Source organism: Myotis myotis, unplaced genomic scaffold (assembly GCF_014108235.1).
Source record: "Myotis myotis isolate mMyoMyo1 unplaced genomic scaffold, mMyoMyo1.p scaffold_m19_p_4, whole genome shotgun sequence".
NCBI classification, from domain to species: domain Eukaryota; kingdom Metazoa; phylum Chordata; class Mammalia; order Chiroptera; family Vespertilionidae; genus Myotis; species Myotis myotis.
Window position 1 is genome coordinate 91,951,751 of NW_023416346.1, and position 144,179 is coordinate 92,095,929.

At 39.8% G+C, this 144,179-nt stretch overlaps 1 protein-coding gene and 1 long non-coding RNA gene across 10 annotated transcripts; one reads left to right on the forward strand and one right to left on the reverse strand.

The window, feature by feature from the left end:
* Positions 1 to 35,665: 35,665 nt before the first annotated feature.
* Positions 35,666 to 77,394, forward strand: VSIG4 (V-set and immunoglobulin domain containing 4). 5 transcript variants are annotated; one of them, XM_036305455.1, is made up of 8 exons: positions 35,669 to 35,849; positions 39,777 to 40,133; positions 40,837 to 41,118; positions 69,012 to 69,074; positions 69,610 to 69,687; positions 73,252 to 73,356; positions 76,349 to 76,370; positions 76,685 to 77,393. In XM_036305455.1, the coding sequence occupies exons 1-8, from the start codon at positions 35,792 to 35,794 to the stop codon at positions 76,893 to 76,895; spliced, it is 1,176 nt and encodes a 391-aa protein (XP_036161348.1). In that variant the 5' UTR covers positions 35,669 to 35,791; the 3' UTR covers positions 76,896 to 77,393. The 5 variants fall into 5 exon arrangements, with proteins under 5 accessions (XP_036161352.1, XP_036161349.1, XP_036161351.1 ...); XM_036305459.1 differs by lacking the exon at positions 40,837 to 41,118 and having other exon boundaries at positions 35,666 to 35,849; positions 76,685 to 76,895; XM_036305456.1 differs by lacking the exon at positions 69,610 to 69,687 and having other exon boundaries at positions 35,668 to 35,849; positions 76,685 to 77,394.
* A 1,182-nt stretch (positions 77,395 to 78,576) lies between these two features.
* Positions 78,577 to 94,052, reverse strand: LOC118654183. Of its 5 annotated transcripts, XR_004966984.1 has the most exons (5): positions 93,959 to 94,052; positions 83,916 to 84,049; positions 81,945 to 82,807; positions 81,735 to 81,776; positions 78,577 to 81,037 (listed from the first exon to the last, which is right to left on the reverse strand). It is a non-coding gene; the product is annotated as an uncharacterized LOC118654183 (long non-coding RNA). The 5 variants fall into 5 exon arrangements; XR_004966982.1 differs by lacking the exon at positions 81,735 to 81,776 and having other exon boundaries at positions 78,579 to 81,037; positions 93,959 to 94,050; XR_004966981.1 differs by having other exon boundaries at positions 78,580 to 81,037; positions 81,735 to 82,807; positions 93,959 to 94,050.
* Between the last annotated feature and the right edge of the window lie 50,127 nt (positions 94,053 to 144,179).

Sequence of the window (144,179 nt, forward strand, 5' to 3'; positions counted from 1 at the left end):
TTAATTGGGCATAGTGGTTGGGGTCGATTTATGGGTTCTCTATTCTATTCCATTGATCTATAGGTCTGTTCTTGTGCCAGTACCAAGCTGTTTTAAGTACAGTGGCTTTGTAATACAGTTTGATATCTGGTATTGAGATCCCACCTACTTTGTTCTTCTTTCTCTGGATTGCTGCAGCTATTCGAGGTGTTTTTTTATTCCAGATGAATTTATGGGATGTTCGTTCTAGATCTGTGAAATATGCCATTGGTAATTAAATAGGGATTGCATTGAATCTATAGATTGCTTTGGGTAGTATAGACATTTTGATGATGTTGATTCTACTAATCCATGAATACGGTATGTTCCTCCATCTGTTTATGTCTTCCTCTATCTCTTTTTCAGGTGTCCTGTAGTTTTTCAATATAAGTTTTTTATGTCCTTAGTTAAGCTTATTCCTAGGTATCTTAATTTTTTTGATGTGATGGTAAATGGGATTGCTTTTTTAGTCTCACTTTCTGTAAGTTCACTATTGGTGTAAAGAAACGCCATAGACTTTTTGGTATTAATCTTGTATCCTGCTACATTGCCCAATTCATTTATTAAGTCTAATAATTTTTTGATGGAGTCTTTAGGGTTCTCTATGTACAGTATCATGTCATCTGAGAATAAGGACAGTTTTACTTCTTCTTTTCCAATTTGGATGCCTTTTAGCTCTTCTTCTGGTCTAATCGCCACGGCTAGTACTTCCAGTACTATGTTGAACAGGAGTGGTGAGAAGGAGCATCCCAGTTTGTTCCTGTTCTTAGGGGGAATGGTTTTATTTTTTGCCCATTGATTATGATGTTGGATGTGGGTTTGTCATATATGGCTTTTATTATGTTGAGGTATATTCCTTCTATTCCCACCTTGCTGAGAGTTTTTATCAAGAAAGGGTGTTGGATTTTGTCAAATGCTTTTTCTGCATCAATTGATATGACCATGTGGTTTTTATCTCTCAATTTGTTTATGTGATGTATTACGTTTAGTGACTTTCCCATATTGTACCATCCTTGCATTTCTGGGATAAATCCTACTTGGTCATGGTGTATGATCTTTCTGATGTACTGCTGGATCAGATTTGTTAAGATTTTGTTGAGGATTTTGGCATCTATGTTCATGAGGGATATCGGCCTGCAATTCTCTTTCATTGTGTTGTCTTTCCATGGTTTTGGTATTAGGGTGATGCTGGCTTCACAGAATGAGCTTGGAAGGGTTCCTTCCTCTTGAATTTTTTGTAGTAGTCTGAGGAGGATAGGTTTTATTTATTTTTTTCATTAAATCTTTATTGTTCAGATTATTACATTTGTTCCTCTTTTTTCCCCCCATATCTCCCCTCCACCCAGTTCCCACCCCATCCTCTGCCCTTACCCCACCACTGTCCTCATCCATAGGTGCACAATTTTTGTCCAGTCTCTTCCCACATCTCCCACACCCCTTTCCCCACAAAGAATAGTGAGTTCATTCCCTTTCTATGTCCCTGATTCTATTATAATCACCAGTTCATTCTGTTCATCAGATTATTTATTCACTTGATTCTTAGATTCACTTGTTGATAGATGCATATTTGTTGTTCATAATTAGTATCTTTACCTATTTCTTCCTCTTCCTCTTCTTAAAGGATACCTTTCAGCATTTCACATAATCCTGGTTTGGTGGTGATGAACTCCTTTAGCTTTTCCTTATCTGTGAAGCTCTTTATCTGACCTTCAATTCTGAATGATAGCTTTGCTGGATAAAGTAATCTTGGTTGTAGGTTCCTGGCATTCATCACTTTGAATATTTCTTGCCACTCGCTTCTGGCCTGCAAAGTTTCTGTTGAGAAATCACCTGACAGTCGTATGGGTATTCCCTTGTAGGTAACTGAGTTTCTTTCTCTTGCTGCTTTTAAGATTCTCTCTTTGTCTTTTGCTCTTGGCATTTTAATTATGGTGTGTCTTGGTGTGGTCCTCTTTGGATTCCTTTTGTTTGGGGTTCTCTGTGCTTCCTGGACTTGTAAGTCTATTTCTTTCACCAGGTAGGGGAAGTTTTCTGTCATTATTTCTTCAAATAGGTTTTCAATATCTTGGCCTCTCTCTTCTTCTGGCACCCCTATAATTCTGATGTTGGTACGCTTGAAGCTGTCCCAGAGGCTCCTTACACTATCTTCGTATTTTCGGATTCTTTTTTCATTTTGCTTTTTTGGTTGGGTGTTTTTTGCTTCTTCGCATTTCAAATATTTGCCTTGATTCTTGCGCTCCTCTGGTCTGTTGTTGGGAGTCTGTATAATATTCGTTATTTCAGTCCGTGTATGCTTAATTTCTAGTTGTTTCTTTATCACATTGAGGGTCTCATTAGATTTCTTGAGGATCTCAATACTTTTATCGGTGGCTTCTAGACAGTTCTTGAGAGACCTTAAAAATGTGGTTCTGAACTCAATATTCTCCATTGACAATTCTGTCCTGTTTCTTTGTCTCCACATTTTTTATGCTTTCTTGGTGCACCCCCTAATGGTCTTTGTGCGCAGTCTTGTTGTAGTTAAGCCTTGATTGTTGTAGGTAATACTAGGGGGGTTTGAACTCCAGGCCAACTGACTGTGAGAATCAGCTGTGTCTGCAGTGAGAAAACTTCTGTCCTCTAGGGAGGTGCTAATCTAGCCTTTGCCTGAGGTTATCTGGCAAATGGCTCTGCGCAGGGCTTGAGCAGAGCGGGTCACACAGGATCAACAGAGCCGGTGGAGGGAGCAGTTATGGCTGCTCTCAGTCCCGTCCCCAGAGGCTCTGCCTCTCAGAATCCCAGCAACTGCTGCAAACTTAGGAGAGAAAGCTGCCCTCACGTTCTCACCAATGCCAGACAGTCCCTCTTCTCCCATTTGAGTCTGGGTCCCTAGAAACTCGCCCAGAACTGGAGCTCAGAATCTTAGACTCTCTCCCGATTGAAAATGACAACCCCGCCCTCAGCTACCAGCCTGCTCCCCGCGTACCTCTGCACCTTTGTATTTTCCACACTGCGCCTCCTCTGAGTCTTGTATGCTGTTTTCTTTCCTTCTAGTTGAAGAATTTCCCCTCAGCCAGACCTCCTGTGGTTCTGGGCGATGTCTGTTCGGTCTTTTAGTTGTATTTTTGAAGTGGTTGTTCGAGGCATCTAACTCCGGTGTTTACCTATGCCGCCATCTTGGTTTCTCCCTGAGGAGGATAGGTTTTAGTTCTTCCTTGAATGTTTGGTAAAACTCCCCTGTGAAGCCGTCTGCTCCTGGGCTTTTGTTTGATGGAAGCTTTTTGATTACCACTTCAATTTCTTCCATAGTTATTGGCCTGTTGAGATTTGTAAATTCTTCCTGATTGAGTTTTGGAATGTTGTATTTTTCTAGGAACATGTCCATTTTCTCCAGGTTGTCTAATTTGTTGGAGTAGAGTTGTCCATAGTATTGTTTAACAATCATTTGTATTACTGTGGGGTCTGTTGTTATTTCGCCTCCATCATTTCTGATTTTGTTTATTTGGGTCTCATGTGTTTCCTTCTTGGTGAGCCTGGCTAGAGCTTCATCAATCTTGTTTATCCTTTCAAAGAACCAGATCTTGGTTTCATTGATTTTTTTGTATTGTTTTTTTGGTCTCTATGTCATTTATTTCTTCTCTAATCTTTATTATCTCCTTCCTTCTGCTCACTCTGGGGTTTTATTGTTGCTCTATTTCTAATTCTTTGAGTTGTAGAGTTATCTGATTTACTAACATTTTTTCTTGTTTTTTGAGATAGGCCTGTAGAGCTATAAACTTCCCTCTCTGTATTGCTTTCATTGTGTCCCATAGGCTTTGGATTGTTTTGTTTTCATTGTCAATAGTTCCCAGGATGTTTTAAATTTCTTCTTTGATCTTATTGGTAACCCAATCAATATTTAATAACATGCTATTCAGCTTCCAAGTGTTTGAGTATTTGGGGTTGTTTTTATTGTAGTTGATTACTAATATTATGCCATTGTGGTCTGAGAAGATGCTTTTTATGATTTCAATATTCTTGAATTTGGGGATACTTTGTTTGTGACCCAATATGCGGTCTATTTTTGAATATGTCCCATGAGCCCTTGAGAAGAATGTTTATTCTGTGGCTTTGGGGTGAAGTATTCTGAAGATGTCAATTAAGTCCATCTGATCTACTGAGTCATTTAGGATTGCTGTTTCTTTGCTGATTGTTTGTCTAGAGGATTTCTCCAGTGATGTCAGGGGTGTATTAAAGTCCCTTACTATGATTGTATTGTTGTCGATCTCTCCTTTGATATCTTCCAGGAGTTTTTTTATGATTTGGGTGCTCCTGCATTGGGTGCATATATGTTTACCAGGGTTATATCTTCTTGTTGTATTGATCCGTTTAGTATTATGAAGTGGCCTTCTTTATGTCTTGTTATGGCCTTCACTTTGAGGGCTTTTTTGTCTGATATAAGTGTTGCTACCCCAGATTTTTTTTTCATTTCCATTTCCCTGAAAGATATTTTTCCATCCTTTCACTTTCAGTACGTGTGAGTCCCTTCTAATGAGGTGGGTCTCTTGTAGACAGCAAATGCATGGGCCATGCTTTTTTATCCATTCAGCCACTGAATGTCTTTTGGTTGGAGCATTTAGTCTGTTTACATTTAAAGTTATTATTGAAAGGTACTTATTTGTAGCCATTTCTTTTTTTGTGTGGCCGTTTTCTTTCTGGGCTTTTTATTTCTTCTTATTACACCAGTCCCTTTAGCATTTCTTGCATTGCTTGCTTGTTGGTGATAAACTCCCTTAGCCTTTTTTTGTCTGTGAAGCTTCTTATGTCCCCTTCAATTTTGAATGATAGTCTTGCTTTATAGAGTATTCTTGGATTCAGTCCTTTGCTTTGCATCACTTTGTAAATTTCTGTCCATTCTTTTCTGGCCTGATGTGTTTCTGTTGAGATATCATTTGATAATCTAATGGGATATCCCTTGAATGTAACTTTCCATCTCTCTCTTGCATCTTTTAAGATTCTCTCTTTGTCCTGAACATTTGCCATGGTAATTATGATGTTTCTTGGTATGGGTCTTTTCGGGTTCACCTTGCTTGGGACTCTCTGGGCTTGTGTTATTTTTTTTCTTCCCCTCCTTGGGAAGTTTTCTGATATAATTTCTTTCAATAGGTTTTCTAACCCTTGTTCCTCTTTCTGTTGTTCTGGCACCCCTATTATTCGTATGTTGTTTCGTTTCATATTGTCCCATAGCTCCCTTAGGCTCTCCTCCTGTCTTTTAATTTTTTTTCTCCAATTGCTGTTCAGTTTGGGTGTGTTTTGTTTCCCTGTCTTCTAATTCGCTAATTCAGTCCTCCGCTTCTCCTAGTCTACTTTTGAAACTTTCCATGTTGTTTTTTATTGCACCTATATCACTCTTCATTTCTTCTTGGTTCTTACATAATTTATTGATATTTTCATCTGTTTCTTCTTGCTTCTTGCATAAGTTGTTGATTTTTTCCTCCGTCTGGTTTATGCTCTCTAAGACCCATAATTTGAATGCTTTTTCTGTCGTGTTGCATACCTCTGTATCACTTAGCTGCTTTTCTGGTGAGTTCTCCTTTTCTTTCCTTTGGGGGTTTCTTTGTCTACCCATGTTTGATCATAGCGCCATATCTAGATGATGAGTCATTCAGTGGCTGTTCCTTGGGTGGCAGTGGCTTCTCAGGCTGTGGTTGCTCCTCGGGTGGTTGTGGTAGCAACTGCTCCTCAGTTGGTAGCAGCTCCTCTGGTGGGTGCTGTTCACAGTTGTGGAGGCTCCTCTGACTGATGGGTGGAGGCTTCACACACAGCTGCTGTTCCTCAGACCTTATTTTTTAAATGATAGCACGTGTAAATCAGCAGCCACTTCTCGGATTGCCTTGTTTAAGACTCAGAAGGAGACCAGAGGTCCTTGTTCTGGTGCCAGATGTTGGGGTCCAGCCCCAGCAGGTCCAGGGATTCCCAAAGGTGTGGACAGAGTCAGCGAAGAAGGAATGACATGGAGGCAGAGTTCAGATGATCAGCAAATCCAGGTTCTCAGCTAGGTTCTCCAGCCAGGTTCTGCTTGCCATTGGTATTTTAATAGTTATTGCATTGAATGTATAGATTGGTTAAGCTAATATGAACATTTCAATGATGTTGATTCTACCAATCCATGAACATGGTATGTTCTTCCATTTGTTCATGTATTCCTCTATCTCTTTTTTCATGTCCTGTAGTTTTCCAAGTATAGGTCTTTTACATCCTTGGTTAAATTTATTGCTAGGTATCTTAATTTTTTTGGTGCAATGGTAAATGGGATTGTTCTTTTCATTTTTCTTTCTCTGCATTCATTATTGGTGTATAAAAAGGTCATAGATTTATGGGCATTAATTTTGTATCCTGCCATGTTACCAAATTCATTTATTAGGTCTAGTAGTTTTTTGATGGAGTTTTTGGGGTTTTCTATGTATAGTATTATGTCATCTGCAAATAAGACAGTTTTACTTCTTCTTTTCCAATTTGGATGCCTTTTATCTTCTTCTTCTTGTCTGATTTCTATGGCTAGTACTTCTAGTACTATGTCAAACAGGAGTGGTGAAAGTGGGCATAATTGTCTTCTCCCTGTTCTTTGGGGAAATGGGTTTACTTTTTGCCCATGGAGTATGATGTTGGCTGTAGGCTTACCATACAAGGCTTTTATTAGGAAGAGATAGAATCCTTCTATTCCCACTTTGCTGAGAGTTTTTATGAAGAAAGGGTGTTGGATTTTGTCAAATGCTTTTTCTGCATCAATTGATATGACTATGTGATTTTTGTTTCTCAGTTTGTTTATGTGATGTATCACATTTATTGATTTGTGGATATTGTACCATCCTTGCATCCCCAGAATAAATCCCACTTGGTCATAGTGTATGATCTTTCTAATATATTGATGAATCTGGTTTGCTAGCATTTTCTTTTCTTTTTTTTATTGCTTAAAGTATTACAAAGGGTATTACATATGTGTCCTTTTTTTCCTCCCGCCCTTGACAGTCCCCTAGCCTCCCCAATCCCCCAGTGTCTTATGTCCATTGGTTATGCTTATATGCATTCATACAAGTCCTTTGGTTGATCTCTTACCCCCCCCCCCCGCCTGCCCCCAACCCTCCCCGGCCTTCCCACTGCAGTTTGACAATCTGTTTGAGGCAGCTCTGCCTCTGTATCTATTATTGTTCAAAAGTTTATAATGGTCTCTATTATCCATGAATGAGTGAGATCCTGTGGTAATTTTCCTTCATTGACTGGCTTATTTCACTTAGCATAATGCTCTCCAGTTCCATCCATGCCGTTGCAAATGGTAAGAGTTCCTTCTATATTTACAGCAGAATAGTATTCAATCGTGTAGATGTACCACAGTTTTCTAATCCATTCATCTACAAATGGGCACTTAGGCTATTTCCAGATCTTAGCTATGGTGAATTGTGCTGCTATGAACATAGGGGTGCATATATCCTTTCTGACTGGTGTTTCTGGTTTCTTGGGATATATTCCAAGAAGTGGGATCACGGGGTCAAATGGGATTTCCATGTTTCGTTTTTTGAGGAAGCTCCATACTGTCTTCCATAGTGGCTGCACCAGTCTGCATTCCCACCAGCAGTGCACAAGTGTTCCTTTTTCTCCACATCCTCTCCAGCACTTGTCGTTTGTTGATTTGTTGGTGATAGCCAGTCTGACAGGTGTGAGATGGTACCTCATTGTTGTTTTGATTTGCATCTCTCGGATGATTAGTGACTTTGAGCATGTTTTCATATGTCTTTTGTCTTTCTGAATGTCCTCTTTTGAAAGGTGTCTATCTAGTCCCTTGCCCATTTTTTGATTGGATTGTTTATCTTTCTTTTGTTAAACTGTATGAGTTCCCTATAAATTTTGGAGACTAGGCCCTTATCAGATATGACATTGGCAAATATATTTTCCCACACAGTGGGTTTTCTCATTGTTTTGTTGATGGTTTCTTTTGCTGTGCAGAAGCTTTTTATTTTGATGTAGTCCCTTTTGTTCATTTTCTCTTTAGTTTTAAGTGCCCTAGGAGCTGTATCAGTGAAGAAATTGCTTTGCCATATGTCTGAGATTTTGTTGCCTTTGGATTCTTCTAGAATTTTTATGGTTTCCTGTCGTACATTTAAGTCCTTTATCCATTTTGAGTTTCTTTTTGTGTATGGTGTAAGTTGGTGGTCAAGTTTCATTTTCTTGCATATATCTGTCCAATTTTCCCAACACCATTTATTGAAGAGACTATTTTGGTTCCATTCTATGTTCTTGCCCCTTTTGTCAAATATTAATTGAGCATATTGTTTCCGCCCGATTTCTGGGCTCTCTATTCTATTCCATTGATCTATATGCCTGTTCTTGTGCCAGTACCAGGCAGTTTTGACAACAGTGGCTTTGTAATACATCTTGATATCTGGTATTGAGATCCCACCTACTTTGTTCTTTATTCGGATTGCTGCAGCTATTCAGGGATTTTTTTTATTCCAGATGAATTTTTGGAGAGTTCATTCTAGATCTGTGAAGTACGCCGTTGGTATTTTAATGGGAAGTGCGTTGAGTTTATAGATTGCTTTGGGTAGTATGGACATTTTAATGATGTTGATTCTACCAATCCATGAACATGGTATATTCTTCCATCTCTTTATGTCTTCCTCTATCTCTTTTTTCAAAGTCCTGTAGTTTTCAGAGTAGAGGTCTTTTGCCCCTTTAGTTAAGTTTATTCTTAGGTAGCTTAATATTTTTGGTGCGATGGTAAACGGGATTGTTTTCATAATCTCTCTTTCTGAAAGTTCACTATTGGTGTATAGAAATGCCTCAGATTTCTTGGGGTTAATTTTGTATCCGGCTACATTGCCAAATTCATATATTAAGTCTAGTAGCTTTTTGATGGAGTCTCTAGGTTTTTGTATGTATAATATCATGTCGTCTGCTAATAAGGACAGTTTTACTTCCTCTTTTCCAATTTGGATGTCCTTTATTACTTCTTCTTGCCTAATTGCAATGGCTAACACTTCCAGTTCTATGTTGAACAGGAGTGGTGAGAGGGAGCATCCCTGTCTTGTTCCTGTTCTTAGGGGAAATGGTGTTAGTTTTTGTCCATTGAGTATGATGTTGGCTGTGGGCCTGTCATATATGGCTTTTATTATGTTGAGGTATGATCCTTCTACTCCCGCCTTACTGAGAGTTTTTATCAATAATGGGTTTTGAATTTTGTCAAATGATTTTTCTGCATCAATTGATATGACCATGGGGTTTTTTTCTTTCAATTAGTTTATGTGATGTATCACGTTTATTGATTTGTGGATATTGTACCATCCTTACATCCCTGGGATAAATCCTATTTGTTCATGATGTATGATCTTTCTGATGTACTGCTGGATCCGATTTGCTAAGATTTTGTTGAGGATTTTGGCATCTATGTTCATGAGGGATATTGGCCTGTAATTCTCTTTCATTTTGTTGTCTTTACCTGGTTTTGGTATTAGGGTGATGCTGGCTTCATAGAATGAGCTTGGAAGTGTTCCTTCCTCTTGAATTTTTTGTAGTAATCTGAGGAGGATAGGTTTTAGTTCTTCCTTGAATGTTTGGTAAAACTCCCCTGTGAAGCCGTCTGGTCCTGGGCTTTTGTTTGCTGGAAGCTTTTTGATGACTGCTTCAATTTCTTCCATAGTTATTGGCCTGTTGATATTTTTAGAATCTTCCTGATTGAGTTTTGGAATGTTGTATTGTTCTAGGAATTTGTCCATTTCCTCCAGGTTGTCTAGTTTGTTGGAGTAGAGCTGTCCATAGTATTTTTTAACAATCATTTGTATTTCTGTGGGGTCTGTTATTATTTCGCCTCTATCGTTTCTGATTTTGTTTATTTGGGTCCTCTCTCTTTGCTTCTTGGTGAATCTGGCTAGAGGTTTGTCAATCTTGTTTATCCTTTCAAAGAACCAGCTCTTGGTTTCATTGATTTTCTGTATTGTTTTTTTGGTCTCTATGTCATTTATTTCTGCTCTAATCTTTATTATCTCCTTCCTTCTGCTCACACTGGCCTTTTCTTGTTGCTCTCTTTCTAATTCTTTGAGTTGTAGAGTTAGATGATTTACTACCATTTTTTCTTGTTTTTTGAGATAGGCCTGTAAAGCTATAATCTTCCCTCTCAGGACTGCTTTCATTGTTTCCCATAGGTTTTGGATTGTTGTGTTTTCATTGTCATTAGTTTCCAGGATGTTTTTAATTTCTTCTTTGATCTTATTGGTAACCCAATCAATATTTAATAACATGCTATTCAGCTTCCAGGTGTTTGAGTATTTTAGGTTGTTTTTATTGTAGTTTATTTCTAATATTATGCCATCATGGTCTGAGAAGATGCTTTATATGATTTCAATCTTCTTGAATTTGGGGATACTTTGCTTGTGACCCAATATGTGGTCTATATTTGAATATGTCTTGAGCACTTCAGTATAATGTATATTCCCCGGCTTTGGGGTGAAGTGTTCTGAAGATGTCTATTAAGTCCATCTGATCTACTGAGTCATTTAGGATTGCTGTTTCTTTGCTGATTGTTTGTCTAGAGGACTTATCCAGTGCTGTCATTGGTGTATTAAAGTCCCCTACTATGGTTGTATTTTTGTTTATCTCTCCTTTGATATCTTCCAGGAGTTTTTTTTTATGAATTTGGGTGCTCCTGCATTGGGTGCCTATATGTTTACCAGGGTTATATCTTCTTGTTGTATTGATCCCTTAATATTATGAAGTGGCCTTCCTTCTCTCTTGTTTTGGCCTTCACTTTGAGTTCTATTTTGTCCAATATATGTATTGCTACCCAGCTTTCTTTTCCTTTCCATTTGCCTGAAAGATATTTTTCCATCCTTTCACTTTCAGTCTGTGTGAGTCCCTTCTAATGAGGTGGGTCTCTTGTAGATAGCAAATGTATGGGTCATGTTTTTTTATCCAGTCATCCACTCAATGTCTTTTGGTTGGAGCATTTAGTCTGTTTACATTTAAAGTTATTATTGAAAGGTACTTGTTTGTAGCCATTTCTTTTTTTGTGTGGCTCTTTTCTTTCTGAGCTTTTTATTTCTTTTTTTTACACCAGTCCCTTTAGCATTTCTTGCATTGCTGGCTTGGTGGTGATAAACTCCCTTAGCCTTTTTTTTTGTCTGTGAAGCTTCTTATTTCTCCTTCCAGTTTGAATGATAGCCTTGCTGCGTAGAGTATTCTTGGATTCAGTCCTTTGCTTTGCATCACTTTGTGAATTTCAGTCCATTCTTTTCTGGCCTGATGTGTTTCTGTTGAGAAATCATTTGATAATCTAATGGGATATCCCTTGTATGTATCTTTCCGTCTCTCTCTTGCAGCCTCTAAGATTCTCTCTATGTCCTGAACATTTGCCATGGTAATTATGATGTGTCTTGGTCTGGGTCTTTTCATGTTTACCTTCTTTGGGACTCTCTGGGCTTGTGTGACCTTTTTCTTCCCCATTTCAGGGAAGTTTTCTGATATTATTTCTTTGAATAGATTTTCTAATCCTTGTTCTTCTTTCTGTTGTTCTGGCACCTCTATTTTTTGTATGTTGTTTCGTTTCATGTTGTCCCAAATCTCCCTTAGGCTCTCTTCCTGTCTTTTAATTTTTTTCTCCATTTGCAGTACATTTTGGGTGTGTTTTGCTTCCTTGTCTTCTAATTCACTAATTCGGTCCTCCACTTCTCCTAGTCTACTGTTGATACTTTCAATGGTGTTTTTTATTGCAGCTATATCACTCTTCATTTCTTCTTGGGTCTTACTTAAGTTGTTGATTTTTTCATCTGTTTCTTCTAGCTTCTTCCATATGTTATTGATTTTTTCATCTGTTTCTTCTTGCTTCTTTCATAGGTAGTTGACTTTTTCATCTGTTTCTTCTAGCTTCTTGCAGAAGTTGTTGATTTTTTCCTCCATCCGGTTTATGCACTCTAGGACCCTTATTCTGAATTCTTTTTCTGTCATGTTGCATTCCTCTGTGTTACTTAGCTGCTTTTCTGGAGAGTCCTCCTTCTCTTTCCTTTCGGGGTTTCTTTGTCTACTCATGTTTTATCTCAGTGACCTATGTAGACGTTGAGTCATTCAGTGCCTGTTCCCTGGGTGGCAGTGCCTCCTTTGACTGTGGTTGCTCCTCGGGTGGTTGCGTTAGCAGCTGCTCCTCAGTTGGCAGCAGCTCCTCTGGTGGGTGCTGTTCACAGCTGTGGTGGCTCTTCTGGCTGGTAGGGGGAGGCTTCATGTACAGCTGCTGATCCTCAGACAGAGGGTGTGTTGCTCAGGAGGCTGCTGTTGCTTGTATCTGCTTTCCAGGGGAGTTCTGCCCTTCCCGGCTGCCAACCGTCTCACCAGCTGAGTAATTTCACCAATTTCAATTCGGGGTGGGTGTTATTAGTTTCAGCTGCTCACTCCATTTGCTCCGGGACACGACCTGGGACACATCTGCCTATATCGCCGCCATCTTCCGTCCCTCCGATGTTTCTAACTCTCTGTCCGTCTCCCTTCCTCTCTATGGGAATCCTGCTTGTGCACCATTTTTTGGGGTCCAGCCCCAGCAGGCCCAGGGGTTCCCAAAGGTGTGGACGGAGTCGGCGAAGAAGAAATGACACAGGGACAGCTTTCAGTTGATCAGCATAGCGAGGTTCTCTCCAGGTTCTCCAGCCAGGTTCCTGGTTTGCTAGCATTTTGTTGAGGATTTTAGCATCAATGTTCACCAAGGATATTGGCCTGTAATTATCTTTTTTTGTGGTGTCTTTATCTGGTTTTGGAATTAGGGTAATGCTGGCTTCATAGAAAGAGCTTGGAAGTGTGCCTTCCTCTTAAATATTTTGGAATAGTCTCAGGAGGGTAGGTTTTAGTTCTTCCTTGAATGGTTGGTCGAACTCCCTGTAAAGCCATTCGTTCCAGGGCTTTTGTTTTCTGGAAGGTTTTTGATCGCTGTTTCAATTTCTTTGGTAGTTATTGGCCTAGTCAGGTTTTTTTTATTCTTCCTGATTGAGTTTTGGAAGTTTTTATTTTTCTAGGAATGTGTCCATTTCTAGGTTGTCCATTTTGTTGGAAAATAGTTGTTCATAGTATTTTTTCATAATCATTTGTATTTCTGTGGGTCGGTTGTTATTTCACCTCTTTCATTTCTGATTTTGTTTATTTGGGTCTTCTCTCTTTGCTTTAAGGTGAGACTGGCTAGAGGTTCATCAATCTTGTTTTTGCTTTCAAAGAACCAGCTCTTGGTTTTGTTGATCTTTTTTATTTGTTTATTTATTTATTTATTTATTTATTTATTTATTTATTTATTTATTTTGGTCTCTATTTTGTTTATCTCCACTCTGATCTTTATTATTTCCTTCCTTCTGCTTTTGCTGGATTTTTCTTGTCGCTCTCTTTCTAACTCTTTGAGTTGTTGGGTAAGGTAATTTGTTACCATTGTTTCTTGTTGGGTTTTTTTTGTGTGTGTGTGTGTGTGATAGGCTTGTAGAGCTATGAACTTCCCTCTCAAGACTGCTTTCTCTGTGTCCCATAGATTTTGGATTGTTGTGTTTTCATTGTTGTTTGTTACCATGATGCTTTTTATTTCTTCTTTGGTCTCTCTGATAACCCAGTCATTGTTTAATAGCATGTTATTTATCCTCCAGGTGTTTGATATTTTTATTGTTATTATTGTAATTGATTTCTAATTTTAAGCCATTGTGATCTGAGAAGATGCTTGGTATGATTTCTATCCTCTTGAGTTTGAAGAGACTTTCCATGTGACCCAATATATGGTATGTCTTTGAAAATGACCCATATTCACTTGAGAAGAGTGTATATTCTGTGGCTTTGGGGTGAAATGTTCTGAAGATGTCAATTAATTGTATCTGATCTATTGAGTCATTTAGAATTGCTGTTTCTTTGGTGATTTTTTGTTTAGAGGATTTATCCACTGGTGATAATGAGGTATTAAAGTCACCTACAATGACTGTATTGCTGTCAATCTCTCCCTTGATATCCTCCAGAAGTCTTTATGTATTTGGGTGATCCTGTATTCGGTGCATATATGTTTATCAGAGTTATATCTTATTGTGGGATTGTTCTCTTTAGTATTATGAAGTGGCCTTCCTTATCTCTTGTATGTCCTTCACTTTGAGATCTAATTTGTCATATATAAGTATTGCTACCCAAGCTTTTTTTTTTCATTTTCATTCACCTGAAAAAACCTTTTTCCATCCCTTCACCATCAGTCTGTGTGAGTCCTTTCTTCTGAGGTGGGTTTCCTGTAGACATCAGATATATGAGTCACATTTTCTTATCCACTCAGCTACCCTATGTCTTTTGATTGGGGCATTTAATCCATTTACATTTAAAGTTTTGATTGATAGGTATGTGTTTGTTGCCATTTTTATTCTTTATGCCTGTGTTCCTTCTTTGCTTCCTATTTCTTCTTTTTATAGCAAACCCTTTAACATTTCTTGAATGGCTGGTTTGGTGGTAATAAACTCCCTTAGTCCTTTTTTGTCTGTGAAGATCCTGATTTCACCCTCAAATTTGATTGATAGCCTTGCTGGGTACAGTATTCTTGGATTCAGATCCTTCCTTTGCATGACTTTGTAAATTTCATTCCATTCCTTTCTTGCCTGGTGTGTTTCTGTTGAGAAATCAGTTGCTAGTCTGATAGGGGATCCTTTGTATGTAACTTTATGTCTCTCTCTGGCTGCTTTTAAGATTCTTACTTTGTCATTGGTGTTTGCCAATTTAATTTTTATATGCTTTGGTGTTGATCTTTTGGGGTTCATTTTGTTTGGGATTCTGTGAGCTTCTTGGATGTGTGTGAGTTTTTTCTTCCCTATATCAGGGAAGTTCTGTCATTATTTCTTTGTCATCATTTCTTCAAACAAGTTTTCTATTCCTTGCTCAGTTTCCTCTCCTTCTGGCACCCTTATTATGTGGATGTTGTTTCATTTCGTGTTGTCCCAAAGTTCCCTTAGCCACTCTTCCTGTTTTTTAATTTTTTTTTTATATGCTGCTCTGCTTGGGTATTTTTTCCTACCTTGTCTTCTAACTCACTGATGCGGTCCTCTGCTTCTTCTAGTCTAATTTTGATGCTCTCTATTGTGTTCTTTATAGTAGTGATGTCATTTTTCATTTCTTCTTGGTTCTTCTTCAGTTCCTCTTGGTTCTTACACATATTGTTGAATTTGTCTTCCAACCTTTTCAGTGACCTTATGGCCATTTCTCTGAATTATTTCTCTGACATATTGCTTGCCTCTATTTAGTTTACTTCGTTTTCTGGCAATGCCTCCTTTTCTTTTTTATGAGTGATTTTTCTTTGTCTCCTCATGAACTCTCTTCTCCAGGTGTCTGGTTATGTAGCTCTCTCTCTCTCCTGCATTTATTTGAAGGCACAAAATACAACAGAACAAGGCACAGTGCACAAGGCACTGAACACAAATGTATTCATGGTACTAATAATCCCAAATAAAGGTGACCACCAGAGAAAAGAGAATTAAGCATAAGAAAAAAAAGGAGTGCAAAAATGATATTGAGAATAGGAAAAAATGTAAGAGAGAAAAGAAAGAGAGTAAAAAGATGGGGGCAAAAGCTATTTATATGGGGAGAAAACTCCAATAGAACAAACACTAATCCCAAAAAATGCAAACAACAAACACCCAGAGATGAATGCAAACTAGAAACAACAACTAATAACAAGCGAGGAGAGGAAAAACAGAAGCAAAAAACCAAACAAATACAAACAAATAAAAATTTAATCAGTCTTACACACAAGCACAATTAAAAAAACTATCTAATCAACAATCAAACAAAAAACAACAATAAGATAGAGAGAAAGCAAGGCAAAAAAAAAAACCACAAAAAAAACCTAGAACACAAAACCAAAGCAAAACAAAAATACTGTAACAAAAAAAAAATAAATAAAAAAGGGAAGATAGAAAAAAATGGATAATGAGGAAAAAGAAGAGAGAGTTTTGTATAGACTTAGATCAGAAGATTGGAAATTAGATATGTAAGTAGGATAAATTTTTAATAAGTGGTAAAAAGAAGGAATAGGGAAAATCTAAAGCAGGAATAGAGTGAGAGAAACAGGACAACAAAAGTGGGAAAGTGCGGAAGAGAGTGTTGGCATAAAGGTAAAGTTGAGATAGAGTAAAATTATGACAAAGGAAAAATGAAAATAGAATGTAGAACACTAATCTCAAAATAAAATAAAATAAAGAGAAAATAAAATGACACTTTTTTAAAAAGGTCAAATAGTGGTAGTAATAATACTGATGAAAAATAAAAATATAATAATTAAAAAGGTAAAATCAAATGAGGAAAAAAGAAAAAAAGTTAGTTTCTTAAGTAAAAGATGAAAAAATAAAAATGTGCAATAGTGAAGGTCATTCACTTCCTCTACTGTTCTGTTTGGCACGCCTATTTCCTGACAGGCAGTCAGGACAGTATTAAGTTCCCTGGGTTCCACTGCTCCTCTGTGTTGTAAGCCACAGTCCTGATTTTGAAGCAGGTTGTATTTCTTGTTTCTTAGACTCCTTTATTTGTGTTTACACAAGAGTCCATTTGTGATTCAACCCGTGGGTGGCAGTGTTTCTGGATTGACCTCCGGAGCTATAAGTCCTCTCTAGTCAGTATTTAGCTTTTGTTTTTTCTGTCACACTAATACTGGTTTGGGAGAATGGACTGCCCCAGAGCTGGTTCTCTGATTGTTACTCCCCACTCTGATCCCCTGGTTCCACAAAAACAACTTTCCCCTGCAGTCTCTTAGAGTGTCCCCAATTGGGTGATCCTATGTACTGGGCTTAGTACTCAAAAGCAAGGATTTAAAGAGAAAAAAAGAGCCAGAGTAAGTGCGCAAATTCGCCAGTTTTACCCTTCAGCACTGCACAAAACTCTGTGAATTTCTCTGTGCAGTCTTTTTTTCCCCTGGCACTAAGCAGCCAGCACACTGGTAAAATTTCAAGCTGCCTTTTTGAGCTCAGTCCAGCTATGGGTTGATCTTTAGAGTCCCCTTCTGCCAGAAGCCCTGCGGATCCCCTTCCACATTTGTAGATCACGCTAGCCCCAATGGCCGCGGATTTTTTGTGGCGCAGACTTCCTCCGAACCTCTAGATCCCATTGCACGTTTCTCTCTCCAGCCTGGATCACAGACCTCACCTTTCCTTAGGCAAAATCTGACCTTTCTGTGAGAATGTGCAGGGCTCATCTGAGTCTGCGTATTCACTCTGCTTGAGATCCGGTGTTCCTGGGTTTGCAGCTGTTCCCTGGGTATTGTGGTTGTAGAGTCCCTGGATGTATAGGCTTTTGATAACAGCCACACTCCCCTTCAAGGTGGCATGGTCTCTGAGGCAGAGCTTTTGGCTCTGGGAGAGATTTCAGCAGCAGTGGGGGCTGCATAGTCAGGGGAGCCCAGTCTGGCAGTCCCCAACAGTCCTTTGGAGTATAGCTGACCCTCACCCACAAATATACATGCTCCGTATGTCCACACACTCTCCCTTCATTCACTCGCTCACACACTATCCTGCAGTCTGCCTTCCCATTGGCAACCATCTTCCTACTCTATCTTATTTTTATTTGCTTGCACCCTTTTCTTCCTCACTTCTCTTTTATTCCTCCCATTTTTCTCCTTTCCCAGTTTTAGTTTTTCTCTTTCTTTTTTCCCCTTTTCAAAAATGGTTCTTCTTTATCTGCTTCTTTAATATGCTATAATTCTAGTCTCAGATGGTTTATTCATATATCTAATTTTCTCTTCCCTGCTCCTACTCCATTCCATTACCCCTTCTTTTTCTTCACTACTCAATATTTTTCTCTCTTCTTTTGCTCCTTTCTTCTCCTAAATTTTTAATTTGTTTCACTTCCCAAATTTAGGCATATCTGCTCTCTCCTCTATTCTCCTTTTCAAAAAAAAAAAAGGGTTTTTTTATTTTTAATTTTTTTCTTATTGTCTTCCCATTTCTTTTCTCCCTCACTTATTCTAAACCACGGTCCTTCCCTATTCATCCAATTCCTTAACAATAATGTCTATATTTCAGCTCAGCATCTACAGATTCTTCCCTGCCCTTTTTTCTGGGTGTTTTTGTTTGTGCATTTTGATTTATTTGTTTGTTTTGTTGTGTTTTCTCCCCATATTCTTTCTTTCTTTTTCTCACTATCATTCTTGCTGTCTTCTCTTTCCTAATTCTCTTTTCTCTGTTGGTCACTTTTATTTGGGTTATAGGTGTCTTGTGTACATTCGTGTTCTGTTCGTTCTGTATCGTGTCATGTCTTATTTTGTGCTGTTCGGTCAGTGCCTCCACAACAGTTGGTATGATGTGGTAGGGAGCGAGCCACATAACTCTGAAAAGAGACTCCATCCACAAATGGGACAATAATATTCAAGATCCAACAACATCAGAAGAACCCAAATATCTCAAATAGGGGCCTCCCTGGAACACCCAGGCTTGGAGATGTGAGAGACTGTACCACAAGGTCCTGCAAAATATCTACTACATAAGACCAATTAAAAAAATTGAGTGGCATAAAAGTTCAATTTAATACATAGAAACAATTACAAAAGAACAGCAAACATAGTGATAAAAAGAAAAAAAGTGAAAGAAAAGGAGGAATCACCAGAAGAGGAACTAAATTAAATGGAGGCAAGCAAATTGTCATGTAAAGAATTCAGAGTAATGGATATAAGAATGCTCAAACGTCTGGATGAGAATTTCACCAACATGTTAAAGAATCAAGAGGAAATGAGGAATGACATAGCTGTAATAAAGAACACATTAGAAAGTTTCAACAGTAGATTAGAAGGAACTGAGGATCGAACCAGTGAGTTGGAAGACAAGGTAGAAAAAACATCCAACTCAAGCAGCAACTGGAAAAAAAATAAAAAGCAGGAGGAGAGTTTAAGGGAGCTTTAGGACAACATGAAATGAAACAACATTCGCATAATAGGGGTGCCAGAAGTAGAGAAAGCCAGTCAGAGAAAGATAAGTATCACATGACTTCACTCTTATGTGGAATCTAATGAACCAAATAAAGTGTTGATCAAAAATAGACCCAGAGTCATAGAAGCATGAACAGACTATTGAACCTCAGAGGGAAGATAGGGGAGGATGGGTGGGAAGAGATCAACCAATGAACTTGTATGCATATATACATAACTGGTGGACACAGATAATGGGGTGGTGAGGGCCTTATGGCAGAGGGCCGGGGCTGAGGGAGACGGGTGCATGCTGGAACAGGTGACTGGGGGGAAAGGAGGGCCTATGTAATACTTTCAAAAATAAAGATTAAAAGAAAAAAATAGAATAGTGTCAACAATAAAAATAAAGTTAATAAAAATAAATTTTAAAAAGATATCTAGGCCCAGCTGGTGTGGCTCAGTGTTTGAGTATTGACCCATGAACCAAGAGGTCACTGTTTTAATTCCCAGTCAGTGCACATGCCCAGGTTGTGGGCTCAATCCTCTGTAGGGGGCGTGCAGGAGGCAGCCAATCAATGATTTTCTCTCATCAATGTTTCTATCTCTCTATCCTTCTCCCTTCTTCTCCCTCTCTAAAATCAGTAAAATATTTAATATATATATATATGTATATATATGAACATAGAAACAGCAGTATTCTTACTACTGTATATAAATAACCACAATAAATAAGTATGTGTGTGATATTTAATCCATTGTCTCATTTCCAGAAATTGTGACAAGTTGTAAAGGTATTTTAATATTGGTAAAAATATCTTGATTGCTGGTGGTAGAAGCATTAATAGTTCCTATCTCTGAAACAGAAATTTATTAAATATTTTCAAGGATAAGTGTTGTTCCTCATGCAGCAATCAAAGTATCATCCTTTGCAGCTTCCACAGATGCCAGAACTGTACTTCTAGAGTGAATACCTTTTTTTAGTTTGATGTGTTTTAATATGTTGGGCAAGGTGGTCACTTCTCATAAAAGATTTTGTACAACAAACAAAACATCAATTGAGTAGTATATTCATTCCAGAAAAGTCAAGAAATAAAATTTAGAAATGTGAAAAGATTACATCTCTGAAGAAAAAAAGAAGTCCCAGCTTATGACATTTGCTAATTTTTGTAGTGTAAATATTTCCATCATGTCCAATTTCAAGCTACCAACATGATTTACAGAACATGCATTTGGAAATAAATTTGCACAATCAGCTCCCAGAATTCAACTTGGTTCCAGCACCCCATTGGTTGAAATAATCACCTATACAGCCATCTCCCCAACCCCTCCGTATTACCCCTTATAATGACACTCCTAAAGGACCCTTAAGGATCTCCAGAAAATAGTTTTAAAAACTGTAGCTGAATATGACATCTTTTGGATACTGATGGAAACACTGAGGCCCAGAGAAGGGGATGAACCCAGGTTTTCTAATGCCCATGCTAATGACTTTTTTCTTACATTATGCTTCCAATAGACTAATTATTCTCCTCTTTACCTCTTCCATTTTCCCCACCCTATTCCATTGGTATTATGCCAAGAAATTCGGCCCTAAAAGTACTTCTTTCAGCATCAGCATGTCCTAGCTTTACTCTAAAACTTTCTATGGCTTCCTAGATCAAGTTTAGGCACCTTGGCATTGTCTTCAAGACTCTCCACAATCTTGCCAAGCTTTTCATCTTTTTACCTTTCTACAGAAGCACCAAGTGCATGTATAACTGTTTTTTGCCCTTTTAACCAGTTTTCTTGCCCATACTACCTCTGTGCTTCTCTCTCTCTCTCTCTCTCTCTCTCTCTCTCTCTCTCTCTCTCTCTCTCTCTTCTTTCTTTCCCATTATATTTGCTTATACAATGCTATCCAAACCTTAGGCTCCAACCCACATTCTAGCTTCTCAGGGAAGCCTTCTTAGACCACTAAAGTCCATAGGGTTTGTTGCAATCTTTGTACTCCCATTACATAAATTAGTTTCTCTCCTTCCCTCAATCCCCTGACCCTTAGTGTGTGAGGTTTGTTCTTGTTATTAGCTTTAAAACACATATGCCTAACTTTTTATGTATCTTTGAGTTAATGTTTATATGTGTATATGTGTGTTTATATCAGTATTTATATACATACTAGAGGCCCAGTGCATGAAATTAGTACACTCAGTGAGGGGGGGGGCGGGGCTCAGCCCAGCCTGTGCCCTCTCACAGTCTGGGAGCCCTCGGGGGAGCAGGCCTAAGCAGACAGTCAGACATCCTTAGTTCTGCCTCAGAGGCAGGACCACCACTGCACTCACCAGCTGTGAGCCTGGCTCCTGGCTGAGTGGCGTTCCCCCTGTGGGAGTGCACTGACCACCAGGGGGCAGCTCCTGTGTTTAACATCTTCCCCCTGGTGGTCAGTGCACGTCATAGGGACCGGTCATTCCACCGTTGGGTCAATTTTCATATTAGCCTTTTATTATATACACTAGTGGCCTGGTGCACGAAATCCATGCACAGTAAAAGGGGATTAATTAGAGGAAATATTTTAATATCGCTACTTGCCCTTTCTCTATAATAGAAGTGTCAGAGATGAAATAAAATTAGTAAAATGCATATGAAAATCTTCCTCCTGTCAGAGTCTGGGGTGCACCACAGGACCCAGAGTAAAGTCCCTGCCCACCCATGTGTGCCTCAAAATTGCGCGAGACCCAGACCCGGCTGGCCCCAACCCCATTGGGCTAGATCTAGATCCAGCCAGTCCCACCCTTGTCATGCCCTGCCAGGCTGGGTTGCAGCCTCAGGTCCCCTGGCCCGGCACCAGGTGGGGGGCACAGCCTGAGGTCTCCTGTCAAGCCCCACCAGGTGGGGGGAGCAGCCTGAGGTCCCCCAGCCCAGCACCAGGGCAGGGGGCATGCCTTGAATTCCCCCGTCAAGCCCCACCAGGTGGGAGATGCAGCCTGAGATCCCCCATCAAGCCCCACTGGGCAGGGGGCACAGCCTCAGGTCCCCCGGCTCGGTGCTGGAAGGGAGGCACAACCTCAGGTTCCCCATTAAGCCCTGCTGAGTGGTGGGGCACGGCCTGAGGTCCCCCGGCCCAGCACCAGGGTGGGGGGCACACCTTGAGGTCCCCTGTCAAACCCTCCAGGCACAGCCTCAGGTGCCCCAGCCTGGCACCAGGGTGGGAGGAGTGGCCTGAGGTCTCCTGTCAAGCCCCATGGAGGAGGGTTGGGGGAGGCGCAGCCTCAGGTCCCTGCTGATTGCTCATTAAGGCTTGTTATGGGAACTCAGCCTCTGCTGTGGGCTCAGCCATCTTGTGTTACAGGCCCCTCCCCCCAGCCTCTGCTGTGGGCACCACCATCTTTGTGGTGGAGTGACAGTCAATTTGCATATTCCCTCTTTATTATATAGGATACTAGAGGCCTGGTGCACGAATTCGTGCACCGGTGGGGTCCCTTGGCCTGGACTGTGGGATTGGGCTGAAACCAATTCTCTGACATCCCCCAAGGGGTCCCAGATTGCAAGAAGGTGCATGCCAGGCCGAGGGACCCCACTGGTGCACAATCGGGGACAAGGAGGGATGCAGGAAGTTGGCCAGATGGGGAGGAACCATGGGAGGGTTCCAGGGCATGTCCAGCCTGTCTCGCTCAGTCCCGATTGGCCAGACGTCAGCAGCAAGCTAACCTATCTGTTGGAGCATCTGCTCCCTGGTGGTCAGTGCAAGTCATAGAGAGCAGTTGAGCAGCCTTAGTGTATCATTAGCATATTATGCTTTGATTAGTTGAATGGCTGACAGGCCGACTGGACACTTAGCATATTAGGCTTTTATTATATAGGATATGCATGCATTGACTGCTTATGTTCTGCTTGGGTGTCTAGATCTGTGTTTCAATGTTTGTTTTTGTGTGTCTATGTGCATGTCTATGTATATTTGCTTGTCTCTGTACTCTTTTGTATGTCTGTGTGTTGTGTTCTCTATCTCTGCATGCATATTTTGTTTTTTGTGTGTTAATGTGTTAATATTTTATGCCTATGGCCATTTTATGCACATATGTATATCTATATGTATATTTATATGGGACCATACATACCTGTGAAACTTTATATGTGGTGTTTCTGGGTTTGTTTGTATGCATGTTCTCGAACAGGACCTGTGTGGATTTTCTCTGTACTATTGCTTTCCTCTAGCTTAGTCAAGCACAAGGTACACATGCAAAAAAAAAAAAAGGTCTCAGCTAATATTTGCACACTAATGTATTGCCCCGATATGCCCTTTTTCTAGGAAGGTGGGTTATGTGGGTAGAAGTAGGCACAGAGTCAGTAACCTTTGAATACTACCAGACCTCAAAATATATGGGTCGTTTTCTCTGCTGTTCACCCAAAATTAGTAAGCTTTTATTACATGCATACCATCATCCCAGGAAGCACTGAGTTTGAAGATAAACAAAAGGTGAACTCTCTGGATTAGAGCAGCTATGCATCTTCCTTTCCTGTACTCTTCATCCACCTCATCTTTCTTGGTGCAGCTCATGTGTAGCCCTAAGAAGTGGAGGAGAAAGGTTCAGGCTTTGGAAACAAACCAACTTGAATTGGAAATCTCCCTTCTGATACTTATCAGCTGTATGACTATGAACAGGTCCCTTGGTGTCTCTAGGCCTCAATTTTCCTCAACCAAAATAAAGAGAAGAGGGGCTCATGATGTCTTCTGTACAATGTAAGGACTAAATATAATGTGTCCAGCCCAAAGCAGGAGTTCTATAAATGTTAGTTTTCATTTACTTCCTCTAAGACAGGGGTGGGCAACCCCTGGCATGTGTGCCAAACATGGCACACCAGTAACTTTTGCTGGCACGTGAAACCCTCTCTTATAATCTTCCATTTACAATTTCTGTGAACATTTGAATGACTTAAATGTTAAATTACAAGGAACTGGCAAGACACTTGATGTTATGTTTGGGTTACATAAAGGCTTTTGAAAAGAAACTGGAAGTATTTAAAAGGGATGTGGATGGTGAGAGATTTAGATATTTCCCAAACCTCAAGAGGCACATCAAAGACCTCTCAAAAGATGACAGAACAGACTGTCAAAGCCTTCAAAAGCTGTTTTTAAACACCATCGAGTCAACTATTGAGCAGTTCTTCTCAAGATTTGCGAAATTCAGAGAACTGGAAGAGACAGCAAAATTCATGAGGTTTCCAGACAGCATGAAACTGGAGGAACTAAACTTACAAATGTTTTCATGGATAGACATGGCTGACTTTAAAATGCAGTTGATTGAATTTCAGAGTAGCTCAATTTAGAAGTAGAAATTTATTGACCTTAGAGTTGACTTGGAAAACATTGAAAAAGAGATTTGATACAGGAGTACCAGAGAGACGTGTCAAAAACGAACTATTGAGGACTTGGAATGCCATTCCAGAAAATTTTTTTCTGTTTAAAAAACTTTGCAACAGCATTACTCTCCATGTTTTCATCCACATACGCTTGTGAATCTTTGCTCTCAGTGATGAATTTTGTTAAGTCTCATAATAGGAGTAGCCTGACGGATGAAAGTAGTAATTCGTGCATATCTCTGAAGGTCACGAAATATAAACCTGATGTAAAATCTCTGTCATCAGTGATGCAGCAGCAAAAGTCCCACTGATAATATCAAACGGAGTCATAAAGTTTTCTGTGGGACTATCAGTATACATGTATACATTAAAAAATAAGATGTATTTTTCATCATCATATACTGTGTTTTTGTTGCTCGAATGAATTTTATTGTTTCTTCATGGTTCTTCACATACGTACACCTTAAGAGATATCAAGTAGGCTTAACACGGTCTCAAAAAATTAGGGTTGGCACGCAGAAGAATTTTGAGTCAGAGATTTTGCTGGTTTCGGCACGCACTCACAAAAAGGTTGCCCATCCCTGTTCTAGGACAAGCATGTCAAACTCAAGAACAGCAACGAATATTTTTGTGGCCCAGCCAATGTAATGGTATGTAAGAAACGTTTTGATAAAAATTCATAACTTAATTTTTACAATACCGTTATACATAATTATTAATAACGAACTACAACATTCACAAATGACTGATTACTATAATCATGTTGCAGTCATTTCCCTTACGTGCCTTATGCACAGGCACACCATTTCTCTCCACTAATACTAGCAGTGAATATTTTAGCAGCCAATTGCCATGTCATTAGTCTTGTACTGACTTGTTTGGTGTGAGCAACGGGAAATATTTCACTTTCAAAGAACAAGAAAAATAGGTTTATTTTCATTATGCTTATTAATTTGTGCAGTTATTCAGTGTCTGGTAAGTTAATGTTCAATAAAGAATATTAATTTTTATTAAAATGTTCTATTATTTTATGTTAACAATAACTCATTTACTTCAGCCCTTTGTATTCAGCATGTATGTATCGAAATAAACCTACATTTCTATGAAAATTGAAGCTTTTGTTTTTTGCAGCCCACATAAACTTAAACCTTGTTTATTTGGCCTGTGTTAGCCTTTGAGTTTGACATGTTTGTTCTATCTTACAGGCTGCAAGAGAGAGACGGAAAGTTACATACAAGGGATCTCCCATTAGATTGTCAAATGATTTCTCAACAGAAACACATCAGGCCAGAAAAGAATGGACGGAAATTTACAAAGTGATGCAAAGCAAAGGACTGAATCCAAGAATACTCTATCCAGCAAGGCTATCATTCAAACTTGAAGGGGAAATAAGAAGCTTCACAGACAAAAAAAGGCTAAGGGAGTTTATCACCACCAAGCCAGCAATGCAAGGAATGCTAAAGGGACTGGTATAAAAATAAGAAATAAAAAGCTCAGAAAGAAAACAGCCACACAAAAACAGAAATGCCTACAAACAAGTACCTTTCAATAATAACTTTAAACGTAAACGGACTAAATGCTCCAAACAAAAGACATCGAGTGGCTGAATGGATAAAAAAACATGACCCATACATCTGCTGTCTACAAGAAACCCACCTCATTAGAAGGGACTCACACAGACTGAAAGTGAAAGGATGGAAAAATATCTTTCAGGCAAATGGAAAGGAAAAGAAAGCTGGGGTAGCAATACTTATATCGGACAAAATAGACCTCAAAGTGAAGGCCATAACAAGAGATAAGGAAGGCCACTTCATAATACTAAAGGGATCAATACAACAAGAAGATATAACCCTGGTAAACATATATGCACCCAATGCAGGAGCACCCAAATTCATAAAAAAACTCCTGGAGGATATCAAAGGAGAGATCGACAACAATACAATCATTGTAGGGGACTTTAATACACCACTGACAGCACTGGATAAGTCTTCTAGACAAATAATCAGCAAAGATACAGCAATCCTAAATGACTCACTAGACCAGATGGACTTAATAGACATCTTCAGAACACTTCACCTGAAAGCCAGGGAATATACATTCTACTCAAATGCTCATAGGACATATTCAAAAATAGACCATATATTGGGTCACAAGCAAAGTATCCCCAAATTCAAGAAGATTGAAATCATAAAAAGCGTCTTCGCAGACCACGATGGCATAATATTAGAAATAAACTACAATAAAAACAACCCAAAATACTCAAACACCTGGAAGCTGAATAGCATGCTATTAAATATTGATTGGGTTACCAATGAAATCAAAGAAGAAATTCGAAACATCCTGGAAACTAATGACAATGAAAACACAACAATCCAAAACCTATGGGACACAATGAAAGCAGTCCTGAGAGGGAAGTTTATAGCTCTACAGGCCTATCTCAAAAAACAAGAAAAAATGGTAGTAAATCATCTAACTCTACAACTCAAAGAATTAGAAAGAGAGCAACAAGAAAACCCCAGAGTGAGCAGAAGGAAGGAGATAATAAAGATTAGAGCAGAAATAAATGACATAGAGACCAAAAAAACAATACAGAAAATCAATGAAACCAAGAGCTGGTTCTTTGAAAGGATAAACAAGATTGACAAACCTCTAGCCAGACTCACCAAGAAGCAAAGAGAGAGGACCCAAATAAACAAAATCAGAAACGATAGAGGCGAAATAACAACAGACCCCACAGAAATACAAATGATTGTTAAAAAATACTATGGACAGCTCTACTCCAACAAACTAGACAACCTGGAGGAAATGGACAAATTCCTAGAAAAATACAACATTCCAAAACTCAATCAGGAAGAATCTAAAAATCTCAACAGGCCAATAACTATGGAAGAAATTGAAGCAGTCATCAAAAAGCTTCCAGCAAACAAAAGCCCAGGACCAGACGGCTTCACAGGGGAGTTTTACCAAACATTCAAGGAAGAACTGAAACCTATCCTCCTCAGACTACTACAAAAAATTCAAGAGGAAGGAACACTTCCAAGCTCATTCTATGAAGCCAGCATCACCCTAATACCAAAACCAGGTAAAGACAACACAATGAAAGAGAATTACAGGCCAATATCCCTCATGAACATAGATGCCAAAATCCTCAACAAAATCTTAGCAAATCGGATCCAGCAGTACATCAGAAAAATCATACACCATGACCAAGTAGGATTTATCCCAGGGATGCAAGGATGGTACAATATCCGCAAATCAATAAACGTGATACATCACATAAACAAATTGAAAGAAAAAAACCACATGGTCATATCAATTGATGCAGAAAAAGCATTTGACAAAATTCAACACCCATTTTTGATAAAAGCTCTCAGCAAGGTGGGAGTAGAAGGATCATACCTCAACATAATAAAAGCCATATATGACAGGCCCACAGCCAACATCATACTCAATGGACAAAAACTAACACCATTCCCCCTAAGAACAGGAACAAGACAGGGATGCCCCCTCTCACCACTCCTCTTCAACATAGTACTGGAAGTGTTAGCCATTGCAATTCGGCAAGAAGAAGAAATAAAAGGCATCCAAATTGGAAAAGAGGAAGTAAAACTGTCCTTATTTGCAGACGACATGATATTATACATACAAAACCCTAGAGACTCCATCAAAAAGCTACTGGACTTAATACATGAATTTGGCAATGTAGCAGGATACAAAATTAACCCCAAGAAATCCGAGGCATTTCTATACACCAATAGTGAACTTTCAGAAAGAGAGATTATAAAAACAATCCCGTTTACCATCGCACCAAAAAAATTAAGCTACCTAGGAATAAACTTAACTAAAGAGGTAAAAGACCTCTACTCAGAAAACTACAGGACGTTGAAAAATGATATAGAGGAAGACATAAACAGATGGAAGAACATACCGTGTTCATGGATTGGTAGAATCAACATCATTAAAATGTCCATACTACCCAAAGCAATCTATAAATTCAACGCACTTCCCATTAAAATACCAATGGCATACTTCAGAGATCTAGAACGAACTCTCCAAAAATTCATCTGGAATAAAAAAAGACCCCGAATAGCTGCAGCAATCCTGAAAAAGACCAAAGTAGGTGGGATCTCAATACCAGATATCAAGATGTATTACAAAGCCACTGTTCTCAAAACTGCCTGGTACTGGCACAAGAATAGGCATATAGATCAATGGAATAGAATAGAGAGCCCAGAAATCGGCCCGAACCAATATGCTCAATTAATATTTGACAAAGGAGGCAAGAACATACAATGGAGCCAAGATAGTCTCTTCAATAAATGGTGTTGGGAAAATTGGACAGATATATGCAAGAAAATGAAACTAGACCACCAACTTACACCATACACAAAAATAAACTCAAAATGGATAAAGGACTTAAATGTACGACAGGAAACCATAAAAATTCTAGAAGAATCCAAAGGCAACAAAATCTCAGACATATGCCGAAGCAATTTCTTCACTGATACAGCTCCTAGGGCACTTGAAACGAAAGAGAAAATGAACAAATGGGACTACATCAAAATAAAAAGCTTCTGCACAGCAAAAGAAACCATCAACAAAACAACGAGAAAACCCACTGTGTGGGAAAACATATTTGCCAATGTCATATCTGATAAGGGCCTAATCTCCAAAATTTATAGGGAACTCATACAACTTAACAAAAGGAAGATAAACAATCCAGTCAAAAAATGGGCAAAGGACCTAAATAGACACCTTTCAAAAGAGGACATTCAGAAAGCCAAGAGACATATGAAAACATGCTCAAAGTCACTAATCATCCGAGAGATGCAAATCAAAACAACAATGAGGTACCATCTCACACCTGTCAGACTGGCTATCATCAACAAATCAACAAACGACAAGTGCTGGAGAGGATGTGGAGAAAAAGGAACACTTGTGCACTGCTGGTGGGAATGCAGACTGGTGCAGCCACTATGGAAGACAGTATGGAGTTTCCTTAAAAAACTGAAAATGGAACTCCCATTTGACCCTGTGATCCCACTTCTAGGAATATATCCCAAGAAACCAGAAACACCAATCAGAAAGGATATATGCACCCCTATGTTCATAGCAGCACAATTCACCATAGCTAAGATCTGGAAACAGCCTAAGTGCCCATCAGTAGATGAATGGATTAGAAAACTGTGGTACATCTACACGATGGAATACTATGCTGCTCTAAAAAGGAAGGAACTCTTACCATTTGCAACGTCATGGATGGAACTGGAGAGCATTATGCTAAGTGAAATAAGCCAGTCAATGAAGGAAAAATACCACATGATCTCACTCATTCATGGATAATAGAGACCATTATAAACTTTTGAACAATAATAGATACAGAGGCAGAGCTGCCTCAAACAGATTGTCAAACTGCAGCAGGAAGGCCGGGGAGGGTTGCGGGGCAGGAGGTAGGGGGGTAAGAGATCAACTAAAGGACTTGTATGCATGCATATAAGCATAACCAGTGGACATAAGACATTGGGGAATAGGGGAGGCTAGGGGACTGTCTAGGGCGGGGGGATAAAATGGACACATATGTAATACCCTTTGTAATACTTTAAGCAATAAAAATTAAAAAAAAAAAACAAAAAAAAACTAAAAATGGAACTCCCATTTGACCCTGTGATCCCACTTCTAGGAATATATCCCAAGAAAACAGAAACACCAATTAGAAAGGATATATGCACCCCTATGTTCATAGGAGCATAATTCACCATAGCTAAGATTTGGAAACAGCCTAAGTGCCTATCAGTAGATGAGTGGATTAAAAAACTTTGGTACATCTACACAATGGAATACTATGCTGCAGTAAAAAAGGAGTTCTTACCATTTGCAATACTATGGATGGAACTGGAGAGCATAATGCTAAGTGAAATAAGCCAGTCAGAGAAAGATAAATACCACATGATCTCACTCATTTATGGAATATAATGAACAACATAAACTGAGGAACTAAAACAGATCCAGACACAGAGAAGCATCGATCAGGCTATCAAACCTCAGAGGGAAGGTACGGGAGTGTGGGGGAAAGGGCGAGAGATCAATCAAAGGACTTATATGCAAGCATATAGGCCTAATCAATGGGCACAGACAACAGGGGGTGAGGACATGAGTGGGGGCGATAGAGGGTAACGTGGAGATAAGAACACATATGTAATAACTTAATAAAAAAATAAAATACACTTCATTTTCAAAAAAGGGGGAAAAAACAGATGGTCATTCAGTAGATGAATGGATAAAAAAGCTGTGGGACATTTGCACAATGGAATACTAGTAGCCGAAAAAAGAGAGATCTCTTACCCTTTGGGACAGCCGGATGGACATGGAGAATATCATGCTAAGTGAAATAAGCCAATCTGACAAAGACAAATATCACATGATCTCACCTATTTGTGTAATCTAATGAACATAATGAATTGACCAACAAAATAAGACCTGAAGCATGGGAGCATACAACAGACTGACATACCTTGATGTGGGGATGGGAGGATGAGAACAGATAAACCAAAGAACGTGTATACTTATGCATAGTCCATGGACATGAGCAATAAGGGGATGAAGACCTAGGGGGTGGGGGCTTGGAAGAGGGGGATAAAGGGGCAATGGGAGATATCTATAATACTATATATATATATATATATATATATATATATATATATATATACTAATAAAAGACAAACATGCAAATTGACCATACCTTTGCTATGCCTTAAGCCATGCCCACCAGCTAATCTGAACAACTATATGCAAATTAACCCAACCAATATGGCGACCGGCAGCCACAGAGCTGGAGCAAGCAAGAGGCTTGGTTGCTCCAGTGATGGAGGAAGCCAAGCTTCCCGCCCACCCTGGACAGCTCTGAGCTCCACTCAAGGCTACAAAACTTCAATTATAGAAGGTAAATAAATCCCAGAATTTAAAAAAAAAGAAAAAAAGGACAGGCTGGGAGCTTCCGTCACCAGGGAGCTTGGCCAGCCTGAAAATAGCCCTCAGCCCCTCACCCAGACTGGCCAGGCATCCCAGTGGGGACTCCCCACCCTGAAGGGGGTGTGACCAGCCTGAAAACAGCCATCAGCCCCTCACCCAGGCTGGCCAGACATCCCAGTGGGAACCCCCACACTGAAAGGGGTGTGACCAGCCTGCAAACAGCCATCAGCCTCTCACCCAAGCTGGCCAGGCACCCCAGTGGGGACCCCCACCCTGAAGGGGGTGTGACCAGCCTGCAAACACCCATCAGCCCCTCACCCAGGCTGGCCAGGCACTCCAGCGGGACCCCCACCCTGATCCAGGACACCCTTCAGGGCAAACCAGCCGGCCCCCACCCGTGCACCAGGCCTCTATCCTATATAATAAAAGGGTAATATGCAAACTGACCCTAACAGCAGAACGACTGGGAATGACTGATCACTATGACACACACTGACCACCAGGGGGCAGATGCTAAATGCAGGAGCTGTCCCCTGGTGGTCAGTGCGATCCCACAGGGGGAGCTCTGCTCAGCCACAAGCCAGGCTGACGGCTGCCAGCACAGCAGTGGTGGCTGGAGCCTCTCCCGCCTCCTCAGCAGCACTAAGGATGTCTGACTGCAGCTTAGGTCTGCTCCCTGCTGGTAAGTGGACATCTCCTGAGGGCTGCCGGGCTGCCAGAGGGATGTCTGACTGCCAGCTTGGGCCCGATCCCCCAGGGAGAGGGCCTAAGCCAGCAGGTGGACATCCTCCGAGGGGTCCCAGACTGCAAGAGGGCATAGGCCAGGCTGAGGGACCCCCCTGAGTGCACAAATTTTTGTGCCCTGGGCCTCTAATATATATATATATATATATATATATATATATATATATATATATATATATATATATATATATATTCAGGAACTAAAAAAACAACCCCCCGCCAAAAAAAAAACAAAAAAAAAAACCACAGGTGGTCAGAGCTGAAATGGACAGTTCTTCATAAACTCTACCCCTTTCTTTAATGATCATAAAAGAAATTGCCTTAACATGGGTCATGTCTGTAATTAGCTATTGTACATTGGTTGGGAGTACGCAAGAATCTAAATGTGATGTCTTTGTATATATCTGCATAACATTTATATTACTTACAAAATATTTCTAAGGAAAATCTTCCCCATTGCATAATCCAAATAAATGTATATATGGAAAGTAACAAATTCTCTAATTTCTGTGATAACTATAACTTATTAGATTCCTCTGAATGAGGGTCAGAGGAGAATTATTTTCCAAGCTTCTACATGTAGAAGTATCATAAATATGCTCTACAATTAAAATTAATGGATTTAATTAAAGAATTTCAGTATGATTCTGAATGCTAGACCTGAATTTCAAAATACTTTCAGTTATTGTGTTTCAGGGGACCAGTGGCATGTCCCAAGCCTTTGGGGGCAAATGTGGAAATGCCCTCAAGTAGTGGCTTAATTGATTGCAAGACAGGAATTCAATCATGGTAAAAATTGGAAACTATTTTAACATTTTTGCCAGCAGATTTTATAATATGTTTCTGTATGTAGCCTTGCTCTTCAATCAAAGTAGTTCACTTATGATGAGTTAGTTGTACCCTGCCCTCTCTCCAGCTCTAATCCCCCATTTCCAAGTATCTAGCTAGTCTTATCTCACTAGGTAAGTCATTTACCACTCTGAGCCTTGGTTTAATCAATACTTTAGTATTAGACAGTGAGCTCCTTGAAGGAGTTTGTCTTAATCATTGTTGTGCCCAGTGTCTTTGTCCCATGCCTGGCACATAAAAAGTGTTCCATATATGTTTAAACAAATAATAAAAATATTATCTATGATTGCTATAGTTGTTATTATATGTATAGTTTGATTTTAAAATATCTGAAGAGATACAAACATCAAGTCTAATAGTGCTCATGTTAAAATTAGGGAAGCTGAGGTCCAGGGAGACTTAACTTGGCCAAAGTCTCAGAATGAAGTAAATGCAGAACCAGGTCTGTCTCTGTGCTTCCTGACTTCCCCTTCAGTGCTCTTCTTGCTCAACAAGGAGCCCATTGTAGGACTGGAAGTCTTTGCCAGAAGAATGCTATACATGCTCCCCTGTATATTTATTTATCTTCAGATCTAGGAGGTTCTAACAAGAGGCCAGAGGGTAGTTTTAAACATATAAATCTACCAGGCCAGTGCGAAACTGAGATCAATCTAATGGAGCATGGGCCTTCAGATCTTCATCATGTAGAGCAGGGGTGGGGAACCTTTTTTACCCCAAGGGCCATTTGGATATTTATAACATCATTCGTGGGTCATACAAAATTATCAACTTAAAAATTAGTCTGCTATATTTGGTCAAACATTTAATTAATTCACTCCTAATGCCTTTGCAGGACCAGACCAAATAATTTTCTGGGCCTTATATGGCCCATGGGACAGATGTTCCCTATCCCTGATGTAGAGGGAAAAGTGTGTGGGGGGGGGAGGAGGGGGGCATGAGCGTGTGTGTGTGTGTGTGTGTGTGTGTGTAGATATATGGTGGTAGTGGTGTAAGGTATTGGTTGGAAATTACAAAGTTCAAGGTTCCCTGAGTAAGGACTCAAGAAGAATGACTAGAAGATCCAGAGAGGTGAACTGAAGGAAGTAACCAAAAAGCAAGGGACAATTAGACAAGGGTGATTGAATCTGGGAATCAGAGGAGATTGACAGAATTCCATGTGATAATCTCAAGGCTTAAAATCCTGGAGCCTCCTCTTAGCCATTGCAGAGCCTCCAATCATGTGTATATAATCACCCCTTGGCAAGCATATGAAAGAGATAATGTTTCCCTCTGGAGTCTTACTCCACCTTATTGCAAAGCACATCCATCCTCCAATCAAGATGTCTGTTATTCCTCTAATTAAAAAGAAAGGTAAGATTATATGTTACTTAGAAGTCAGTATGAATTTGTTGAATGAATTCCTCCTTTTAACATGTTTTATTTTTGAAGCTTCATAGACTGTGGGCAGTGCCAAACCTAGATGGAAAGTGCTGGTGGACTTACAGTAACTCTGGAGCCTGTAGAGAAACAATTAAGCTTCCTGGGAGGCTTAATGTCATTCTCTTGCAGTCAGGGATCTGTATTAATGGAAAGTCGTTGAAAAATTCAGTCCAATAGACTTAATTTTCCCTTAAAAATAAATAAAAGATCCCTTATGAGTACTAATAGGAACCTTTCCCACCAAAGAGATGAAACTGTAAGAGAAAGTGGTTCATAAAGGGTATTGTGCTAAGTGAAATATTTTAGTCAGAGAAAGACAAATATGATTTCACTTATTTGTGGAATCAAAAGAACAAAATAATCAAGCAAACAAAACAGACTCATAGATACAGAGAACAAACTGGTGGTTGCCAGAGGGGAGGAGGGCTGAGGGGCTGGGTGAAAAAATTGATTAAAAAGCATAAATTGGAGTGACAAAATAGTCACAGAGATGAAAATTACACCAGAGGGAATCTATACTAATAAAAGCCTAGGTGGCCTTAGCACCCTCATGCGACATCCTCATGTCATCACGAGATGGCCGCCCCCATGTCATCACAAGATGACCACCACAAGATGGCCGGCAGGGGAGGGCAGTTGTGGGTGATCAGGCCAGCAGGGAGGGCAGTTGGGGATTGGGCTGTCAGGAGAGGCAGTTGGGGACAAACAGGCCAGCAGGGGAGGGCAGTTGGGTGTCATTGGGCCGGCAGGGGAGCAGTTAGGCGTCAATCAGGCTGGCAGGCAGAAGCGGTTAGGGGCAATCAGGCAGGCAGTCAGGCGAGTGGTTAGGAGCCAGCAGTCCCAGATTGGAGAGGGTGCAGGCTGGGCTGAGGGACAATACCTCCCCCCCCCCGTGCATGAATTTAATGCACCGGGCCTCTAGTATAGTCAATAATAATGTAATAACTATATATGGTATAAAGTGAATACTGGGAATATCAGGGGAGCACTTTTAAAGCATATGACTGTCTAACCATTATGCTGTACACCTGAAAATAATACAAAATAATATTGAATGTAAACTGTATTAGATATAGGGGTATATTCCTCCATGATATCCTTATCCAGCTGAGCAAGCAGGAGTTAACATCATGAGGCTGAATATTGCGCCAGCCAGCAAAGTTGATCTCTTTTCCCTAGGCCCACCAGAAAGGTAAGTACTCCAATACTGAAGGAAGCAGACTCATCCCAAAGGTCACCCTCAATGTATATGTTTTGTGTAGGAAACCCAGAATAAACACATCCTGGGAACTTTAAGGCCAGAGAGCCCTATTGGTTCTACAGAAGTCAAGTCAATACCCTAGCAGGGAGAGAAATTGCTTCACTCACCATCAAACCTCCAACCCCAGGCAAGGAAGGGAGGGGAATGCTCATGTGACTTGTGCTGAAATAGGGAAGGAAGGGAAATGTGAGATGGGACTGGGAGTCAAGTGAGAGATATAGGGAAGGAAAGGAAGTGAGCAGGCACAGACACTGGCAGCCATCAGGAGTTCGAGCCTCTTTGACAGCAGGAGGCAGGAAGAAAGGACAGAAGTGGCTCTGGCTATGATGGGGCTCTTGCTGGGTCTGCTGTTCCTGGGCCACCTAATGATGGTCACCTATGGTAAGGCAGAAAATTGTGGCCTGGATGCTACTGCTGGTATGGGCAAAAGACTGGGGTGTGGGCGGTGGCATTGAATGCCGACTGAGGAAAGACTATTTCTGCTGAGCAGGAGTTTCTCAGCCAGTACTGCAGACTCTCTCAGCTTTGGTAAGAAGAGAGGGAGGTAGTTGAAGGCTGGTGAAGGATCCAGGAGGTAAAGAAATGGAAAGTATCCACATATTTTTATGGTTCTTGTTTTTATCTCTCGGACATTCAGAAGGTACCTAATGCTTCCCAAATCCCTCCACCATCTGCTGTCTTTCAACTGAAATTCTACCATTATAACTTCAGGCTTTGATCCCTGTTCATACACATATCTCCCAAAGAAGGAATGTTGTTGAAGAGCTAGATATGACCTTAAAAGTAATCTTGAGTCATCCTTCACTGTTATACTTCCAGTGACTGCTAGTTCACTACTTTTCCAGGCCATCTTGTTTATTCAGGGGAATCTCCAACTGTTAGAAAGTTATTCCTGATATTAAACTAAATCCACTTCCCTGTGGCTTCTCTCCAAATGTCCCAGCACTGTTTCTTGGATACACAAAGATCATATCTGCTTCCTCTATACTGTGACAGCCCTTAACATTTATGAGAATGAACATCATGTCCCCTTGACCCATCTATTATTCAAGCTAAACAGCCCCACATCCTTCAACTTGTCTTCACAGAACTTAGTTTCTTACCACCTTCTTGGGTAACTCACTTCCCTGTCAACATGGCCAAGATTGTCTGGGGTAATAATGGGAAATTAATGTTGGACACATATTCCTAAAGAGGTCTGACCATAGCATAGTAGCATTATTTCCTTGGGTCTTCTTCCATCTTTATTTCCATGAGAATTGAGATAGTCTGTTAAGAAAATAAGACTGTGTAATAACTAAATGCAACCTATGGTAGGTCAAAGGGGTTCTTGCTGCACCCCTGCTTCTTTCATATTTTTAGATATAAAGGTTGGATGGTATTAACTGTGTGTCCTTTGTACGGTCAGAAAGAATCCAGCTTACCATAGCTGACTCAGTTAAGGCTATCTTATCCTGGGGCTCTATGATCCATCAAATTCTAGAACTTCAAGCTAGAATTAAGTCACCTAAAAGGGAAAAGCATTGGTGGCAGAATTAATGTTCCTATAAATAGTGTTCTTTCTAGAACTACAATATTTTCATTTTCTAACACCTTTTACAGTGCACTTCCCTACCTTTCTTCAAATGTGTTGGTTTGAGGTGGAACTCATAAAGGCAGGGCTGGGGCTCATGGAAACATTTTTTAAAAGTTAAATTTAAATCATGTGTAGGCATGCACATGAGAGCTCATATGTTTATTGTGTCATCCCCAGACTCTGAGGTCCTCCAAACCTTGGAGCAGGGCTTTCATTTGAGTGTAGGGTTTTACAGTATAAGACCTGAGATTCAGGACATACTGAATGGCCAATAATGCCTTTCTCTCCCTGGATCTTAGCGTACCCAGCTCATTTGTACAGTGAGGGGATCATGTTAGCTGGCCTCAAAGGATCCTGCCAACTGGACAGCTCTTTAGGACTATTTGGTTTCACTTCTGAAAAGCTTCTAGGGGCTTGAATCAACTATTAAGCTTAAGACACATGTTGAAATAATTATAATAAAAATAAATAATAATATTTGAATTTTATGAACATTATAAAATTTTATAAACATTTATTATCTAAGTTAATACTCTATCTAGGAGGCAACACAAAAAAGGAAGAGTGGCCAGACACAGGAATGTGGGGTTATGGTAGGAGGAACAAGATTCAAAAAGGGATCCATACTGAGTTCTGTAAAAGGGTCCACACCCAGAAAACTAGGTCTTTCCTTTCTTTAAGGCCATTACACAGGCCCCAGACTTTTGTTCCCTAAGTCCAGGTCCTGGACTAGAATGGGCCCCATATTCTTCCCTCTTTCTAAAGTTAAACCCTTTTCCAACAAGCCTCTTGAGTCAATGTTCATCCCTGGTATTTCTCTTGAAGGGAGCTAATATTTGAATACAATTCAATTCTTTCCCAAGGGAAAAGAACAAGGCTCTAAAGTTCTAGGAAAATATTTTTAGAAAGTAGCCAACAAATGGGCGAATTCTTTTCCAGGCAGTCAGGGGATATTATCCAATCATAGGATAACATCCCTTTAAGCCATGCCAAGTAGGCCCAGGTAAGGGGGTTGCTGGCTTTAGCCACAACTGAAGCCAGAAACCCCTTAATAAGTTTAATAAGTTAAGAAGGTAAGAAGGCAGTAGCTTCTGAAAGCCTTTATTCTAGGCCTTGAGGCCAAGATCTGTTCCTGCTATCTGTGTCACTTCAGATAATTATCTTTCTCTCTCTGAGCCTCAGCCTTGCCCATATGTACCATGAGGGAATGTGACTAAGTGGTTTATAAAAGCCCTTAGATGTATGCAGTTCTAGAAATCTCTAAAACACTATCTTGCCTGGTCCCCCAAGACCTGTTGTACTAAGTACCTAACCATTTGGTGGTTTTCATGGCTCTATAATATGTAGAGCATCCACTCAAGTGTTGAGGCTTTCCTGAAATAGATTTTCCCTAACCAATCTTCCAGGAAAGTCAGGAGTATTGGTTAATTTGGCCAACAATTCACATTGACTTCCATGCCAGCCCTGTTTTTGGAGGCAGAGGCTACTGTGTGCTTTTTGGCTACCCTACAAGCCAGGGATGGCCTATTACCTGCCCATAATTTGGTGGGTTCCATCAGGTTGTGAAGGGTGACTTCCTTGCCTGATCATGCCTTAACTTCTCTTTTAGGTCATTATTAAAGCTGACTATGATCCAATCTAATTGATCTATCCACCTTAGGGAAAACATAGTGAAGATTTCTGTAGGATAAGAAGAATCAAGACAAATATGAGAAGTTTCCCTTGAAACATGGGACAGAACTGGCATTTATCCAACACCTACTGAATGCCAACCACTATTCTAGGTGCTTTAACACCTATGAGCTCATTTTATCTTCATAGTAATCCTCTGTGTAAGGTTTATTATCACCTGCATTTTATTGATAAAGCTCAGACAGGTTTAGCAATTTACCCACGGTCACACAGACAGATATATGGTAGAGCAGACCTTGGATTTATATTGGTGTTATTATTCTTACTCATCATGCAGCCTTTCACTACCCTCCTGAATTTACTAGGCACTCCTACTCAATGTTTTTTTAGGTTCTCTGAGTACCACAGGGATTGTTGGAATGTGTAAGTCAATGCTATTGAGGTTACCTTCACTTTGTAAATAAAAGTACTTGAGAAATGGTAAAAAGTTACCTTTCTTGTGATGCCCTGTGCCTACCATATACTTTCTCTTTATTCTACTACTGAACAAGTAGGAAGAAGAGGAGAAAAGAACACTAAAAATAAGGAGGACAAAGAGGATAAAGATGAAAGGATGGGTGGAAGAAAGGAGAGGGGAAGAAAAAAAGTGAAAATGGAATAACATGAGATTATTAGAAGTCTGGTTATGAACTCTGTCCCATAACCTTATTCTGAGGTGGAAAAGTTATGTTTGACCCAATGCTAAAAATGACTTCCAGGACTGGGAAATTGGGACTGGCTGTCCTTGTTCTTGACAGAACAGAGTGATCTATGTGAGAATCCCCAGCAAGTTCCCAGAGAGGATAATGTGAGCCAGGTCTTGTAGTTTCCCCAAGATTAGAGGGAAGACATACATATGCATAGACAAAGGCATTTTCAGCTGCTCTAGATGTCCTCAGAGCAGAATTATGCTCTGTTCCCCAGGAGGGGAGTATGAGAATGATTTTAGGAAAAAGGGAGATTTGGGACAGCTGGAGGAAGATTAGTAGAAAAGAGCCACCCTAGCTCCCAGGTGGGTGTGCCATCTATGTCTGTATTCTTCTTCTGTTGCCCATCTTCAGGCCATCCCATCCTTGAAGCACCTGAGAGTGTGACAGGACCTTGGAAAGGGGATGTGAATATTCCTTGCACCTTTGCTCCTCTGAAAGGCTACACCCAAGTCTTGGTAAAGTGGCTGGTACGACGTGACTCAAACCCAATCACCATCTTCCTACGTGACTCCTCTGGAGATCATATCCAGCAAGCAAAGTACCGGGGCCGCCTGCACATTAACCGTGAAGTTCTAGGAGATGTGTCCCTCCAACTAAAGACCCTGGAGATGGATGACCGGAGCCACTACACTTGTGAAGTCACTTGGCAGACTCCTAATGGCAACCAAGTGGTGAGAGATAAAATCATTGAGCTTCGCGTCCAGAAACGTGAGTCACTGAGGGGGTAGGAAAGTACTGATAGGCAACGACTCAATAGAAGACTATAATCTTAGGAAACCCTGAGAAACCCAGAGACATTTGTTCTAATCAGAGGAAGTGTACAGGCAAAGTATCCACAGGAATACTTTCATGGCATAATTTTAAAAATGTTGGGAAGGATTCTTGGCCTTCAAATCCCTACTCCTTGAGTGTCATAAAAAGTCTTGCATCCATAGCTTTGTTGTCCTCTTTGGGCTCTGGGTCTTAAAACTCATAAAAATGAGGATATCTTATCAGGATATTGGATATTGAATTTATGCTGACAGAGAAGCTCTGGAGACAGGGATGCAAGGGTCAGCTAAGATGAGTTTTGTTGACTTGATAATTTTACAAATATCTCCTGTAATTCAAAGGCTAAATAATCCCAAAACTTCTAGAGCTTAAAAAAAAGCTATATTATCTTTTTACAGTCAGTTGATTTTTAACTACAGGTAGTCCAAAACCCAGATAATACAAAACAGTACCTAATCTTCTAAAGGAAGGTATTTTTATTTACATTGTCCTGTTTGCTTCTTTCTTCCAAAGTCAGGACCCCCTTTTAGTTCCCTTTGCAGATATGTACATATCCCTATACCCTGAAAATATGTTTCAGTTTTGTGTTCCCATATTCTTGTAACTTACCAGAGCCTCTTCTCTTGTCTTCCCTTTGCAGTCCCTGTTTCCAAGCCCACAGTGACAACTGGCAATGGCTATGGCTTCACAGTGCTCCAGGGAATGAGTATTAGCCTTCAATGCCAGGCTCAGGGTTCTCCTCCCATCAGTTATGTTTGGTACAAGGAACAGGCTAACAACTCAGAACCCATCAAAGTAGCATCCTTGAGTACCTTACTTTTCAAGGCTGCAGTGTTGGCTGATTCAGGCTCCTATTTCTGTACTGCTAAGGGCCGGGTAGGCTCTGAGCAATGCAGCAACATTGTGAAGTTTGTGGTCAAAGGTGAGCAAACCTCTCTCCTGGTGAGCATATCCATGGACAACCTGATTCTAGATACACCTCAGTAGAATGTCTATTCCAGAGAAGAAAGATTGATATATGTGTGTGTGTGTGTGTGTGTGTGTGTGTGTGTGTGTGTGTGTGTGTGTGAGGGCGGGGGGCTGGAGGGGTATTGGGTTGTAAAATCACAAAGAAAGAAAAATTTTGGACTGGGGGAAATAGGGCAAGAGATAATACTTGAGCTGCTGTAGGTAAAATAAAGATGGTAAAGGGGAATGTGACATTTACTAGATACATAGTTTCTTTCAATTTTCTTCCCTTTTCCTATAGCCAACTATAAGTTCTAGTTCAGGTGTCAATGAAGACTAACTCTGGTTAATCAAGGTCTGGCTATTTCTTACAACATTATCCTGGGAATACTACAAACTGTGTACATAAAGACTGTAGGGCCCTAGTTGGTTTGGCTCAGAGGATAGAACGTTGACCTACGGACTGAAGGGTCCAGGGTTTGATTCCAGTCAAGGGCACATGCCTGGGATGTGGGCTCGATCCCCAGTAGGGGGCATGCAGGAGACAGCCAGCCAACGATTCTCTCTTATCATTGATGTTTCTATCTCTCTCTCCCTCTCCCTTCCTCTCTGAAATATATATATATATATATATATATATATAGTAGGCAGGGGTTTAAATGAACAGCTCAGCAATGATATATCTAAATGAGTCTTGCTGCCTTCCAAGAGATTTCTTTAGAAGGGAAGACGTGTTTTCCCACAAGCCTGCCATTGCTCAAAACATTTTGGGAACAAACTGTTTTTAGGGAATTGTCATCAGAACCTCCTAAAAATCACTATCCTCTGAGGATAGCTCTATATAAGGAATGTCATCAAACTGGCTCTCACCGATTGTGTTAGGAGACTGATGTTAGTTTGAGACTCCTGTGTTTGACTGAAAGGATTTGTTTTCCAAGTTGAGTTGTAATAACAATGTGCATTCTGTAGGTTTTGGTCTATTAATTTTGGGGGAAACAAGTGTTGTCTTACTCTGAGATAATTATATGAATACTGGCCCAGTTCTCTGAGAGTTTACAATCTGGTCAAGCAGAGAGAGCAGGGAATGTCCAGAAAGTCCAAGACTGTGTACTTTAAAGAGAAACAAGTTGAAATTTTCACCTTTCTGTAAGTTAGTTCCTAACCCATCTGGTTAGGAACTTGATCACAACCAATCAATCTGTATATTTCTTATCACAGTCCATGCTTACAAGCAATAAAGCAATGCTCATGATTTCCTTTACTGACAGATAAAGAAACTGAGGCTCAGAGGAATTACTCTGAACCTTCCAACTTTTCTGCTCACTGATACAAGCTTCTTTCACTTCAATATTTATTTTTACCTGCCTCCTTCTCTACTTAAACCTTGTCCCATGAATCTGGTCCCCTGTTTCATATCTGCCTTATTTAGGTCTCAGCTCCTCATCCCTCTCCCTCAACCACTGTGCTGTTTCTCAGTTCTGGAATAGACCGTGTCTTTGCTCATGCTCTTGGACTACTGAACTCTACTCACAAAAAAATACAGATACGCATTACCCCATGTTTGTCTTATACTCTGTGACATCCAATTATTGTAGCCATGCTGTATGCCAATAAATTTGCTCATTTTTGTCCTATTCCTAATATCAGTTATTCATCTTCTCCTTATCTAAGAAGATCAAGGTGAATTTTTTTAACCACCTTCTCTGCCTTAACTTTTCTGTACCCATTACCTCTTGGATTAAAGTAAGATGTGTCATTCTTCTCTCCACAGCAAACCCTCTACTTGAGGTCTTCATTTCAGTGACTCCAACCCCCTGTTCCATCCATTATTCTTGACCTAATCCTACTATGTGTGTATATATATGCCTAACATATGTATGTAAGCCTAGTATATATATGTAAATAATATATATATATATCTACACTAATAAAAGAGAAAGATGCAAATTAACCATCACTCCACCACTCTACTACACCCACAAGCCACGCCCACCAGCCGATCAGGAGCAAGTATGCAAATTAACCCAACTAAGATGGCAGCAGCTATGGAGCTGGAGCGAGCAGGAGGCTTGGGTTGCTCCCGGTGATGGAGGAAGCCAAGCTTCCCGCCTGCCCTGGCCAGCCCTGGGCTCTGCTCAAGGCTACAAAGTTTCAATTATAGAAGATAAATAAATCCTAGATACCTGCTTCCAGCTGGCCATGGCCTCGGCTCAAAAAGGCACTGAAAAAAAAAGAAAAAGAAAAAAAGGAGAAGCTGGGAGCTTGGGTCGCCGGGGACCGTGGCCAGCCTGAAAAGGGCCCCCAGCCCCTCACCCAGGCTGGCCACACCCCCATGGGGGTAAGCAGACCAGCAGGGGGTCCAATTGGGGGTTAGCAGACCATCAGTGGGGGTCAGTTGGAGGTGATCAGGACAGTGGGGGGGCAATTTGGAGTGAGCAGGCCAGCAGGGGGGCAGTTGGGGGCAAGCAGGCCAGTGGCAAGGGAAGGTGGGGGCGAGAAGGCCAGCATGGGGGGCAGTTGGGGGTGATCAGGCTGTTGGGGGGCATTTGGGGGTGAACAGGCCAGCAGGCAGAGTGGTTAGGGGCAATCAGGCAGGCAGGCAAGCAGGTGAGTAGTTAGGAGCCAGCAGTCCCGGATTGAGAGAGGGATGTCTGACTGCCGGTTGAGGCCCCATCCCTGTAAACTGGCAGTAGGACATCTTTTAAAGGGTGCCAGATTGGAGAGGGATATCCCCCCTCCCCATGCACAAATGTCATGCACTGGGCCACTAATATATATATATATATGCTTTTTTTTTACATTCAATATTATTTTGTATTAGTTAAAACAACATAGTGGTTAAATGATCATATACTTTACAAAGTGATCCCACAAATGTTTCAAGTGCCCACCTAACACCACACATAGTTATTATAATATTATTGATTATATTCCCCATTTTGTACTTCACATCCCCATGACTATTTTGTATCTACCAATTAGTACTTCTTAATCCATTACTGAGCCCACCAAACCTTCCCCCGGCTCTGACAACTATCAGTCTGTTCTCTGTATCTATAAGTCTATTTCCATATTATTTGTTCATTTATTTAGTTATTTAAATTCCACATATAATGAAATCATATGGTATTTGTCTTTCTCTGACTTATATTGGCTATTTCAAATAATGCTGCAGTGAATATAAAGGTGCATGTATACTTTCAAATTAATGTTTTAGGTTTCTTTGGCTATATAGCCAGAGATGGAATTGCTGGGTCATAAGGCAGTTCTATTTTTAATTTTTTGAGGAACCTCCATATTCTCCATAGCCGCTAAACCAATCTGCATTCCCACCAACAGTGCATGCGGGTTCCCATTTCTCCACATCCTCAACAACACTTCTGGTTTGTTGATTTATGGATGATTGCCATTCTAACAGGAGTGAGGTAATATCTCATTGAATATTTTTAAATTTTATTTTTTGTAAAGAGAGAGGAAAAGAGAGAAACATTGATTTGTTGTCCCACTTATTTATGCATTCATTGGTTGATTCTTTTTTTAAAAATATATTTTATTGAATTTTTACAGAGAGAAAGGGAGAGGGGTAGAGAGTTAGAAACATCGATGCGAGAGAAACATCAATCAGCTGCCTCCTGCACACTCCCTACTGGGGATATGCCCGCAACCAAGGTACATGCCCTTGACCGGAATCGAACCTGGGACCCTTGAGTCCTCAGGCAGATGGCTGGTTTGGCTATCCACTGAGCCAAACCGGTTAGGGCTCATTGGTTGATTCTTATATGTGCCCTGACCAGGTTCATAGGTTGATGACCTCTAGGTTCATAGGTTGATGCTCAACCACTGAGCAACACTGGCTGGTCAGGGGCCTTCATTTTAATTTGCATTCTCCGGTGACTATTGATGTCAAACATCTTTTCATTTATCTACTTGTCATGTGTATATGTCTATTCAGGTCCTTTGCCCATTTCATAATTGGATTGTTTGTTTTTTTGGCATTGAGTTATATATGCTTTTAAAATTATATATATATATATATATATATATATATATATATATATATTATTGATTTTTTTTACAGAAAGGAAGGGAAAGGGATAAAGAGTTAGAAACATCAATGAGAGAGAAACATCAATCAGCTGCCTCCTGCACACTCCCTACTGGGGATGTGCCCACAACCAAGGTACATGCCCTTTACCAGAACCGAACTTGGGACCTTTTAGTCTGCAGGCCAACGCTCTACCCACTGAGCCAAACTGGTCAGGGCAAGTTACATATACTTTTAATAAAATTACTTATTATCCAGTTATCAGATGTATCATTATGCATATGTTCTTCTATTCAGTAGGTTGTCTTTTCCTTTTTCTGATGGCTTCTTTTGCTGTAAAACTTTTTAGTTTGATATACTCCTGTTTGTTTATTTGTCCTTTGTTTTCTTTGACCAAGGAGATCTATAAGAAAAAATAATTGCTGCTTATGTTTTTTTCTAGAAGTTTTATGGTTTCAAGTCTTACATTTTAACTAATACATTTTGCGTTTATTTTTGTATATGGTGTCAGTGGATATGTTTCTCTCTTTTTTTTTGCATTTATTTGTTCAATTTTCCCAACACCACTTATTGAATGGACTATTTACCCCATTGTATGTTCTTGCCTCTTTTGTCATATATTAATTGACTATATAGGCATGGGTCAATCAATACCTATTTCTGGGCTCTCTGTTCTGTTTCATTGATGTATGTGTCTGTTTTTATACCAGCACCATGCTCTGCTGTTTTCTTTACTCTAGCCTTGTAGTGTAGCTTAACATTAGGTATTGTGATACTTCCAACTTTGTCATCCTTTTTCAAGGTTAGTGTGACCATTCAGGGAATATATTAATTCTATGTAAATTTTTGGATTATTTGTGTTATTTCTGTGAAAAATGTCATTGGTGTTTTGATAGGAACTGTGTTGACTCTATAGATATCCTTGGATAGTATGGACATTTTAACTGTGTTGTATGTGGTTTCTTAAGTTTTTTTCTTCAATGTTTTATAACTTTCCAAATACAGGGTTAATTTACACCCTTGTTTAGATTTCTTTCTACATCTTTTTTATGCAATTGTAAATAAGATTGCTTTTAGTTTCTCTTTCTTTTAATTCATTATTGGTTTATAAAAATGCAACTGATTTCTATATAATTATTTTGTACCTTGATACTTTATGAATTCATTTATAAGTTCCAGTACTTTTTTGGTGAAATCTTTAGAGTTCTTAATGTCTATTATCATGTCATCTATAAATAATGGCAGTTTAACTACTTTTTTCCAATTTAGATGGCTTTTATTTATTCTTCTTGTGTGATAGCTATATGTAGGCCTTCCAATACTATGCTGAATAAGATTGATGAAAGTGGACATCTCTGTCTTGTTCCTAATCTTAAGGGAAAGACTTTTAGTTTTTCTCCATTGAGTATGGTGTTACCTGTGGGTTTGTCATAAATAGCCTTTATTATGTTGATGTATGATCCTCTATTCCCATTTTGCTGGAGTTTTATCACAAATAGATGCTGGGTTTTATGAAATGCTTTTCCTGCATCTATTGATATGACCATATGACTTTAATCCTTTATTTCTTTTATGTTGTGTATCATGGTAATTGATTTGTGGATATTGAACCATTTTTGCAAACCAGGAATAATTCCTAGTTGATCATTGTAGTTGATCTTTTTAATGTATTGTTGAATTTGGTTTGTGAATATTTTGTTGAAGATTTTTGAATCTATGTTTATCAAGAACATTGGCCTATAATTTTCTTTCTTTGTAATGTCTTTATCTGGATTTGGAAGCACAATAATACTGGCCTTGTAAAATAAGTTAGGGGGTACTCCTTCCTCTTGAAATTTTTGGAATACATTGAGACAAATAGGTGTTAGTTCTTTGAATCTTTGATAAAATTCATCTGTGAAACCATCTGGTCCAAGACTTTCATTTATTGATAGTTTTTTTCATTACTGCTTAGATTTTGCTTGTAATTAGTCTGTTCAGATTTTCTATTTATTTTTGATTCAGTCTTGGAAGATTGCATGTTTCTAAGAATGTATTCACTTCTTCCAGGTTGTTCAATTTGTTTGCATATAATTGTTCATAGTATTTTCTTATAATTCCATGTATTTATGTGGTATCATTTATTTCTTCTCTTTTATTTCTGATTCTATTTATTTGGGTCCTCTCTGTTCTTTTTCTTGATGATTTTCATCAAAGGTTTATCAATCTTGTTTATCTTTCCAAAGAACCAGCTCTTGTTTTCATTGATCATTTGTACTGTTTTTTTAGACTCTATATTATTTGTTTCTGCTGTGATCTTTATTATTTTCTTCCTTATAGTAACTGGATTTGGTTTGTTCTTTTTCTAGTTCCTTTAGGTGAAAGTTTGGATTGTTTATTTGAGATATTTCTTGTTTCTTGAGGTGGCCTGTATTGCTATTAATTTCCCTCTTAGGATTGCGTTGCTGTATCCCATCGATTTTGAGTTTTTGAGTTTTCATCTTCATTTGTATCAAAATATCTTTTTATTTCTTTATTGATCTCACTGTAATCCATTCATTGTTTAGTAACATGTTATTTAGCCTGCAGGAGTTAGAGTGTTTTTCAGGTTTTTTCCTTTTAATTGATTTCAAGTTTCATACCATTGTGGTCAGAGAAGATGCTTGATATGATTTCAATTTTCTTATACTTATTGAGACTTATTTTGTGTCCTAACATGTGCTCTATCCTAGAAAATATTCAATGTGCACTAGAAAAGAATGTATATTCTGCTATTTTAAGATTAAATTCTCTTGAAATAGCTTTTAAATTCAACTCTCTACTGTATCATTTAAGTCCACCATTTCCTTGTTTTTCTCTCTGGAAGATATATCCATTGATTTCAATGTTGTGTTAAAGTCCCCTACTGTGATTGAATTACTGTTGATTTTTCCTTTTATGTCCATCAAGTTTGGCTTTATGCATTTAAATGCCCCTGTGTTGGGTGCATAGACTATTACAAGGGTTATATCCCCTTGTTGGATTGAATTTTTATTATTATGTAATCTTGTTCTATGTCTCATATATAGCTTTTGCTTTAAAGTCTGTTTTGTGTGTCATAAATACGGCTATCCTGGTTTTTATTTTTGTTTCCATAAAATATATTTTGCATAACATATCTTTTCATCTCTTTGCTTTCAGCTTGGTATGTATTTTGATCTGAAGTGAGACTTTTCTAGCTAGCATATATGTGAGTCTTCTTTTCTTATCCATTTAGCTACCCATTGTCATTACATTGAAGCATTTATTCCATTTAACTTTTTTTAAATTTTTTTACTGGTTAAGTTATTACATATGTGTCCTTATTCCCACATTACCCACACCCCCCACTCATACCCTCACACCCCTGTTGTCTATGTCCATTGGTTAGGCCTATATGCATGCATATAAGTCCTTTGTTTGATCTCTCCCCCTTACTCCCACCCTCCCTTACCTTCCCTCTGAGGTTTGACAGTCTGATTAATGTTTCTCTGTCTGGGGATCTGTTTTTGTTCATCAGTTTATGTTGTTCATCATATTCCACAAATGAGTGAGATCATGTGATATTTATCTTTCTCCAACTGGCTTATTTCACTTGACATAATGCTCTCCAGTTCCATCTATGCTCTTGCAAATGGAAAGAACGCCTTTTTTTTTTAGAGAGAGAGAATATTTTTTATTTTATTTTTTTAATTAATAAATCTTTATTGTTCAGATTATTACAGATGTTCCTCTTTTTTTCCACCATAGCTCCCCTCCACCTGGTTCCCACCCCACCCCATTCCCTTACCCTCTGCCACTGTCCTCATCCATAGGTGTACGATTTTTGTCCAGTCTCTTCCCGCACCCCCCACACCTCCTTCCCCCCAAGAATTGTCAGTCCACTCCCTTTCTATGCCCCTGCTTCTATTATATTCACCAGTTTATTCTGACTTAATTTTTAGGTTCACTTGTTGATAGATATTTATTTGCTCTCACTTTATTGTTCATAATTTTTATCTTTACCTTTTTCTTCTTCTTCCTCTTCTTAAAGAATATCCTTCAGCATTTCATATAATCCTGGTTTGGTGGTGATGAACTCCTTTAGCTTTTTCTTGTCTTTAAGCTCTTTATCTGACCTTCAATTCTACATGATAGCTTTGCTGGGTAGAGTAATCTTGGTTGTAGGTTCTTGCTATTCATCACTTTGAATATTTCTTGCCACTCCCTTCTGGCCTGCATGGTTTCTGTTGAGAAATCAGGTACTCCTTTGTAGGTAAATAACTGTTTTTCTCTTGCTGCTTTTAAGATTTTCTCTTTGTCTTTAGCCCTTGGCATTTTAATTATGATGTGTCTTGGTGTGATCCTCTTTGGTTTCCTCTTATTTGGGATTCTCTTCGCTTCCTGGACGTGTAAGTGTAAAATGCAGAGACAAAGAAACATGTCACAAATGAAAGAAATGGAGGAAAGCAAACTAATGGAGGACATAGAGTTCATAACCACAGTTATAAGGCTACTCAAGAATCTTCTACGAACCTGAGAGGAACTTAGTAAGACCTTCAAGAATCTTAATGAGAATGCAAAAAAAAAAAAATGGAAAAGGACCAGTCAGAAATTAAACATAAACTGACTGAAATTAAAAATAATATACAGAGATCCAACAGCAGACTAGAGGATCCCAAGAATCAAGTCGAAGATTTGAAATACGAAGAAGCAAAAAACACCCATCTGGAAAAGCAAAATGAAAAAAGAATCCAAAAATATAAAGATAGTGTAAGGAGATTCTGGGACAACTTCAAAAGTACCAACATCCGAATTATCGGGGTGCCAGAAGAAGAGAGAGAGCAAGATACTGAAAGCCTATTAGAAGAAATCATAACAGAAAACTTCCCCTACCTGATGAAAGAACTCCTTCTTTATTACTGCAGCATAGTATTCCATTGTGTAGATGTGTTTTATAATCCACTCATCTACTGATGGGCACTTAAGCTGTTTCCAAATCTTAGCTATGGTGAATTGTGCTGCTATGAACATAGGGGTGCATATATCCTTTCTGATTAGTGTTTCAAGTTTCTTGGGATATATTCCTACAAGTGGGATCACTGGGTCAAATGGGAGTTCCATTTTTAGTTTTTTGAGGAAACTCCATATTGTTCTCCAAAGTGGCTGCACCAGCCTGCATTCCCACCAGCAGTGCATGAGGGTTCCTTTTCCTCCACATCCTCTCCAGCACTTGTCGTTTGTTGATTTGTTGATGATAGCTATTCTGACAGGTGTGAGATTGTACCGCATTGTAGTTTTATTTGCATCTCTTGGATGATTAGTGACTTTGACCATGTTTTCATTTCATATGTCTCTTGGCATTTCTTCTGTCTTGTGTTGAAAAGTGTCTATTTAGGTCCATTGCCCATTTTTTTATTGAAATATCTTCTTTTTGTTAGGTTGTAGGAGTTCCCTGTAAATGTTGGAGATTAAACCCTTATTGGTGATAATATTGGAAAATGTGTTCTCCCATGCAGTGGGCTTTCTTGTTGGTTTGTTGATGGTTTCTTTTGCTGTGCAAAAGCCTTTTATTTTGATGCAGTCCCATTTGTTTATTTTCTTTTTAGTTTCCATTGCCCTAGGAGCAGTATCAGTGAAGAAATTGCTCCTGCAGGAGTTAGAGTGTTTGGCATATGTCTGATATTTTTCTGCCTGTGGATTCCACTACTATTTTTATGGTTGCCCATCTTATTTTTAAGTCCTTTATTCATTTTGAGTTTATTTTTGTGTATGGTATAAGTTGGTGGTCTAGTTTCATTTTTTTGCAAGTATTTGTCCAATTTTCCCAACACCATTTATTGAAGAGGCTGTCTTGACTCCATTGTATGTTCATGCCTCCTTTGTCAAATATTAATTGAGCATAGTCGTTTGGGTCAATTTCTGGATTCTCTATTCTATTTCATTGATCTATATGTCTGTTCTTGTGACAGTACCAGGCTGTTTTGAGAACAGTGGCTTTGCAATACAGCTTGATATCTGGTTTGGAGATCCCACCAATTTTGTTCTTCTTTCTCAGGATTTCTGCAGCTATTTGGGGTCTTTTTTTATTCCAGATGAATTTTTGGAAAGTTCATTCTAAGCCTGTGAAATATGCCACTGGTCTTTTAATGGGGAATGCATTGAATCTATAGATTGCTTTGGGTAGTATGGACATTTTGATGATGTTGATTCTACCAATCCATGACCACGTTATGTTCTTCCATCTGTTTGTCTTCCTCTATCTCTTTTTCCAGTGTCCTGTAGTTTTCCACATACAGGTTATTTACCTCCGTACTTAAGTTTATTCCTAGGTATCTTAATTTTTTTGGTGCAGTGGTAAATGGGTTTGCCTTTTTAGCTTCTCTTTCTGTAAGTTCATTATTGGTGTATAAAAATGTCATTAATTTCTTGGCATTAATTTTATATCCTGCTACATTGCCAAATTCATTTATTAAGTCTAATAATTTTTTGTTGGGGTCTTTAGGATTTTCTATGTATAGTATCATGTCATCTGCAAATAAGGACAGATTTACTTCTTCTTTTCCAATTTGGATGCCTTTTATTTCTTCTTCTTGTCTAATTTCAATGGCTAATACTTCCAGTACTATGTTGAACAGGAGTGGTGAGAGTGGGCATCCCTGTCTTGTTCTGTTCTTAGGGTAAATGGTTTTAGTTTTTGCCCATTGAGTATGATGTTGGTTGTGGCTTTTATTATGTTGAGGTATGATCCTTCTATTCCCACCTTGCTGAGAGTTTTAATCAAGAAAGGGTTCTGGATTTTGTCAAATGCTTTTTCTGCATCAATTGATATGACTATGTGATTTTTATCTCTCAATTTGTTTATGTGATGTATCATGTTTATTGATTTGCGGATATTGTACCATCCTTGCATACCCGGGATAAATCCTACTTGGTCATGTTGTATGATCTTTCTGATGTACTGCTGAATCAGATTTGCTAGCATTTTGTTGAGGATTTTGGCATCTATGTTCATGAGGGATATTGGCCTGTAATTCTCTTTCATTGTGTTGTCTTTATCTGGTGTTGGTATGAGGGTGATGCTGGCTTCATAGAATGAGCTTGGAAGTGTTCCTTCCTCTTGAAATTTTTGGAATAGTCTGAGAAGGATAACTTTTAGTTCTTCCTTGAATGTTTGGTAAAACTCCCCATGTGAAGCCATCTGGCCCTGAGTTTTTGTTTGTTGGAAGCTTTGTGACTGCTTCAACTTCTTCCATAGTTTTCAGCATATTGAGATTTTTAGAATCTTCCTGATTGAGTTTTGGAAGGTTGTATTATTCTAGGAATATGTCCATTTCCTCCAGATTGTCTAGTTTGTTAGAATAGAGTTGTCCATAGTATTTTTTTTTAACAATCCTATGCATTTCTGTGAGGTCTATTGTTATTTTGCCTCTTTTATTTCTGATTTTGTTTATTTGGGTCCTCTCTCTTTGCTTCTTGGTGAGCCTGGCTAGAGGTTCATCAATCTTGTTTATTCTTTCAAAGAACCAGCTCTTGGTTTTATTTATTTTTTATGTATTTTTTTTTTGTTTTATGGTTTGTTTTACTTTGTTTGTTGTTGTTGTTGGTCTTTATGGCATTTATTTCCCCTTTAATCTTTATAAACTCCTTCCTTCTGCTCACTCTGGGATTTTCTTTTTGCTCTCTTTCTAACTCTTTAAGTAGTAGAGTTAGATAATGTATTACAATTTTTTTCTTGTTTTTTCATGGTAGGCCTGTAGAGCTATACACTTCCCTCTCAGGATTGCATTCAGTGTGCTCCATAGATTTTGGATTGTTGTGTTTTCATTGTTGTTCATTTTCAGGATGTTTTTAATTTCTTCTTTGATTTCCTTGGTAACCCTATCATTATTTAATAGCATGGTATTCAGCTTCCAAGTGTTTGAATTTTTTGATTGTTTTTATTGTAGTTTATTTCTGATATTATGCCAATGTGGCCTGAGAAGATGCTTGATATGATTTCAATCTTCTTCAATTTGGGGAGACTTTGACTGTGATCCAGTCTGTGATCAACCTTTGAAAATGTCCCATGTGCACTTGAGAACAACATATAGTCTGTGGATTTGGGGTGAACTGTTCTGAAGATGTCAATTAGGTCCATCTGATCTAGTGAGTCATTTAGGATTGCTTTTTCTTTGCTGATTTTTTTTGTCTAGAAGATTTATCCAGAGATGTCAGTAAGGTATTAAGTTCCCCTTACTATGATTGTATTTTTGTCGATCTCTCCCTTGATATCTTCCAGCAGTTTTTTGTTTGTTTGTTTGTTTGTTTGTTTTGTTTGTTTGTGTGTTTGTTTTGTATTTGGGTGCTCCTGCATTGGGTGCATATATGTTTACCAGAGTTCTATCTTTTTTTGTATTGATCCATTTAGTATTATGAAGTGGCCTTCCTTATCTCCTGTTATGGCCTTCACTTTGAGGTCTGTTTTGTCAGATATAAGTATTGGTACCCCAGGTTTTTTTCTTATTTCCATTTGTCTGAAAGATATTTTTTCATCTTTTCACTTTCAATCTGTGTGAGTCCCTTTGAGGTGGGTCTCTTGTAAACAGCATATATATGGGTCATGTTTTCTTATCCATTCAGCTCCTCGATGTCTTTTGATTGCAGCATTTAGTGTGTTTACATTTAAAGTTATTATTGATAGTTACTTCTTTGTAGCCATCTTTATTTTTTGTGCCTGTGTTCCTTCTTCCCTTTTTATTTCTTCTTTCTACACCAGTCCCTTTAGTATTTCTTGCATTGCTGACTTGGTAGTGATAAACTCCCTTGGCCTTTTTTTTTTTTTTTTTTTTTTTTTTGTCTGTGAGCTCCTTATTTCCCCTTCAATTTCTAATGATAGCTTTGCTGGATAGAGTATTCTTAGATTCAGTCCCTTGCTTTGCATCACTTTGTAAATTTCCTTCCATTCCTTTCTGGCCTCATGTGTTTCTGTTGAGAAATCATTTGATAATCAAATGGGAGATCCCTTTTAGGTAACTTTCTGTCTCTCTCTTGCAGCCTTAAAGATTCTCTCTTTGTCCTGAATGTTTGCCATGGTAATTAGGATGTGTCTTGGTTTGGATCTTTTTGGGTTCATCTTGTTTGGGACTTTCTGTGCTTGAATGAATTTTTTCTTCCCCAAATCAGGGAAGTTTTCGGGCATTATTTCTTCAAATAGGTTTTCCAAACCTTGTTCCTTTTCTTGTTGTTCTGGCACCCCTATTATTTGTATGTTGCTCTATTTCATGTTGTCCCAAAGCTCCCTTAGGCTCTCCTCCTGTCTTTTAATTTTTTTTTTCTCTCCAATTGCAGTTCATTTTGGGTGTGTTTTTCTTTCCTGTCTTCTAATTTGCTAATTCAGTCCTCTGCTTCTCCTAGTCTACTGTTGAAACTTTTCAGTGTTTTTTTTAATTGTAGGTATATCACTCTTTATTTCCTCTTGATTCTTACATAAGTTGTTGATTTTTTTCATCCATCTGGTTTATGATCTGTATGACACTTATTCTGAATTCTGTTTCTGACATATTTTTTGCCTCTATTTCACTTATCTACTTTTCTGGCTATTCCTTTTTTCTTTCGGGGGTTTCTTTGTCTCCCCATTTTTGCTATCACCAAATGATCTAGGTGTTGAGTCATACTGGGGCTGCTCCTCAGACAGCAGCAGCTACTCAGGTGGCAGCTGGTCCAAGGGTGGGCACTGCTCATGCAGCTGCTTACAGCAGTGATGGCTCCTCCGGCTCGTGGGGGTGGGCTGCTTGCACAGCTGCTGCTCCTTGAACAGTCACTGGCTGCTTGCGCAACTGCTGCTCCTTGGACAAATTCAGGTTGCTGGCGCAGCTGCTTCTCCTCGAATGTGGGAGAGCTTCCCGTGGCTGCTGCTCCTCAGATGGGGGCAGGCCACCCATGGCTGCTGCTCCTCAGAAGGGAGCTGGCTACTTGCAGGGCTGCTGCTCTTTGGATGGGGCTGCTTTCACAGCTGCTGCTCCTCAATCAAGTATAGTCTGTTTGCTTGGCTGCTGCTCATGTGCTCACGGTGTCCAGCGCTAAAGCATCAGGCCAGCTGGAGCGGAGCCCATGGCCAGGGTGGCTCAAATCTTGTTGTCCATGGGACCACAGCCAAGGCAGCAGTTCCCTGTCGGGATTTGCTGTAGAGTCCTAGGTGGTGTCTTAGGGCTCCCTGGGTGGAGGTGAGGCTGGGCTCTCAGTCATAGTAGCTCTCCCCTTCAAGATGGCATGGCCTCTGTGGTAGAGCCAGCTGCCCTGGGACTGTTTGCAGTGGTAGCAGAGGCTGTCCGGCTAGAAGAGTCCAGTCCACCAGCCCCCGCAGGTTCTGTGGGATCTAACTGTCCCTCACTCATGTACACACACACACACACACACACACACACACACACACACACACACAAACACACAGCACACATCCACACACTCCCCTTTCGCTCCCTCATTCATTCACACTCTCTCCCTCACTGCTGTCCTCCTGGCTGCCATCTTCCTGCCTCTGTAGTTGGGTCTGGAGTGTTATTGACCCATTCATGGATGGAGTCTCCTCTCTGGGTGTCCGGTTACGTGACTTGCTCTCTACCATGTTGACCAAACAGGACAAAATCAACTCAACAAGACATGACACAAAGGGAATAAAACACGAATGTACTCATGGCACTGATAACCCCAATATAAGTGACCACCAGGGAAAAGAGAATTAGGGGAGAGAAAAGAGAGCACAAATAATATGGAGGAGAGAAAAAATGGAGGAAGTGGGGATCCGTTTTACAACCTAGTTACCTAAGTCTCAAGGCACCACTTAGTGGATTAGTACCTGCTGCAAGCATTTTGTAGCCAGAAGTTGCCAGTGACCTGCGCTGTCAGAATTCACACAGCTGCTTCTACCAGGTTGCTCTGCAATGGTGGGGGATGGGAAAAAAAGCAAGGGAGCTTTGTGTATTCTGTGTCTTTGCTCTCTCCAGTGGGTTTAATTGCAATAAGTACAGAACACTTAGGCTGAAAAGTTTGTTTTGTTTTCCCCAGTGTTTTCATGAATATTTTACTGTCGAGTGGGCCACAGAGGAATGATGGTCAGGTACTTGTATCTGTAAAATGTTTTGTCTGCTACTGATGAGCTATGGAATGCTGGAAACTTTTACACTGTCTCCTGCTCCTGACTCTGTGCCAAGGCTCAATATATGATAGTAACTATGGCCTGACTGTTCTCTCTCTCTGCTCCTTTGGTTTGCTCAGTAGTTATGGTTTGCACCATGTGTCCACCACCCAAAGTCAAATCTTCTCTTGTCATCTTATATTAGGACCCTCTTCTTCCTCTACCTCTTTCTCTCTAGCAACCACCACACTGCTGTTTGTGTTCATGAATTTCAGTTTTATATCCCACATATGAGCTTTTTATGACTTACTTATTTCACTTAGCATAATATTCTCAAGGTCCATCCATTTTGTTGAAAATGGCGTTATTTCATTTTTTCTTATGGATGAGTAGTATTCCATTGTGTATATGTACTACATCTTCTTTATCCAGTCCTTTATTATGGGGCACTAGTTATTTCCAGTCTTGGCCATAATGCTGCAATGAACATAGGAGTGCATATATCTTTGCAAATATTTCTAGTTTTTTAGGTATATGCCCAGTAGTTGGATTGCTGGATCCTATGGTAGCTCTATTATTAAGTTTTTGAGGAATTGTCAGACTGATTTCCATAGTGATTGTACCAGTCTACATTGCCAACAGTACTGAATGAGGGTTCCTTTTTTTTCCCACAACTGCTGCAACACTTGTTATTGCCATCCTTTATTTTCAATCCATTTTCATTTTTAAATCCTAAATATACATGGCATGTAATTTATGCTCTTGTATTTTTTTTCCCAATCTCTGCTTTTAAATTTAAGAGTTTAATCTGTTTACATTTAATGTAATTGTTAATAAGGTACCATTTCTTTGAAATTAGTTAATTTTTATATTTTGTCTTTATTATTCCTCTATTTTTCTTTATTGCTGTCTTTGGTGTTAAATAGAAGTTTTCTAGTGTACTTAGTAATTTCTTTTTTGTTTCTCGTACCATATATTTTTAGATATTTTCTTGGTGGCTGCCCTAGGGACTACCATTAATTATTAATTTACTATAATCTAGTTTGGATTATACCAATTTCATTTCCATAGTCCATAAAATTTGTGTGTCTATGTAGCTATATTCTTCCTCTTCTTATGCTGTTATTGTAACAAATTTTATCTTTATACATTGTAATCACATCAGCATAGATTTATAATTATTGCTTTCTATATTTGTGTTTTAAAACAGGTAGAAAAAATGTTACAAACAAAAATACATTTATAATTTCTTTGTACTGAATAGTTACCTTTACTAGTGCTTTATTTCTTCATTTTGATTCAAGTAACTATCTAGTACTCTTTCATTTCAGACTGAATAATTTCCTTTAAAATTTTTCATAAAGCAGATCTGGTGGAATTAAACTCTCCCAGTTATTGTTTATCTTAATATGCTTTAATTTCTTCTTTGGTTTTGAAGGTAGTTTTGATAAATATAAAATTCTTTTTTTAAATATATTTTCATTGATTCCAGAGAGGAAGGGAAAGAGAGAGAGAGATAGAAACATCAATGATTACAGAGAATCATTAATCAGCTGCTTCCTGCATGCCTCCTACTGGGGATCAAGCATGCAATCCAGAGATATACCCTCACCAGGAATTGAACTATGACCACCTGGTTCATAGTTCAATGCTCAACCACTGAGCAACATCAGCAGAGCTAAATATAAAATTCTTGACTGATAGTTTTATTATTTTTTTTATTAAACTTTTATTGTTCAGATTATTACATTTGTTCCTCTTTTTACCCCCATAACTCCCCTCGACCCAGTTCCCACCCCACCCTCCGCCCTCACTCCCCACTCACTGTCCTCATCCATAGGTGCACGATTTTTGTCCAGTCTCTTCCCATATCCCCCACACCCCTTTCTCCCCCAAGAATAGTCAGTCCATTCCCTTTCTATGTCCCTGATTCTATTATAATCACCAGTTCATTCTGTTCAACAGATTATTTATTCACTTGATTCTTAGATTCACTTGTTGATAGATGTGTATTTCTTGTTCATAATTTGTATCTTTACCTTCTTCTTCGTCCTCTTCTTAAAAGATACCTTTCAGCATTTCATACAATACTGGTTTGGTGGTGATGAACTCCTTTAGCTTTTTCTTATCTGGGAAGCTCTTTATCTGACCTTCACTTCTGAATGATAGTTTTGCTGGATAAAGTAATCTTGGTTGTAGGTTCTTGGTATTCATCACTTTAAATATTTCTTGCCACTCCCTTCTGGCCTGCAAAGTTTCTGTTGAGAAATCAGCTGACAGTTGTATGGGTATTCCCTTGTAGGTAACTGAGTTTCTTTCTCTTGCTGCTTTTAAGATTCTCTCTTTGTCTTTTGCTCTTGGCATTTTAACTATGATGTGTCTTGGTGTGGTCCTCTTTGGACTCCTTTTGTTTGGGGTTCTCTGTGCATCCTGGACTTGTAAGTCTATTTCTTTCACCAGGTAGGGGAAGTTTTCTGTCATTATTTCTTCAAATAGGTTTTCAATATCTTGCTCTCTCTCTTCTTCTGGCACCCCTATAATAAGGATGTTGGTACGCTTGAAGCTGTCCCAGAGGCTCCTTACACTGTCTTCGTATTTTCAGATTCTTTTTTCATTTTGCTTTTCCGGTTGGGTGTTTTTTGCTTCTTCATATTTCAAATCTTTGACTTGATTCTTGAGATCCTCTGGTCTGCTGTTGGGAGTCTGTATAATATTCTTTATTTCAGTCAGTGTATGCTTAATTTCTAGTTGGTCCTTTATCATAACATCGAGGGTCTCATTAGATTTCTTGAGGGTCTCATCAAGTTTATTGGCGGTTTCTAGAAAATTCTCAAAAAACCTCAAAAGTGTGGTTTTGAACTCTATATCCAGTAGTTTGCTTTCCTCCATTTCTGTCATTTGTGTCCTGTTTCTTTGTCTCAGCATTTTTTATGCTTTGCTGTGTTGATAGAGTGGCTTTCTGTGCTAAGTGTCCTATAGGGCCCAGTTGCTCAGCCTCCCCAATTACCTGAGGTAGACACTCTTGGTGAACCCCCTTGTGGGCTTTGTTCACAGTCTTGTTGTAGTTAAGCCTTGATTGTTGTAGGTAACACTGGGAGGTTGACCTCCAGGCCAATTGGCTGTGAGAATCAGCTGTGCCTACGGTGGGAGAACTTCTGTGCTGAAGACACCCTTATGGGGCAAGACTTGCTTCAGTGGGGCTCCGGTGCTCACTGAGTCCTCCCCCTGAGTGTTCCCTTATGGATCTTCAGAGTTGGAATTGGATGGTCCCACTCTGACCACTGGGTACACTGGCTCGTGGATCTAAGGAGGTGCTAATCTAGCCTCTGCCTGAGGCTACCCAGCAGAAGCCAGTTGTAAAGCAATGCAAGTTGCCCCGGGGCCTTGGGGCAGCTGCAGTTTGTTAAGTAATTTTCAGATTACAAAGGGTCGGGCCTTTCATATGCAAAAGCCTCCATGCACGGATCAACAGAGCGGGTGGAGCAAGCAGTATGGCTGCTCTCAATCCTGTCCTCAGAGGCCCCGGCAATCACTGCGTGTGCCTCCAAGAGAAAGTTGCCCTCGAGTTCTGACTGATGCCAGACAATCTTGTTTCTCCCATATGAGTCTGGGTCCCCAGAGACTCACCCAGAACTGGAGCTCAGAGCCTGAGACTCCCTCCCAATTGAAAAATACAATCATGTCCTCAGCTGCCAGCCCTCTCCGCATGCACCTCCGCACCTTTGTATTTTACTTTCGCACCACACCTCCTCTGAGTCTTGGTATGCTTTTCTCTTTCCTTCTAGTTGTAGAATTTCCACTCAGCCAGCCTTCCTGTGGTTCTGGATGATGTCCGTTCTGTCTTTTAGTTGTATTTTTGAAGTGGTTGTGCAGCAATCTCCGGTGTTTACCTATGCCGCCATCTTGGTTTTCTCCCTACTTAACTTTGATAGTTTTTTTTGTTTCAGTACTTTGAATATGTAATCCTATGAGCAATTAATCTTATTTAGAATCCCTTTATAAAATGATTTGCTTTTCTTTTGCTGCTTTCAATATTTATTCTTTGGTTTGTCTTTTGATTATGTGTCTAGGTGTGTATTTTTTTTCCTGCCTATAGTTCATTGAGCTTTTTTATTTTCAAATTAAATGTTTTTATAAATTTTTATTTTTGACATTTAAAAAAATATTATGTCTACCTTTTTTTTTTTTTTTGCAATATTGGGGGACCAGGCGGGCAAGTCTCGAAGGACTTCCTCCACTGCTCAGGCTGCTCCAATCTTTTATTGATCTGGAGTAGCCCTTAGGGTAAGGAGGTTTCAATGACACACAGATCAGCAGACAATTTTCAGGAATAGACAAAGTATCTGATTAGCTCATCAATAGATTTCCGGGAGTAGGCAGAGTATCTGATTAACAATAATCAACAAGGATCTACATAAGTATCTAAGGAATTAAGGGAACTAAGGTGGGGATGCTTCAATTATTATTACCTAAATTAACTTGGTGGTGCACAGTTCTGACCTTTGCTAGAACTTCAAAGGTTACTAGCTTTGGGGGGGCGGGTCTCTGTCTAAACTCAGCTAGTGAAGACAATGAATGGACTCCGGCATCTCCCCCTTATTTTTTCTTTAAAAAATCAAGTATCTGTAGGCTAGAAATATAAGAACAAGTCCCAATTTCAATGTCCAACAGTTCTGAGTCCAAGTTTCAATGTCCAACAGTTCATGTGTACGTGCCAGCAATGAAATGCTGGTTCTGGATGGTGGACAAATGGTGGTAATGCAGGTCCGGTCCTCTGGTTTGGTCCTGGGCACCCTGCAGCGACGCACAGCTGCTGATTGCTAGCATGGCAAGGCGTCTTCACCATCTCCATCTCTGAACTGTCTCTTTTGTCTTTGTGGCTGGAGCAATTCTTTCTGGGATCTGTTGTCGCAGGAATCCATATGGTTTTGAAGCTGTTCTCTGAAAGTATACAAACATATACTTGACCAAAGGTTAAAGGAAAAAACCTTACTTGGGTTTTTTTTCTTTAAAATGATCTTTCCCTGGCTTACCCTGGCATCATGTGTGTTTTTTCTGGGTGTCTTGCTAATGAAAAAATTTTAATTTAGTTACAAGATCTATTTTCTTACATGGCATTTTTCCACTATATTTTTCCACTATCCCCCTTTTTTTGATTTAATTAGAAGTCTTTTTGGAAATTGTATAATGCAGTCTAGATAGCTTTAAATATTAATTTTCTGCACACACAAAAAATGAACCTGAACATGTTTTAGGTTCATAGCATGTTTACCACGAAATGAAAATTTTGGTTAATACTTTTTGAATAATTACTTATCTCAAATTAGCCAAATTTAAGTAATTTGAAAACTTGACAACTATGTTACTGTCAAATTTAATATTTTAACGATAATCTTAATTTACACTGTAAATATTAATGAAAAGGATCACTTTACATCCTTGTGAAGGCCCAAGCATTCCTGTTGTTAGGCTAGATTTAGACATAGGGTCTGTTAGCCAAGCCTCTGCTTATCTGGATTCTGATTTCAGCTGGACCAAATCTCTTTTGTTATTTGGTTCCTGATCTGGGCTGGGCATGGGAAGCGAGAAGCAGCCATGGGGACAGGAGACCTTCCTCAGAAGGGGCGAGTGTTCAAGCCCCTGCACCATTGGGGGGGTGAGGATCTGTGCCCCACCTCTGTTGATCCCCAAGTTTTCTCCTACTGGCCCCCGACTGTGCCTGTCTTAGGTCACCCCACCGTGTGGGGTCTTACCCGTCTTTGACTACCAGCCATCTCTGGGCCAAGTAGGGTGATGTGAGGTTCAGTTCTGTCCTTGGTAGCCTATGTCCCTCTGGCCTCCATGCCCAGCAACTGCCTTTGGATCCCCTCGCCTGCTGGCGGGGTCCCGGCACTGATCATAGGGAACCCAGGTTTCTTCTCCAGAGAGGGCCCAGCTTACGCCATTGGGCAAGAGACAGATCCATGGTACCAGCTTTTCATTATCTCAGCTTGAACGGAGAGCTCAGATAACAGCTGTATACAATTGGAATCCTTTTGGCAAAAAAGGTCAAGAGAGGTCAATACAGAATGCTTAAGTGCCTTCCCAGGAGGGAATAAATCCCTTCACATTCTCAAAACATTTAAAGAATTAATTTGTAAGTTTGTTTGGGATAAATGCACAATATACTGTTGTAAGGCATCAAAAATTATTAATAAAACTTTGTAGAATAATACCATGTAAGAATATTCTTTGCTCTAGGTCATGACAACTTAAAATTTAAACTCAAGGTTTGGAATGAGGAACCTAGTTTTTAAAAAAGAAATTTACAGAAGCAGAGACAGTATGCTATCTAAATTACAGTTCTAGGTAAACACATTATCTAGAGTCCTTGGTGACCTAGGTTAAACTTAGGCATGTTATCTAAATTACAGTTTGGGGTCTAGAACCCTTGAGTGACCTGGGTTAAACTTAGGCACTTAGGCAGTTTTGGGTCTCCAGAACACTGAGTTGACATATTAACTGGAGCCCTCTAGCTTTGGGATAGCTGTGCTGTCCTTTCCCAGGTAAAGGAAAAACGTTTCTTTTAAGACCAAACTTACAGTTTAACCTGAAATAATTGTTACCATACTTCACTTTACCATGCCCCAGGTGGTCTCTGGGCTGTTCCTTTTATTCTGACACCGATGTTGCTCCATAGGTGTCTTTCCATTAGCATCACAAGTGAAAAATTTTAGAGTAATTAAAGCTAGGTGCAGCCTACCCGAAGGTGATTTCTCCATCATCCCCCTTTTTTGTTTTTCAAGTTGGAATTTTTAAAAGCTGATGAGACTCTGAAGCCTCTTTTAATAAAGCAACCAATTGATCAGCATGTGCATTTCCCCTAGTTAATGGGCTAGGTAATATGCTGTGAGCCCTGATGTGGGTGATATAAAAAGGGTATGTTGTCTGCTGCACAATCTGTTGAACTTGCTTAAATAGTAAGAATAAACTTTGGTCACTAAACCATTTCAACCGGGCAATTTCAATTCTACTTACTAGGCCCGAAGCATAAGAGGAATCAGAAATTATGTTAACAGGCTGTTGGAAATCTTGCAATGCAGCCTTAATAGCTTTTAATTCAATTCTTTTCACAGAAGTATGACTGGTCAGTATGACTCGGTCAGAATTTATAGTATGATAGGCAGCTTTCCCATTTGATGACCCATCAGTAAAAACAGTTAAAGCTCCAGGAATTGGTTCCTGCCTAGTATTTTTTGGAATAATGATGGAGGTCTTATATAAAAACTGTAGTAGTTTATATTTTAATAGGTGACAGCTAAGTTTCCCTGAATATCCACTTAGCCCAATTTGCCAATTTTAAGTCAGTTTGAAATAACATTTATTCTTTTAACTTTACTTGTCCTAAGTTATGGACAGTAAATGACATTAAATTTCTGGTATTAGTCTTTGGGTAAATTTACATACAGTTTGTTTAAGGAGGCAAAACACAAATTATTCATTTTAGTTTATGAGGCCCAATATATTGATTTTTAATTATAGTTAGACATCTGAAGGAAACCTCTTTTTATTTCCTTCCCGACAGTTTTCTTTCTCACACAAGCAACAAATGTAAGGAACGTGGTTGCCTTTTGAGATTTTAACAAATACTGTTGCGAAGCTATATATTTCAAGTGATTTTTCATTTATGGTGACTAATTATTGTCAGATTTAGTATTTTAACAACAATCTGTAAATGTTAGCAATTATATTTTTTAAAGAATATACCCTTTGGTTTATTTGCATATACAGAGGAATCATGGGAAGCCTTCAGTAACCTTCTCAGAAGAATTTACTAGAATTCAATTGCTTACAAAGATTAGCGAATTTAGTAAAGTTTTATGTCTGATACACCAGGTGCAAATGCTCCCCCACCTCCAGCCTAATTTAAAATGCAGCAGCGTGGTGCTTTTGTTAGTTTAAATAAAGACATTGCTACTAATATATCAATTTTTTTGGCAGAAATTCCTTATGCAACCAAGTATATTATATTTTGAAATATTGCACTTGGGAAAAACTGTCAGATATCTAATTAAAAAATTTTTAACACTTAAAAACAGTTCTTAACATAATAGGATCTAGTCTTGACCATGGAATCAATTACTATTAATTTGTTTATGATATATGTATAACTGTGGTTCTACTGAGAATTTTAGATATCTTTTAAAAATGTCTCTATCTACAAGCCTTTTAAGAAATACAAGCTCTATTGTCGGCCCTTATAAAGCCAACTGCTCAAAACATTGGTCTATCATACCACTGAAATTATATTAAGACTGTGATTGCTAATTTATTAAGCATTAAAAATATCTTCTTAAAAATAGTATTAAATAAATCTGAGAGGCAAGCACACTTTCTGCCCCATCCGCATTTCCATAGTAAAACTCCACCCCTGAAATCCCATCCTGCCTCAGTGAGCAGACATTCCTTTTGTGATTGGCTAAGTCAGAGGGAGCGGCCTTTGCTGTTTCAAGATGGCGACACCCAGGGGCGTGGCAAGCCATGTGGCTAACATGGCGGCTGCCAAGTCATGCAGCCCAAAGTGTTGGCTGTCTACACTGTTCTTTGCAATTAAATTTAAACTGGTTTTTGTATTAAAAATTTCAGTTGAGGTCATAAAATTAATCCTCTTTTTAAATCAGATCAATAAGCAACATATTTTGAATTCTAATTATTTCAGAGAAAACAAAAATTATTTTCTCAAAAATAAATTTTTCTTTTTTTCTTTTAAGGCATTTAGCTATCATTATTATACAATTTTTCCCAATTCAATCCAAATCTTAAACTCTTAGCTGGCAAGTCAAATATTCAGCATTTCTCAATCAGTAACATTTTTAAGAATAAACTTCAAAAATGCAAGACATAATCAACCAACAGATTTAATACTGTCCTCTAGATTTTGTACGAGGCATACTCAGATCAACATTTCAGTATTATAAATCTCAATACTTTTAGATGATTTGAACTTAAAAGTTTTAAGTTTCCAGCCAATAAGCCTGGCATAGCTGCTAAATTTCAAAATGGTCACAATTTTCCTTCTGGGGAAGTCAAGAAGCAAACCCATAGCTATTCACATGTAAACTTGACTATCAACTTCCTGGTGGTACTTGCCGCAGGGACGGGAAATTTCAAGAGCTACTTTAAATCGCCTTGGGAAACCAGCCTGTATTTCTTTCTCAGGTTCATCTCTGCCATTTTTTTAATATTTTATTGATTTGTTACAGAGAGGAAGGGAGAGAGATAGAGAGTTAGAAACATCGATGGGAGAGAAACATCGATCAGCTGCCTCCTGCACATCTCCTACTGGGGATGTGCCCGGAACCCAGGTACATGCCCTTGACCGGAATCGAACCTGGGACCTTTCAGTCCGCAGGCCAACGCTCTATCCACTGAGCCAAACCGGCTTCAGCATCTCTACCATTTTTAAGGCCAAAACAGTCTCGGGGTTTTTATTCTGTACACACCAAAAGGTCAAGGTCAGCTCAAAACTATGCGCACTCGTTTTTAAACTGGCCTGTTCCCTTTACATGTGCATAGAAATCCCGGATGCATTTATGAATTTGTAAAAGCTTTAAGTCATTAGCTGGAAAAAAAGGATAAAGATGGCGAAGATGAGGTGAAAAAGTGGCTTTCTTGGGGAGTGACGTCCATATTGGATGACCACGTGAGCTTCTTTCCTTCCTTTCCCCCACATCCTGCTTTGGGGGAAGTTTCAGCAAATGACTCAGATGGCGTATTTGTTCCCAAAGTCATGCTTAATAGAAAAAGACATTTTAAATTTTTTCCTATTTCGCTTTCTAAAGTCATGGCTAGCACCCAAGGTTTTCTTAGCTAAAGTTTGGTTGTCATAAGATGTTCTCTGGTAATTTTTAAATAAAACATTGAGTAATCTCATTGTGGGAGAGCTTATAGCTCTGCCTTTTCCTGCCACCTTTGAATCTCTCCACACCAGAGGCGGATTTGGCAGCAGGGTTCCATTTCTTATTACAGATTTTAGATTCCAAACACAAATTAAGATATTAATTTGAACAAGAAACCACATTGAGGTGACCATGGCACTCTTTTTTTTCAGCCTGATCTAAAAGAGTACCTTTTTCTAGAAAAACAAAGGTTATAGTCTATAATAACATTCAAAAACTGTAAAAGATTACTTTCTAAAATTTTAATACTTTAAACATGCAAATCAAAAGCCTATAATTAAGTTTCTTAGTTTTTAAAAGCCAAATATACCTTTTTAAAGCCGAATCTACTTTTTTAAAGCCAAATCCTGCCCCATTTGTTAGCCTGGTTAAGAAAACGTTCCCAGTGTACTTACAGACCCGGGCTTCTGTAGTTGATCCTGGGCATTGCGTGCAGTAGAATTCCCCTCACCTTTTTTCGGTGAGTTTTCCACATCTTTTCGGTGAAAACTTCCTTTTCTCGCTCCAGCGAGGCCTGCACTTCCAGATTACCCGTCGGGCGCCAGATGTCGAGTAAGACTCCCTCCACGTTCTGCGTGGAGTAGGGTTCAGTATCTGGAAGAGGAGCCGCACAACAAATGAGAGAAAAAGACACGAGATAATTTTGCAATATTGGGGGACCAGGCGGGCAAGTCTCGAAGGACTTCCTATGTCTACCCTTTTTTATCTCCTATTTCTAGAACTCCCATTATTGTATTTTGGTATACTTGATGATTTTCCACAGATCTCTGAGGTTTTGCTCATTTTTCTTTTCTGTCTTTAAATATATTTTTAAATTTTTGACAATATTATAGATGTCCCCCATTCCTCCCCTTCTGTCCCCCTCCATGCAGCCCCTGCTCCAACTCAGGCCTATGCTACACTACTGTCTGTGTCCATGAGCTATGCATATGTGTATATAAGTTCTTTGGTTAACTCTTCTTGTCCTCCCACTTGCCACCCCCCTGAGATCTGTCAGTCTATTCCATGCATCCATGCCTCTGGACCCATTTTGTTCACCAGTATATTTTGTTCATTTCTCTTCATTAATTTTTTTTCTATTCCTTGAAGTGGTTCATTTCAATTGCCATATCTTCAACTTTACTGATTCTTTCTTTTGATTGTTAAGATTTGCTCTAGTACAATTTTCTCCTTGCTAGTATTTTTTTTTCCTTTCCACTATTGTGCTTTTCAATTGCAGTATTTCTAGGTGGTTCCTGTTTTATAATTTATGTCTCTTTATTGCTTTCTCTATTTGGTTTGATCTGTTCTCATTCTCTCAGTTCTTTAGACATAGTTCCCTTTACTTTTTAAAACATATTTATAATAATTTAAAATATTTTCCTAGTACATCCAATATCTGTGTTTCCTCAGGGACAGTTTATATTCATTTTTTACCTGTTTATGAGCTATATTCTCCAGTTTCTTTACATATCTCATATTTTGTTTGAAAACTAGACTTTCTAAAGTGGAGACCCTGGAAATATGATTTTTTCTCTCTCTCTTAGCAGGGCTTATTGTTGGCACTGCTTGTTGTACCAGTTGTTGTTTGTTTGTTTCATGACTTTTCTGAATTTATTTTGTATAGTCTATAATATTCTTTGTCATGAGTGTCCACCAAAGTATTTACTAGGTTACCCTAGTATTCAGCTGATTATTGAATAGAGATTTCCTTAAATACCCCAAACCAATAAATCTCCAAGTCTTCATTAAAGGGTTCTATTGCCTTCTAAAATGTCTTAAATATTCACCCAGGAAGTTTATAACATCCCATAGCCTTAATTTCCTGCTTTTCAGATCCTGAAGGCTAGACAGAGCTAAAAATAACCTATGGCCCTCTCATTTCTTTTCTGAGTATGTACACAGCTCTATGCATTTGTGTAGTCTTCTACATTCCTAGAAAAGAGTCAGGGCTTTGCAAGTCCCTATGGACATCTCATTCCTTTTAGTTTTTCTTGTTAGGCTCTTGTTTCTGTGAACTGTTATTCATTGCCTTAACCAGCTGTGTGACAAATTCTTCCCCTACCTGGGGAGAGTTTCCACACTGAATGACCAATAAAGGCAAGCCTTTTGAATCAGGTCTTTCAGGAAAGTGCAACACAAGTCAAATAATGACAATTTTATTTGGAATTAAATCTGTTAGGCTTACTTCAACACCTGAAATTGGGTTTAATTTCAAGGCTAGTACTGGACTATTGTGAGGTAATGGGGCTGGAGTAAGTTAAAATACCATGAACTGTGCATGCTTTTAAGAAGACTGGGGTATTTTTCTTCCATAAATGTTCCCTAGGTTGATGCAAACCATTAGGTAATTTCTCAAATTCTGAAAAATAAGATGATTATAAAACTGTGTGTTATTTTATTGCTTTTGTGAATAGGTGAATAGTCAGAGGTCATCACTCTACTATTTCCACTGATATCACCCAGCGCTACCTTCTTTGTGATACTTCTTAAATTTCTCTCAAGAGAATGAACAGCAAAATGTTAGTTCAAAGTTAGTAAAAAAAATGTTTTTCCCATACAAGTTGAAAGACACTATGGACTCTAGCTATACCATTCTTGTGTGTCTATGAACTTGGGGTTAATAATGCTGCCTTAAAATGATTTTAAGTGTAAACAGGTAACATACAACTTTCCATCATTATGAGAGAAGTGTTGAGACAGGTCCGAGTATATACATCACTGACCTTTACTTACTTCCCAATTTTTCTACGTCATTCAACTGTTAACTCAAGGGTATCAGGAACCTTGACTGAGCTCATTTTTCTTTGCAGATTCCTCAAAGCCACACAAAACCAAGACTGAGGCACCTGCAACCATACAATTCCCTTTAGAAAGTAAGTTTTACTAGGGTTATTTTGCACTGATAGAGATCTGAAATGGTGTCATGAAAGCCAAGGGAGAAGGTCTAATGCCATTAGATGGGCAAATAAGAGGTCACTGGGTTCCTCAGAAAGAACATGGTAATAATGTAGTTGAAATAAAAGAAAGATAGCAAGGATTTAAGGATTATAAAGTAGTGGAACCATGGATATATATACTTCTCATTGTGAAAACTTTTGAAGCAAAAAGAGGAGAGTTAGAATAATCCCATGGGAAAAGAGAAAACTAATCACTTCTATCCTGCTCCTAATCTCACTTGCTGTGGGACTTTGAATAAGTTGCCTTCCCTCTTTGGGCCTTCTTCCTACTACCAACAGTAATAAACTAAGGTAATTCACCTCATAGTACTAGTAGTCAATGATATGGCCAGAAATTCCTGGAAGTTCAGCACTGATGTCCAGAGAAGGATCCCAAACTTGGCAGTTGCTCTCCACATTAAAGCTCCTGGCCATAAAAAGGCCCTCTGATCCTAATGCCCTGTTGTCATAGTAATGCCCACAGTGAACTCATCCTGGGGTTGGACCACTGAAGTGCATCTCCACCTTGGGGAGACCAATGCTGGACCAGGTAAGAGCAATGTCACAACTTCTATCCTTCCATTTTGGCTTTAAACTTTGCAACTAACACTTTTCACAATATACATTATTCTATAGCATTCAACTCTGCAACCAATGCTTTGGTCCAGATAATGATAAAAAAAACCCTGGAGATGAGGAAGGTAGGTGGGATGAAGAGGGAGAGAGATATACCCAGGGATGAGCAAAGTCAGATGGGGTTAAGGAAATTAGTAGATGTGTTCTTAGCTGATTCACTGTTAATATACTTTACAAACATTTTAAGCAAGAATAGAAGTGGGTCCATGGCTTCAGCCAGCTCTCCTAGAGATGAACATTGAGCCAGGTAAGGGTAATGGCAGCTCTTCACCAGGGTTCACTAAGCAGCTTGCAACTGACTTCTGATTCCTCCAAAGCAGGGGTCCTCAAACTACAGCCCGTGGGCCACATGCAAATACAAATATTGTATTTGTTCCCGTTTTGTTTTTTTTACTTCAAAATAAGATATGTGCAGTGTGCATAGGAATTTGTTCATAGTTTTTTTTAAAACTATAGTCCGGCCCTCCAACGGTCTGAGGGACAGTGAACTGGCCCCCTGTTTAAAAAGTTTGAGGACCCCTGCTCCAAACTTTCAAGAATCCCTGAATCATGGTTTCAGAGTTCCAAATCCCAATGAGAAGCTCTTTTGTGTTTCACCTGGAGCTGATGGTGAGCTCTTGTGCACTAGTATGACTTGATTGTTAAAATAATAAAATAATTTTATACTAGTTGATAATTTGTTGCTTCCCTTAATCCTGAGCTCCCCATTATCACCTGGGCTGCCCTACTCTATTTCTCAGAACTCTCCAGACCACCTCAGAATCCTTCAACAAAAATGTCAATGCCTAGTATTGCAGGGGACTTCTAAGACTCCAGTTCTATAATAAGCATCTGTTTTGATTGATTGGTGTTAAATAGTTTAATGACTATCACTCCTGATATCATCCTCTGGCTGCCTATAATTGATGGTGGACTATTTAATGCTCCTGTACTTCTTCATTCCTGGTTGCAGAGCTTCTTGGATGTCTCTGGACATAGCCCAAACCTATTTGGTTTGCCACCTTTGCATTGCCACCATTGGCTTTAAGGCTTTCATAACTTCATGCCTCTCCCAGGGCAGCATCCAAATGGAAAAAGGAGGTTAGAAGACACCTTTTAGAGAGTCAGTTTGGGAAAATGAGACAAAAGCCCTGGGAAGAATACACATTCTCAGATGTTGGGTCTACTCCTTATATCCTTTATCAAATTTTTCATTGCTTAAATCTTTCCAAGGGGGAATCCTCCTTTTGTATGTATCAGTTTATAGCTTGGTATCTCTCAGCTCCAACAGGAGTTGTGAGGCAAACAAATACACAGTTTCTAAGACAGAATATTTAGGGGTCTTGTGAAAACAAAGTCAGTTTCAGCAGCAAATTCTAAGGACACTGAGATTCCTTTACCTATTCTTCTTAACCCTTTGATCATGCCCCTAAATTCAGAATATTGTAGCTGCAGTATATTAGACATCATCCAATCTTTTCATTGAAATTATGGGGAAATTAAAACCTAGTCAAGAATTTGACTAAACTCACTATATTTACTTTTCAGTGACTGCTATAAAAATTACCCCAAAATTGGTGTTTTAAAATAATACAAATGTATTATCCTACAATTATGGATATCAGAAGTTTGATACAGTTGGCTAAAAATCAAGGTGCCAGCAGGGCTGTGTTCTTTCTGGAGACTTTGGGGAAGAATCAGTTTATTTGCCTTGTCCAGCTTCTAAAGGCCACCCACATTCCTTGGCTCTTGGTTCCCTCACACTATTTTCAAAAACAGCAATGTTGCATCCTTAAATATCTCTGAATCTTATTTTACTTTCACTTTTACAAAACCCTTATGATTACATTTAGCCCACACAGATAATCCAAGATAATATTTTCATCTTAATAGCAACTAATTAGCAACCTTAAATAAATCAGCAACCTTAAATAAATCTGCAACCTTAACTCTCCCTTACAACGTAAACTAACATATTGATTCTGGGGATTTGGATGTGAACATCTTTGGAGGATCAATATTCTTACTACCACATCAATACAGCAAATAAATAACAGATCCAGAACTTGAAACCCAATCTAGTTGTTTCCTTCAGCTTGTAGACATGATTGGAATAGGTAACCCAGGGGACTCAGTGGAAATAAAGGGTGTCCCAAAATTCATGCAAGAAGTAATTTTAATAGAAAACACAGATTTATAATTAAAATTGTAAATTTTTTATTGATTCATAAAGCATACAGTATAGGGCTATGTATGGAATAGCATATCGAGTAAATGGCCTCCACAGCTCTGCTGGCACATACGCACTCTTTTGTTGAAATTGTCCATGACTGTTTTGCATAAATGTGGCTGAATTTCGTTGATACAGGGCTCAATTGCCTCCTTCAAGGAGTGGGTGGTCATGGGTTTGTTGGCATAAACCTTAGACTTCAAAAAACCCCAAAGGAAAAAGTCCAATGGTGTTAAATCGCATGATCTGAGTGGTCAATTTTGATCACCAAAATGGAAAAATTACACGACCAGGAAATGACTCATGCAGTATGGCATGTGGCACCATCTTGTTGAAACCACATGTCGTCCACATCCATATCTTGCAATTTAGGCACAAAAAAAGTGGATTATCATGTCACGATAGTGAGCACCACTAACTGTTATTGCCTGAGCAGCCGCAATTTCAAAGAAGAATGGTCCGATGATGCCTCCAGCCCAAAATCCGCACCAAACAGTGACATGTTGTGGATGCATTTGTTTCTCAACAATCACTCGTGGATTTTCTGAACCCCAAATGCAACAATTTTGTTGATTAACCAAGCCATCAAGGTGAAAATGAGCCTCATCGACATTCAGCCACATTTATGCAAAACGGTCATGGGAAATTTCAACAAAAGAGTGCGTATGTGCCAGCAAAGCCATGGAGGCCATTTACCCAATATGCTATTCCATACATAACCCTATACTATATACTTTATGAATCAATAAAAAATTTACAATTTTTAATTATAAACCTGTGTTTTCTATCAAAATTACTTCTTGCATGAATTTTGGGACACCCTTTATGTTTGAAGAAAAATAAACATGAATTCTTGGCCAGGGAGTGTGAAGGATAGATTTTTGTGGTCAGAAGTAATTGACAAGAATCTCAATAAGGTAGCATTTTTGTGAAGCTGGTAAGTCAGGGTACTACTTTCTCCTCTTTAAGAGAAGGTGAAAACCTTGTGTCTTGACCCCATGGAAAGCATGGAGGACGAGTTAAATGCTGAGGCCTATCAAGCCATCAACCAGTGGGGTTTGAAGAACTTGTTTATACTTGGGGTCTCTAGCCTCTCTCAAGTTATTGTCATGGGCCTGGTATTTTGTTTGTCTTTATGACTAGCTAAGGAATTTAGAAGATGGAAAATGGAAAATAAATAGGTGTGGGCTAGTCTGGCCTGATTATTTTGGTCTCTGTTTCTGTAAAAATTTTTAACCAGATACCATTTGGTCTTATTTTGCCTTCTAGGAAAGGGCCTGCCTATCTTTGCCATAATTTTCATCATCATCCTGTGCTGTATGGTGGTTTTCATCATGACTTATGTCATGCTCTCCCGGAAGACATCCCAGCAAGGTGAGTGATGAGTATGACTGGGTGACTCTTGGTCATTCATTCATTTTGGCAGTATAGTTAAGTATAAACTCAGGCACTGTGTTAGGCACCACAAAGAGTTCCCAGTCCAGTTTAAGAGTGAGAGTAGAGGTAAATAAAGTCAGACATACAAGCTAACACTAATAATACAACTTACAAAAATTAATTTACAAATCTTTGGTACCCAGGCTAGTACAGCCATCTCTGTAATGGGTTGTCTAATGATGATACAAGAGAAGGAGAAGTCACAATCTTTGGCCTCACTTTGCTTACAATTTTTTAGGGGATTTAATATAGAAGCATGGAGTTTATCAATAATGATACATAGCAATAAAGGCTATGGAGTGAAAGCCTGAAGTTCAATACAATAGATGCTAAAGGGATCTAGAAGGGAGAAGAGTCAGTTATGGCTAATTAGCAGGGACTTTCAGAAGAAGGTGGTACTACTATCAGGCCTTTCAGAATGTAAACAATTTGGAAAGGGGTAGTATTTCAGGAAGAAGGAACTATACGAGTAAAGGTGTAAAGGCTTAAAAAAATAACTGTTAATGAGGTTATCAATAAAGAAAATGTATGTAGCTAAGCAATGGGAAAATACAGAGAAAAGGGAAAGTTAATGACAGGTTAAGGAATTTAGAGTTTCTTCTCTAGGCCTTGCAAATGCATTAAAAGACACCAAATATGTTAAAGCAAAGGGGTGACATGATTAAGGTGCAGTTGTGAGGGGAATTTTACAACTGTGAGCCAACAAAGAGGAAAAAGATTATTTAGATGTTAATTTCTAAGTACAATCTAGCTACACCTCAATACCTGCTGCACTAGCTGTTTTACCTACCATTAGTGTGCCTATTCCAGTGTCGCAGTTCCAAATCCCAAATAGCCTGGTTTCCACTTGGGTCTCTCCAATCAAAGAAGGGAAGGGAGCTTTGAGTATCTCCGTTTTCTAAATCTTAAGTATCAGCTTTGGTCTTGGCCAGTTAGCACGGCTATGAACCATGAGACTAAACTTGGAAGTGGAGATATCTCAAGTGGCCACAAATCCCAAGACTATTAAAAGTAAAACATTCATTCATAGTCTCAATGAGACTGGTTAAAAATTGTAACCATATCAGATAGTTTCCCTTCCAAAAATTTTCCAGGTCTCCTCATGGCCCAGAAGTCAAAATGTAACATTTCATTAAAAGGCCCTCTGTAATGTAGCTCTATCTTATCTTCTCTATTCCCACCACTCCCTTACATCAAGGTTAATTTCCAATCACTGAATTCAAACAGGCAAATAGGCTGTATACTTCTCACCTTTATGCATTTTCCCTTCCTGGATTGCCTTCCCCAAATTCCTGATTTTTACCTCTTATACGGGAGATGATCTTGAGGCATCCATTTAATTCAACATGTAGTTAATGGGTATTTAACATGTGCCAGGTGCTGGGCATATAAAATGTAATAGACACAATCCCTGAAGTAAGGGAAGCTATCTGGCCAATGGAGGGGGTAAGGCATGGAAATACAAGGCTCTATCACATGACAAAAGGCTGGCTTCAGCATGCCACTTTTAATTTGTTGTGATGTAATGCATGCATTCCAGGTTGCATCCCTGAAAGATTATAAGCTCCTAGAGGACAATACCAAGAGACATTCATCTTTGTACCAGGCTACAGATCCTTTAAACCTGCATGGAATATAGATGTTCCCCCTAAGGGGCAATAGTGACCTATCTCAGGACCTTTCCTGGGTGCAGGGTAAGGGTGAGTGCCTTTGGGAATGGCTTAAGCCATGGTTCTTGACAACAGACTAATTCAGCCCCTTTTGTCTAGGCTCTGGTCGGGCTGCCAAGTTTCCCACAAGGACTCCTTAGGGATCTCCAACAAGATTCCTGAGTGGGAAGTGGATTCAATTCCAGTGTCCCTCTCTCCATCACACTAAATAACTGCTCCAGCCTAATGTCCTGAGTCAGAGTATGCCAAAGAGGACAGTTACCAACCGTGCTTCCTCTTCCTTTCCCTAAGAATTCTACATTCCTGTGTTTCTTTTTTTAAATTAAGTTTATTAATATTACATTTGTCAATATTAATACATAGGTTTTAGGTGTGGGTTTCTTTGTTACAAGATCTGCATTCACACCGTGTGCCCACCATTCAAAGTCAAATATTCTCCTGTCACCATATATTAGGACTCCCTTCTCTCTGGCAACCATCACACTGCTGTTTGTGTTCATGAGTTTAAGTTTTATATTCCACATATGAGTGAAATAATATGGTTCTTAGCTTTTTATGAATGTCTTATTTCACTTAGCATAATGTTCTCGAGGTCCATCCATGTTGCTGCAAATGGCACTATTTCATCCTTAAGGCTGAGTAGTATTCCATTGTGTATATGTACCACATCTTCTTTATCCACTCCTCTATTGTAAGGACCCTGGTTGTTTCCATATGAACAGCCAATAGATATATGAAAAGATGTTCAACCTCACTGGCAATTAAGGAAATGCAAATCAAAACTACAATGAGATACCACCTCACACCTGCTAGAGTGGCCATTATCAACCAGACAAGCAATAACAAATATTGGAGAGATTGTGACTAAAAGGAAACCCTTATCCACTGCTGGTGGGAATTAGACTGGTACAGCCACTATGGAAAGCAATCTGGTGATGCCTCAAAAAATTGAGAATAGAGCTACCATACGACCCAGCAATCCCTCTCCTGGGTATAATACCCAAAAACCTCAAAATCATGTATTCACAAAGATATATGCACCCTTATGTTCATTGCAGCATTATCATGGTGGCCAAGACATACATCCCTGTGTTACAACTCACCTTCCCCATACCTCCCAATCATTGGAAAGTTGAACTTATTGAGATCCTCCTCTATGTCTCCTCTCCCTTCACCTTTTGACTGATACTCAAGGTCCATACTTGGCCCTTGTTTACATCCCCTGGAGAATTCTGACCTGATTTATCCTTCTTTTCTAGAGCATGTCTATGAAGTGGCCAGGTAAGATAGCCTCTCCTCTTCTATCTTATAACTCTTTCCTTTCCCTCAATTATGTGGGTCAGTGGTATAATAGAAAAGGGGTTTGTCACAGACACAATCCTAAGCCCAAAGTCTTCAGGGTCAGGGTACAGAGTTTTCCCTTTCTGAAGCACCTCCTGATGCTCTGTTGTGACCCACCAAACACACAGGATAATTCAGGTCCACCAGCACCTGTTCCCAGAATCTCTGGATGACAAGGATCAGGGAAAAAGGGTTGGAATCCAGGGTCCCAGCCTTAAGTCCTTTCTTATGGGTGGTGGGCTCTTGGACCACAGGGTGCATGCCAGGGAGACCAGCAACTCTGGTGAAACCATGAGGTTGGCCATCTGTGAAAGTGGCTGCTCCAGTGAAGAGCCAGCTACCCGGACTCTAGGCAATGACTACTCTGATGAACCCTGCCTGGACCAGGAATACCAGATCATCGCCCAGATAAATGATGACTACACTCAGCTGCTGTCCACAGTTCCCGGGATTATGAGCTCCTGACCATCGAGGGCAAGAGTGTCTGCTAAAACTGCCCTACTAGTTTGCTGACATGATTATCTTTTAGCCCCTGCCTTCTGCATGGTCCCCTTATCTTCCTGGATAGTACAATATGTCTTACCTGCCAACATTCAGATTCCTAAGTATGACTGGCTTTGCCTAAGCCCTAAGAAGTTGCCATGTGCACACATGCAATCCTGTTCCTGGGTTGGGCTCTGAGCCCTTCCAATATCTCTGCCTGGGCCTTTTGCTACTTCTCTCCAAGCACCAGAGGGAAGTTCCCATAGCACTAAGACACCAATTAACTTTGGCCTCTTGTCACTGTAAGACCAGAGGGAGGCTCAGCTCTGCCAGCTCAGGGATCAGTTATGTCCATAATCACTTATTTTTTTCCAAGGCCAGAATGTTTTTAATTGAGATTGTCATATAACAGGGTTCAGTTCTGCTCTTATGCTGTGAATTTATTACTCTGATATTCTTTTGGTGATTAATAAATATCTAATCATAATAGCAACCTTAGTTGTATTGGTCTTCTCTCAAGGACCTACTGAGAGTGATTAAAGTGAGTCCAGTTGAGAAGGTTAGGGCTCTGGGAGCATAAATAGCACCTTTGGTTTTTGTTTTCCTCCTTCCTACCCATGCCACCCTTACCTCACTTCAGAGGTAGGTCCAGCTAGAACACAATGATTCTTTGGTAAAATAGTACTCATCTGCCTTCCATTATCCCTTTACCAATTGTCCTGCCAGCTCCACCTGGATGACTCTTCCTAGGTCAATTAAAAACCTGAAGAAAAAAATGAGTCCCCCTTTTTATGGCATACAGCAGACTTTTTTTTTTTAATGGTACATAGAAAGTGTAGATAGATTGAGGGAGGTATATGTTGGTCCCATTTGAGTAACCTAGTTAATTGAAAGAGAATATTAGATACTCCTGCTTTTTAATCACTCAGCCAATTTACTATTGGTAAATCCCATTGGCCACCATTCTCCACAGTCTCCAAGCTTTTCGCCATGTTGCATAGTCTTGCCTGTCTGCTAGCCCCTCTCCATCTCTTCATTTCTCATTTGGAGAGCAGGCTAGCCCTCACTTTTGGTTTTGTGCTGCCTCCTCACAGACAGTGTTCTCAAAGCACTTCTTAATTCACCCTTCCCTTACTCTTTGATCTAACAAGTAACATGTTCTGCGAAGATGTTTCAAAAGGAGCCTTATTCTGTGGACGTAGAGATAAAGGGTTGTCCTTCTTTCCAAAGTATAGATGCACCGCCCTCAAGGTTTCCTACCTCCTGTAAGCCTAAAAATTTTGGAATAGTTGTGTTCTTCATCCCTAGCTCCTGGTCCCTTCTTACAATGTGGAGTAGGGCTCAGAGCAAAGAAGTAGGAGTGGAGAATAAGAATATGTGTGTGTGTGTGTGTGTGTGTGTGTGTGTGTGTGTGTGTGTGTTCACACGCACGCTTGTGCACACATGAATACCTTTAAATCAGTATCCTCTGAATAGCATGGGGGGATCTGGAGAGTATTATGCTAAGCAAAATAAGCCAATCAGAGAAGACAATATCACACGTTCTCACTTATATGTGGAATTTAATGAACAAAATAAATTGAGGAACAAAATAGATTCAGAGACATGGAAACATGCAATAGTCTGAGGATCCTCAGAGGAAAAGGGGGGTGGAGATCAACGAAAGAACTTATATGCATATATGCATAACCAATGGACACAGACAATAGTGGGGTGAAGGCCTGGGAGGGGCTGGAGTGGGGTGGAAGGGTCCAAAAGGGGGAAAAGAGGGGACATCTGTAAAACTTTCAACAATAAAGTTAAATTTTTTAAAAATTAGTTTCCTCTATGAGGACCTGTCTAGGACAAGTCAACACTGCTTTCCCTCCCTCATGTAATTCATGTTAAGTCAACTTATCCATTCTTCATGGAACCTGACATGTTGCCACTTTTATTTCCAACACAACCTCAACATCAGCTCAGGTTTCAACAGGAGTTCTTCTCCTTTGGGATGAATATAGAAGTCAAAATAGTACACAAAAGTGAACAAGAAGTCCTCCACTTCACCACCACTAACCTGCCAAGTCCATGGTAAAAAACTCAGCGTTTTCCTCATCTCCAGATGCTCATGAAAGGAGCAACATTTTCTTCCCCATCATGCTTACAATCCTCTGAAACAGCCTCCCACAGTGGAAACCTCAGCTTCCTTAATTAAACATCTTTGTTTCCAGACCCCACACAGCCTTTGAAAACAGCCATCATTTATTCCTATTATCTTTAGAGAAAGGAATTACTGAGGTTGAGAAGAGAATCCTTGTTTCATGTGTCTTGATACAAGGAGCCCCAGATCCAGGCACTACCCCCTCCTTGGACCCCTAAGTATAACTCAGAGTCTCTTGTCTTGGAGAGCTTAGAGATTGTTGATTCTAAATTTCCCATAATACAGATAAGGAAGTGAAGTCCAAAAAGAAAGAGTGACTTATCTGAAGTCAAACACATCAAATCAATGGTAGAACAGAGACCAGATTCATGTCTGTGAACTGCTAGGAGAATATATTCATTGCAGCAGAGAAACTTCTGGAGTTCATCTGTGTTCCCAAACTGAACATTTTCCCTCCACACATGACAAGCCAGTAAAAGAGTCCTTGGTATAGGGCTACCCCAAAGCTGCAAGATAAGGCTAAACAAAAATGTAATGATAACATAGGATCTATCTTAGGTAGGTGGCTGGTCAGGGGAAAGCAGATGAGTTAAAAAAGGAGACCTCCAGAAGAGAGGGAAAGTATGAATTTCCTCTAGGGCAGCTTCCCAAGTTTTGTTCCATGGAATAGTAGACCCAGGAGATGGTCCACAGGAAAAAAAATCACAATCAGATAGGTATGGGAAATGCTTCATTCTATAGCTCCCTCTTGGAAATTTCCAGTGCAATATTAGAATATTAAAGGCTCTATAATATCCTGAAATAAATTACCTGTATAACTTTGTGTTACCAAGTAATTCCCAAAACATATTTGCCCTCTCAACCTACTTTTTAAAAATCTCTTCCTGTAGCCCATCACCCAATTTATCAGGAAGAAATCCCATTCATGTTGGCTATACCTTGCATGCCCTACAGCATTGTGGTGAGCACACTTGAATTTTTTTATTCACAAAATGCCTAGGTGGCATGTGTCCCAAAGACCAAAAGCTAATGAACTAGTGGAAAGTCAATCAATCAGTAAAACTTTATTGAATATTTTCTGTAACCAGAGTCCTGTGGGGTAGGAATGGAATGGAGAGACAGCAATCAAGGAAACATGGTCTTGTCATAAATAAAGTAGAGGATTCAAAATATATTCTGAAAAAGATAATTAACAATTTAAGCAGTGTTATTGGGCAGTAGGAGATAAAGGTGTACATAGAAGGACCCAGGCAAGAAGTGATTTGAGAATGAAGGAAAAAAGTATAAGTTTATTTTTCAAAAGTCCCTGAAGAAACTTGATTTTGCCTGGACAAGGAAATATGGGAAGAAATCAGATAGGCAGAAATAAATGGGGATGGTGTTCTCAGAAGGAGAAAAAGTATGAGGAAAAGGAGAGAGATAGGTAAGGTCAAAGTGCATTTAGAGCTAAGACTGAGTGTCAGAAAAATGGGCTTCTAAGCCCTGCCATGATGGTTGTGTGAGATTTCTGGTATCCTTGCTGGGATACTCTGGAATGGGGAATGTGAAGGAAAAAAATAATGAATCAAGTAGCATTTTCATCCCTGGGCCCTGGATACCTTTACAAGGCTACCTTGCCCCCCTCAGGCTCTCACAATATATGTAGGTACCACCCAGGGCTGTGGCTTTCAAAGCTGTCTGACTTTTCCACTGGGAACCTCAGATACAATGCTTACATTCTCTCAAAGTTACCTTAAAATAACCTGTGAGAGTTTAGTTGGTATTTGTTGTGTGTTATTTTATCCTGCTGATCATCTATTTGTTGTACCCCAACTGCCCTGGCTTGGAGCTGCTAGGCACATGCCGCACTTGGGGTATTTGACAAACTGACACTCTACCACATGGAGTGTCCAACTCAGCTTGTCAAATACACGGAGCGTGGCACTGCAGGATGCTGAGCCAGGTGCTTCAGTGGGGAGATGAGATCTTCTTGGGAGATGTAGGCCTAGAGGGAAAGAGAGAGAAAAGAGTCACACCGTGGCCTCCAGGGAAACTACACAGGCTCTATGGACTAGCCAAAGCACCATAATAAGGGAAGTGAGCAAAATAGGCATAAGGCTCCTAATCAAAAGAGGGTCCCTGCGGGTAGGTAGGGAACTCCTAGTTGAGACTGCAGGTGAGACCTCAGTGCTCAGCTGGGGATTCCTCAGGCCTGAGTCTTATAGTTATGACATTTTAAGGGTCCCAAGCTTTAGTGGGATCCTCTATGTAGCATAGGGAGAACAATTTCATTAACATCTTGCCTTCCTAACCTCAAGAAGGGACCAGGACCCTTTCCTTCCTGAATCTCCCAGATAATGTTTTATAGTATTGTGGATATAAACTTAAGAATTGAGGCTGAACATGGGCTTAAATCCTGGCTCTGCCATTAATTAGCTGGAAAACTTTGGATAAATCATTTCATCTCTTTTTGCTCCAGCTTTTCACATCCCCAAAATAGGTATAAATATAGTAACCTAATAAATTATAGTGAGAATGAAATGAGATAATGTACATAAAGTTCTTAGCTCATTATTTGATACACAACAAATGTTCAAAGACAATGGTGGTTGTGCTGCCAGAAGGAAATCAAGGGCTAGTGACAACTGATTTAACAGAGTCAAGACAAATGAAATAGAAATTTCTGATAACCTCAGCCTTACCTAACAATGTGTCCTTGTGCCATCGGGACTCAAGAATGGCAGCTATAAAAGAAATAGCATCTAGTCTCACCTACTCATGTTATAAATGAGGAAATGAAGGCTCATGTTGAGGAATAAAGTTGCTAAAGGTCATATAAGTTGCTCACAGTTTGGAGTTGTGTCATATATTAACCCATTGTGCCTTCCAACGTTTCTCATCACTTCTCTTACCTTTTTGCTGTACTTATCTCTCTGGGAAAAGTGAGACACATCATCAAGGAAGCCAAAAGACAGGCAGCAGTCTTGGCAGTGAGACATTGGAATCTTTCAACCCACAGCCGTCTGGGGAACAAGGAAGCTAACAGGATCATTGTCAGGCCTGGAATTTCTGAAAGAATTCCCTTGGCAACACCTAAATCCTGTTGTTAAACATTCCAAGATGTTTGTGTCAAATTCACCCCCTTCCCAGAAGTGGCAGTTTATCTGTTAGAAAGTAGTTGGCCTATAATGAATATTGACATGAAAAATGGCACAGTAGAAAACTGCCCCATGAGGCCAAGGCAGATGACTTGTCTTTTTTTTTTTTTATTTTTTTTTTTTCTTTTTTTTTTAATTTTGAGCTAGAAATTTGACTTGTCTTTCAGGGAGAAAAAAGTAAGTTTTTTTTTTATTTTATTATCTTAACTCTTAATTGAATGTATGTTGGTAAGGGGGTGATATGCCCCTCTAATTTACGATCTTGGAGTGACTTCAAACCTCAAAATTTAAAATGTATTTCTCACTCCTTCATTTTTCTCTCTACCTACCCAATCCATCCCAAGCCATCCAGAAATGTGGCTCTTTTAGCCAAAACAAAAATCACTGTCAAGAGTATGGTAGAGTGAAAACAGTCAGGCAATCTTGGATGCTAATGCTGCTTTGGGCACCAACTAGCCAATTATGGTATTGAGAAAGTCTTTCTTTGGGCCTCAGATTTCTTCTCAGGAAATGTGGATAAAAAGACTTACCTGGTAGATTTGTGAGGAAAGTGTTCAATGAGCTTTCCAGAGCCTCCCAAAAATTAGTCCACTAGTACGTTGGCTCAGTCCTTGGACCTGTGAGTGGAGGCCAGCCAAGGAAGCTGATTAATAAAATTTGCATTCAGGGTGGCAGAGAAGACACAACTTGTGATTTCATCTATCATCACCCTCCGTGGCTACAGCCCCAGTGAGAAGACCTGGATAAACTGGAGGTGTCCACAGCCTCCTGAACATCTTATCTGAGTTCATAAAAAAGGAAAAAAGATATAAGGGTGGTAAAGATTCCTTGTTAGTACACTAGAAGTTGAAGAGCCTTAAAAACCATATTGCCCCCATATGAATGGAAAGGGTTGGTGGCTGAGCTGAAATTAGTATTATTTCCACTCTTGATGTTCTAATGCATGTCTTTCCAATAGAGTGTATACAAGAAAAGCAGGTTCAATTGAGAAAGGCTGGCCAGACTCATAGGGAGAAGAGGTGGAGATTTACATGAAGCAATATTGAGGAATTCCAAAGGTCTTCTCATGATCCATCATGCTATATAAAATGTCATCATTTGTCCTCTGCTCTACTCTGGAAGGGCTAACACAACAAGCAGCAGGACCTGCCATGAAACTGACTCAGCTGGGCCTTCTCATACTAGGAGCAGTCTGGATTTCTTTCAGACACAGTTCAACACCCTGTTCAGCCTCACCCAGAGATATTTACTCAGCATTACTTTCATGACCTTTCTCAACAGAGGGCTTACAACCATCAAAATACAGGATATAAAAACTAAAAGTGTCTCCAGACAAAATCTATCTCATCATCCCCCCCTCCTCGTCTTTGCAGAATAAGCAAAAAAGTGAGTCACATAATGTAGAAAGGACTTGCTTAAAACTACACAATGGGTAAATGGCACAACCAGGACTGTTACTCAAATATATTGACTCCTGATTCCAGAAAACATTCCACTTCCATGTGTTTATCTCCTAAATAGCATATTTGGGGAGGAAATATTATTCTCCCTTCTCACAGTAGAAGCTCCAGAATAAAAGGCAGATGGTAACCTTCTCCCCTACCCTTAACCCAAGATCCCTGAGGAAGGTTCAAGGAGAATGTGGTGGGCAGGTCTAAGCAATCTTTGCTATCCATGAACACATTTCTAGCTTGGGAATCCAAAGAGGAAAAATGAATACTATACCTGTTACTGGAGTGGTGCTTTAGTCTCAGAGGAGGCACAGGTTCCCTGGTGATGAGCCAACCTGCAGAGGCCAAAGGGAACTGGGCTTTATGCTGTGAGCAGGAACATCATGTGTTTTGAAGGGCCCTTGGTGTCTTCAAGAGGAAACAGAAATGAGGAAGATAAGGCTGAGGTTAGCCAACGGAAATCTGGGTGCAAAATGACAAAACAGTGCTGTTGTGAAAGGGTCTGCTAGTGCAGCAACAATCCCCACCACCATGCCCCCACCCACTCCCAGGCAACCTCCAAAAGATACTGGCTCTCTGAGCTGCAGAGAGTCAGAGAAAAAAGCCCCTGGTTGCCCTACCTCTGCCTATGGGCCAAGGAGGTTCTCCAGAGCTACTGAGGGAATCCTGAAATTGAGAAATTGAGCCTCTGAAGGATGAGAGAAAATGTCTGATAACAAAAAGAGAATTAGTGGCATAACTGGAATTTGAATCCATTTCTATTAACTCCAAATTGTGTGTTCTCTCACTCTCAGAATGCCTCCTAAACCCAAAATACCCTTTTTACTTCCCCTGGCACAGCTACTCCCCTGGCACAGCTGCATAATTGACAAAGTCCAGTCCAAAATGAAAATAAGGGCTTCTTGTAAAAATAAGGAATTTCAAAATGGCAACAGCAGAACATTAATACAAATGTGGGGTCTTTCTAAGCATGGGGCCCTATGAAAGTTTATAACTCCCATGCTTATGAAACTGGCCCTACTGACACAGCTCTGACCACAGGCCACATTCTGGCATCCAAAAGCCTTGCAAAAGGAAATAAAGAAATTTATATGTATTAAATAACTTTGTATGTGCTTTATATTTGTTATCCCATTTAATCAACAATCCTGTAATATGATATTTTCATTATCCTTATTTATAGGTGAGGAAGCTGAGGCACATAGAAGTAAAGAGACGTCCTTAAGGATAAAAAACTAGGAAATAATGTAGAAAAAAAGATCCACATGCAGGTCTTTCTGGCTCCAAATATTTGGCTTTTTCTACTCCTCCACATTGGCTATAAGGAGAGGGGAGAAAAGTAGTTAATTTTAAGAAGGAAGAGATGGTGCCAAACCCTTGTCAGACTTTATAGGAGACATGAAAGATATGATAAGGAAGCAAATTGCTTCCTAGCATCTTATTTTGCAATATTTTGGCAGTCCCCATTCATGGTAAGGAAGGTGCTTGATTCCCATTATGCAGTACTCTATGTCATGAATCTTGATGGCATGGCAGATGGGAAAGGCAATTACTGCAATGCTTTCAGGATATATTTGGGATCATCTTCAACGATTGCAGTGCCCAAGTCCCAGTCATTAGTCTATATAGCAAAAGTAGGATCCAGAGAAATACTTAAGCCCCAATGAATAATCTATCCAAGCTACATATAGTCTTATAAATCCAGGTTCAAGAGAAAAGACCGTATTCCATGAACCAGGAGTTCTGTGCCTGAGCTCCAGATCTGCTAACTGTGTTCCCTCTCTTAGCCATGGTTTTCCATTTAACCATCAGAAGTTGGACTAGATGATCTTGGTGACCTCTTCAACTCAAATATTCCCTGGTTTCTTTATAAAGTGCTCCATCATTGCCACCCCTCATAGTGAGCTTTCCTGTGAGGGCCTAGAGACTCTAAGGACAGCCTGGGATATGGATTTACTTGTACTCACACTACTTGGCAGTAACTTCTTTCTTTCAGAATAATGTAGTGGCTTAGTCCTCATGACCTGTTTCCACAGATCTTGCATCTAGAAAGATTCAGTTCCTTTTCCTTTTTGGTTTCTGACTAAAGCTTGGGGTGGAAGCAGGATTGCCCTGTGGGCACTTTCTTAGGGAAGGACCCCTTCTCCTTACACACAACATAGTGATTAAGTTTATCTACACACTTTTTCTTATTTTCTCATCTATCAATTAAGGTACTTTACTGTGTGTGTTTTTAATAGGCACCTCTGAAGACATTGTCTTCATCTAAAGTAGTAATTAACAGTGGCCACTTTGGACCCCATAGTAGGACCATAAAAAAAGAGCCCATTAGGAGCATGGAGGACCTACAAATCATGCCACTTATGCAGAAGACCTGAATTAGTGCAAAGGGCATTGAGTTCCTTGGAGTTCTTCTTTACCTTAAAACACAAAGCATGCTAGGAAGGGCCATGTGTGCAGCAATAGCACAAGGTACTTTTTTTCAGGTCTGTTGTTCATCCAAAATACAAAGTCCTCCCATTTTGGATGTTCTCTGAATTGGCTATGCTTATAATGGGGGATGAGTGAGAAAAAAATTGGATGGGGGGCTCAGGAAAGTAATGCTGAGATCCCGTACTGTAAATACATTCATTTATTAACTTATTGCTAGGATGAAAAAAATGCTAAATTTTGAGTCAGAGACCCTGTGTCTTAGGACCTAGGTTATAGTCTGTGGTTTTTAGACCCAGTTCTGTAACTCACTAAATTCCCTTTAAAAATTATGCACAGCCTGTCTGAGCCTTAGCCATCACATCATATTGAGGGATCCTTGGGCTGCGGGGGAGAGAGACACAAGTATGCACCCAAGGAACTATGACTTTCTACAGTATGAGGAAAGTTATTTGACACAGGTATAAGTGCTATAAAAATGTGGGTAAGGAAAGTGTGACTCTTCCAGGGTAGAGGGCAGAAAGGTGATGGTATTTAGAAAAGTTCTTAGAAAACTTTTTAGCTAGATCTTAAAAAAATGGAGAGAGAAAATAACAATGCTCACTGTCTCTGGAAAGCCTTCTCTGACTATCCCTCTCTCAGCAAAATTAGTTACTCCTTGTTTTGCCCACGTTGAGTACTAAAAATATTTCAACTCTGCAAACTTATGTGTCTGTTTCTCACAGGAGACCAAAAACTTCCCAATGTAGGGGCTGTGTCTACTCCCTTTCTTTTTTCACAGGGCCAGGAAAAAGTAGTTGCTCTGGACTCTGAGTTGAATAAATGAATGTGTCAGTGCATAAGCAAATGAAGAACTCCTTAGCCCAAGGTTCCCATATTCCTTAGCTTACCTCACCTCTGTGAAGGAAATTAGAAGGCCCCCCTGCAACTCAGTTCATCTTCCTGCTTACCTATCCCCACCTCCTTTTAGAAGTTGGTAAAGAAAAGGCCCCAGGGACAATTGCAAAGCTGAGACCACTTCCTGTGCAAGAGGCTGGTGTCCACATACTCCACCTCAACTCTGGTTATTGCTGTTCATATGATTGCACTGGGGCTTCCTCTGAAAGGAAACCCAAAGGCTGATGCAATATATAGGGCACTCCCAGGCCCGGGTTGAAGAACTTCATGTACATCTGGGCCTGGAGACAAAGGGTTCACCGTGAGGTTCCCCACAAACCCAGTGATATCGCCAAGGTAGTTAGCAGCAATTAACCTACCAGCTACAGCTCAACTTTATTCAACAAGAGATTCAACAAGAGTGTGTTGAGTACCTACTGTCTACAAAGCTTTATGCTTGGCACCAATGGGAAAAATAGATATATAACAGAACAGTAATATACATCTAATAGAAATGTAATACAGCCACATTAAATTTTTGAAAAACAAATAGGTGAAAGTAACTTTGAGAATATATTTTATTTAACACAATGCATCTAAAATGTTATCTTAACCTCTTAGCAATGTAAACATTTTTAATGAGATATTTTACATGCTCTGAAGTATGGTGTGTATTTTATACTTACAGTAAATCAATATTTGGACTAGCCATGTTTCCAGTGTTCAATTGCCACATGTAGCTAATAGCAACCATATCGAACAGTACAGGTATAAGATGTGATCCTTACCCTGGCCAGGTGACTAAGTTTGTTGGAGTGTCATCCCATACATCAAAAGTTTTCAAGTTCAATTCCTGGTCAGAATACATACCTAGGTTGCAGGTTCGATCCCAAATCAGGGTGGTTATGGGAAGCAACTGATCAATGTTTCTCTCTCACATCAATGTCTCTCTCTCTCTCTCTTCCTGTCTCTCTAACATCAGTAAAAACATATCCTCAGGTGAGGATAAAAAAATGTGATCTCTGCCCTCAAGAAATTTATAGCCTAGTCCAGGAGCCAGACTAATACATATGTTTGTACAAGAAATAAGTACTATAGTGGAACTGCACGTATGGAAAAGAGCACTGTATCAAAGTCAGGAGACCTGGGCTACAGTCTTTTCTCTGTCACTGATTCTCTGTGTGACTTTGAATAAATCCCTTTACCTCTATGAGACTCCATATTTCTTTTTTAAAATTTATCTTTACTTTTGAAAGTATTACAGATGTCTCCCTTTATTTCTCCCATTGACTCCCTCCACCCTGCACCTGCCCCCCTCCCCAGGCCTTCACCACACCATTGTCTATATCCATGGGTTATGCATATATATGCATATAAGTTCTTGGGTTAATCTCTTCATGTCCCCCCTACCTTCCCTCTGAGATCTGTCAGTCTGTTCCATGCTTCCATGTCTCTGCATCTATTTTGTTCATCAGTTTATTTTGTTCACTAGATTCCATGTGAGTGAGATCATGTGATACTTGCTAAATTAAATAAGCCAGTCAGGGACTCCATACTTCCATCTCTACAGTGAGGCTGGACTAGATTTATTTGCTCAACAATTATATGTTAAGTGTTTTCTAAGTATTAAGCATGGTAGGAAGCATTCAGGATACTGAGATGAACAAGACACATAAGATGCCTGCCTTCTTAACACTTACAGTATGGTGGGAATAGGTATTAATTCCAGGTAAATATGACAAAAAATGGGGAAGCACATAGAACTGGGAGAACACATAACAAGGGAACCTAATCTACCAGGCCTGAATATGGTCAAGAAAATATCTCAGAGGAAGTAACATTTGAAGTGACACTAAAGAATGAGAAGGAGTGAACCAAGCAAATAATTGGTGAAAAGCCATTCCAGGCAGAAGAAACAGCAGGTGTCAGGCTTCAAGATGAGAAGGAATGAGGCCTAGTCCAAGAAGATAAGGAGGTTAGTGTGGCCTGTAATAGACTGAGCTAAGGAAAGAATAGTAGGAGAGGTAAACACTGGGACTTAACTGAGGGAGGCCTTTAATGCTATATTGAGGGTTTGATACTTATCTAATAAGACATGAGAAGCCAGAGAAAGTACAATGATGCAGTGCCCTTCCATCTCTAAGACAAAGAATTTTGGAGTCTAGGCTATGGAAAGAAAAGTTAATTCCAACTGTTTGGACTAGAAACTTCACAGAAGTGGTAACATTTTAAAAGACCCTTGAAGGATAATAAGATCAGAGAATGGCATTCCAGGCAGAGGGATGAATATGAATAAAAGTACAGAGGTAAGAAAGAACATAATGAATTTGTGTGAATGGAGAGACCACTGATGCAACAGGGTAATTATAAGCCTAAGCATATCTTTGATATCTATAGATAGTCAAGCACACCAAATGTGTTATTAACGAAACCAGATAAAGACCTTGGACTTACCAAAAGATTCATTTTGTACTATAATGATGATAATAAACACATACTGTGAACTTACTAAGTGTCAGGCATTGTTTCAAGTTCTTTACATGTATTAGTTTATATAATATCTTCATGACAACCTTATGAGGGAGATACTATAATTAGTCCCATTTGACAAATGAGGAGCTGATGTTCAAGGAAGTCATGTCATTTGCCTGAAGTTAAACAGCTAGTAAATGACAGAGGCAGGAGTCAAATGTCATGGAACAATTTATGAAGGGTAGGGCATATGAATCAATCTACAAAAATATATAATATTGTTCTAGCTAAAAAAAATACCAAATTCAAGTCAATTATCATCTCAGTCTACAAGGGCAGTTATATCCAGAAAAACCTCAATTAATTTCCAATTTATTGCCATTAGATAGGCTAAGCTGAAGTGAACTTTTGCTTAGCTTCTTCTAGTAAACAATGTAAATAAGGTAGGAGTTCCAGAGAGTTATTAAAGACTAAGAAAAACAAACTGGTTCCACTCTTCACCCCTATACTTTATTCCCAAAGTCTTTCAGAAGCTTTCATCTATGACAAAAATAACTGAAGTCACCCTAACCAATCATTGTTATCTATTTCCTACAATAGTCCACCTAATCCCCTAGGCAACAGTTTTGAATGTAAAGGGAAGGCAGGAAGGAGGAACCAACTTATGATAGCTCATTGCCTATATTTGGAAGAAACAAAACTGCCTTTCTTTAAAATACATATTCTCTAATTCAGGCTGGAAAGGGTGTCCCTGGAATCATTGATTTGGCATAGCAGACCATTTTCATCTTCCTATTATTTTCTCTGACTAAAGCAAAGGCAAGGATGGTGCATATTGTGGGGACAAAATATAATTTAGGCCAAACCCTTGAGCTTATACCACAACTAAACATCTAGAACTAGGATGCTAGAACTTTGTTTAGCATTGATTTAGGAGGCAATTGATTCCTACATACTTCTCTCTAGGGTTAGTCACCAGGACACCTGCTTAATGTTTCTGTCCTATATTTGCATGTGTCAGTTTCCACAGGCTCATCTAAAAATTGTCAACCATCACAATTTGTGTGGCAATATGTAGTGCAGAATTTCTAATCTCAACTTTTTTAACCTCCAAACAGATTTTATGATGTAGATGGCCAAATGTTTCTTACTGTTCAAGAGTGTTATGACTAGAATAAGTGAAAAATAAAAATATCAAAGATGCTTCTAGTGGATTCTTGACTGATGACAGGTATTGGTGGTTGTCACATGAGGCCTGTGCTATAGTGACAAAAGCACAGCATGAAATTAAAAAACCTGTATTTGAATTTCAGTTTGCCACTTTCTAGCCATGGGGCCTTGAGTAAATTACTAATATTTCTCACTATCTATTTCCCCATCTCTTATGAGATTTCAGGAAAGTGGAATACTTGAAAGCTCCTGTATTTTACCTAATACAAGGTAAAAAGTTTTTTTTTAAAAAAAAAAAAAAGATACATATTGGCACAAGAAAGATTTCTGCTCCTCTATTCCTCTACTCAGTTCTTGCAGCATGAGAATAGAAGGAAATAAAAAAGCTTTGTTGAGTGCTTGTTAGGTACCACATACTCTCAGGTCTATTATATCACGTATTCATCTCAACACCCTGTAGAATAAGAATTAGCCTTATTTCACAAATGAGGACACTGAAGCTCAAAGGTATTAATTCCCTTCAAAGTCATATATTTAGTAAGTAGCAGAGCTTAGATTCAGACATTTATTAGTTGTTCCCCTAATAAGGTATGAGAGCAAAGATGTGTTTCAGAACATGAGAGTTCTCTAACTACATATTAGACCCACTTCTATGACCCACTGATGTTATCAGACATCCAGGAAGCTCCCTAGCTTGCCTCAATGCTTGCTTGGCAATGGAGGTAGTAGAAAGGGTACATTGCAAGTCTCTCTGGTCAGCTCGACTTTCTTCAGGAGATGGTCAGCTCTTGGATACTATGGCATGAATTCCCAGAATCCACAAGTTTTCCCATCTTATTATCTATTAAGAATCAGCAGGGTAAAGAAAGAGGTGTATCTAGAGACCTCTGCACACTGTGTTTATAGGACTAAAACAATTGAAGTGGGAAAAAAGAGCCAAGAGTTGACTAATGGCTACTATGTCATAGGCATTGTGCTGAATGCTTTAGCACATCATCTCATGTAATCTTCACAACCATTCTAGGAGGTGGAAGTTGTTCTCCGCTTTCAAAAAATGAAAAAAAAATGAAGTTCAGAAGGCTCAAATGACTTACTTCAAGTCACTCAGTAAGCATATAGTACAAACCAACTTTCCTGCTTTCTTCTGTACATGCCACTAAGAAGAGTCATTTTAGTACTTTCCACTGCATCCAGGCTGGACCATACTGGTTTTTATTCCAAAGCAAAGATATACTTGTTTGTAATTTTGAGGGAATTGCAAATATAGAGATTCTCTCACTTCTCTTACCATGAGTTATGCTCCTCTGGCAGGAAGTTGATCCCTTCATCTAATCTTACCCATGCCTGTTGTGGTTTAAGTCAACTTCCTCTCCCCTTATCCTACTTATCCTCCAAGCATTCTTCCTTGAGTTGTAATCTGTAGCCTCCAACATCTAGTATATATTTTGAACCTCCCACTTTGACCCCTACACCAAGCAAAGGGGTTTCAGAACTGAGGCTAAGGCCATTCCCATCTCTCCTGCTTCTATTAATCCACTGGCTCTGCTCTCACAAAGTCCATTGATCCAATGGCCTCTTCTTAGATGTCATCCTATTTATTCCTTCATCTGTTGATATCTCAGCTTGCAGGCATAGTCAAGTCACAACCAAATATCTTTCCAATGCCCACTCAATACAACCTATTGAAAAAGTAGTTTCTAAAGATCACTGCACTGTTTAACCTCCTAATCCACTATAACTTAGCTTTTTATTTGTTCTCTATCTCAATTTCTTCACTGGCCCTGCTATCTGGTGCCACCAAATTACCATGAACTCCTAATCAACAAAGACAAAGCCTCTCTACTAGCTTCATCTCCCTCAATGTCTGCCAAAGATGACTGTCAACAATTCTTTGTTTCTTAAAACCCTGGTTTAGAGGATACCCTTCACTCTTCAGGCTGAATTCTATCATGAAAAGCCAAACAAGCATGGTTCACATGAGATATAAAGATCAACTCTCTGCCAGACCATCCTAGCTCATAGCAGGGATCATCTTTGTCATTTGTTTCCTTACTGTCTAAAACAGCACCTGATCTAAAGTATTGATCAGTGAAAATTGTTGAATTTGTTTGTCTACAGTCCTCTGATTCACCCATCTTCCTGATCACTCTCTTTGGTGCTCTCTATAAGCTCCTCTTTCTTTTTCTGCTTCTTATTACATGTTATTGTTTTCCAGAGCTATTTTTCTTTGTTTGTATGTATGTGCATATATCTGCATGCTTGTTCAGTCTCTATCTCACATATCCAGATCAGTAGATTCAATGGAATACTGAACATATACCCCTAAATGTCTAAGTCTTCACATCCTTGACCCTACACCTCAGATAAACCTGCTCATCATCCTAGAGATAATCCATATTTCCATGGAGGTAATCCAAGAGAAGAAGATTAGTAGCCTTTGACCACATTATATATGTTTATTAATATGATTATTACTATAGTAATTAATGTTTCTAATATTAATACTGATTCAAACATTTACTACCTTATAACATGATATTTTATGTCCCTGCATTTGCCTTTTTATAACCTGGAATTGCCTCAAGGACAGGGGTCCCTGTCTAAATTAATTTCTGTATCTCCAGTTTTTGACACAGAGTAAGTTATTGTTTAGAACATGTTAGCTAAATGAGTGAAGAGTAACTAGGTCAGCTCCCAGAATGCCTTTATTTAGGGAGTCAATAATCTTATTCCTAATGATTAAAATAATTTTTAAATGAACAAAATGTTTAATTTTCAGTCAATAATATCTTTCTCTTTAAATGTTGGTATTTATTGTCAGGAAGATCTTTTAACAACACAGCTCTGATGGTGTTACTCCACTACTAAAAATGGATTATTGGTTCTCCATTTCACAAAGCAAAAAGTCAGTTTCACAGCAAAATGGCTAGTACCCTTTACAACCTGTCCACAACCTACATCTTCATCCTCCACCCATATTATATTACAACTACAACATATGCTATATTCTAGTACACTTCTGATCTTTCCATGTGCCTCTATGTGGACCTGAAAATTTTATTGGTCCCATCACATCTATCCTGCCAGAAGATCTTGTGTTGTTCAGGCCCAGCTCAGTTATCACCTCCTCGGTGAAACCCCTCCTGTACAAAGTGTCCTGTACTTTCGTGTACCTAAATTATGGCCTGATCACATTGCATTTAGGTTATATCTGTTTATATGGCTAGAAAGTGAGTTATATCAGGCAGGGGCCTTGATTTACTTGCTTTTGGACTCCTAGAGCCTAAGAAAAGTTCTAGCATGAAACAGTCTTTCTGCAAATTCTTGCTAAATCAAATTAAAATACCTATTGAAAGATTATTTCCATACCTGTTCAGTCATTAACTCCAGTCTTACCCCAGCCCAAATCTTTTCACATGGCAGAGTCTCTATTTTCTTAGGCTTCATACCTAGCATGCAGTAGGGTCTTAGAGAAAGAGCTAGAATCGGCATCTGGCTAGAGGTGAAGATAAAATGGCACAGCAGCTGGGTTATTTTCAAAACCTCTACTTCCTTCCCATGAACATACACAGATAAAAGTAGAAAAGAAGCACAGTTTCAATCAAGTTTACCTTACTATCACTTTAGGTAAGGAGGGTGAGGGAATGAAAATCAGAGAGAAGGAGAAAAGGGTGAGGGTGCTGGAAGGAAAAAATATGTCATATTCAGTCAAAAGGCAAAGCTGTGAATAAACCTCAGTCCCTTGGGCAGTTACTGGAAAAGTAACTAGGTTCAACTGATCTAATAACTATGTTTCTGAGAGTTTACAGAACTCCTTATCGTGAATTAGGAGGTAATAGGCAGATTGCAGAATGCAGACACCGAATGTTGTAGGACAAAAAGTAAGGTCCTAAATCCTGGCTTTGCCACTGACCCTCTTTGGGTTTCAGTGTCCCCATCTGTAAAATAATGAGATTGGCTCTATAACTTTACATAGTGAGACAGAAATACCTTTTAAAGATATGTGCTTACTTTTTAAGCAGAGATCTCTCACCCTGGGACACATCCATTTTTGACAAGACACTTGAAGTCTACCTGATCATATTCCATGAATTCACAGGAAACAGATATAATTAGAGGGTTTTGTTTTATTTCATTTGTTTTTGTCTAATTCCAGAGAAAATATAACCCCAAAACAGCTGGAAATGTTCATGTTGGCTGAACAACAATTTCTTACTCAGAAAAATCTATTCTGAGAGCCAAATTAATCATAAAGTTGCTTGATGAGCACACAGAAAGAACAAAAAAGATTAGATGAACTTAATTAATTCTTCCCTTCCCCATACTTCCTCAACCAAGATGGAGTGAAAAGGAGGTTCAGGGTCACCTATTTTTTGTCTATGTACCCTAGACACAGAGTAAGTGAATGACCACATTCAGCTTTTGGTGCTCTTTCCCCCCCATTGTTCATGCAGAACACCCGCCCACCCTTCTGCATAGTTTTTGCAGATAAATTAATCCTGTTGCTGAGGCTTCTGTAACTTCTTTAACATTCAGTCAAACCGCTTGAGATTCCACCTTAATTAGATTTATGATTTCTGTGAGGACTTGTTCTTTCCAACTATGATTAGTGTGAGTTATTGTCCCTTTAAGAACTTTTCCAGGTGGCTAATCTGTTATATGATAATTTTTGGGGGGGTGAAAACTCAGAGGAACCTTTTACTTTAAGTCGAGAGAAAGGAGCAGGGAGGTCTCACTTTACCCCTACTACTATGCACAAAGAGCTCTGCCTTCTCCTCTGGTAGAAATAATGAAAGGGCTTGAGGAGCTCTGACAGATTCAGTGGATTTGCAGATACCTTTTATTTCTGTTGACATTATTGATTTGAGGAACTTGGTAACTACAGTGCTTGGTTCTTATCAAGGTCAAATACTATTTCATGGGAAAAGACAGAAGTTGCTTCAGTGATGAGGCAGGAAAAAAATGTTGTCTTTTCCTCCCCTCCCCCCTACTCTTCTCTCCTCACCTTCCCTTCTTCTACTCATCTCTCTCTTATCTGCTCTTCTTTGTTTATCTTTTCTTTCTCTTCTTCTCCTTTACCTTCTCTTATTATCTAGTTCAAGTTGGGATAGAAATTAGAACAAGTGTTGGAATAAGCCTGAGCCTGGGGTTATAACTGGATGTAGCCACTATGAGCACTTTGAGTTACAGAGAAAAAGGAGGAAGGGGAGAAAAGAAGGTTAATGGAAGCAAATGGAAATGTATATGAAGCCCCAGGTTCCCTCTAAGGAAATCACATAGACTTGGGGCCTTATAGCTAACCCCATTCCAAGGCCTCTGCCCCAATCGGGGTGTGTTTTATCCACCCAAGACACTGCACTGCAGTTTCTGTTCTTCCTGGAAATGTGTGCTGCTAAGAAAAGCTTTGCTAGCATCCAATGGCACAACCATACTGTCAAAGGCTCATAAGATGATTTCCCCTTCCCCATCCAAGATGTAGTATCCCATCCACAACTTCTTTCTAGGCAGTGCTAAGAGTCTGGTACATCCATTTAGTTTTTAGTTCAGATGAGACTATTTCAGTCCTACCCTAGTAGATTAGGCCTCAAGTTGATGAGAGATGTACTTATCTATAGGATAGCCTGAGACAAAATCACTTCATCTTACAAAGCTTCAGCTTTTTAACTCAAAAATGGGGTCATAGATTGAACTAGTTTATCTTTCCAGGCTATAAGAGCCCTCAGGGACCAAATATTCTCAATTCTTTGTTTTACAAATGAAAATTCTGAGACTGAAGAAAATTTTTTAAAAAAAATGGGCAAGGGACAAGCTCGCTCCTGGCACATAGTATACACTCAGTAAATGCCAGTTCCTTTCTGCTCCATTTAAAGAACTCTTAACAGGAATGGATCTAAAAGCAAGGGGATTCGTAAAGTTGCATCCAGTGCTATTATTGCATACTACACTGCCTCCAGATGGCTATCAACCCTAGTCAGCTAGACTATTTACACATCTGACTCTTATCTCTGGCCTTTGGACTTACCTTGGCTGACTCCTTCTCATTCTTTAGTTCTTAGCTTAAAATATCCTCTTAATGGAATGACCTCTCTATGGTTGGAATCCTAGCTAAAGTAGTTCTCCTTACCGCTTTCCCCTCACATACTCAGCACCCTACTGATTTACTTCATAGTACTTCCTATCACTTGGGATAATTTATTGTTTGTTCACTGTACATGTTTATTTCTAGCCATCTTACTGGTTTTGAACACTGTATTTTGTGATTGGAAACTCTGTGAAATAAATGGAAACTGTGTTCTATTCATTGATGTATGAGCTAGTGCTTAGCCTAGTATTTGGCATATGGTAGGAGATAGTACATAACATTTAGTGGATAAATGACTAGTGCCCCTGATACAACATAAATCAGGATGAGAGAAGTTTATATTACTTGGGTCAATGTCATGATTAGGTTGAAATGGAGAAGTTGAAGGCATGGAAAGTTTAAAGAACTGTTAAGTTGGATGGACATGAGACTCCAGTAAGAGCAGAGCTTAGTATCTGGCCATGGAAAGACCATTAGGTGAGGGAGTTAAACAGTTGAGAATGGGAAAATTTGCCTTATGGCCCACTTTTCTGGACCTTGACACCTTCAACTGTAAAATAGGTCATAACTGTTGCCCTACCTACCTTATAGGATGGCTGTGAGGTCTGATATAATAATAGTTGTGAAGGAGAAAAGTTTGATGTGGATAGAACTCAAGGGTGAGTGGCTTATCTGCCACCCCTTCCAGCCCAGGGTTGTCCTGAGATGGCCTCTGTAACTGCCTCCCCAGCCTCTAGACTGCAGAGTCATTGTGAAAGAGAAGTCCCTGCAGCAACAGTCTGGACTTCTAGCCCTTACCTCCTCAGTTGCTTAAGAATGACAGTTAGCTTTTGCATCAGTCTGTCTGCACATTCTGTCCCCCACCCCCATACTATCTCCCTAAAGCCTATATGTGGCAATTTCCAGGTTAGCATTTCACCACCACTATGGCAATGTTTTGGTCTCCCAATCTCAGGGACCCCAGGGTGGTGATGGTAAGGGGAAAAACTAGGTTTCCTGGACCCCTTAACATGGCACCTGGTCTTTCTGAGAACATATCTATCAGGCTATCCTGCCCTCCCCTTTGCTACTTATAACTTTGGGGGGGGGGGTAGGTTAATTTGACAACTTGGGTTGGTTTGCTTAGGGCCCAGCATTGGAAAGTCAGCTTAGATCAGGTCAGATCCAATAACTGGTAAACATGCTAGAAACCTAGACTGAACTGTACCTAGTTCTACCTCATTCTCATCTCATCAACTTAATCACAAAAATCGTGTTTATCATGTTAAAAGGTGGGAAATGGGAAGATACTCATCCTTGGCAATGTCTTTTTCCCATTATTTTATTTCATTTATTTGAAAAACACATGACTATTTACCTTAAGTCAGGTCCCTGTGCAATGAGAAATCTAGCCAAATAAACAGCGTGTTCCAATTAGCCCAATGTGCTCATCATTATGATATGTCCAAGTATAATATATATATGTATAAGCTACAGTGGCAAAACAGAAGTGCTCAACTTTCTGGAGTGGGCAGGAAACATTTAACACAGATCTGAACTGAGACTTTAAGGATAAATCAGATGACAGTGATAGTTTACAGGTACAGGCAAGAAGAGCACCATAGACATTCTAGAAGAGTATCCTAAAATAATATGTGCAAATATGTGAATATATTACACATACAGGTAAGTCTAGGTGACTAAAATTCTGTGTGGTTTGAGTGCAAGATTTATGTCGAGGAGTAGCAGAAGGTGAAACTGGATAGATGTACAGGTCCACATCACTGAGGACCTTGAATGTCAGGCTGAATTTAGAATTTGTGCCCCAAACTATGAAAAGTTACTGAAAAGAATACTAAACTCCATTTAGCATCTCCCCAAAGTATGTCTTTAGAAACACTTTGTATACAAAGTATATTTTCAAAGTAAACTCAGATTTAAACAAGCAGTCTGACAAATGTGCATGTAGTTATGAGAGCAACAAGACCAAATTTTTGGAACTGAAGCTATGCTAGGAAATATAAAATTTATGTCAACCATACTTATGATTACCACTGCCTAAAAATATAATTGTATATTTCTGGATCAAAATATATAAATATAGACCAGCTTTATTGTGCATATGTGTTTCTAAAAAGTCAAGAGCCCAAACTTTTTCAAAGAATTGAATAGCAAGGAAAAAGGAGAAAGGAGACAGTTCAGCAGGAAAAGAAAAAGATTAAGCTAGTAAGGTTGCCAAGCAACCCTGAGATTCTAGGTCTGCTTGGTGTAAAGGAACTGGAACACAGGGAGAAGAGGTGCAGATACTAGATGGGAATTAATATTTTGGTGCTTACCACCTACATTCTTCACCTCAAAAATATCTCTTTTATCTGTCTCTTTATGCAGTTGTTCTCTAGTTACTTAAAACTAAAAAGTGGATTTGTTTCAGCCCAAGCCCTGAGGAAGAGGGCAATGTTATGAGCTGAATTGTGCCCCCACCATTCATATATTGAAGACCCTTATAATGTGATTGATTTTGGAGACAGCCTTTAAAGACATGATTGTGTTAAAATGTGACCAACAGGATTGGCCTGGTGTCCTTATAAAAAGAGGAAATTTGTACACAAAAACAGATACCAGAGATGTATGCACCCAGAGGAAAGACCATGTGAAGACACAGTGGAAAGATGGCCATCTACAAGCCAAACCTGCAGATACCTTAATCTTGAAGTTCTAGTTTCCAGAACTGTAAGAAAATGAATGTATTTTTAGAGCCACTTAGTCTGTAATATTTTCTTATGATACCCCAAAAAACTAATACAGCCAGAGACCATTTTTCAGTCCACTGTTCACTGATCACTCTCTCAAGATACCATGAGTCCCTGGCAAAAGGAGGCCTTCTTAATAGTCTGGAAAGGTCTCTCTCTTCCTCTTTAACCACTATGACCAGGTCACCTCATGGGCAGCAGAGCCTAAGAAATGAGGCCAGATTTCTTGTCCTCTGCTTTAGGTATGGATAAGGTGCCAAGTGATTTTCACTGGCATATTTTGTCCCTAGAAATGGTCAAAGACAGGATAGCTCCTGGCAGGAGCATGATAGGTAGGAGTTCCCAGTAACTTTTAAATAAAGCCAATGGAAAGGTAGAAAATTTCTGGATTTTGAGTCAAGAGACCTTCTGTGTTCTTTTCTGCTAGTAACTAGTTGTATAACTCTTCAAAAATTGTTTAGTCACTCTAAACCTTGGCTTTCACATAAATAAACAGGTGATAATGTGTATCTCACTGGTCTATTATAATGACTAAATGGAATAATGTGCAAAAGCTGACTATTATAAATTCTGGAGGAGTTGAACCTGGGATAGTTATTATGAAGGCATGCCAAATCACACAAGAGGCACACCCTTTACCCAATCCTAGCTCCTCTACTTGCTCGTGAAGAAACCAAGTTAGAACAAACTTGATTCTTTTTGGAAACTGACACAAACAGAAACAACAAGAAACATATAAGCTTAGCCCTTTGCAGAAAAAGTTGAGCCTGAAAAAAGAATTTGGACACATATTACTAATGTGACAGGAATCAGATGTGTCCCAAGTCTCCATCAAGGAACGAGGTCATGTTCCAACTCCAATCCCTAGAAAGACATAGCAGGAATGGAATTTGATATACAAAAAACAGTAACCCACTCAATTATGTTGTAACTTGGATGAAGTTACTGTTATGTTGTCATAACAGAGAAGGTTTGGGGTTGTGGGGAGTGATAGTCTCCATGGAGGCTAAAGAAAGAGGAGACAAAAAAAACAAAAGAATGTGTCCATATGGCACTGACACTGTCCAAGGAGAGGGGCCACTGAGTCTAGGGTTCAAACTGTGCGCAGAGACAGAAATCCCCCCAAATCTGAAGAGTCCAATTTACCCAGCTACCCTAGCTATAGGGTTATATCCCAGAAGGGTGTCCAAGCCCATTTGTCTTAATCCTCTGTTCTTCAAAACCCTCTTTTGCACTCTAGTCTGCTGCCCTAATTATATTCACCCTAGATCAGAGCAACTTGGATAAATAGCAGGTTAGGGTAATTCAGGTTTGTTTATGAAGAATGGAAATTAATTCCTCTGTGCTTGATCAACTCTGGATGAAGTTTCTAATCTTGCCAAGCTAAATTCAGACCCTGAACCCATGGTGACCCCTCTCTGAGGCCCACTCTCTGCCAGGAGTCTCTATTGGTAGTAGCATTTGATTGGTGGGGCCTTCCTTGGATCAGTTCTTATCTAGTTCTGAATTCTGTCCTCTCTTCCTCTCTTCCTACCAAACAAACTTGCTTAGTGTGCGTGCATGCACACACACACACACACACACATACATACACACACTTCCAGGATGGAGGACATGTGGTTTAGAAGCAGCATGTGTTGTATAGCTTAAGGATTTGGGTGGACAGTGAGTTCAATGTGTTAGTTTTGAGATGTGGCAGCCAAAAACTAATGCCATTTTTTACTGCATTGATAAATATGCAGTGTCCACAACAAGCATGTCAAACTCAAAGGCTAGCATGGGCCAAATAAACAAGGTTTAAGTTTATATGGGTTGCAAAAGCTTCAATTTTTATAGAAATGTAGGTTTATTTCAATAGACACATGCTGAATACAAAGGGTTAAAATAAATGAGTCATCGTTAACATAAAATAATAGAACATTTTAATAAAAATTAATATTTTCCTTGAACATTAACTTACCAGACATTGAATAACTGCACAAATTAATAAGCATAACACAAATAAACTTATTTTTCTTGTTCTCCGAAAGCGAAATATTTCCTGTTGCGCACACCAAACAAGTCTATCCAAGACTAATGATGTGGCAATCGGATACTAAAATATTCCCTGCTAGTAATAGTGGAGAGAAATGGTGCTCCTGCGCATAAGGAGTGTAAAGGAAATGAATGCAACACAATTATAATAATCAGTCATTAGTGAACATTGTAGTTAGTTATTAATAATTATGTACAACAGGATATTGTAAAAATTAAGTTATAAAATTTTTATTAAAATGTTTCTTACATACCGTTATATTGGCTGGACCGCAAAAATATTCATTATGGGCTGCATGCGGCCCACAGGCCATGAGTTTGATATGTTTGGTCTAGAACCAGGGAGGTGACAGTCTTGTTCTACTTAGCACTGTTCAAACTAAGGAATGTTTCCTTTATGGCAGGGGTCCTCAAACTTTTTAAACAGGGGGCCAGTTCACTGTCCCTCAGACCATTGGAGGGCCGGACTATAGTTTAAAAAAAAACTATGAACAAATTCCTATGCACACAGCGGTGGCAAAAACACCCGGCGGGCCGGATAAATGTTTTCAGCGGGCCGCATGTGGCCCGCGGGCCGTAGTTTGAGGCCCCTGCTTTATGGGCATCACACTCTGAGAAGGACCTTGATAAACCGGGACAGCATCAAACCCCACATTTCCCTAGAGATGGCTGTGGGTTCAAGCTTCCCCCTGGAGCAACCCTAGCCTCCAAGTTCACCACAGCCCAGCCCTGCCCACAGCCTAGCCTCAAGTCATATTTGGACACTCTCATCATCCAGAGAGCCATGAGTCTTGGAGAATTTTGGGTTTCATATTCTGCCTCTCAAGCTGTAGGGTCTTAAAATCATGAATCAAAAGTGAAGGTTATTCTATTTTCTTAAAAAGCATCATAAATAGCAACCATTTAAGCCACTGACACTTACCACAGCCCAAACTGTCTTCTGTCTTTGGAAGACTTTTTATATCCAAACATAGCTAGGTCTCTCACACTCAAGCATGGAAAGGATGGAAATGTTCATAACAGGGGTTATAGAGGTTCAAATAGATCACTTCCCAAAATTCTTTGGAATCATCCTTATATAATTGTTTGGAGCAGTTCTTGCTGGGCATTATGATTTTCCTCATGGTTGTTGGTATCTCTCCAGTGGATCATTGAAGTTTAATGGATCACACTCTGGGCCACACTTTACCCTCCATTTCATGTCTTGAGGTTGGAGGTGGCTTCTCACTGTAGAGCATGACAGAGATTGCAAGCATCCTAGAGCATGATGTTACTGTCTTTAAAAGGTAGATATGCCAGACCAGTATGGCTCAGTGGTTGAGCATAGACCCATGAACCAGGAGGTCATGGTTCAATTCCTGGTCAGGGCACATGCCCGGATTGCAGGCTTGACCCCCAATGTGAGGCATGTAGAAGACAGCTGATCAATGATTCTCTCTCACCATTGATATTTCTATCTCTCTCTCTCCCTCTACCTTCTTCTCTCTGAAATCAATAAAAAATAGAAAAAGAAAATTTTAAACAATACAAAAACTTCTGAGGTGTCCTTGTCATTCCTGTCCTTATATTGCCTGTTGATGTGGTTGATGTTGTTCTTGCTCTTATTGATGTTGTTGCTGTGTTATTATAGGTCTTTATATTCTTGCTATTGCTCTGAGTTTTACTTGCTAATATTGTTGGTCTCACTGGTGTTGACAGTGCTATAATGGAGAGCAGAATACTACTGGAATTCCCCAATTTACAGTTTTTCTAATTTCTTCAAAAGATACTTGGTCTATCTATCTATCATATGTTTTTGTTGGCTTTCCTAGGATTCTGGCGGTGAATTTGTCCAGGGGATACAGAGGATAGTCTCTGCCTCATTGTTAGCTAAAGGTTAATATTGAAATGTCACATCACCCATTCAACCAGTGCTTTTATAGCCAACTTTATTTCATAAAACAATAGCTTCCAAGCAGATTGTGATCCTAAAGCAAACTAGAGACAGCATTAGGAAGTGAATGTCTTCAGGATATGAGAGATCCTCTCCTATTGGTTCTGGCTCTTTGAATGGAAGCAACTGCTACTCACCCTTTTTCTATTTCAGCCTACCCAATGGTTCATCAGCCTGACTACCTCAAGCCTTTTGGTTAAGGTACTTTTATTTAATAACACATAATTATTTGTAACTATATATTTACATGTGTGATCACTTAATTGTCTCGCCAACTTAGATGATAATAATTTTCATGAGGGCAGGGACTATCTCTCTTTAGTTCAACATAATATATTCTGGAGTCTGGAAGATTTCAGGTATTCAACAAAGAGGTGAATAAAAGAAACAAATGATGCTAATAGAAGTCCACTTGCCTCTTGACATTCAAAGCACTAATATAAGCTCATGCTGTGCATGTTTATTTAATGGCATTTCATTTACAAACATCTAATGTGATTAAAAACAGACAAACCAAAATGGAAAAATTGGCAAAGGATTTAAAGAGGCATTTCACAGAAGGGAAAAAACCAATAGTTGTTAAACATATGAAAGGAGGCTTAATTTGACTATTAATCAGGGAAATGACAATTAAAGCAATAAAAATACTATTTCAGATTAGCAATATTTTAAAGTTAAATAATTTTAAGTTTAGCAAAGGGACTGAAAATAAGTAATCTCAAACACTGCTGGTGAAAACATAAATTAGTCTAGCCATTTTGGAGGCAATTTTTCATCATATACTAAATTTTAAAAATATTCATCCAAATGATATGATTTGCTTTAAAATAATCCAATGTGTATTGGAAGGGGTGGAGTATACATGAAACAAGGTTGGTCATGTCTTGATAATTATTGAAACTAAGTGTTAAGCATCCCATGACTTACTAATATCTCTGCTTATACCTATCCTAAAGGAACATTCCTACACAAGTGCACATAGAGACCTTCCAAGCATATCTGTTAGTGCTGTTTGTAAGAGTGGAATTTGAAAACAACTTAAATCTACATCAATAGTGATATAGTTGAATAAAAAAATGGTGCATCAGTACTGCACAATACCATACATCACTTAAACAGAATGAGATATGTCCCATTCACTTAAGCAGAATGAGATATCTAACTCAGGTTTTTTAATGTGAAAATAAAATTGCAGATTAATGTGTAAAGTATGATACCATTTGTATATAAAATAAACACTCTGCATAACATCCAAAACATATATATAAGAAACTCTTCAGAGAGCCACTTCCACCTGTAATGCATACCAAACAATAATAGTGATATTTTTCTGATGAATAGGAAAGAGGACTGAGACTAGGGTAAGGTGGGAATGGAGGTTAAAAAAGACATTAATTTTATGTGTACATTTTATATATTTCAATTTTTACAAGGGGAATATATTAAAATATTTTTGATACCTATCTCAAAATGGTAGCATAGGTAAACACCAGTGTTTGCCGCCTCTCACAAACACATCAAAATTACAACTAAAATAAAGAACAACCAACATTCAGAACCACCTGAAATCTGGCCAAACGGAGTTCCTACAACTAGAAAATAAAGAAAAAAGTACATCAAGACCAGCAAGAGGAGTGGAGGCCCAGAACAGGCTGGCCCAACACCCACACATGATGTTTTTATTCATTAGGAGAGATATATCCACTGTAGAGGCCTCCCATGGGAAGCAAGTGGTTCAAGCCCCACACCAGAAACCCAGGCCAAGATTCCAGAGCAGGAAAGAGAAGTTCCCGTAACTTTAGGTTGTAAAAAACCAGCAGGGATTGTAGCTAAGTGACACAGAAGTTGCTAGAAACCCAGGCAGTTCCTCTTAAAGGGCATGAACTTACACTCAATCCCCCTGGGCTCCAGCCTGGGGCAGAAACTTCAAAGGAACCTGGGACATTCGAGGAGGAACTGGATTGTCTGGCATCAGGGCAGGAACTCAGGGGCAACTTTCTCCCAGACAGGGGTGCTTGCAGGTGTCAATGTTCATGTGCTGGGACCTCCTCAATTGCAGAGCTGACTGGCAGCAATACCTGAGTTTTAATCAGCCTGGCTCACAATGTTTGCTCTGCCTTGGTGATTCCCTGAGACCCTGCCCCATCCACTTTGCAACCCCACCCAAACTGTTTGCAGCAGCTTTTCCATATGAATTGCCTGACCTTGCTCAGTCTTCAGACTTTTGTAAAATCTCTCAAACAAGCAGCAGCTGGTGTCTGGGTGCCCCAAAACTCCCAATCAGAAGAGCAAAAAGAAAAAAAATAACCCCAAAATTAGAAGGTAGTGTAAGGAGTCTCTGGGACAACTTCAAGCGTACAAATATTTGCATTGTGGGGGTTCCATAAGGAGAAGAGAGAGAGCAAGATCTTGAAAACGTATTTGAAGAAATAATGACAGAAAACTTCCCCTACCTGGTGAAAGAAATAGACTTACAAGTCCAGGAAACACAGGGAGTCCCAAACAAGAGGAACCCAAAGAGGCCCACACCAAGACACATCAGAATTAAAATGCCAAGGACTAAAGACAAAGATGAAATCTTAAAAACAGCAAGAGAAAAGCAGTTAGTTACCTGCAAGGAAGCGCCCATATGACTGTTAGTTCATTGCTCAACAGAAACTTTGCAGGACAGAAGGGAATGGCAAGAAATATTCAAAGTGATGAATATCAAGGACCTACAGCCAAGATTACTCTACCCAGAAAAGTTTCATTTAGAATTGAAGGTCAGATAAAGAACTTCACAGACAAGGAAAAGCTAAAGGAATTCATTACCACCAAACCAGCATTACATGAAATGTTTAAGAGTTTTCTTTAAAAAGAAGAAGAAGAAGAAGAAGAAGAAGAAGAAGAAGAAGAAGAAGAAGAAGAAGAAGAAGAAGAAGAAATATCAAAATATGAATAATAAAATGGCAATAAAAATCAAAGTAAATGAATAAGGAATCTAATGAACAAAATAAACTGATGAATAAAATAGAACCAGAGGCATGGGAACATAGAACAGACTGATGAATCTCAGAGGGAAGGTGGGGGATAAAAGATTAACAGAGATTTCATATGCATATGTGCATTACCTATGGACACAGACAATAGGGTGGTGAAGGCCTGGGGCAGGGCAGGAACAGGGTAGAGGGTGGCATCTGTAATACTCTCAACAATAAAGATTTTTTAAAAAGTATTTCATAAAGGCATCCAAATAGGAAAAGAAGAAGTAAAACTGTCCTTATTTGCAGATGACATGATATTATACATAAAAAACCCTAAAGACTCCATCAAAAACTATTAGACTTAATAAATGAATTTGGCAATGTAGCAGGATTAAATATTAACCCCAAGAAATCTATGGCATTTCTATACACCAATAGTGAACTTACAGAAAGAGAGACTAAAAAAAAAACAATCCCATTTACCATTGCACCAAAAAAATTAAGATACCAAGGAATAAACTTAACTAAAGAGGTAAAAGACCTCTACTCAGAAAACTACAAGACATTGAAAAAAGAGATAGAGGAAGACATAAACAGATGGAAGAACAAACCATGTTCTTGGATTGGTAGAATCAACATCATTAAAATGTCCATACTACCCAAAGCAATCTATAAATTCAACACACTTCCCATTAAAATACCAACGGCATATTTCACAGACCTAGAACGAACTCTCCAAAAATTCTTCTAGAATAAAAAAAGACTCTGAATAGTTGCAGTGATCCTGAGAAAGAACAAAATAGGTGGGATCTCAATACCAGATATCAAACTGTATTACAAAGCCACTGTTCTCAAAACTGCCTGGTACTGGCACAAGAACAGACATATAGATCAGTGGAATAGAATAGAGAACCCAGAAATCTACCCGAACCAATATGCTCAATTAATATTTGACAAAAGAGGCAAGAACATACAATGGAGTCAAGATAGTCTCTTCAATAAATGGTGTTGGGAAAATTGGACAGATATATGCAAAAAAAATGAAACTAGACCACCATCTTAAACCATACACAAAAATAAACTCAAAATGAATAAAGGACTTAAACATAAGACGGGCAACCATAAAAATACTAGAAGAATCCAAAGGCAACAAAATCTCAGACATATGCCGAAGCAATTTCTTCACTGATACAGCTCCTAGGGCACTTGAAACGAAAGAGAAAATGAACAAATGGGACTACATCAAAATAAAAAGCTTCTGCACAGGAAAAGACACCATCAACGAAACAACAAGAAAGCCCACTGCATGGGAGAACATATTTGCCAATGTTATCTCCTATAAGGGTTTAATCTCCAACATTTATAGGGAACTCATACAACTTAACAAAAGGAAGATAAACAATCCAATCAAAAAATGGGCAAAGGACCTAAATAGACACTTTTCAAAAGAGGACATTCAGAACGCCAAGAGACATATGAAAACATGCTCAAAGTCACTAATCATCTGAGAGATGCAAATCAAAACAACAATGAGGTACCATCTCACACCTGTCAGGCTGGCTATCATCAACACATCAACAAACGACAAGTGCCGGAGAGGATGTGGAGAAAAAGGAACACTGGTGCACTGCTGGTGGGAATGCAGACTGGTGCAGCCACTGTGGAGAACAGTATGGAGTTTCCTCAAAAAACTAAAAATGGAACTCCCATTTGACCCTGTGATCCCACTTCTAGGAATACATCCCAAGAAAACAGAAACACCAATCAGAAAGGATATATGCACCCCTATGTTCATAGCAGCACAATTCACCATAGCTAAGATCTGGACACAGCCTAAGTGCCCATCTGTAGATGAATGGATTAGGAAACTGTGGTACATCTACATGATGGAATACTATGCTGCTATAAAAAAGAAGGAATTCTTACCATTTGCAATAACATGGATGGAACTGGAAAGCATTATGCTAAGTGAAATAAGCCAGTCAATGAAGGAAAAATACCACATGATCTCACTCATTTATGAATAATAAAGACCATTATAAACTTATGAACAAAAATAGATACAGAGGCAGAGCAGCCTCGAACAGACTGTCAAGCTACAGTGGGACGGCCGGGGAGGGTTGGGGGGCAGAAGGAAGGGGGGTAAGAGATCAACCGAAGGACTTGTATGCATGCATATAAGCATAACCAATGGACATAAGACACTGGGGGGTAGGGGAGGCCAGGGGATTGTCAAGGGCGGGGAAAAAAAAGAGACATATGTAATACTCTTTGTAATACTTTAAGCAATAAAACAATTTAAAAAAATAAAATAAAAGCATTTCATAACTAGGAAAAATTTTTATATTAAACTAGAGGCCCGGTACATGGATTCGAGCACCACTCCCCTACCGGCCTGATGGCCCCCATCTGTCCTCCCTTGCAGGCCTGGTTGCCCCCAACTGCCCTCCCCTGATGGCTTGTTCACCCCCAACTCCCCTCCTCTGCCAGCCTGATCGCCCACAACTGCCCTCCCCTGCCTGCTGTCTTGTGGCAGCCTTTTGTGATGGCCATCTTGTGGTGGCCAGCTTGTGGCGACCATCTTGTGATGACATGAGGTCATTGGGCGAGGGCTCAAGGACCACCTAGGCTTTTATTGGTATCGATATTGCTAAGTGAAAAGCAATAGGTTACAGAACAACATAATCATATTACAAGAATAAATATACACACAGAAAAATGTCTGCAGGGATGTACACCAAAATGTTTATATATATATATATCTTAAGGTGGTGGTGGTAAAATTTTAGGTAGTATTTTTTTTTTTTTTTGCTTACCTGTATTTTTGAATTTTTCTGTAATAAATATGTAATATTTGTATAATCACATACAAGTAAAAAATAAAGTATAAACATAACTGAATTTTCCTATCTAAACAGCCTTCATTTAAATAAATCCACTGAGCCCTGGCCAGTGTGGATCAGTTGGGTGAGCATCTTCCCATGCACCTAAGGGTTGCTTGTTGAATTTCTGATCAGGACATATGCCCTGGTTGTGGGCTCAGTACCTGGTTGGGGTGGATATAAGAGGCAACAGATCAATGTTTCTCACATCCATATTTCTCTTTCTCTCCATCTTTTCCCTTTCTCTCTAAACTCAGTGAAAACTTATTTTTTTTAAAGAGACCAATGAAAACGCATTTTAATATTCCATGCTAACTGTATTCAAATTATTAGCTATCCTGGAGTGTTTAAGGAAAGTTTTTTGGAAAACATAAGAGTTTGAATAAACCTCTAAATATATGGTTAGATACAGAAAAATAGAAAGAAGATGGTGGGGGAGAACAGCATAAACCAAGACATAAAGATTGGAATAAAACTTAAGTATTGGGATAATTGAGTGGAAAAAGGGGTGAATAAAGTGTTAGGGACCCTGATGCTAAAATTAAAAGCAAGACAAAATGGATGGTGCTTTAGTGTACAGGCTCCAGAATCAGACTACTTGGGTTAAAATCTTGCACTCTTCATACAGTTTTGTCAATGGCAAAATGGCACCAAATTATTACTGGTGATTAGACCACTGTCCAGCAACTTCGGTAGTTGTGTTCTGGCTAAGAAAGAATTCAAAACCAAGACTCAGATCCAAAAGTTTATTTAGAAAGTCCCAGAGGTAGAAGAAGGGAGCCGTGGAAGAAATGAGCCAGCTTGGATGCATGGTCTCAGGAAACAAGTTACAGAGTACAGAGCAAACAAAAACTTAGAAGAATGAAAACAAGGACATATGCACCTAGGTGAAGGAGAAGGGGAAAGGCTTGGGCATGCTTCATGGGAGAGAGGGGGGGGGAGAGAGAGAGATGCTGGGTCCTCTGTCCTGAGGGTTTTTATCCCTTCTCTGAAGATGGGGATTTTAGGGGTGGTCCCAAGGGAGGATCTCAATAGAATATTCATCAGCTTTCCAAGTGTGTCCTTTCAGGGTGATGGTGCTAGGGGAGAAGGCCATTAGTCACTGCAACAGGTCCTGATGTCAGCCATGGCTTCACCCCACCTGGCCTTGCTGTTTTTCTGGGCCTGGTGCTGAAACACAACTGAGGCCTAGATGGTATCTCTAGTTTGACCAAAATTCTGTCTCTGTGGTCAACAGACCTGAGGCTTTGTTCCTAAGATTATTTAATCATGGTCAGAACCTCATGGTTTTAAGGGTTTAATGCTTAAGGGGGTGGTTGTGCAAGGGCTTGTATGGGAATCTCATTAGGCTTTTCTCTGGCCTCCTCATTCCACCTCTAAGGGGCTATACTACATGACTAGCAACATGGCAGGGGAGGACAGGTCAGGGGAGGGTCCAAACCACATGGCTGGCAGTATGAAAGGTCAGGTGTTCTAAACTTCATGACCTGTGATATGCTGAGTCTAAACCACATGACCAGTGATATGCCAGGAAAGAAAAGGTCACCCTGGGGTCAAGGTCGCACCTTACAATTTTCCATTGCTAGGCACCTTAGGTGACCTCCCATACCCGGCCTATTATCCTTTCTTTGCTCATGCCTAACTGCCTACTGCAGTTTGACTTTGGACAAATAATTTAACCTCTCTGGGCATCAATTTCTTTATCTGTTAAAAAGAAGGGTAGCCCTGGCTAGGTGGCTCAGTTTGTTGAAGCATCATCTAGAACACCAAAAGATTGCAGGTTCAATTCCCGCTTGGTACACATACCTAGGTTGTGGGTCCCATCCCCAGTCAGGGTGCATATAGAATTGATGTTTCTCCCTCCCTTTCTCTCTCTCTAAAAATCAATAAAAATCTATCCTCAGGTGTGGATTTAAAAATAGAGTAATAATGCTAATGGTGTTTTGTAAAGATCTAAAAGGAATTATAGATAGATTAGATGATAGATAGGTAGATCGATAGATAGATAGATGATAGATAGATAGATAGATAGATAGATAGATAGATAGATAGATAGATAATAGATGATAGAGTGTCCCAAAAAATGTATACACACTTTAACAGCTGATAGCTCAATTGATGTTTCTCTCCTTTCAGATTTAAACCATTGGAATTAGTAATTATTCAAAGTGTGTATAGTTTTTGGGGGACAGCCTGAATATATATATATATATATTTGCTTGTTACCGCATAACGTCATGAGGTAGTTTCAGCACAGAGAAGACAAGATCTCTTAGAGAGACAGTAATATACACAGAGATGATAGAAACATAAGAAACACAGAGAAAGAACATTTAGTGAAGAACAGTTGCAGATCCTTAAACCTTATCTTCTGAGGTTGGGAGATACAAAGAAAGGCAGTTATCAAAGAGAAGCAGCTAAAGGCATATGAATGTCATTGAACAACTCAGAATGGCAAGGGCTGTTTTATCTGGTGGGGGAAAATAAATTCTTTGGTAACATTTTCAGATCCTGGAGCCCTAGGCATAAATGCTGCTAGGCTGGCCTTGTACTTCAGAAAGGTCTCTCATCCCCTAAAGAGCCCTATTTTGCTGAGTAGAAATGACCTTTGTTAACATTTTGGCTCAAAATGTAAATGTGTCACACTTGTCTGAGCAATGGTTCAGTGTGACTCTTCCGGGTTTTAGGACTCTGAGTTGGGAGAAAATGTACCAGAAATAAAAATTAACTTGTGAGGGATTTTTAATGAAAGTGTTAATGAGTCTTCAAAAAGCTTGAGGCTTTAGTGTTCCTTTGATTACATTTCCTCAGAGGAACTGAATGGATGGCAACATTACTGAACTTGGCTTCCTGCTCTGCATTTTTCCCTTAGCTGAGGTGGGGGGAGGTCCATCTCTGAAACGTTGTTTTCTCTTCTGCAAAACAAGGAACTGAGTTCACCTCTTAACTTCCCCCCTAGGGTTGTTGAAGATTGCAATGGTTGTTACAGGATTTTGTTTATGGGAAGTCACATATATGTGGACTTTGGAGGCTAATAATTATTAATACATTCACCCAGATAAAAGATGGAAATCAAATGAGTACTATTTGGAATAAATATGAGAATTCTTATGTGGTTTGAGGCTAATATGTTGTGGCCTGCCTGTTCTCAATGGAACTGCAACTATCTCTGAAAATATTCTGGAGATCAGTGGATAAATATGCTTTGGTGAATAAACATTTTCTTCTCACCAAATCTCTAGGCCTAAAGGTAAAGCAAAAGCCAAAGCAAACAGGACATGGTCTGCATATTGATTTACCTGAGGCTGGTCCAAATGTCTGTATCTGTCTAATTTTTTAGTTACTTTCTCCACATCAACCCTGTCCCCTCAATTTTAATCAACATCAGCAGACCTAGAAGGCAGGAAACCAAAGTTTGGACCTCATTCAACCTGGGTTCATATTATGCATCTGGGCAAGCTTAAAAATAATTTGTTTTGTTATTTTTGACCTGCCTGACAGATAAACTAAATAGCTTAGTTAGTTGAGGGTGGGGGAGTGAGAGAGAGGTAGTGATAGCCTAGATAAATATTTGCTTATAAACTTTGGGAATTGCATAAATAGAGAGACGCTAAAGTCCAAATTACTCTTTCCTGGCACACAAAGGCTGTCACAATATCACAATCTGGATTTGGACCTCAGTCCCTCCTTTACCCCTTACCCTCTCTCTAAAAATGCCATATCCTTTTTCTCAAATTTGTGTCTTAATACTTGCTGGTACCTTGGCCTGAAACCATCTCCCCTTTCCTCCTTCTCTGACAGGTAAATCCAATATCCTTGGTGACCCAACAATTTCTGTATGACTCTATCAATGCTCTAATAACATTGGGTTATATTTATCATGTTTGTCTGTACTGGGAGAGAGATTGGGAGCACCTCCTAAAACCAGATCTATTAATCTCCAGTTCTTAACACCATCTTTGGCACTGAGTAGTCACGTGGCATTTGTGGAAAGAAACAAGGTGAAAGAAAGGAAGTGTAAAGAGAGAAGGGAGGAAGAAAAGCTGCCTGGAAAAAAAACAAGAATTTTAAGTCAAGTGATAAGGTTTGAATTAAAATACAGCTAATTTGTAACTGAATGATGTAGAACAAATTACTTCACCTTTCTAAGCCTCAGTTTCCTTATCTGTAATATGGAGCTAATTACTTCTAGTTCTATCTGCTTCACTCACTCCACCATGAAATAAGGAAGGGGGAGAAAAGAGGAGGTAGAAGTGAAAGAAAAAAGGAGAGACATAAAAATATAACTCTGACTTTTGTGAGGAAGGGGATCAGTTTAAGGTTGTGGTTGTGTACCCCTGGTTGTAGGAAGAACAATAACCACTAGAGAGCAGTATTACATAAGGGAAAATGTTTCCAGTAGCCTAGAAAACAGCCCACAGCTGGATGGGCCAAGTCACAAAAGAGCCCGTACTGCTGGAGGCTCAGTCAGAATTTACAGTTCCCTGTTAAGTTTGGTACATCATATCCCAGGTGATTGACATTACATATATGGGTCACAATTGCCTAGTGTTCACAGCTGGAAAGAATGATATTATTTGTTAGAAATAAGGCCATCTCAATGAGACTGTTGGTATCTATAACTAAATTATGATGTGTTTGAGTTCTCACAATCATGCTAGAATGTTGCTGTTCTGCCCTCTCACAAAAGCGTCCAGGGTGTGTCTTCTTGTCTCTGAGGCTGTCTCACATCACTTCCCAAGCACTCAACCCCTCCTCAGCCCCACTCCCATAATTCTCCCATAAAGCACACCTTAGTTTATAGTACTTACCTACTCAGAAAACACCAGTAACTCTTCATTGTCTACAAAAGAAAGTTAAAAGTCTTAGCCTGGTAGTCAAGGCTTACTATAATCTGCTCCCAAAGAACCTTTGCCTGTCTTCCTCCTCATCTTTGCATCAATCTCCATGGTATGGCCAAGTTGAATTTTTCCCTATCTCTGAACATACATACCCCCTCCCTGTATAGTTCTATTGGCTTGACTTGGCTCCCTCCATTGGAATCTTCCACAAGATGAAACTCAATAATCTTTAATGACACAGTTACATAACGCTTTTTTCCATACAAGCTTCCCTAATTCCACTAGCCACAAGTTTCCGAAGCCAGAGACTTCTTTGTGATTTATATAAACTTCTCACTTATATTATATTTGTTTCATTCATTTATTCTTTTGTTTACCATGTATTGATTGAATATTTATCACTTGCCAGGTACCATGTAAAAAGCTCAGAAATGGCCAAGGCTTTACCATGCCCCTTCAGGAACTAAGTGTACACATGGAGAATGGCAGACGTATCATACCCTATTAGTTGTGCATATGTTGTGTGATAATATGGGTACAGGGGTACACAAAAGGACTGAGAAAACTAGGTTAGAGCCAATCTGGATCGAATGCCAGATAAGAGTTAGGATATGAAGACAGAGAATGTTTCTTTGGATTAATGTTTTTCAAATACTTAGCATGTCAACATGTATTTGGCGAATCACTAAATACAATATAAAATGGGTCATTTGAAGGAATTTTTGAATTGAAGAGAGGGCTGAGGATTTGTGACTTAGGCCAAGGATTCCAGATGAGGTAAGAAGGACAATGACAGTAAACATTCATTTCCCCTACTAGATGTGAAATTGTTTGGAAGCAACAGTTATGCCATATTTAATTATACCTCATAGCACCTGTAATAGGGTGTTTATTATTAGAAGTTTATGCATTTGTAGAGTTTCAGTGTTGGAAGGGACCATAAGGGGATGTATCTAGCACTTGTTCTACAAATGAGGAAAGGAAACTGTAAGAAATGAAGTGATTTGGCTAGAGTCATCCAGCTTATTCGTGTAAAAGTTAAGACTTGGAACTCAAAGTTCAGTGCTCTTTTAACTCTTTTACACCTCATATTTCAAAACATTCAATAGTCCTCATTGCAGCTAAGACACTGGAAGTAAAGATCTGAAATATATCTCCAGCATATTGGTTTCAGAAGGAGTGCTAAGGAAGATCCAGATCTCATTGTATACATGGGGGAGACTGAGACCCATAGAGGAGAAGTGACTGGCTCAAGATCACAGGTCTGGAGCCATATCTGGGGCCAGAACTCATTAGATATATTTGTTCAGTATAATTGAACAAATTCCCTCTAATCAAGGCATCACATCTTACATCAGTTAACAAGTGATTACTCTTCACTTTGGAGAATAAACAGGCCCCCAACTGATATCATTTGTCATTTAGTCTTAATCTTGAACATGTATATTTTTGCAAAAATTTTTTCATAACCTAGAACATTTGCCTTAGCCACAAGCATAATAACCAATGAGCTACTCCAAGGTATATAAATAATTTGTAACTACCCAAAGAAAATTTTCCTTGCTCCCTCTGTTTGGCTCTTCTCTGTCTTCCCTGCTATCACCAAGGGGAAAAAGAAAAGAAAATATATATAATAATTTCTAGACAGTGGTTTTCATTGTGGAAGTTGAAAGGCTGATTTTTACAAGTTATGGGAGCAGAGGGCATTGAAGCTGAGTTGGGCAGAGGGAGAGCAGTTAGGCACCAGGACCTACCAGGCCTGGGTGTTCAGATATTGGGTTGGAGTAGAAATAGAACTGTTTGGAAGAACAGGATTTGGGGCACCAGGTGCTATACAAGGCCCTGAAACTAAAAATACATTTTGGTTTTTAATAAAATCTAAACCAAATTCTCATTACAGCTTGACATAAGCACCAAAGGCTGAGTTATTCCAGCCAAGGTAATAACATCTTTCTATGGTCTCTAAAAGTGATTAAAATGTGAGCAAGATTTATAAGAAGGGTCATCCTTATATTGTAGATATGTAGTTCTAAAATCACACAAAGTTTGATGTATAAGAGACCTTGAAAATCCCATTTTATAGGCATAAAGTTGAGGGTCAGAGTGGTGACAAGATGTATCCAAGATCTTACTACTGTGTTGCAGAGAAGATACTAAAAATAGGGTTCTGATTTCAAGCTGAGTGTCCTTCCATAACAACAAATATTCAACATTCTTGCCTTTACCCTAAACCTTCTGGGTATAGAGACACTTGTGGGTCTGGAAATACCTTACTCTGGCATGTCTTTCCTGTTTTCCTCCCTCTTCTTTTAGATTTCCATATTTGTCTGGTGCAGATGATTATCTTGTTGACTTTCTGGACTTCTCTCATATGCACAGGCATACACATGCACACAAACATATGCGTGGTGATATGAAGGATGGTTTCCAGGTTCGTTTAATAAAATAAAATTATATCTTATGGTCTCCAAGTAAGATTTAGGTATTAAATCTATTATGTTCCCTTAGCTCTATGGATAAGGCTTCCTGAGTCACAGGCCTCTTAGTTCATGGTACAAGGGAGGCAGAGGAAATGAATTGAATGTGACAGCAAGTCGATGAAGTTTTGGGGTCTCTTACCAAGCTCTTATAGCCAGATAGATTATTCTTTTCCCACCAGAAGGCCAAAAGTTCAGGTAATTAGGTAGTTAAGTTCAGGGTATTAAATTTCTATTATTTATTCTGTGGTGTTAGGCAAGTCATTTAGACTCTCTGAACTTCAGTTTCCATTTCCCACCTATTGTCCTACTGCATCTTCCCAATCATGCTTAAATGTCAGTGTGATGAAACTGAGGCTCAAAGTACCTCATGATCTTTACACAGATTTGAGCTTTAAGCTTGCCTAAAAGTAAAGATTTGCTAATTAGCTGGTTTATACAGCAAAAAATTAATGAACATGTGTGTATATGTGTGGCTAAGTATGTGTGGCAGTATGGTGACAGGCTTCTGCCCCATATGTGACTAAGTGTGGGGCCAGTTATAGTGGATGGTTTGGAAGGTTGATGCAGTTGACTCCAGTGACTCGAGATTTTCTATATTTAGATCCTTCATCTTGCCAGGTCCAGGATATCCTTTAGCCACTCACAACCCAGAGTAAGAATCAAGAGAGTCCTCAGAACTGGAAAGGAAAGGCAGGGTGGTTGGGATGCTTCTAGAGATCTGGAATTCCAGCCCCAAATAATGAGGCCTCTCCAATCCACTGTTCCATAGGTTATAGCATCCATCCTACTTCCCCTCAAGCATTTGAGGAAGAGGTAGGAAACCCTCTGAAGTAGTGGAATAAGATTTGCATAGGGAGGGATCAGGGCACATATCAAAAGTCCACATTTTTTTAACCACTTTAAAGTACATTCTTGAATCCCAGCAACAACACAGCACTGGTAACTCTTACGCAGCCAGCTCTGGGCAGTGAACTTCCACTGGACAGAGAGGCCCTGTAGCCTCAGAAGCCAACCCCAGAACACTGCCACCCAGAGGATGACCCACAAACTGACTCTTTGCTAAACACAAAATAAGGCAATCTGGGAAACAAATGCGGCTTGCTTTAAAATAAGGACTGTGGTTTACAACGCAGAGGAACAGTGTATCGCAGGGAAACTCAACACTCTCCTGAATACCTGGCAGGTCTAAGGTGAGCCACACTGAAGAATAGAAGAACCGAAGGACCTTCACTACTGCAATATTTTTTTTTTCTTTTTTCACCTTTTAACTAAGAAACCAATTTTTTTTTCTTTTTTTTTCTTTTTTTTTCTTTTCTTCTTCTACTTTTTTTTTTCTTCTTTTTTCCATCACCTGATTTTACCCTTTTAATTACTACCTTCTTATTTTTAACCAGTATTATTACTGCTACCATTTTACCATTTTTCTTTTAAAGTGCCATTTTATTTTCTCTTTATTTTATTTTGGGATTAGTGTTCTCCATTCTATTTTCATCGTTATATTATTGGTTGTTCCTAGTTTTCATTCATCTCCAGGGAGCTGTTGCTGGAATTTGTTGGGATTAATGGCTGTTCTATAGGAGTATTCTCCTCATATAAAAAAGTCTCTTCCCCTCTACCACTTCATTCTCTCTTTTCGCTCATTTTTTTTCTTTTCCTTTCTTTTCTCGCTTTTACTTTCCCCCCTTCTTTTTCCCAATTTCATTTTTGCACTCCTTTTTTTGGTCCCTAATTTTCTTTTCTTTTTTCTCTTTTCTCTTTTTCTCTTCCTTCTTCCTTATCCCCTAATTCTCTTAATTCAGGTGGTCACCTTTATTTGGGGTTATTAATATCGTGAATATATTTGTGTATAGTGCCTGGTACGTGGTGCCTTGTTGTGTTGTATTTTGTGCCTTTAAATCAACACAGCAGATCCAAGCAACAGCAACCTCCTGAGCACCACACCCTCTGCTGAGGAACAGCAGCTGTACGTGAAACCTCGCCCCACCAGCCAGAAGAGCCACCACAGCTGTGAACAGCACCCACCAGAGGAGTTGCTGCCAACTGAAGAGCAGCTGGTACCGCAACCGCCCGAAGAGCAACCGCAGACCAAGGAGTCACTGCCACCAAGGGAGCAGCCACTGAACGACTCAACGTCTAGATATGTCAGTGAGATCAAACATGGGTAGACAAAGAAACCCCCAAAGGAAAGAGAAGGAGGACTCTCCAGAAAAACAGCTAAGTAATACAGAGGCATGCAACATGACAGAAAAAGAATTCAGAATAAGGGTCCTAGAGTGCATAAACCGGATGGAGGAAAAAATCGACAACCTCAGCAAGAAGCTAGAAGAAACAGATGAAAAAATCAACAACTTAAGTAAGACCCAAGAAGAAATGCAGAGTGATATAGCCGCAATGAAAAACTCCATTGAAAGTATCAACAGTAGACTAGGAGAAGCGGAGGACCGAATTAGTGATTTAGAAGACAAGGAAGCAAAACACACCCAAAACGTACTGCAATTGGAGAAAAAAATGAAAAGACAGGAGGAGAGCCTAAGGGAGCTTTGGGACAACATGAAACGAAACAACATACGAATAATAGGGGTACCAGAACAACAGAAGGATGAACAAGGATTAGAAAACCTATTAGAAGAAATAATTTCAGAAAACTTCCCTGAGGTGGGGAAGAAAAAAGTCACACAAGCCCAGAGAGTCCCAAACAAGGTGATCCCAAAAAGACCCACACCAAGACACATCATAATTACCATGGCAAATGTTCAGGACAAAGAGAGAATCTTACAGGCTGCAAGAGAGAGACGGAAAGTTACATACAAGGGATCTCCCATTAGATTGTCAAATGATTTCTCAACAGAAACACATCAGGCCAGAAAAGAATGGACAGAAATTTACAAAGTGATGCAAAGCAAAGGACTGAATCCAAGAATACTCTATCCAGCAAGGCTATCATTCAAACTTGAAGGGGAAATAAGAAGCTTCACAGACAAAAAAAGGCTAAGGGAGTTTATCACCACCAAGCCAGCAATGCAAGGAATGCTAAAGGGACTGGTATAAAAATAAGAAATAAAAAGCTCAGAAAGAAAACAGCCACACAAAAACAGAAATGCCTACAAACAAGTACCTTTCAATAATAACTTTAAACGTAAACGGACTAAATGCTCCAAAAAAAAGACATCGAGTGGCTGAATGGATAAAAAAACATGACCCATACATCTGCTGCCTACAAGAAACCCACCTCATTAGAAGGGACTCACACAGACTGAAAGTGAAAGGATGGAAAAATATCTTTCAGGCAAATGGAAAGGAAAAGAAAGCTGGGGTAGCAATACTTATATCGGACAAAATAGACCTCAAAGTGAAGGCCATAACAAGAGATAAGGAAGGCCACTTCATAATACTAAAGGGATCAATACAACAAGAAGATATAATCCTGGTAAACATATATGCACCCAATGCAGGAGCACCCAAATTCATAAAAAAAACTCCTGGAAGATATCAAAGGAGACATCGACAACAATACAATCATAGTAGGGGACTTTAATACACCACTGACAGCACTGGATAAGTCCTCTAGACAAATAATCAGCAAAGATACAGCAATCCTAAATGACTCACTAGATCAGATGGACTTAATAGACATCTTCAGAACACTTCACCCGAAAGCCAGGGAATATACATTCTACTCAAATGCTCATAGGACATATTCAAAAATAGACCATATATTGGGTCACAAGCAAAGTATCCCCAAATTCAAGAAAATTGAAATCATAAAAAGCGTCTTTGCAGACCACGATGGCATAATATTAGAAATAAACTACAATAAAAACAACCCAAAATACTCAAACACCTGGAAGCTGAATAGCATGCTATTAAATATTGATTGGGTTACCAATGAAATCAAAGAAGAAATTCGAAACATCCTGGAAACTAATGACAATGGAAACACAACAATCCAAAACCTATGGGACACAATGAAAGCAGTCCTGAGAGGGAAGTTTATAGCTCTACAGGCCTAACTCAACAAACAAGAAAAAATGGTAGTAAATCATCTAACTCTACAACTCAAAGAATTAGAAAGAGAGCAACAAGAAAACCCCAGAGTGAGCAGAAGGAAGGAGATAATAAAGATTAGAGCAGAAATAAATGACATAGAGACCAAAAAAACAATACAGAAAATCAATGAAACCAAGAGCTGGTTCTTTGAAAGGATAAACAAGATTGACAAACCTCTAGCCAGGCTCACCAAGAAGCAAAGAGAGAGGACCCAAATAAACAAAATCAGAAACGATAGAGGCGAAATAACAACAGACCCCACAGAAATACAAATGATTGTTAAAAAATACTATGGACAGCTCTACTCCAACAAACTAGACAACCTAGAGGAAATGGACAAATTCCTAGAAAAATACAACATTCCAAAACTCAATCAGGAAGAATCTAGTAATCTCAACAGGCCAATAACTATGGAAGAAATTGAAGCAGTCATCAAAAAGCTTCCAGCAAACAAAAGCCCAGGACCAGACTGCTTCACAGGGGAGTTTTACCAAACATTCAAGGAAGAACTGAAACCTATCCTCCTCAGACTACTACAAAAAATTCAAGAGGAAGGAACACTTCCAAGCTCATTCTATGAAGCCAGCATCACCCTAATACCAAAACCAGGTAAAGACAACACAATGAAAGAGAATTACAGGCCAATATCCCTCATGAACATAGATGCCAAAATCCTCAACAAAATCTTAGCAAATCGGATCCAGCAGTACATCAGAAACATCATACACCATGACCAAGTAGGATTTATCCCAGGGATGCAAGGATGGTACAATATCCGCAAATCAATAAACGTGATACATCACATAAACAAATTGAAAGAAAAAAACCACATGGTCATATCAATTGATGCAGAAAAAGCATTTGACAAAATTCAACACCCATTTTTGATAAAAACTCTCAGCAAGGTGGGAGTAGAAGGATCATACCTCAACATAATAAAAGCCATATATGACAGGCCCACAGCCAACATCATACTCAATGGACAAAAACTAACACCATTTCCCCTAAGAACAGGAACAAGACAGGGATGCCCCCTCTCACCACTCCTGTTCAACAGAGTACTGGAAGTGTTAGCCATTGCAATTCGGCAAGAAGAAGAAATAAAAGGCATCCAAATTGGAAAAGAGGAAGTAAAACTGTCCTTATTTGCAGACGACATGATATTATACATACAAAACCCTAGAGACTCCATCAAAAAGCTACTGGACTTAATACAAGAATTTGGCAATGTAGCAGGATACAAAATTAACCCCAAGAAATCCAAGGCATTTCTATACACCAATAGTGAACGTTCAGAAAGAGAGATTATAAAAACAATCCCGTTTACCATCGCACCAAAAAAATTAAGCTACCTAGGAATAAACTTAACTAAAGAGGTAAAAGACCTCTACTCAGAAAACTACAGGACGTTGAAAAAAGATATAGAGGAAGACATAAACAGATGGAAGAACATACCGTGTTCATGGATTGGTAGAATCAACATCATTAAAATGTCCATACTACCCAAAGCAATCTATAAATTCAACGCACTTCCCATTAAAATACCAACGGCATACTTCAGAGATCTAGAACGAACTCTCCAAAAATTCATCTGGAATAAAAAAAGACCCCGAATAGCTGCAGCAATCCTGAAAAAGACCAAAGTAGGTGGGATCTCAATACCAGATATCAAGATGTATTACAAAGCCACTGTTCTCAAAACTGCCTGGTACTGGCACAAGAATAGGCATATAGATCAATGGAATAGAATAGAGAGCCCAGAAATCGGCCCGAACCAATATGCTCAATTAATATTTGACAAAGGAGGCAAGAACATACAATGGAGCCAAGATAGTCTCTTCAATAAATGGTGTTGGGAAAATTGGACAGATATATGCAATAAAATGAAACTAGACCACCAACTTACACCATACACAAAAATAAACTCAAAATGGATAAAGGACTTAAATGTACGACAGGAAACCATAAAAATTCTAGAAGAATCCAAAGGCAACAAAATCTCAGACATATGCCGAAGCAATTTCTTCACTGATACAGCTCCTAGGGCACTTGAAACTAAAGAGAAAATGAACAAATGGGACTACATCAAAATAAAAAGCTTCTGCACAGCAAAAGAAACCATCAACAAAACAACGAGAAAACCCACTGTGTGGGAAAACATATTTGCCAATGTCATATCTGATAAGGGCCTAATCTCCAAAATTTATAGGGAACTCATACAACTTAACAAAAGGAAGATAAACAATCCAATCAAAAAATGGGCAAAGGACCTAAATAGACACCTTTCAAAAGAGGACATTCAGAAAGCCAAGAGACATATGAAAACGTGCTCAAAGTCACTAATCATCCGAGAGATGCAAATCAAAACAACAATGAGGTACCATCTCACACCTGTCAGACTGGCTATCATCAACAAATCAACAAACGACAAGTGCTGGAGAGGATGTGGAGAAAAAGGAACACTTGTGCACTGCTGGTGGGAATGCAGACTGGTGCAGCCACTATGGAAGACAGTATGGAGTTTCCTTAAAAAACTGAAAATGGAACTCCCATTTGACCCTGTGATCCCACTTCTAGGAATATATCCCAAGAAACCAGAAACACCAATCAGAAAGGATATATGCACCCCCATGTTCATAGCAGCACAATTCACCATAGCTAAGATCTGGAATCAGCCTAAGTGCCCATCAGTAGATGAATGGATTAGAAAACTGTGGTACATCTACACGATGGAATACTATGCTGCTCTAAAAAGGAAGGAACTCTTACCATTTGCAACGTCATGGATGGAACTGGAGAGCATTATGCTAAGTGAAATAAGCCAGTCATTGAAGGAAAAATACCACATGATCTCACTCATTCATGGATAATAGAGACCATTATAAACTTTTGAACAATAATAGATACAGAGGCAGAGCTGCCTCAAACAGATTGTCAAACTGCAGCAGGAAGGCCGGGGAGGGTTGCGGGGCAGGAGGTAGGGGGGTAAGAGATCAACTAAAAGACTTGTATGCATGCATAGAAGCATAACCAGTGGACATAAGACATTGGGGGATAGGGGAGGCTAGGGGACTGTCTAGGGCGGGGGGATAAAATGGACACATATGTAATACCCTTTGTAATACTTTAAGCAATAAAAAAAAAAAAGAATGAAATATGAAAAAAAAATGAAAAAAAAAATAAAGTACATTCTTATACTTTTATTTGAATTATAGCCCCCTAAAGAGGGCATTTTTTATTCTATTTTATTTTGTACTTAAGTAAACTACATATATAGTCAAGTGTGCCAATCAAGTGTACATTTGATGAGTTTTGACCAAAAATATACACGTAGGTAATCAACACCAAGATCAAGATATAAAACATTTTCAACATCCCCAGAGGCTTCCTTGATGCATAGAGACAACCCTTATTCTAAGTTAAATTACCAGGGATTAGGTTTGCTTATTGTTTATATAACATATGAATATATGTAAAATACCTGTACTTTATATAAATGTAATCATACAACATGTACACTTTTGTGTCTTGTTTCTTTCATTAAGCAGGTTTTTAAAATCATTTCATACTGTTTCATTATATTAGCCATCTATAGTTCTGTAATATTACCATAATATTAACAGATTAAAATAAAACACATTTATTATCTCATGATTTATGTGAGTCAGTAGTCTATGCATGAATTTTTTGGGTCCTCTGCATCAAGGTCTCATAAAGCTGAAATCAATATGTTGACCAGGGCTGGCAGCCTCAATTGTGGCTTGACTAGAAAAATATTTACTTCCAAGCTCACATGGTTATTGGCAGCATTAGGTTACTTGCAGGTTGCTAGACCAAGGGCCTTAGTTTATTGCTAGCTATTAGAGGCATATTACTAATGAAGCTCTAACCATACGTTTCTGTTGGTGTCTCTCTAGGAGTAGGAACTCTGGTTTATACAGCACACACAATTTTAGCTTTAGTAGATACTTATATATTACTAGAGGCCCAGTGCACAAAAATTTGTGCACTCAGGGGGGTCCCTCAGCCAGGCCTATGCTCTCTTGCAGTCTGGGACCCCTAGGAGGATGTCCACCTGATGGCTTAGGCCCACTCCCTGGGGGATTGGGCCCAAGCTGGCAGTCAGACATCCCTCTGGTAGCCCGGCAGCCCTCGGGGGATGTCCACTTGCCAGCAGGGAGCAGACCTAAGCTGCACTCGGACATCCTTAGTGCTGCTGAGGAGGCGGGAGAGGCTCCCACCACCGCCGCTCTACTGGCAGCAGTCAGCCTGGCTTGTGGCTGAGCAGAGCTCCCCCTGTGGGAGTGCACTGACCACCAGGGGGCAGCTCTTGCATTGAGTGTCTGCCCCCTGGTGGTCAGTGTGTGTCATAGTGACCAGTCATTCCCAGTCGTTCTGCTATTAGGGTCAGTTTGCATATTACCCTTTTATTATATAGGATAGAGGCCTGGTGTATGGGTGGGGGCCAGCTGGTTTGCCCTGAAGGGTGCCCCGGATCAGGGTGGGGGGTCCCGCTGGGGTGCCTGGCCAGCCTGGGTGAGGGGCTGATGGCTGTTTGCAGCTGGTCACACTCCCTTCAGGGTGGGGGTCCCCACTGGGGTGCCTGGCCAGCCTTGATGAGGGCTGATGGCTGTTTGCAGGCAGGTCAAGCCCCCCCCCCAGTGGGGACCTGCACCCCATGGAGATTTGGCCAGCCTGGGTGAGGGGCTGATGGGTGTTTTCAGGCTGGCCACACCCGCTTTAGGGTGGAAGGGTCCCCACTGGGGTTCCTGGCCAGTCTGGGTGAGGGGCTGAGGGCTGTTTTCAGTCTGGCCAAGCCCCCCTGGCGACGGAAGCTCCCAGCCTCTCCTTTTTTTTTCTTTTTCCTTTTTTTTCTGGGATTTATTTACCTTCTATAATTGAAACTTTGTAGCCTTGAGAGGAGCTCAGAGCTGGTCAGGGCAGGCAGGAGGGAACCTTGGCTTCCTCCACCACCGGGGGCAACCCATTCTTACTCGCTCCAGCTCCGTGTCCACGGCCAGCTGAAAGTAGGTATCTGGGGTTTATTTACCTTCAATAAGTGAAACTTTGTTGCTTTGAGTGGAGCTCAGAGCTGGGCCCTGGCAGGCAGGAAGCTTGGCTTCCTCCATCATTGGGGCAACCAAGCCTCCTGCTTGCTCCAGCTCCGTGGCTGCTGGCCACCATCTTGGTTAGGTTAATTTACATATAGTCGCTCTGATTTGCTGGTGGTCATGGCTTAAGGCATAGTGAAGGTACGGTCAATTTGCATGTTTGTCTTTTTATTAGTGTAGATTCTCAATCCTCAATAGGGAGATAGCTAGCACTATCTTTATTTTATACATGAAGGATCAGAAGCTTAGAGATAGTAGGAATCACACAAGATAGTAGGAATCATCCAAGTCAAGATTCCAACCAAAGTCTTGCTGGTTCCAAGAACCTTCATACCACAGCAGTATCTCACAAACTTCAGCCATTTATATAATACCTTCATGATTTCTGCCAGATCCTAAGCAATATAATCCATAAAGTTACTGTTTTGATCTGATAGCAATTTTTCCTAATACACACACACATACACACCACACACACACACACACACACACACACATACATGATATATATATAAATTAAAAACAGTCATCCATGTACCACCTAAGATTATCTTGCATACCACAGATGAGTGGTGGTTGTATAATTTGGTAAATACTTAAATAGTTGTCTTGCTATATATTGCAGCTTGGAATTGCATTCTTCTTCTGGCACTATGGCCAATTCTCTGTGTCCTTAGACAAGTTCCTTCCCCTTTCTGGGTTCCACTTTCCCTATATATGCAATGACATATTTAGAATGAATCATTCAGGGTCCCTTTTAGGTCTGCTTTGTGTTCTGTGTCAGAGATAGCAATGCAGATGCAGATGAAAAATTGGTACACATGGGTAACAGGATGGTAATGCTTAAGTTCATCTCTCTCTCTCCCTTTCTCCCTCTCTCTCTCTCTCATGCAGTGGCAAAACATTTGCTTTCTGTCATTCACATCTGTGTGCACATTTGCTCTTTTGAACATGGAGCATGCACATATACACACATTTATTTGCTTAGGTCAGTGATGGCGAACCTTTTGAGCTCGGCATGTCAGCATTTTGAAAAACCCAAACTTAACTCTGGTGCCATGTCACATATAGAAATTTTTTGATATTTGCAACCATAGTAAAACAAAGATGTATATTTTTTATATTTATTTTATATATTTAAATGCCATTTAACAAAGAAAAATCAACCAAAAAAATGAGTTCACGTGTCACCTCTGACACGTGTGTCATAGGTTCACCATCACTGGCTTAGGTAGAGGGGGATTATAGATATACTAGAGGCCTGTTGCACAAAGAGATTCATGCAATAGGCCTTCCCTTCCTTTGGCTGCTGGCATGGGTTTTCCTCCGGCACCCGGGACCCAGGCCTTTGCTCTGCCGGAGCCTTCAGTCTTCACTCCACTGCTTCACCCCTATGTATGCAAATTAACTGCCATCTTTGTTGGGTTAATTTGCATACTCTCCTGATTGGCTGGTGAGTGTACTGGAGGGACAGTTAATTTACATGTTTGTCTATTATTAGGTAAGATGTGGGTGGGTATGAGCACTTCTATTACATGGCGCTCCTTCCCACCATCCACTACACCTACAATGCTTCCAGTTCCCCAGCTTCACGTGATTTGAGCCTTCTAGCTATTTATATTCAAAGAGTAGAACTATTGTTTGTCTTTTCAGACTCAGATGGCATCAGTAACTGAGTTGTGTAGCTTAGAAACGGGGGCTATTCCCCCAGCTTTCCTGTGAACCTAACTAGTGCTTTTCCCTCAGGGGAGATTCACTAAGGCCCATTCTTTGGGCTTCAGTTGTACCACCAACATGACTCTTAGTAACTCTGCCCCACCAAGGTAAAATCTGGAACAGATTGAGCTGTGTGCCACCACCAACCCTGAAGCATGACCTGCTTCTCCACCTCACAAGAGATCCACTAGCACCATTCTCCTGGAGGCCCAGCCCTGATGAGCTCTGTGTCCTACTGGCAGAATCTGGAACAGACTGATTTGTGTGGATATAGGGCAGAGGCCATTTTTCCCTCGCACACCCTACCAGAATAAGGCCCTCCTTTCACATGGCAAAATATAGGTGTGTGAGCCTGATAAATTCCCTAAGATCCTGCCCCAACACCAAAGTGTATGAACACCCAGGTGGTAGTAGCTAGACTTGGTATATCCAGTGACATTTACTGAGTGGCCTCAGACACAACACTCACACTGACTTTGAACCTGTATCAATCTGGTGAACACCACTCACAGCCACCTGCTGACTCACTGAGAACCTAACTCATCCAACTTGAGTAGTGTCAAAAGTTCTTTCAGTGAGAGAGCCTAATGGAAATCTGGCAGGGGAGGCAAGCAGAGGCAAATATATCTCAGAGTGTCTTGAGACTTTTGATAACTTACCCCTGGGCCTGGTACTGGGAATAGCCAGTTTTGATGCATAGATTGGTCATTCACACATTCCCCCCATGCCTGGCAAAGGCAGCCACAAACTATGGATCACTTGTAGATCCAAAGAAGTTATCCAGGGCAAGTCACAGGCAGTGACTAACATTGGCCTGCACCAGAGTCTGTCCAAAGAGGCTTAGAACTAATATATCCAGTGGCCAGTTTCAGACAACATTAGAGAAAGGTCCAATTAATTTCAAATGCTGAATAGTCAAAGGGAGATCTCAGCAAGTACCAGACTTTTCTGAGGTGAATTCTGCTTAATGTGGTCAGCACCTGCACAGCAGCTCACTTGGTATGGTCAGGGTTGAGCCTTACAGCCAGCCAGCATGAGGATCAATCTCACACATGAATGGGCCAATACCAATAAAGACTCAATAGAGCACCCACCTCAGGGACTCAAAAAGACTACACCACTGCACCCCACATGACACCAACTACATAAGGCCACCGCACAAGAATGTGAGTCAAAGCAGATCTATGAAATACACATAAACAAACACAAGAGGCAGCCAAAAGAAACATGCCCCAAATGAAAGGACAGGAGAAATGTCCATAAAAATAAATAAATGAAATAGAGGTAAGCAATTGTCAGATATAGAGCTCAAACCAATGGTTATAAAGATGCTCAACAGCATGAAAAAAGACATAAAAAACATAAAAAATATTCAGTCATAAATGAAGAATACACTGCTAAGAATAATCCATGGGTGGGATAAAGCAGAGAATCAAATCAGCAATTTGGAAACAAGGTAGAAATAATGCGAAATTACAGCAGCAAAAAGAAAGAAAAATTTTAAAGAATGAGGTTAATTCAAGGGATCTTTGCGATAACATGAAGAGTAAAATCCACGTTATAGGGTTATCAGAAGGAGAAGGCATCAAGAATTTATTTAAAGAAATAATGACGAAAAACTTCCTTAACCAGATGAAGAAAAAAGACACACAAATCCAGGAAGTACAGAGAATCCCCAAAAAAGCGAATCCATAAATGCCCACACTAAACCACATAATTAAAATGGTAAAAATTAAAGATAAAGAGAGAATTTTAAAAGCAGCAAGAGAGGTATTTCTAATGACAGCTGAATAGGCAGACCTTTCTTGCACTTTCTTCCAGGGCCAGACTGGAAATAAAACTAAAGTGGGGAACACACACCCAGAATTACCAACTGAGGTCCAGCTGAGGATAAACTATATCAAAGAAGAACAGAAAACACCTAGAGACGTAGGAAGGGTGAGGTCATGAAAGGGGCTGACCTAGCTTCCAGGGTGGCAGGCTGAGAATGAGGAGGGTCTGTTCCCTCAGAATATTGATGCCTATAACCCAGGCGGGGCTTCACCTGAGCCCAGAGAAGCAGCCCACATAACATCCAGCTTTGAAAGATGGCAAGGCTGCTGAGCACTGGAGAATGTAGAACCAGTGGGAGAGAATGCCTCAGTTTCTGTTTTTGTTTGTTTTTTAAACCAAGAGAATAGGAGTTTTGTTTGCAGCTACTTACCTGAAGCTTTGGTGCAGGAAGGGTGGTGTGGACTCAAGGTGCCTAAGGCGATGCTGGGATGGGAAGCATTGAGGGGAAATGTAGAAAACCACCCAGTTAGGAGGCCTGCATTCTGTCATATCCCCTGAAACTGAAACTCCCATTTTTCCTAAGAGGAGCTAGCTGCTCCCAGAAGCCACAGCTCAGAAAAAAGGAAAAAAACACACACACACTCTAGGTGATACAACCCGACACAACCTCAGGAGCCCTGTTTGACACACTCTACATTTTGAACTCTTCAGAGAAGACAACAGCCAAGGCCAAGCCCACGTGTTTGAATAGTCTCAAGAAGCTTCACTGACTGGATTGAGGGAGGGACTATCAACCCCACTGTCTGGGGAACCTAACTGGTGCTTTCCCTGCATGGGAAAGCTGATAGAAACTCCAGGTTTCCAGTTGGTCCCACTGGACTGCATACGAGGATCTCTGACCAAGAGATGGCAAAGTAATATTCTGGGCCACTCCCAGAGGAGTAGCTCTGGGGCAGAGAAACACACTTACACTTATCCTGAAATCTGAATGGGACCTCTCCCTCACAGTAGAACCAGAGGTCTAGATTCCTGATTCTGCCTAAATCTCTTTCAGAAACATACTTTTGAATGATTAGGATTGACATCTGGCTGGCAGACTAAGGCAGGCAGAGGCCAGGGAATCTGGAAAAGTTTGTTGACCCAGCCCAGGACCCCATTCTGCTTTAGAGGGCAAATTGACCCCTCCTGCTTGTAGCCAAGTCCTGTAGAGACAGGCACAAATTGTGGCTCACTTAGAACTCCAAGCAGGTTGTAGAAAGCCAAAAGAGGAAAGTTTCTGACAGTGCTGAGCACTTGAGTACATCCTGGAGAGCCCAGAATTGCCAGACAGAAGAGTGAGCCACAGTTATCAGAGGAGGATACAAAGGAGAACCCATGAGGCACTAAACATACTTAAACAAACACCACTTCGTTTTTTTTCTTCATTTATTTTTTTTCTTTTTCTCTTCACTATCTTTTTTCATTTTTATTTATCTACTTTAATTACCTGTTTTATTGATTTATAATTATTTTACTCTCTATTTTTTATTCACACATCTAATTTCCCTCTTCCCTTTTCCAACTAAATATATTTTTTTCTTTATCTTCTGCTTACTCATATTTTTCCCTTTTTTATTTTGGGTCTATCTGCTTTCTCAATATACCTTTTTAATTTTTTTCTTCCTCCTTTATTTTAAACTGTTTTCCTTCCCATATTCCCCTAAAACTTTAGTCTCACTTTCTTTCTTTCATCTCTGCCCCTTCATATTCCTTTTAATCCTCAAACTTTTTTTTTATTGCATAAAGTAATACAAAGGGTATTACATATGTGTCCATTCCCCCCCCCCCCGCCCTAGACAGTCCCCTAGCCTCCCCTATCCCCCAGTGTCTTATGTCCATTGGTTATGCTTATATGCATGCATACAAGTCCTTTGGTTGATCTCTTACCCCCCTCCCTCCTGTCCCCCAACCCTCCCCGGCCTTCCCGCTGCAGTTTGACAATCTGTTTGAATCCTCAAACTTTTTTATTTGAGTTTATTGTTCCTTTGTTGGTTTTTTTCTCCTTGTATTTTTTATTTATTTCTTTCCTTTTTTCATTATTGCACTCTTTTCTCTTTCATAATGTTCTCTTCTCTGATGGCTGTTTGGTTTTTTTTGTTGCTGTAGGGATCTTGGGTATGTTTTTGTTTTGTTTCTTTGATTCTTGTTTTGTTGTGTTGTATTTTGTTCTGTTTGGTCAACACCTCCACAATAGCTCATACAAAGTGGTTGGGGATAAGACACATAGTCAGCCAGCATGAGAGGAGATTGCATCCACAAATGGGAAAACAAAATTCAAGACACAATTATAACAGGAGAACCCAAATAACTCAAGCAAAGGTATTTCTTAGATTAACCATCTCAGATCTAAGAGACAGCACCAGTGGATCCCACAAGACACCTACTACATAAGACCACACCACAAAGTAGGGGAGGCATAGCAGTTTGATCTAATATGTAGAAAAAAATACAAAGGGGCAACAAAAATGGTGGGATAAAGAAAAAAAAAGAAAAAAGGGAAGGAATCTCCAAAAAAAGGGAACTAAATGAAATGGAGACAAGTAATTCCTCAGATAAATAATTCAAAGTAATGACAAATGAACAAATAATGGCAGAAAATGTCCCTACCTAGTGAAGGAAAAAGTCACTCAAGTTCAGAAAAAAGAAAATTCCAATCAATATAAACACCAAAAGACTCACACCTAGGCACATATTAATTAAAACGGAAAACATTAAGGACAAAGAAAGAATGGTAAAGGTTGCAAGAAAAAGACAAAAAGTTATCTCTAGAAGAGGTCCCATTAGACAGTCAGCTAATTTCTCAATAGAAACATTTCAGGCCAGAAAAAGGCGGTATGAAGTATAAAAAGTAATGAAAACAAATGGACTGAACCCAAGACTACTTTACCAGTAAGGCAATTACTAAAAATCAATGGTGAAATAAAGAGTTTCACAGACACATAAAAAGCTAAAAGTGTTTATTACCACCAAACCAACACTGCAAGAAATGCTAATAGAACTGTTGTAAAAAGAAGAAATAGACAGGTAGGAACACAGGCATGAATAATAAAATGGAACCCTACCTTGTTTTCTCAGTGGATAGAGCATCAGCCAGTGGTTCAAAGGATATTGGGTTTGATTTGTGTCAACAGCACGTACCTTGGTTGCAGGCTCCTCCCAGGCAGAGGCCCTGGTCAGATCTTGTGCATGAGTCAACCAATTGATGTATTTCTCTCACGTCAATGTGTCTCTATGTCTTTCCCTCTCTCTTCCACTCTTCCTAAAAATCAATAAAAGGAGTCAAGATGGCAGGATAGAAAGTTATGAGGCAGGACAGCAGTGAGGGAGAGTGTAAGTGAGTGAGGAAGCAAAAAGGGAGTGTGTGGACATGTGGTGTGGTGTGTGTGTGTGTGTGTCAGTTATATCTTGCAGGAGTCTCAGGGGCTGGCAGACTGGACTCTACTAGATGGGGAGCCCCAGCTAGCACTGAAAACACTCCCAGGGCAGTCGGCTTTGACACAGAAACCATGACATCTTGAAGGGGAGAACTGCTGTGACTAGGAGCCCAGCCTCACCAACAGCCAGTCTGGCCTCAGACACCATACTGGACCCTAAAACCACCCTGGCCAAAGACCTACCACTTCACCACAGACCCACAGACACCAGGGCACCAGCCTCTCCTCTCACCAAGCCTGTCATTTCAGCCACAGGCCCTGGGTGACTCAGCACCTGGACTCTTCAGTGAGAGCAAACTGGGAAGACAAAGGAACAACTCCCAAAGGAAAGAAAAGGAGAAATCACCAGAAAAGGAACTAAATGAAACAGAGGCATGCAATATGTCAGAAAAAGAAGTCAGAGTAAGGGTCAAACAGGTACTAAATCAGCTGGATGAGAAAATCAATAACTTAAGTAAGAATCAAGAGGAAATAAAGAATGATATAGCTACAATAAAAACACAATAGGAGGTTTCAACAGTAGTCTAGAATAAGCTGAGTATCGAGTTACTGAGTTAGAAGACAAGGCAGCAAAACACACCCAATACGAACAGCAATTGGAGAAAAAAATATAGAAAGCAGGAGGAGAGCCTAAGGAAGCTTTGCGACAACATGAACTAAAAAAACATCCATATAATAGGGATGCCAGAAGGACAAGAAGAGGAGTAAGGATTAGAAAACCTATGTGAAGAAATAATGACAGAAAACTTCCCTGATATTGGGAAGAAAAAACTCACACAAGCACAGGGTCCCAAACAAGATGAACACAAAAAGACCCACACCAAGACACATCGTAATTACAATGGCAAACGTGAATGACAAAGAGATAATCTTAAAGGCTGCAAGAGAGTTACATACAAGGGATAGCCCATCAGATTATCAAATGATTTCTCAACAGAAACACATCAGGCCAGAAGGGAATGCAATGAAGTATACAAAGTGATGCAAAACAAGGGAGTAAATCCAAGAATACTCTATCCAGCAAGTCTATCATTCAAAATTGAAAGGGAAAGCAGGAGCTTTACAGACAAAAATAGGCTAAGGGAGTTTATCACTACCAAGCCAGCAACACAAGAAATGCTAAAGGGACTGTTGTAAAAAGAAGAAATAGAAAAGGAAGAAGGAACACAGGCTTGGAGGGGGGAAAGGGGTGAAGGGGATGTGGGAAGAGACTGGACAAAAATCGTGCACCTATGGATGAGGACAGTGGGTCGAGAGTGAGGGAGAAGGGTGGGGTGGGAACTGGGTGGAGGGGAGTTATGGGGGGGAAAAAGAGGAACAACTGAAATAATCTGAAAAATAAAGATTTAATTAATCAAAAAAAAGAATAAAAATGGCCACAAACAAGTACCTATCCTATACAATAAGAGAGAAACATGCAAATTAATCATCCCTCCACTACATTCAAGCCATGCCCACCAGCCAATCCGAGTGACTATGTAAATTATCCAACAAAGATGGTGGTTAGTTTGCATATGCAGGTGTCAAGTGCCTCAGGAGGCGATGGTGGCCATGGCTGTGGGCTCCTGGGACCTTTGCCAGCCCCAGGAAGCATGCCAAGCCATGCCCACGGGCTCCCAGGACTTTCGCCAGTCAGGGAGCCAAGGCCGCCCGTGCCTAGATATGCCTGTGGGCTCCCGGGACTTTCAGTGGTCGGGGAGCTGAGGCCGCCCACTCCTAGCCATGCCTGTGGACTCCCAGGACCTTGCCAGCAGAGAGCAGGAGGTTTGGAGGACTTGGCAGAGCAGGAGGCTGCTGGACATAGAGCAGAGCAAGAGAGGGGGCAGCTTGGAGGGCACGGCTCCCTCTGTCATCCCAGCTTCCTTATCACAACTGTGGAAACTGACAGTAGGGAGAAGGAAGTCCCACCCCCCACAGAATCAGCCAGAATCAGCCACTGGTCAGACAGCTCTCAGCGGCCTGATAACCAGGTCTCTCATTCATCTGCATCTCAGACCATGATAGCAGGGAGGTGGGACTATGACTAAAAAACAACTGTTGATACAACGTAGCTCTGCAGCCGAAAGATGCCGGCGTTATCGACAGAAAGTGTCTGCAGAGCAGTGTGAGTCTGATCTTGACAGAAGGTGGCACCTGAGACAGGATGTATCTAAACACCAGCTACTGGAAAAACGTCACTCTGATGCCAAAAAAGATATAGTACTATGAAAAAAGAATAGTCTGAGATAAAGAATGACACAACACAAATAAAGAACACATTGGAAGGAATACACAGCAGATTAGGGGAATCAGAGGATAGAATCAGTAAATTAAAAGACAATTTTGGAAATATCACTCAATCAGAAAAGAAAAAAGAAAAAAACAATAAAAAAAAAACAGGAGGAAAGCTTAAGGGAGCTGTGGGACAATGTGAAATGCAACAATATTAGAAAGGCAGTTGTGCCAGAAGAGGCAGACAGGAAGAAAGGTATAGAACAGGTGTTTGAAGAAATAATGGCAGAAAACTTCCCTAACGTCGTAAAGGAAAAAAAAAAAAAATCACACAATTGAATACTATGCTGCTGTAAAAAAGAAGGAGTTCTTACCATTTGCAACAGCATGGATGGAACTGGAGAGCCTTATGCTAAGTGAAATAAGCCAATCAGAGAAAGATAAATATCACATGATCTCACTCATTTGTGGAATATAATGAACAACATAAACTGATGAACAAAAACAGATCCAGAGACAGGGAAGCATTGATCAGATCGTCAAACCTCAGAGGGAAGGTAGGGGAGGGTGGGGGTAAGGGGGAAAGATCAACCAAAGGACTTGTATGCATGCATATAAGCCTAACCAATGGACACAGTCCAGGGGGGTGAGGGGATAAGTGGGGGGTCGGGGGGCAATGGGGGGAATAAGGATACATATGTAATACCTTAATCAATGAAGAAAAAAAAGAATTGCTTTACAACCTAAAAAAGAATTACTTTATATATTTAAGTGCTCCGTTTCTATGTGCATAAATGTTTACAAGGGTTATATACTCTTCTTGGGTTGCTCCCTTTATCATTATGTTGTGTCCTTCTTCGTCTCCTACGTTTTAAACTCCTTTGTTTTAAACTCTATTGGTCAAATGTAAGTATTACTACCCCAGCTTCTTTTTTCATTGCTATTTGCATAAAATATCTTTTTCTTTTCCTTTCTGCTTTTAGTCTGTCTGTGTCTTTCATTCTGAGATGGCTCTCTTCTAGATAGCATATACATGTGTCTTGTTTTCTTATCCATTCAGCTACCCTATGTCTTTTGATTTGAGCATTTAAGCAATTTTTGTTTAAAATGATTATTGATAGGTACATATTTATTACCATTTTATTCTTTTAACTAAATTCCTGTCTTCTTCTTCTCATTCTTTTCTCCTCCTCCTCCCCCCTCCTCCTCCTCCTCCTTCTTCTTCTTTTTCTCCTTCCTCTTCTTCTTCTTCTTCTTCTTCTTCTTCTTCTTCTTCTTCTTCTTCTTCTTCTTCTTCTTCTTCTTCTCCTCCTCCTCCTCCTCCTCCTCCTCCTCCTCCTCCTCCTCCTCCTTCTTCTAGAACACCCTTTAATATTTCCTGTAATACCATCAGGGTGGTAATGAATCCTTTCACTTTCTCTTGTCTGGGAAACTCTTTCTCCTTCAATTTTAAATGATATTCTTCCTAGGTAAAGCAGTCTAGGTCCCCTTTTTCTTTATCATTTTGCATATATCATGTCAATCCCTCCTCTTCTAAAATGTTTCTGTTGAGAAATCAGATGTCACTCTTTGTGTGGGCCTTTTTGGCTTCATCTTGTCTGGGACTCTCTCCACTTCCTGTACTCATGTGTCTTTTATTTTGAGCAGGTTAGGGAAATTTTCAGTCATTATTTCTTTGATCCCTTGCTCTCTTCTCTTTTTCTGGTGCCACTATGATGCGTATGTTATTGTTTCATGTTGTACCAAAGGTCACTTACACTATTATAATTTTATTTTAATTCTTCTTGCTGCTCTGATTGGGTGTTTTCTGCTGCCTTGTCTTCCAAATTGCTGATTTGATCACCTGCTTCCACCAACCAACTATTTATTCATTCTAGTGTATTCTTCATTTTAGATCTTGTATTCTTCTTTTCTGTTTATTGTTATGGCTTTTTTAATTTTTTTAAAATTAAATCTTTATTGTTCAGATTATTACAATTGTTCCTCTTTTTTCCCCCATAGCTCTCCTCCAGCCAGTTTCCACCCCACCCTCTGCCCTTACCCCCCTCCACTGTCCTCATCCATAGGTGTACGATTTTTGTCCAGTGTCTTCCTGCACCCCCACACCCCTTTCCCTCCAAGAATTGTCAGTCCACTCCCTTTCTATGCCTCTGGTTCTATTATATTCACCAGTTTACTCTGTTCATCAGATTATTTATTCACTTGATTTTTAGATTCACTTGTTGATAGATATGTATTTGCTGTTCATAATTTGTATCTTTACCTTTTTCTTCTTCCTCTTCTTAAAGAATACCTTTCAACATTTCATATAATACTGGTTTGGTGGTGATGAAGTCCTTTAGCTTTTCCTTATCTGTGAAGCTCTTTATCTGACCTTCAATTCTGAATGATAGCTTTGCTGGGTAAAGTAATCTTAGTTGTAGGTTCTTGGCATTCATCACTTTGAATATTTCTTGCCACTCCCTTCTGGCCTGAATAGTTTCTGTTGAGAAATCAGCTGACAGTCGTATGGGTACTCCCTTGTAGGTAACTGACTGTTTTTCTCTTGCTGCTTTTAAGATTCTCTCTTTGTCTTTTGCCCTTGTCATTTTAATTATGATGTGTCTTGATGTGGTCCTCTTTGGATTCCTTTTGTTTGGGGTTCTCTGTGCATCCTGGACTTGTAAGTCTATTTCTTTCACCAGGTAAGGGAAGTTTTCTGTCATTATTTCTTCAAATAGGTTTTCAACATCTTGCGCTCTCTTTTCTGGCGCCCCCATAATTCAGATGTTGGTGCACTTGAAGTTGTCCCAGAGGCTCCTTATGCTATCTTCATATTTTTGGATTCTTTTTTCTTTTTGCTTTGCTGGTTGGGTATTTTTTGCTTCTTCATATTTCAAATCTTTGACTTGATTCTTGGGATCCTCTTGTCTGCTGTTGGATCTCTGTATAATATTCTTTATTTCATTCAGTGTATGCTTAATTTCTAGTTGGTCTTTTTTCATATCCTCCAGGGTCTTACTAAGTTTATCGGCGGTGTCTAGAGAATTCTTGAAAAACCTTAAAAGTGTGGTTTTGAACTCTATATCCAGTAGTTTGCTTTCCTCCATTTCTGCCATTTGTGACCTGTTTCTTTGTTTCCACATTTTTTATGCTTCCCTGTGTTGGTAGAGTGCCTTTGTGTGCTAGGTGTCCTATAGAGCCCAGTGGTTCAGCCTCCCCAATTACCTGAGGTGGACACTCTTGGTGCACCCCTTTGTGGGCTTTGTGCACAGTCTTGTAATTAAGCCTTGATTGTTGTAGGTATCACTGGGAGAAATTGGCCTCCAGGCTAATTGGCTGTGAGAATCAGCTGTGTCTATGGTGGGAGAACGTCTGTGCTGAAGACACCCTTATGGGGCAAGACTTGCTTCAGCGGGGCTTTGGTGCTCACTGAGTCTGCCCCCTGAGTGTGACCTTTATGGATCTGCGGAGTTGGAATTGGATGGTCCCACTCTGAGCACTGGGTACACTGGCTCTTGGATCTAAGGAGGTGCTAATTTAGCCTCTGACTGAGGCTACCCAACAGGAGCTACGAAGAGATCTGCAGATTCCCCTTCCTTGTTTGGGGTTTGGAGGTTCCCAGATGAGGCCCAGCTGTGAAGAAATGCAAGCTGCTGTGGGGCCTTGGGCCTTCTCTTGGATGTTCTAGGTCTTTCTGGCCCAGCTGCAGTTTGTTAGGTAATTTTCAGATTGCAAAGGGCCAGGGCATTCATATGCAAAAGCCTCTGCTGCAGCTTGGGTGGGTTGGGGTCTCAGGGAATCAACAGGGTGGAGCAAACAGCTATGGCTGATCCTCAGCCCTGCCCTAAGAGGCCCCGTGTCTCAGTGTCCTGGTAATCACTGCAAGCACCTCTGAGAGAAAGTCGCCCTCAAGTTCTGCATTTTGCCCACTGCCAGACAATCCAGTTTCTTTCCGTATGAGTTGTGGGTCCCCAGAGACTTCCTGGAACTGGAGTTCAGAGCAGTCAGGGGCTTGTGACTCTCTCCCAATTAAAAAAGACAGCCGTGTCCTCAGTTGCCAGCCCTTGCCGCGTGCGCCTCCGTACCTCTGCACTTTATTTCCGCACCTCCTCTGAGTCTCAGTGTGCTTTTCTCTTTCCTTCTAGTTGTAGAATTTCCACTCAGCCAGCCTTCCTGTAGGTTGGATGATGTCCATTTTGTCTTTTAGTTGTATTTTTGAAGTTGTTGTGGGAGGCAGCAATTTCCAGTGTTTAACTATGCCGCCATCTTGGTTTCTTGTTATGACTTTTTTTGTTCTTTTTCATGCTGTTGTAGTTATTACGTTTCTGGAGCATTTTAAAAACATTTTTGAATTCTATATCTAATGCATTGCTTGCCTCCATTTCATTTAGTTCTATTTATTGAGATTTTTCCTCGTTCTTTCATTTGGAACATGTTTCTTTGTCTCCCCATTTTGCTTCCTCTTTTTTTATGTATTAGGTTGATCTGCTATGACTCTCAGTCAAGGTAAGGTAGCCTTATATATATTAGGGTCCTTTGGAACCCAGTGGTGAAGTCTTCTTGATCTCTTGAGCTGGTTGCTCTAGGAATGTCCTTTGTTTGGGTTATGTGTTCTTCCTATTTTAACTGAGCCTTGATTGCTATTGGCCCTTTCATGTGTGGGGTCGACACTCAGGCAGGCTGACTGTAAGGATGAACCCCGACCACAATGTATGAGCTTCTCTGCCAGTGTGAACACACAAAGTGAAATTCACTTCAGCAGGGTCTGGTGCATGCTGAGTTCTTTGGATTTACCACTTGTGAAGCTAATGGGTTCCTGGTGTGATGTTATCTGAAGCTGGCCACTGGGTGTGTTTGTTCTAGGGCCTTTTCTGAGGAATTCTGGTGCAGGCTAATGTCAGACACTGCCTGTAACTGGCCCTGGACAAACTTTTGGTAGCTATGAAATGCTCCACAGTTTGTGGCTGCCTCCTCTGGGCCTGGGTGTGTGTGGAAAGGACCAAGCCTGGCATTTGCCATCAGCAGGCATGGGGGAGGGTAAAAAAAAAAGTCCCAAAGCACCCCAAGATCGGCCTCTGCCTCTGCCTTCCTCTGCCTGCCAGAAGTTTGATAGGCTAAGTACCTAAAAGAACTTCTGGCTGTATTCAAATTGCATGGGATATGTTCTCCAGGTATGGGCAAGTTGTGTTCACCAGATTGACATAGGTTCAAACTCAGTGCAAGTGTTGTATCTGAGGCCACTCAGCAAATATCCCAGGATATTCCAAGTTTGTGTTACTGACTGCAAACTTTTGTTGTGTGGCAGGGCCTCAGGGAGCCAGGGTGAGGCCAGCAAAGTTTATCAGGCCCAATAATACCAATGTTTTTCCATGTGAAGGGAGGGCTCTGCATTGATCAGGTGTGGGAGTTAAAAATAGCCCTTTCCTAGAGCCACACTACTCAGTTTGTTCAAGACTCTGCTCGGAGTCTAATCTTAGCAGGGAGGGAAGGTCCACCAAGAGTAGGGAGGATGGGGCTGGTGAATCTTCCATGAGGGAAAGGTGCTGGTCAGTTTTGGGATAAGGTGGGAGAGTGAGCCCTGCAACTCAGTCTGTCCTGCATTTGGGAAAGTGGGGCCCCCCTGAAGCCTAGAGCGTGGGGATAGTGGGTCTCCAATGAGGGGAGACACCAATCAGGTTCACCACCACACAACTCAATCATTGACACCCTCTCAGCCTGCTCAGAATTCTACACTCTGGCCCAGGCAGGTGTCTGCTTAGGAGGGCCTAAGCTCTGCAGGACTATATGACATGGAGTCCTGAGAGTGGGTCTATTTCATTCCCCCAGGCTGATGCCTTAGGGAAGGAAGTGCTCTATCCAAGAAATATGGCATTTGTAGTGTGGGAGAGGAACTCAGCATAGGGATACTGCCTACTGTCTCATTATCTCTCTTCCCAGAGCCATACACCCATTTCTCTTCACATGATTCTAGTTTGCTCTGCCCTTCTTCCACCAAAGCCCAGAGTGAGTGGCTGTGAATGAGATTTTGTTTTAGACCCTTTAAGAGGGAATTTGTGTCCTGGCTGGGTGGCTCAGTTGGTTGCAGCATCATCTCATTCACCAACAGATTGAGGGTTTGATTCCCAGTCAGGGCATATACTGAGGTTGTGAGTTTAATCTCCAGTTGGGTCATATATAAGAGGCAACTGATCTATGTTGATGTTTCTCTTTCTCTCTCTCTATCTCTCTCTCTCTCTCTCTCTCTCTCTCTCTCTCTCTCTCTCTCTCTCTCCCCCTCTTTCCTTTACTCAATCTAGAAATAATTGAAAGCATACCCTCTGGTGAGGATTAAAGGAAAAAAGAGGGTTCCTGTGTCTCTAGCAGACTTCTATCTCTCCCTGTTGTTATAGAATCCTCACTGATTTTCACAGCCAGATGTTATGTGGATGCCTCTTTCTGGCTCTCGTCCTGTGGTCTGGGGAGCCTGTCTTGGGGTTGAGACATGCTTCTCAGGGGAAACCTTTGCAGCTGAGATATCCCTCTGGAATCCCAGCTGCTCTCCCTGGGAATTGGGCCAACCCCTTTTGCATCCCCTTCTTACCAGTCTCAATATGTCCTCTTCTGTAAATCCTTGGTTATAAAACTTCTCTTCAGACAGTCTTCAATTGGTTATTCCAGTAGATTGCCAGAATTTATCTATTTGTATTAAATGGTCAAATTTATGGTGTAAGACATCCTATCACTGTGCTGTTCCTCCAGGCCTAGAGTTTCAAACCACTTAGCTTTTACTAACCACATTTCAGAATTCTCATTTGTTGCCTTCAGGCATTTTTTTAGAGTTTATAGTTGTACTTGACAGGGAGAAACAAAGAAAATGTCATCTTGCCTGGTTTATGCCATTTTGTTGGGACCAGAAGTCTCAAGAGGGTATTTTTATACTATGTCAAGTAAAGGCATTCTTCCATGTGGAGTTTCCTAGGACTCCATCCCAAAACAGCCATTCTATCATAGCAAGGTTTGAGATAGAAGAAGGTGGGGATATAACAGATACTCCAAAAAAGTGGACTCTGTTGGCTGAATTTTAGACATTTTAATGTGTAATGGACATGTTTGTAAGGCTCTGACACTGGGTCTATGTTCCCATAGTTTGAGTTACCATTCATACTTGTGACCCTGTTCTCCTTTGGAAGAGCCAAAAAGGTTCTCAGCTTTATTTTTGTGTCTGCAAGTTTGGGCTCTGGTTTTCCAAACATTACATGGTCTTTAAACTACCAGGCTGGGATTCTAGGTCCCTGAATAAAGTGTGGGAAACAGTTACAGACCTACATTTTTCACATGTGGACTACTTGGGGCTAAGAGGCTTTACTTGCAGCTAAGGATATGTTATTTGGCCCAGACATTACTACTATAAAGCCAGTCCTTCATTCTCCATTTGAGTTTACTATTTTATCTTAAACAAAGCCATTGGATTTTCTGACTGAGAAAGTATTCACAAGTCAAAGAGGCTATCTTTCTCAGCCTCTGGGGAAGCTGAGGCATACAGAAGAGAAGCCTACATGAAATAACCCAGTGAAGCAGTGACAGAACGGGAACAAAGATATAAGGTTCCTGACTTTCAACATCCTTCTAACAGAGTTAAAAATTGGTAGCCACAGATTTTTGGTGTTGGATTCAGTTTGAGGAGATTTTATAGTGAATGGACAAACTGGAGTATATCCAAAAGGTAGTGACCAGTCTGTGAAAAGGGCTTCTAATAAGGACCACAAGGAACCTTTGAAAGAACTAAACCTATTTAGTCTAGAGAACAGTTTAGGGACACATTTTCTATGCCTTTAGATATTTAAAGAACCATCATGGGAGAAGAGAGCCAGTTAATAAAGCTAGGGCCTGTGGGTGGAAGCCATCAGAAAATGTATTTCAGTTTAACAGAATAAATAAATATGTATTGGGCAGAGTTGTTCAGAGATGAGATGGGCTATCTTAGACAGGAGCAAGCTTCTTGTCACTGGAATGTGACTGGAACTGGAAAACCATCTGTAAGCGCATATAAGCCTAACCAATGGACACAGACAACAGTGGGGTGAGGGCATGAGTGGGAAGTGGGGGGGGGGGGTGGGGGGATAGGGAAACATATGTAATACCTTAATCAATAAAGAAATTTTAAAAAACCATTTGTAAGCATTACAGTAGGAGTAATTCAAGGCTTAAATGGGTGGGGATTGAACCAACAGATCTTTAAGGAGATCTCCAATTATAAGTGCCTGTGTATCTGTTATCCTGACTAAATTGTCTACTTATGTAATCTGAAGCAAATCATCTATTTGTGATTCTATCCCACCATCCTATTCCCAAAGACAAAGAAGACAACTGCATCAGGAGGAAATAACTAACCATCCCAGAAAGAGAAACATTTTTTTTTCCACCATACTTCCAAAAAAAAGACATATGTTTATTTTGAGGAATCTGAGTTGTCTTCAAGAACTGATTGAATTTGAGGTCACAACATGAGCCCTGGATTTACTGAAATTTTGACAGTAGTATATAGATCACAAACAAATGTCACTTTGTGCATGCTTATATCCCTACTTCTGGGAATTCAAAGGTGTTTCTATAGAATGCAAAAGCATTCCCCAAGGTTGGAGGGGCAGAGGTAGAGTGATTCATCCCACTATTGAGACTGGGACATTGATACTCAAAAGACTGGTCAATTCAGGCTTAACATTACATATAATCTCCATTCTAGAATCTGATCCTAGTTTATTTTTGCAATATATCTTCCACTACCTCTTAATCCCCTGCATTTATAATAGTGAAGTGCTCCTTTCTTGACTTCTCCCTCTGCTGGCCTGTACTAAGAGCGGCAGGAGAGCAGAAACCTAAACTTTTTCATCCCTGTATTTCTCCCACAACGTAGCACACAGTGAATACAGCTTTGATTGAATGTCTTGTCTTACTTCAGGGGTTACATTTAGGCATACCCCTGCACACACAGCTTGGTATCATGGCATATTCCTGATCCCCACTGAATTTTGTTATCCTCAGTTCTCCATCCTGATTTCTCCATTCTGTTGAGTGGGAAGAGTTAACACTGAGCTTTACTGAATACTTCCTATTTGCTAGACAGTATTCTGAGTACTTATCATGCAGTAACTCATGATAATCTTCCTCAAATTATCTCCATTTGACATATGAGAAAAATGAGGCACAGAGCGATGCAATGACTTGTCCAAGGTCATGCAACTAAGAAGCTGGCAGTGTTTATCTTTGAACTGAGGCAACTGGATCCATAAGCTACAAAGGCACAAGGGCCTTGGCATGGGAGATATAGGCTGAAGTAGAGAATAAGTTAGTGGA

What these genes read in the sequence shown, in the direction of transcription:
- VSIG4 (XM_036305455.1), top strand. Translation starts at nt 35,792, where the DNA reads ATGATGGGGCTCTTGCTGGGTCTGCTGTTCCTGGGCCACCTAATGATG. An exon ending in TGAGCTTCGCGTCCAGAAAC is followed by an intron (nt 40,134 to 40,836) that starts GTGAGTCACTGA and finishes TTCCCTTTGCAG; the next exon opens with TCCCTGTTTCCAAGCCCACA. An exon ending in CATGTCTATGAAGTGGCCAG is followed by an intron (nt 76,371 to 76,684) that starts GTAAGATAGCCT and finishes CTTGGACCACAG; the next exon opens with GGTGCATGCCAGGGAGACCA.